This window comes from Hippopotamus amphibius, chromosome 8 (genome assembly GCF_030028045.1).
Source record: "Hippopotamus amphibius kiboko isolate mHipAmp2 chromosome 8, mHipAmp2.hap2, whole genome shotgun sequence".
Classification (NCBI taxonomy): Eukaryota; Metazoa; Chordata; class Mammalia; order Artiodactyla; family Hippopotamidae; genus Hippopotamus; species Hippopotamus amphibius.
The window spans coordinates 995,183-1,127,538 of NC_080193.1; the positions used below are offsets into that span (position 1 = coordinate 995,183).

The following is a 132,356-nucleotide window of genomic DNA, read 5'->3' on the forward strand; positions in this document are numbered from 1 at the left end:
CGCGTGGGCTTTCTCTAGTTGTGGTGTGCGGGCTTCTCAGTGTGATGGCTTCTCTTGTTGCAGAGCACAGGCTCTAGGCTCACAGGCTTCAGTAGTCGTGACACGTGCTCAGTATTTGCGGTTCACAGCCTCTAGAGCGCAGGCTCAGTAGTTGTGGCGCACAGGCTTAGTTGCTCCACGGCGTGTGGGACCTTCCTGGGGCAGGGCTCGAACCCGTATCCCCTGCATGGGCAGGAGGATTCTTAACCACTGCGCCACCTGGGAAGCCCCCATTTCCACAGAATTTGAACACAGCAATTGCCCGGCCCAGGGAAAGAGGGACGTGTAATACTCGGGCCCAGCCACATGGGGCTGGTGAGTCACTTCAGTTCCCATGTCACACGCGACCCGCATAAGCCACAGAAAGTGCAACACAGGTCTCGGGACCCTGGCTCTCACTCTGAAGGCCACGTCGGCCCCGCTGGGCTGCAGGCAGCGTTCTCACAGCTCAGACCAGCCTGGGGCTACCCTGTCCCGTCACGGCCACGGCTGCACCCGCCCAAGGCAATACTGTGGTGAGGGACAGGCCGGGTGCCCAGCGGCATGTCCACAGCCCCCGAGTGTGTGGGGGACCCCGCCTAGGCGGCCAGCCTGGGGGTGAGGCCCAGACACCATGAGACTCAGGACCAAGAACAGCTTTATTCAGATCCATGGTCAGTTACAAGTTTGGTTTGGCTTTCGGTCGCAGGCCCCAAATGCCATTATTCTGAGTTGATGTCAAAATACAAAGCCCAGCATTTACAGCTTGAAAACTTAAAAAAACAGACACCAAAGACAAAGACTTTTAAAAACCTTGGTTGAAATGTTCTCCCTGGCGTGTCGCGTCTAGAATGAGAGGCGAGTGAGACGCGTGAGGGTTTCTGACAGTGAACTTGCCTCCGTCACGTACTCTGAATATTTCCACGTTACCCCAAAATTACTGTGCTCTGAGCGTTTGACTGAAAACACACATGATGCTTTTGGCCATCTCTGGTTGCAGACCAGAAGCCAGCAGCCTGCCCGCAGGGGACAAGGCGGTGACGGCCCTGTTGACCTGTTCCATGGCCTGGGGCCATCTGTGCTCCCAGAGGGTATCTCCTCCTCAAAAGCAGGCATGTGGCCAACTGGGAACTGCACGGAGAACAGAGCGGCCCTTGCTCCACCAAACGTGGCAGCAAAATCAGCTTTACAATCACAAAGCAGAGGAGAACAACTGTCTGATTTTCTTAGGGTTCTTTTAGGGCCTGACTCTCCTATGGAGCCAAAGGCTGGGTTCCCGTCCTGGGGTCTCACCGCCCACCTCCAGAAAGCCCGACTTCTGAGCTTCACACGTCGCAAAAGAGAAAGGCCTGTCCCCGCGGGGCCTCCGGCTGAGCGAACAGGGGAGGTCCGGGCCCGGCAGGCCATCCACCCCGCGCTGCCCACCCCGCGCTCGCCCGTCAGGCTCTCTCTGCGTGCTCCCACAGCTGCAGGAAGACGCTCCCTGGAAGCACGAAGGTGACAGATGTCGGGGGCACAGCGGCCTCCCCGGTGCCCGGGGCCGGCGGCCGCCCACCGTCAGAGCTGGTGCAGCCTGCCCCGCTCGGTCAGCAGTGTCATGGCCACGGCGTAGAGGACGTAGCCCAGCACGAGGAGCAGGGCGCAGAGCAGGGGCCCGACGCAGAGCAGGGAGGCCACGAAGAAGGCCAGCAGCAGGGCCAGCAGCGTCCGGCAGCTGCCCAGGAAGCGCAGGCTGAGCCGGGGGCCCCGGGCAAGGCTGGCCGCCCGCCCCCGCCCCACGGGGCTCAGCAGGCGCCTGTCCGACAGCCCGGGCTCCAGGAGGTGGTAGCGACAGAAGCTGCCGAGGAAGTCAGCCCGCGAACACAGGGCCGCCATCTGACCTGCGAACTAGAGCACAGACAGGCCCCCTCACCCGCCGCTCAGGAGCTGGCGGGGCAGCGGGCGGCCTCCCTCGCACTCACCCTGCGGTTGATGGCAGAGGACAGCCGGAAGAGCGCACGGACCAGGCTGGCAATCTCGTAGCTGCGGATGGGCTGCAGCTCCGAGTCCCCCTGGTACTCGATGTCGAAGCGCCGAAGCCCGTTGATGATCTGGAAGCAGCAGGAGGTGAGCCCCCGGGAGCCCCAGAGAGCCCGCCCCCTCGGGACGCGGGCCTCACCTGGTACCGGCCCAGGGCCGTGAGGATGAGCCCGTCCTCGCCCACAATGCAGTCTGGGAGCTGCTTCTTGCCGTTCTCGTCCTGAGTGGTCCCCAGGGCGAGCGTGAGCTGGGCCAGCTGGGCCTCGCTGAGCTGTTGGGGAGCCGTCTGCCGTCACTCCCACGGCAGAGGGAGGTCTCCCCCACACTGGGCCTCAAACAGCGAGAGGGACCCAGGCCCGGCATCGCCCACAGGGGAGCGCGGGAACCCTGGGGCAGGAAGTGGGCGGGGCCAGGGGCATACCCGGAACACCTGGCACAGGTACTCCAGGGCCTTCTCCAGGTACTCATCCGTCTTGCGGACGCTGTCCTGCCCCATCTCATCCAGGTCGTTGCCCGGGTAGGAGCCGTTGGTGTCTGAGGGGTAGAAGCCCAGCCACGACAGGAAGGGGCGGGCGGCTGTGCTCTCCCCGTACTGGTCGGAGAGGGACTTGGCCGTCTGCTTGGCCTGCGTGATGAGCTGGGCCAGACGCAAGACCTGCGGGCAGCGGGCAGTCAGCCAGCTCAGGGCCGCCTCGGCATTGACAGCCCGGGGGCGGCGTCCACACGCGTTTTAAGGACTGAGGTGCAACTTCCAACAGATGTGACCTCCGTCATCAGAAAAGAACTGGACTCCACTGAACGAGACGGGGGTGGGGACGTGAGGCACCAGAGCCCAGCGCGCCCCCAGCACTCACCAGCACCCGGACCTCGGGCCCGAACATCGGGGTGTACTTGCAGTCCTGGCCCTCCAGGCTGTACACGTGGCTCTTCACCTTGAAGGAGGCGTCCGTGACGGCGGGCGGCCACGACGACAGGAAGCTGCCGGTGAACGTGGGTGCCGTGAAGAGCCGGTGCTGCCGGTGGGGGATGACCAGCTCGGGCTCCAGGAACAGCTGCTCACCTGGAGGGCGGGACGCCAGCTTGGCTGTGGCTCCAGGAGCGAGGACACCGGTCCACCGCAGGTCCCCGCGGGCCCGCCCACCCCGACAGGGACGTGGCTGCGAGGTGACCCTGACAGCTGCCCACGGCCTCCTGAAGCCACCACCACGAGCCACTGGGGCTCGGGGCTCAGGGCTCCGCTCCCGAGGCGCGCGCGCGCGCGGGGCCTCACCGCGCTGGATCATCTCGGCCAGGTTGGGCTGCGCGAAGACCTTGGCCACGCGGAACACCATGAGCGCGTTCTTGGGGCTGACGAGGTCGGTGCGCAGCGCGCGGCTCAGGAAGCCCAGGAAGAGCTTGGTGTAGACGAGCAGGTTCTCCTGCACGAAGGGTGCCCTGCGGGCGGGCGGGCGGACATCAGGGCTCCGCCCCAGGTTCCAGCCTCCCCGGGGCCTCACGGATGGTGGCTGAGGGGCCGGGGGTGGTGGGAGGGCAACGTTGAGACCCCGAGGACGGAATCCTCCACGGACGAGGCCCGTTCCCAGGACCCAGGCCAGCGGGGGTGGGGCAGCCACACGGCAGGGCTGGCGATGGAGGGCTGAGGGGCCGCTCACGTGAGTCGTGGCAAAGGACAGAGGAACAGGGGCTGCGCGCTGCTGTCCCAGGAGAGCCATCCCAGAGCCCGAGCAAGTCACAGAGGGGACAGGGTGTGGCCCGAGCCCCCCGCCTGCAGGACCGCAGGCCAGGCTCACCATCTCTCCGAAACGCTCCGGGCCTGGCAGTCGCTGCTTGGGGCCTGCTTCTCGGGTGCGTACCTCCAGGGCTGCAGGTAGCTCAGCCACATCTCCAGGACCTGGGGACACACGTGCGGCTGGGGCAGGTGGCCGGTGCTCAGGGGGACCCGTGCCCGCTCAAGACACCTGCCCCCCCCCCCAACAGATCCGCCCGCGGGCTTTCCCCCCGCAGCAGTGGAAGGCAGCTGTGTGAGGCTGGGAACGCACCCCACGGGGACAGCTGGGTTCAAGACTGGGGCTGGTGGAACGGCGTGGGGGCCCCAAGGCCTCCCCTCCCTCGCCTGCACACGCAGGGCAGAGGCGGTGGGGCGACACTCACGGCTCTGAACGACGCATCCAGGGGCCAGTGGCCAAAGCAGTGCTGCAGGAAAAGGTAGAGCTTCTGCTGGACAAACCTTGGGACAGCGGCCCTGTGGGGGAGGGGGTGTCACCTCACAGGGGAGCCCGGGCTGGGCCTGCAGGGGCCAGCCGTGTCGGGGGGGGGAGCACCGGGCCCCCCTTGGGGGTAAGGCCTCCCATGTCTAGTTCCATTCCCCAAAGGAAATTCCAACGTTCGGAGAGGGCAGAGAGTATCCCAGGGAGCCACAGCACACGTGGCTGACCCCACGGGTGCACCGCAGGCAGCCCGGCCCACACGTCGCCCGCTCTGCGGCCCCACTGGCCTGGGACTCAGGCCACGGCCCTTCCCCTGCCCGGGTGGGACTGGGGTGGGGTGGGGTGGAGGGCCGCGCGGACACACTCTGCGCTCGCCTGCCACGAGGGAGGACGGGGCAGGAGGGGGCCTGTCGTGGGCGGCCCCCCCCACCTCTGGGCCAGGGTGGAGATGAGAAGACAGTCCCAGGAAGGGTCAAGGTGACCGCCCCCCGCCCACGGGCCGCACCCACCGTTTGAACTCCTCCAGGGGGCTGGCGGCATGGGAGTGGCCAGGGGGCGAGGCCTGCTCGGGCCGCAGGCTATTGGCGAAGGCGTGCAGGTGCTTCAGCAGCAGCCGCACGGCCAGCACGTGCTCCTCGCTGGGCATGAAGGACTCCTGGGGGGAGGGGCCGGGTCAGCACCACGTGTGGGGTGGGGCCCACCTCCCCCCTCCGTGGGGCGCCCCGGGCCTGGGACACACCCGGCACCCGGGAGGGCCGCCAGGGCAGAAGCTCCGCCCGCTGCTTCCGGGCACCTCACCCCCTTCTGGAGCCTCTGAGGCGAACCCTCCGTGTTGTGAGCTCAGCTCTGGGTTCACCACGGCCGAGAGGGTGTCTGAGCCCCCCGTGCGCGGGGGAGGCCTGGGTGCTGGCCGCCTGCTCCCCACGCCCACCCCCCAGTCCTGGGGGCCTCGACAGGCTTGTTGGAAAAGCTCTTGGCAGCCGCACCCCAAGGTGAAAACGCCAAGGGGGCGCAGATGGCTCCCGGCCCGGCACACAGGGAGCCGGGCGCCAACCCACAGGCCCCCGCTGCCCAGGGCACGGTCGGCACAGGCCTCCCTGGCAGAGAAACGCCACCACGGGCCCAGGCGACGCCCCACAGCCGCTGTCTCTGGGGGCGGGAGGCCGGAGGTGACGGTCTCCTGCCTGTGTCTACTTTTAGGTGTTTATGGGGTGAATCTGCAGCGTGGGGGGCGGGGCTGGGGGGATATTTTAACTGGACTAAAAAAGCCACAGGGCATCCTCTGTGCCAGGCTGTGACTCGGCCCTGGGAGCCGTCCCCTTTCTCATTCCCGGGACCTGAAACCCCCGCCGCGTCTCACCCCTGCGCTGCACGTCCGGGGGCAGCTCCCCGCCCCACGCCTGGCAACCGCGCTGGACGCCCCTGGGTTTCTCTCTCTGTCAGTCAAACCACTTTCATCCAGCGCCTCCCCTTCCTGAGCCACGTGCCCACGGGAGCCCCGGGCACAGCAGCATGCGGACCCCCGCGGGGCCGGCCCCTCCCGGAGGAGGTAAAGGCGGGGCCCCGCTCTCAGCTGGCAGAGGCCCCGTCCAGGCCTGAGCGGCGCCCGCCCTTCTGCAACGTTCTCTCCCTCCTCCGTGCAGCAGCCGCTCTGCTCAAATCCAAGTTCAGCGGTGTGCGGCCCCCACCACGGATGAGGCCGACAGAGCCCTGGCCGTGGGCACGGCTCCAAACACATCTCTGCCCAAACCTCCTGACAGTCCCGTCATGGAGCTGCGACCTTCTCGACCCCGTTGGCCCCAACCTGGCATCTCGCTGCCCAGTCACTCCTGCCTGAGGAGACCGCGGTCTCCACAAGGTCCCCGCCCAGGAGTCGCAGGGCCTCCACGTCAGTCCCCAGCGCCGGGTCTGTACGGCAAGGGCCACACGCCTTTGCCCCCACGAACCAGGGCTGAGCACAGAGGGCTGACGACACCCGCGGACGCCGAAACGTGGCCGGCCCGGGGCTTGGCCGGGCGGGTCCGGTGACCCCCCCACAGCCAGCAGGATCCTTTGCTTCACTCCCGGCCAGGGGCCACGCACCCCCGCACCCAGACCCGGGCTGCAGGGCTGGGCTGTGCTGGGACTAGTCTCTGGTCCCCCCAGCCCGCCCCCAGCCCGCCCCTGGCGGTACCGCTGCGCAGGGCGGGGTGAAAGGGCACACACGAGAGCAGCCAGTACTTGGTGGGCGTGGAGGGCCTGGAGGCTGGGTTGGGCAGGGCTGTGGAGGGCGCTGCAGCTGCAGACACTGAGTCGGTAGTGCAGGACCTCCAGCTGAGAGACAACCGTAGAGCAGCCGGAGGGAGGGCGGGGGAGGGGAGAGAAAGAAACCGTGAGAAGGAGCCCAGGAGGAGGGACAAAAAAAAAACAAACACAAAAGCACAAGTCGGTGGCGATCCACAGACAACAGCCCAGCAGCCTCAGGCCAGTGAGACGCCAACCACCCGCTCAGCCCCTCCAGCTGCCAGGCAGAGGGAGGACAGACCCTCAAGGTTGCCTGGGTGGCCCCTCCAGCCCAAGACTGTAGCACCGCGTGCAGCACACGTGCCCGCAGCCCAGCGGAGCCTGGGCGCCTCCCTGCGACACACTGTGGTCACCAAAGCCTGAAGGCCCAGGCTCAGCAAAGAAACGTGCGAAGCCAGTCCTAGCAGAGACCTCTGTCCAGAAGAGAAAAACATGTCATCTGCACGTCCGGGGTTATCCCCACAAAAAATGTATCAATATGTGATGGGATCAATTCCTAGGTGTTAAAGACCCAATCAGAGTCCCATCCTGGAAGCTCTGCACGGGGCTGGTTCCCAGGCAGCCCAAGGCTAGCACGGCTCAGCCCCCCAGACCCCACGGCCTGGAGATGGTTAATGTAGTGCCAACACTCAGTGGTTCTAATTCTGGGAAGCCCGGCCTCGCCCTCACCAGGAGCCCTCAGACACACAGAGCCTCTCACTGGTCCCATGGGCCGGAGCCCCCAGCAGTCCAGCCATGCCACACCCACCCAGGGGCAGCTGGAACCCTGAGGCTGAGGGGGACAGCTGAGCCGGCAGGCTGTTGCCCCAACCCAAGCACCCCCCCCCCACCGCCGCAGCCAAGCGCAGCCAGAGCCCGGAGGCATGCGTCCTGCCCCACGAGGCCCCACCTCCCGCCCGAGCGCCATGCTTCACACGGGAGAGGCCTGAAGGCACGTGCCAGGAGCTGGGGAGACGGGCACGGACAGAGACACGCGGGGCGGGCTGGGAAGGGGCACGGCCGCACGCGGCAAGGCCTCGGGGAGCCCTCCGTCCCCCTTCAGGCCCAGCCCGGGTGCCCAGCAGCCTGCGGGGGGCGCGCCGGGGCCCAGACCCAGCCTGGCTGCCGCCACACTTCCCGGACCCAGAAATCCCAGAGGACGGACCCCAGGGCTGGCGGGGCCGGGCCGGCAAGGACTCCCGCAGGGCGCGCGCCAGGCCTGCGCAGACTCGGAGGAAGCGGACCCCGCGGCTCCCACACGCCCCGCTCTCTCGGGGTTTGTTTTCCTGCCTCGACAGGTGCAAAGGGCAGAAGGTTTCTGGGCAACCGGTGGGGTCTTCATGGTGCCCCCCACCAACCGACGCCGGTCACCCGAGTAGCCCTCGCCCTCCCTGTGCGGACTCGGGGTCCCCCGGCGTGACCGGCAGCCCGGAAGCGTCCTCTGGCCAGCAGCACTACAGCTAAACCCTGAAGCGGGCGGGCGGCCCGGGCTCCCGGGACAGACGTGCAGACAGGAAGGCGACACAGCGAGGCGGCCTCTGCGAGACCAAGCCACGCGCGGCCCCACGGGAAAGCAGCCCCTCGCCGGCGGCACAGCAGTGCGGGCACGAGCAGCACGTGTGTGCTGGAAGCAGGGGGCCCGCGCGGGCGCTGCGCGAGGCGAGAGGCCCGGGGGGCCGTCCCCCCCCTCACCCCCCGGTGCAGGGCCAAGGACGGAGACTGGGGCACCCTGCACGCCAGGAGTGGCGGTGAGGCTGCGCCCCCGTCCTCTGTGCGGCAGAGCCCTGGGCTGGGGAGCAGGACCACCGAGGGAAGCTCACAGGCCACCGTTCCACCGTGACCCGCAGACCCAATTCCTGAGCAAGCCCTGGAGGACTCTGCCGGGCCGGCGGCAGGAGCAAAGCCTAAGGCGCCCGCCGCCGCACAGAAGCCGCACACGGCCGTCCCGGGCGTAGGGTCTGCACCCGCGCCGTCCGCCTCTTCCCATCTCCACAGCCGTGTCCTAGCCCGACCAGCCCGGTGGCCGCAGCCCCGCAGGGCCTCCAGGCCTCTGCACACACGTGAGTGCCCAGCAAGGGAGGGGGGAGGCGAGGAGGAGGAGGAGACAGGCCACATGCAGGAGGCGTCAGACACCACCCACCACCAGGAGGGCTGCCTGCTGCTGCCCTGGAGGACGCGGGGGGCAGCAGGGCCACCCCCGAGGCAGGAGAGCAGGAGGCGCAGTCACCCCCGAAGGCACCCGTGGCCCCCACGCCCCAGAGCACAGCACCACAGCCGCACCTCTTCCTGCTGCCAGAGAGGGGGCTCTGTGAGCAGCACGGGGAGGCCCGGCGAGGACGGGCCTCCGGCCGCCCGGGTGCAGGCCCAGCACAGAGCGCGGCGCCCGGGGCCGGTGAGGAGGCGCGCTGCTCCGTCCCAGCAGCCGGCGCCTGAGGCTGACGGACATCAAGGGCGAGCAGCGCAGGCGGGCCGGGGCCGGTGCGGAGGCGGGACGGGAGCCCGCGGCAGCAACATACCTTGGCGTGAGGGGACTGCATTTTTTGGTACATCTCCAAAGAATAGTGATGAAGCCACATTTCCACAAAAACCTGCAAAAGAGCACTCGCTGGTCAGAAGGTCTCTGACAAGGGCGTCAAGACCGTTCAGTGAGGGAAAGAACAGCCTCTCAACACACGCTGCTGGGAGAACGGGGCACTCACGTGCCAGTAAGCACAGTCAGACTCTCACCCTACCTCACAAGCACGAGACAACTCAAAATGGATCAGAGACCTAAACTATAAGAGCTAACGCTGCAAGACTCTTAAAAGAAAGCGCAGGGGAATCCTTCGCAACAGTGGACGTGGCAGTGATTTCTTAGATGTGACTCCAAAAGCACAGGCAACAAAGGGAAACAACTGGACTTCACGAAAATTAACCGCTTTATGCATCAAAAGACACACATGTCGTAAAAAAGCAGCCCACACAACGGGGGAAAATAAACGGGCAAAGGACGCGAACAGACGCTTCTCCGAAGATACACACGTGGCCAACGGAGACGTGAAACACGGCTCAGCACCGCGTGTCCCCAGGACGGAGCAGACCAGTCACAACGATTAGGGTGGCCACAGTCAGAAACCCAGAAACGGCGAGCGTTCCGAGGGCGTGGAGACACTGGGCCCCTGTGCTCTGCTGGTGGGGATGAAAGACGGTGCAGCCACCGTGGAAAACAGCAGGGCGGGTCCTCAGAAGACTGAAGAGAATGCCCGCACAGCCCAGCGACCCCACGTCGGAACAGACCCTCAGGAGGACGGGAAGCAGGGTCTCAGGGACAGGTGCGCACCCACGCGCACGACAGCCAAGAGTGGACGCGGCCCAAGTGCCAAGTGTCCATCAGGGGGGTGGATAAACAAAACGTGGCTCCCCCCAACACACAGTGGAATTTTACTCAGCTTTACAAAGGAAGGAAATAGACACGTGCTGCAACGCGGACGAGCGTGAAGACACGACGCTAAGGGAAGCCAGTGAGTCATAAGAAGAAAAACACTGTGATTCCCCTGACAGAGGCCGCGAGAGCACTCAGGTTCAGAAGTGACGCAGGGTGGTGGGGGCAGCGCTGGTGGGCGGGGACTGAGGAGCGCCCTCTCACGGGCACAGACTCTCTGTCTTACTGGGTGGAAAGGCTCTGGAAACCCTCACAACGACGCAAACACACTCAACACTACTGAACGACACGCTTACTACGGTTACGGCTTAGACGTTACGTTGTGGGTATCTCACCAGAGTTCCAAAAAAAAAATCCAGAACCGCAGCTCACCCACACAAGCCATGCCTGGGGTGACCCGCTCGGCCCCAGAATCCGGCGTCAGAACAGCAGCATTGCCCCGGGCGGCTCAGAAGAGACAGGCTGGGGGCTGCTGGCGCCGCACAAGGGCACCCAGGGGCCTGCCGCCCCCACTGGGGCCCCTGGCATGGAGGGGACGGGGCCCTGCTGACCAAGGGGAGGCCCCCCATGCAGCGTCCTCAACCGGCTGCCGCCGCGGGGCTTGCTATCTGCCTCCCCGACAGCCCGGGAGTGGTCAGAGGGGTGACCCGGGCCCCTGGAAACAGAAAGGCCGGGCAGCCATTGTCTCAGCACGAGAAAAATAAAACAGAGCCCTATGGATGGGGGTCCCGGGGTGAGAACACCGCCGCTGACGCAGAGGTGAGATGTGCCCAAAAACGCCTTCTCACCCGTGTTCAACGTCAAAGCAAAGAGACGCGGACACCTGAGAGCCGGCCCGACCGAGGGGCAGCCTCCGGGCCCCGCCCCACGCGGGCCGCGCCCAGCGGTTCCCCCCACAACAGAGGCAGAGGGGGCACCCGCTCTCACCTGGAGCAGCGTCTCCGACCTCCAGATCTCGTGGGAGGCGGGGTCCGCGTTCACGGATGTCTGATGAGAGATGTGCCGCTTCAGGAGGCTGGTGTGGTGCAGGCCGTAGGACGCGAAAGGCACGGCTGGCGTCCTGAGGGAGACACGGGTGCAGATCTCCATCGGGGCTCCCACAGGCGTGACCAGGGCAACCCGGGCCTCAAACGCAGGATAGCAGCGACCAGAACCACCCGTGGGAGCACCCCACGAGCCCCAAGTCCGCGCCGCAACGTGTGAATAAACAGACAGAACAGCGAAGTCTTCCTCCCACAGCTGCCCACTGGTAAACGCAGGAGGGGCAAGATCAGAAAAGCATCGCTTGGCAACCACCCTACTCGCAACGCATCTGGCCGAGGACCACGCGTGATGGTGACACGGCCGACAACGGCGCAGGCTCAGTGGATTTTCCCGCTGAGTCCACCCTGTTCATGAATCGAGGCCCAAAGACCTTAACTGTACAGCGAGCGGGCCCGCGGCTGCCACGGCCACCTCTGTGGTACCCCTGCCAATGACGCCCGATCTGGGCCTAATCACAGGGAAACAGCCACGGGCCCAGCTCAAGGGCACTGTGCACGCACCCAGCCGTCCGGGTCGGGAAAGGCGGTGGGGCCTCCCAAACAACAGAGACAGCCGCGTGCGGGCAGTGGCGCTGCCCGGAACCCAGCCGCGTGGCAGCCAGCAGTGGGGCAGCTGGTGGAACCCAAGTGGGGTCTGGGGTCGAGATGGTGGCCGGGCAGCAACACTGCCTCCTGATCTGGACAGAACGGCCACGGTTATGGAGACGCACACACCTTCAGAAAACACACTCTGAAAGGTTAGGAGGTCATGTCATCATATCTATAACTTTCTCGAATGGCCCAAGAAAACACACACACACAGATCAGACAGGATAAAGCAACGTGGGAACCAACGGGGTGAAAGGCCTGTGAAAGTTCTGTGACGTGCAGCAACTGGTAAAACCTGAAACTATACATTAGAACAAGCAAATCAAATCCAGTCCAGAAACCTGCCAGCAGCTGAAGTCTGCCTCCGAGGGGGCGTGAATCAGGGCGGCCCCCAGCCCCCCACCCCAGGCCACAGCATCAGCAACGCCTTGCAGCCCCTCCCCCACACTCCGCCGCTCCACCCCCTTTCCTTGGGGGCATCTTTCCCCGTGAGTCTGGGGTGGGTCTGGGGTAGGGGCCAGCACTGCAGGAAAGCGCTGCAGCCTCCAGGGAAGGAGGTGGGCTGGGGCGCGAGGCCCCGAGGGGCGCACGATCCCCTCCTCCAGCTCCTCACCGCAGGCCCCCTGGTCCCCGAGCCCACAGGTCCCTGCTCCTCGCACTGGGCCACAGCCCAGTGCTGCCCACAAGTCCCTCCTCTCCAGAACCATCCACCCAGTGCAGCCCATTAGCTCTTGGCTTTGAGTCTCGGGTCGCCCTGCTGACCGCCTGGGCGTGGGACCTGGGTGCAGCATGTAGAGAAGGCAAAGCAAAACACGGCTTGTTCCCACAGAGCACCTCAGGCCCCGCCTGTTGCAGGGACGCCCGTGCGCCCCGCCTTCCAGCCGGTGCTCAGCTGGGGCCACGGAACCTCAGGCCTCACAAAAAGCAAGCGCTCTGGACAAAGAAGTCACCACCATCTCCGGGAGCAACGCCCTCCGAGCAGGCGGGCCAGGCCTTCCCCAGCGGAGGGCGCGGGCCATCTCAGGCACTCACCTGGGAGCCGGGGAGGGGCTGGGGCCCCCTGGGCTGGGGGAGGGTGGGGGGGGCACGCTGCCCTCTGTGGGCAGGAACCACGCCAGGTGCCGGTCCACCAGGGTGAAGTAGGCGCAGTCCGAGGTGCGGATGTGGAGGGCCCCAGGCGGCGGCTGGAAAGCAAAGGTCCTGTGAGCGCGGCCCCAGGCTGCTGACCAGCAGGCAAGGCCGGTGCCGGGAGAAGAGCCCCCACCATGAAGGCCCCAACTAGACCCCTCGGTGCCACCCAGGCCCCCACGCCCCCACGTCCACACGCAGCGGTGCCTCCCGCAGGAAGCCTCCCTGACCGCCCCCCTGGGTGCTAGCCTGCCCCACATGGCGGTCAAGCACGCCCCCAGCCCGTCGGCCTCACTAAGTGAGGGTGGCCTGAGGCGCAAAGGCTGGAGGGAGGGGACGTGGGGAAAGGAGGCGGGCAGGCCCAGCCCCTGCTGTGCCCCGAGCCCCGGGCCTCGGCCCCTCCCTGCATGGGCTTCCGTGGGGCAGACCCTGCCCGGGGGCACCCCTTCCGTACCTTCTGAGTGATGAGACTCAAAGCAAAGAAGAACATGTAATACTCGAACGGATCTGAGGGCTGTGTCAGGGGCAGACGGGACGGCTGTCGGCCCCCCACCCGCACCCCCGGCCCCACCGCTGTGCTGGCCGCCCGGGCCCCCAGCCCCTGCAGGGCCGGCGAAGGATACTGAGGGCCAGGTGCAGGCCGAGGCCCCCGCTGGGGGGGAGCTGGACCTTGTTGTGGTACAGGGGGCTGTCGGGGAGCACGCGCTCCTGGATGGACGCCTTCACGGGGCCCTACGGAGAGACGGAGGAGCCCTCGGGAAGGCTGCCCAGGAGCCCGGCACGCGGACCCTGCCTGGGGACCAGTGCTGTCCTCTGCGCAGCGCTTGTGCAAAAGGGCTTCACGCAGACTCTGTCCCTTCGTCCTCACGGAGACCCGCCACCACAGGGCCGCGGCCGAGGGCGTCTCCGACCCAGCCAGGCACGCGGTGGGTCCCGTGTGCTCTGCTTCTCATGCCCACAAGCCAGCCACCCCTAATTTGCCCCCGCAGGACCGGAGAGTAAGAAAAACAAAGCTATTGGTCACGTGGCCCTGCCACTCAGCCAGGAGCCAACCAGGCCTTCCCACTGGCAGAGTTCGAATGACTGTCGGGAAAAAATAACCATCCAACTTCCAACTTGTGGTGCCTCCTGGGCCCTGAACAGACACCACGACATTCAGGCCACTGTCATAGCCCTTCGGGCCCCTGCCCGCCCACCAGCACCGCAGCCACTGTGCGGGGCGCCCAGCTCCCTCCCCCCCCCGCCGCCACCCCCCAGCTTACTTACAGGCAGGTAAGAGACGGGAAAGTCAAATTTATAGTCTTCAGCTTGAAGTTTATACACCAGCTTCATCATCGGGCCCCTGAACACACACAACAGGAACACGGCCAGTGAACCACAAACCATCGTGCTGTGACTTCTTTAAGGGACACAGTGACTGCCCACGAGACCGTGGTGAGGGAGAGCCCGGTCCCCCTCGGGAGACAGCCCGCCCTACCCGGGGTCCAGGAACTCCATGGCGATGCTGTACTCCACAGGGCTCACGCGGCCCTGCAAGCCGCGCAGGTTCCACCCGGGCAGGGCGCCGTCCAAGCTGCCAAAGATGCTCTCGACCAGCCACGGGAAGATGGCGTGCAGCTCCTGCAAAAGCGCGGGAGGCTCTGGGCAGGCTCCCGGGGGCACGGCCCGCCGTCCCTGCTGCCCTGCGCAAAGGATGTCCCTCGGCGGTCCGGGGACCCGTGGCGCCCACAGGAGCAGCTGCGGGTCCTCGCACTGAGGTTACGTGGCTGCCTCGTGTCTGCCCCCATCCCACGAGCCAGCCTAGGATTCAAAGGTTTATTTTAAAATGCCGGAAACTTCTGACCCAAAGAGAGCTTTATTAAAAAGGGTGGCACTGTCCGTTCTTCCTCAGGGTGAGCCCTGGAAACTGTGACTTCCTGTCGCCTGGGGGCAGCCCGGGTCCAGGGGGCCTCCTGGGCTTGCCCGCACTCACTCTGTGCTGACTGCGTGGGGGGTAAAGGCGCGCTTCCGGGACTCACCTCGGGGCTCAGCCCGGGCACCCCTGACGTCTGGGGCTGGACGTCTTCGCCGCGGGGGCTGCGCGGGGCACTGGGCGATGGCTGCCTGGCCTCCACCCGCGCGGTGCCGGCAGCGCCAGCCCGTGGGACAACTAAAGATGCCGCCAGACACCACCAAGTGTCCCGTGTGGGACAGAAGGCCCGCAGCCAAGAAAGCCTGCTCTCCGCGCTCACACGTTTGTGTGTCACAAGCCTGAGCGTCGCAACACGGGGTCCGGCCTCCGGGGCGGCAGGAGGCAGGCCCTGTGAGGACGCTTTTCCAGGAGTGTGGGAGGTGCGCCCTCCGGAGTCATACCTTTGCTGGAAAGTCCTCGATGACTTTAACCAGGTCTTGGCACCGCTGTGCAAAGGGCTTATTTACAGAGTCGGCTTTCAGGCTAGCCTGGGAGACAGAAGAAACCAAGATAAAGTCAGCATGTTTGCTTCGCAGCTCTGCTGATATTCTGCGGCGAATCAAAACAGAAATGCACGTGACGGGCCGGAGGCAGACACACCCCTGGCCTGACTGCCCAGCACCCCACAGAAGTCGTGTGTGTGTCCGGGGCCTACAGGACGCCCTACGCGAGGCCGGGTCCCGCGCTCCCAGGCTGGCTCCCTGTCAGGCACCCCAGTTACTCCAGAGAGCTGCATGTCATGAGAACAAAACCTACCCGCACCCAATCCACAAGCAGGGCCCTGGCTCCTGGGTCAGCCCCGCGCACAGGGCAGCGCACCCATCGCGTGTGTGCAGGTGAATGGGAAGCCTTTCCCCTGGCTGCCCACCACCCTGTGCAGCCCATGACCGTGAGCCACCGTTTGTTATCACTGGCCCTCTGACCCAAGAGGTCCTTTATCCGCTACCATCAGAAACACATCAGGCCCGAAACCTCAGACAGCTTCAGCCAAGTGCCGCCACTCCGGTGACGGAGAGGTCAGAAGACACTCAGGACAACAAGGAGGGAAATGTAGCCCAGCTCAGGGGCGAGGGAAGGCTGGCGTCCCTCCTGACCACGAAGGAAAGAAGGCCCTGTGCGCATGGGTAAAGTTCAGGAGGAAAGGCCAGGTTTCTAACCACCAGGGATTTGCCCAGGGCACCCAAGGGCCTGGCCACCTCCACACAAGGGTGGGGTCCACAGTGTCTCGGTCAGAGGCAGAGACCCGGCTGTGTGGGCCTGGGTCGGATCTGCTGGCTCTAGAGGGGCACTGAGGAGGAACGTCCTTCCAAACAAATGTTTACAGAAAGCATCTTCTGGGAACCGACACTGGAACCTTTCGGCACTGGTATGTGCCTCACACCTAACTTCTCAGCAAGTTTAATACTCGAGTGCAGGCCTTGCCCCAGCACAGCAGCGTCCTCCGGCTTTTCACCGACAACAGTTAGGTCACGAGAGCACCTCGCGTTCGCGTGAAGATTTACAAGACGTGAAAATGTGGGTGTACATCCTTCTCCCTTGCCCCTCCCCACAGCCCAGGAGATCGGGGAAAGGGCATGCCAGTCAACTCCTCTTGTGGACGAGAAAAGCAGGGCTCAGCAGAGGCCTAAACGCAAGGCCCTGCGCCAACAGGGGGCAGAGCTGAGCCTGAGGATTCTAACTCCCGCCCAGCGCTGCTTCCAGCACATCCTTCCAAAACACAACCACCAGAGAGCTCTTCAGGTCAGTGGCAAAAACTCTCAAGTCCCATCTGCTGCAGAACTGCCGTGAGCCTGGAAAGCAGGCGCGCAGCTGACACTTACCAGCAGGAAGCTGGGCTGCTGCAGGTGGGGGAACGCCATGGCAGCCTCCCGGGCAGAGTCCAGGCCGGCCGTCTTAGAGGACCACTGTGGAGACACAAAGACACAACGTCAGCCTCTGCCACACGACAGGATGCAGCATCGTCTCCCGAGGCCAGGAGCACATCCGCACAACTCGGCACGCGCTGCGCTGCCAGGGCCCACGTCTCACAGAGCTGCTGCTCACGTGCCATCCCAGGGGCCAGGCCGTGGGGGGACGCCCGGGAACGCCTGGTAAAGCCCGCATAGCACCTGCCAGGTGCCAGGCCTGGTTATGAGGGCTCTCCACGCATTTCCCATCTAATCCTCGGCAGCAGGCAGAGTTCTAGACAGCCCAAGACTCCTGTCTCCGGTCATTCAAACACTCTTCTACGTGCCGCTGTGAGGAGGTTTTACAGCTACAATGAAAGTCTCAAAGGTGAGAACCGTGACATACACAGCAGTCCTTGCTCATAGACAGCAAGGAAACGGGGACCTTAGTTCTCCCACTGCAGAGAGCTGGGTGCTGCCAGCAACTGGAATAAGCAGGAAAGCAGCTTCTTCCTGACAGACGCCAGGTCTCAGCCTTGAGAGGCCGTAAGCAGGGAGCCCAGCCGAGCCTGCGTTTCTGACACGTAACCATGAGATGACAAAGAGGTGCAGCTTTAAGCTGCAACGTTTGTAAAGCAAGAACAGAAAACAGACCCCCACAACCACCTCACGAGGTCAGTACGGATAAGGAAATGGAGGCAGAGAAAAGTCACTTGCCCTCAGCCAGCTGGGAAAGGGCAGAGCCAAGCCTCAAACCCACAGACCTCCTCACGGCTCTCTAGAGACAGGTGGATACATCTCCTCTTACCTGTGCGCTCTGAGAAGGAAGGGAGGGGACAAGAGAGCTTCGTCAGTGGGGCCTCTGAACGGCCACCAGAAAACCAGGGGTCGCTCTCCAGAATCCTACCTCCCTGAGCCCCAGTCAGAAACAGAAACTATCCAGGTGTGGACTGAGCGAGCCCCACGGACGGGCTGCTGATGGCTCTACGGGCACAGCTCTGCCCGTGGCCCGAGGTGGCAACCGGCAGTGTATGTGGATGGAGAGGCTGGGTGGGCAGCTGAGGGGGCACAGGAGACGCGCATCTCTGCCACTGGGCATCATGAGCACCTCCCCACAAAACCAAGCAGAATGCTGCGCGCCCCCCAGCCCCGTACAGAGGCCCTTCCACGTCCCCTGCCTCTTGTTTGTAGAAAAGGTGACGTCTCCCAGGCCTCCCAGGTCACAGAAGAGCAGGCTCGAGCAGCGAATCATCAGGACAATAGAGTCGCAGAACCTTTCAGTGTCTGATACACATTCCTGAGTTGTTTTACAGACACGACAACTGCCACCAGAGGGATGAGCAGACTGCAGCCGTGACATGAGCGGCTCCATCCACGGCCGGCACAATTCCAAGAGCTGGCCTCAAGGCAACAGGACTAATCGCACTGCCCCTGATAAGACACAGATTATCTTTGTGGGCATGAAAATAATTACAGCTTGCTCTGCCCGTATATGCAGGCAGACAACTAAAACCCGTCAGCAAAGGGATGCTACAGGCTCACGTCGACGTCTTCCACTCCAAGAATGTGGCGCCCTGTGTCAGCACGAAGAAGTTACAGAAGGTGGGCCTTCACCCCTAAACCGATCGCACAGTGGGGATCTGTAAGCAGATCTCCTTTGTCCCTTTCCTATTTGCCCATTTCTGTTCCCCTCAAACCTTACAGAAATGAGGGCACCAGGTAATAATTAACCTAACTCCTGACCTACGCTCTAGCAAACGCACACAATACCTTGTCTAACCTGTTGATTCTTTCCCTTGATTAAAACAAGCAGGAATGAAAAATTAAACAATTATAGAATGACTAGCTCTCCACTCCCAGCTTCTCCCTGTGCAATCGTGCAGTAGATCAAGCGGGCAAGATAACATCTGAAGAAAGCTCACGAGGAGCCAGCCAGTCTGCACGCAACGGAAAATGATGCAGAGCTTGACCTTCTGCCTCGGTGATTCTGAGATTCTTTCCCCTTTTTCCCTTCAAAAACTATCACGTGGGACTTCCCTGGGGGCAAAGTGATTAAGAATCTGCCTGCCAATGCAGGGGACACAGGTTCAATTCCTGGGCCGGGAAGATCCCACGCAGCCCGTGTACCACAACTACTGAGCTTGTGCTCTAGAGCGCTCGAGCCACAACTACTGAGCCCATGTACTGCAACTACTGAAGCCCACGTGCCTAGAGCCCGTGCTTTACAACAAGAGAAGCCACTGCGCTGAGAAGCCCGTGCACCGCCACAAAGAGCAGCCTCTGCTCGCGGCAACAAGAGAAAGCCCGTGCGCAACAACAAAGACCCAATGCAACCAAAAACAAACAAACCCCCCAAAACACTGTCACGTCTGAGCAGATTCTTCGCGGCTGGTTCTGGGATACCAGGCCGCCTTCTCCCTGGGCTGCCAGCCTCTGATGACACAGCCTTTCCTTTCTACGAACACTTGCTGTTCAACTCCTAAGTAAATCGGCTACTGGTTTCAGTTTTAAGGATGACTTAAGACAAAACGCGTCAGTCCTGAACCAAGTGGCCTCGAGGACACTGTGCACTCCTCCACAACCATCAAAGCGGCATAAAAGCCCGAGCTGTGTGCCAAGGGCGGGGTTCAGAGACGAGGAGGTGCAAGCTGCTCCTTGCTCAGAGCAAGTCTGCGGCGGCAGCGGCGGCAGGAACGCGCCCGCGCGCCCGCCCGGGTGCTGCGGGGAGAGCGCGGCGGCTCTCCGCCCCCGGCCCGCCCGCCGCGCCGCCCGCCCGCGCCCTGCGCCCAGCCTCCGCTTCAGCCCGCCACCCGCACACCCGCGGCCTCGAGGAGCGGCTTCCGACCCGCTCTCGGCGTCCCTCCCGGGAGCCGCAGCCCGGTCAGCGCCCGTCTCGCCAGGGCCTCCGTCCGGCCGCGCCGCGCGCAGGGCCGCCTGCCGCTCGCCACGGCACAGACGCGGAAGCCGAGGCTCCGCAGAGCCGACCCACACGGCGGGCGAGGTCGGCCGGGGCCCGCCCCGGCTCCCGCGCCGCGCGCAGAGAACGGCCACCGGGCGCCCGCCGGGGCGGGGCGGGCGAGGCGGCGGGAGGCCGCGGCCCGAGGCCCGGGGCCCGCGTGCGAGCGCAGCCGGTTCCGGCGGGGATTCGGGGTGGGCGCCGGGACGCGGGGCCGGCCCGCGAGCGAGTCCCACCGCTCACCTGAGGGAACCCCAGCGTCGCCCGCCTCAGGGATGGGAGCCGCCATTCGGCGACCCGGCGCCTAAATGTCGTCATCAGGCTGCGCGTGGCGTCACGACCCCCCTGCCTGGCGGGAAAAGCGCCGCCACCTCCTCGGGTCGACACAGGAAACGGCGCGTGCGCGGAGCCAAGGCCCGCGGGTTTATGGGGCCCGCCTGGGAACGCGCCTGCGCAGCGCGGGGGGGGGGGGGGCGGGTTGCTCCTCGCGAGGAGCGCGCGTGCGCGAAAGGAGGGGGCCGTGTGTCGGGGCCTGGAGGAGCGCCCCCTACCGGGGAGGCGGCGCACAACAGGTACACTCTGGGCCTGACGGGCGTTTGCCGAGCGCCCGCTGTGTGTCCGCGCTGCGCCCGCCGAGGGTGCCGCCGCCCGGGCCCGGGTCTGAGCGCCGCAAGGCGGGGGCGCTGCGGGGAGCAAGGCGCGCGTGGGCCGGGCGGGGCCGGGGCCCGGCGGCGCGCACGCCCCGCGGCCCGCAGATGGCGGCGCCGGGCGCGGGGCCCGGGCCGGGGGCGCCCCCGGGGCTGGAGGCGGCCCTGCAGAAGCTGGCGCTGCGGCGGAAGAAGGTGCTGAGCGCCGAGGAGGCGGAGCTGTTCGAGCTGGCGCAAGCGGCGGGCGGCGCGATGGACCCCGACGTGTTCAAGTGAGCGCCCGGCCGGGTCGGGGTCCCGGGGGGTTCGGGGTCCCCGGGGGCGCCCGGCCCCGACGAGGGCTGCCGCCGCGGCTCACTGCCGCCGCGTGTGTTCCCGCCAGGATCCTGGTGGACCTGCTGAAGCTGAACGTGGCGCCCCTCGCCGTCTTCGAGATGCTCAAGTCCATGTGCGCCGGGCAGAGGCTGGCGAGCGAGCCCCAGGACCCCGCGGCCGCGCCCCTGCCCACGCCCAGCGTGCCTGAGACCCGAGGTCAGAGCCGGGCCCGGGCGGCGGGGAGGGGGCGGGAGCGGGAGGGGGCTCAGCGCCTGGCACCGCGCGGGCTTGGCCCGGAGTGGCCAGGCCTCTCTGTTGCTCTCGCCCCAGGACGCGCTGGGCCCATCCGGGGGCTGGCCCCTTGGGCTCCCGTCCCCAGCTTCGACTTTGCTTCCACCTTCGAGGGGGCACGCCCAGGCCGGGGAGGTGCAGGGTGGGAGGCCCAAGCAGGCTAGATGTCTCTCGCAACCCCCGTTTCTCCCCACCTCTGCACTCATGTCTTTATCCCACCAACATGGGAACAAGACGGCTTTGGTTCCAGCCCTCATGGCGTGTATAGCCACTGCTGACGTTCTCAGGGTGCAGGGTGGGCAGAGGCCTTCCTGCACCCCCTTGTCGTCACCCCACCCGGCCCAGGTCCTGCCCAGGAGTCTGGACAGCGAAGCTTCCATCCTTGGGCTGCGGGTGGGCTCAGCCTGGCAGCCCCTAGCTGGCAGGGTGCAGAGGCGCAGGGGGGCCTCCTCAGTCTGGAGGGTTATGGCAGGGGATGAGCAGGTGCTGGTGACCAGGGTGTCGCGATGGAGCGCTAATCCACTTGGTGTGTCACTTCTGCCCCCCGTTCCAGGAAACCCTCTGAAATGCAGCAAAACCTCCCGGCGGGCTCCTTTCCAGAAACATCCTCAGAAGGGGCTGACGTCGGTGGGGAGGGCAGCCAGGCCCTGTGGGTGGGAGTGCCAGGGCCCTGGGCACCCTCGCCCCCTCCTGAGAGGCCCTGGGCGCTGGAGTGCAGGCCTTCTCACTGATGCACGCTGTCTGCTGTCTTTGTGTCTCTCTCTGACCTCCAGAGGCCTCCTTTCTCTCTGCCGAGAACTGTAGCCCCCCCGCAAGGCCCTCCTTTTCCTCGGCCCCGCGGCCTGCGGCCTCTCCGGTTCTGCTCCACGGCCCAGCTGCCACGCACTCGCCTCTCTCTGCGGGGCCCCCCGGTTCCCTCCGGTTCTCTTGCTGCCTGTTGTCTCCTTTTGCAGGTTGCGTTTATTGGTTTATCTCTGGGGGTTGGTACGCTCTCCTGTTTCCATGGAAACTGCTGCAGCCCCCAGGAAGCCACAGCAGCTTTGAGCTGCAAGGGCTGGACCCCACGGACCATCCCTGCCCTGCAGCTGAGGGACGGAGGGTGCGATTTCACAGCTCAGCCCATTAGAGACAAGTGCAGTGCTCGTAGGACAGGCCGACACCCCCTCCCCAGAGGCTAACTCTGCTGGTGAGACTTGCGCTCTGTAGGGGTGCCCCCAGCCCAGGGGAGGACACGCCAGGGCTGGGAAAGGGGCAGGGTGGTGTGCTGTGGAGCGCAAAGCCTGAGGTGTGAGAGGCACCTGGGCCTCTTAAGGTGCTGTCGTCCCCCCTGGACTGGCCGCCTGGGTGATCAGACCGTGGGTCCCCTCTCCTGCCTGGGTTCTGAGCCCGTTGCGATGAGGCTGGTGTGTGAGGGCATGAGATCCCGTGGGAGCTCTGACTGCACCTTCCCACATGCCCCTCCCTGCATCACCACCTTGCTGTTCCAGGTGTGCCTGGAGCTCGGGCCGGGGGAAGGGCCGAGGGGCGGGGAGGTTTAAAGGCTAGAGATCCCCTCACTTGGGGTGTTGCTCTCCTTCCCTTGCTCCGTGCCAGGCCTGCTCTCAGTGCTGAGGGCACACTGGGGCAGCAAGGTGGGCACGCTCTCTGTCCCGTGAGGGAGATGGCTACACAGACCGACAGTGACAGAGGCGGGAGGCCAGTGCAGCCTGTCCAGTCTCAAAGGGCAGCACCGGCCTTGCAGGGGCAGCCAGGGTTAAGCAGGCGGGGGGCAGGGCCCTCGAAACAGCTGCAGAGTCCTGGTCCCTGCCTCCCCTGGGAGGGGACTGAACTGGGGCATGGGGGAAGGGAGGGAGAGGAGGGTGCGGTCAGGGTGTGTTGGGATGCAGGGCTGGGAGCACTGCACAGAGAGGTGGGAGGTAGGGAGGAAGCCCCAGGCCAGGGTCAGGAGAGGCGTGGGGCACTGGGTCCCACAGGGCCGTTTCCCCTTGAGTGCTGAGGACGTGGGTCCTGCCAGGCCGCGCGGCCACCAGCCAGAGTACGAGGACACTGAGGCCCTGGGGAGATGCCTGTGGGGGTAGACGGCAGGTGAGGGGCTGTGCCAGGAGTGTGCTGCGCCTGAGAGGCAGAGGCCACCCATGAGACAGAGATCTCCGAGGCTGCACGGCACGGCGTCTGTCCACACAGACCTCTGGTCCCCTGCTTAATGGTGGGATCCAGGTAGAGAAAATAAAGAGCGCTGTCAGAGTGAGCAGTGGGGGACCGTGCTGGCCTAGGCTGGTGGGGGGGCTTTGGGAATGTGGGGCCAGCTGGCCTTAGGTGTCCCTCAGAAGCAGGGTGAGGCTGGCCCAGACCGAGGACCGGAGCCCTGCTCAGGGGCTTGGCTGTCTGGGCTCCTGTCCCCTGGCCATCTAGGTGGCCTGTGGGGCCTGTCAGGCTCACTCATTTCTGCCTCGAGAGTCCAGAGGGGTCCCGTTGTCTCGGGGAAGACGTGGAGGTAGGTTCAGTCGTGTGCTCTCTGTTGGAGCGTAGGGAACTCCCCGCACCCCCCGCCGGGAAGCGTGAGGTGGCGTCTGCGTGTGCAGCTGCAAGGACAGGTACCCAGCCGTTGGCACTAGACGCGAAGGGACACCTCACGGATGACTTTTCTACTGATCACCCCCTGAAGGGACACAGTGCATGTTCTGGGTTAATTGAAACATGTAGGTTAATTTCCTGTTCCTTGTACTTAGTAACGTGGCTCTTAGAAAGCCGACGACCACGCAGGTGGCTCGCAGCCCGGCTCCAGGGGCAGCACAGCTGCAGAGCACTCCCGCCGGGCATTCCGCGTCGGGCCGTGTGCCTGGCGGGGTCACAGCCACGTCCACGCGGGGCCCGCCCCCCCGGCAGCGTGGGCTGAGTGAAGGGTTAGAGGGCGCGCGTGCCCGTCGGTCGTTCCACCTGTGTGGGTTCCGCAGTGTGCTCTCCGCCCCCCGGCCGCCCAGTCCTCCCGGCCACCAGGCCTGCCAGCCGGCCTTGCAGACAGCAGGGTGTTCTCTCCCCCGCATTTGTCACCCACGCGTCCCCCTGCCCCTCCGCACACAGCGCGCCTTCGGGGTTGGCTTCAGTGTGGCCCGCTGGCCTGCGGCCCCACGAGGGGGTGCGCCCACCCCTGGGAGAGGACGCTCTGGGGCTGTGATTGGCGTCCTGCCCAGCTCTGCGGCAGAGCGCACAGGGTGGGGAGCGGGGGCGCCGGGGCCACTCCGCAGGTCAGTGGCAGAGCGGGTCCCACCGGGTCTGGGGGGCTCCCCAGCTTCAGGGCCCCCGAGGCGCGGGTGGCAGTGGCTGGTGCATGTGGGCGGTTTGCTTCAGTAAGGGCTCATCCACATTGAGGGGCCGCAGCTGGTTTCAGGGGTAGGCGGGTACGCCAGACTGTGTTTAACAGTAACCCTTGTCTGTTTTTGGCCCTTAAGAGGGCCCCACAGGACCTGAGCCTGGGAGCATGTCCCCACTGCCCCTGACCGCAGCCTGGGGACCCCCTTGACTCAGCCCCCGTCCTCACTCCGTTCCATCGAACCCTAATAGCCCGTGAGAAGGGAGCTGGGGCGGGCCTGGCGAGCTCCTGGACGCCCCTGATGGGTCCACTGGGCCCTGCACACCTGCTTGCCCTCCCACGGCCGCGAGTACAAGGCCTACGTGGGTCTCCCCACAGCCCCCAGGAGCGCGACTCCTTTAGGGTGCTGAGAACCACACTGAGCTGGATTAACGGGCTCCTTTCATCCTTAGATAGTCTCCTCCACACCTCCTATGGCCCAGTTACACGGGTTCCTTACTCCCAGGGTGTAGCAGCCTCGTCAGATTCAAAGATGAACATCACTTGCTCTTTTCTAGTTTCCTGTCACTCTTGAGTGTCCACAGGGGCCCTGGGCGTTACACTGAGGGGAGAGGAAACTCACACGTGTGCAGACAAGCAAAGCTGGCTTCAGTGAGGCTCACAGCTGGGACCCACCCTGCCACTTGTGGGGGGGCTGTGCCCGAGCTCTGCTTCGGGGGCACCCAGGGCTGGGCCACAGGCTCTGCAGACCCGACAGGGCCTGGCCCAGCCCGGGGGGGCATGGCCTGAGCAGGTCCCTGGCACGTGGGGAGACCCTGCGGGGCCGTGGGGCCCGCGCACTCGCTGGATCGGTCACTGGGGACCAGACGATTGGCATTTGTACCAGAGCAGATGAGTGGTGGCAGTGCTCCTTGCATCTGTCTCTGGGAGCCCCTGGGACAGTGCTGGCCCGGCTTCACCCCACCACACGCTCCTGCCTGCCCCCCCGCCGCTGCGTAGCCCGTTGCTGCTACACCTCTGTCAAACCGAGTACACACAGGCTCTCGAGGGGGAGGCAAGGCCAGGGAAACCCAAGCTGTCAGGGTTCCAGGCTGCTGCCACTGCAGCCCACCCCCCTCGTGCCAGGCAGCACAGACGTCCTGCACTCCAAGGAGGAACTTAGCAGAAAGTATCTTGAGAAAGGCCATCCTATCCCTGCAGGAGTCCCGGGGAGAAGCTAGGTGTCAGGATTAGAGCACGGACCCCAGTCTCAAATGCAGGCCCCTCCGCTTGCGCAAGGTGACAGCCGGTGAGCAGGCCCTTAGGAAATTGTCACGTCTCCTCTCCAAGAGACCCCGGGGTTCCCCGCTACAGGCTGTTGGACTAAGAGCCGGGATGGAGGCTGGGGGTCCAGCAGGGGGCACGGAGGACAGCCCAGGCTGAGGCAGGCCCAGCAGGGAGGGACCGTGGCCCAGGGGCACTTGTGCCCCTGGGTCCTCTCTGTCTTGCTGACGCCACCGCCCTAAAACAAGCACTGGCCCAGGCATGGCTGCAGGCCCTCCTGGCCGTCTGCATAAGACAGACTAAAGCTGGCCGATGACCAGGGGGGAGCTGCTGGAGCCGTGCTCTGCGCCTGAGTGTGGCTGCCCTGTGGTCACAGCGCGTCCTCAGCAGCGGAGCCTCAGCAGGGGCCCAGTCACAGGACTCGGTGGAGCCAAACGTTTGTACAACACTGACGGGAGAGGGAGGAAAATGTATGAGCAAAAGCGTCCAAGGTGCAAATCCAGAAGCCGGACCGCCTGCTTCCCGCGTCACCCGTCTGCCGGGGAGGCCTGGCGCAGGGGGCGGACACGCTGAGCTGCCCGGGCGCTGCCCCCGGCACAGGCGCGAGGTGCTGTGAGGGAGCCTCTGCCCAGTTGCTAACGCCTGTGCTCTGTCTGCTCAGGGAGAAACAAAGGCAGCAGTGCCCTTGGCAGCAGCCGGGAAGGACCCAGCCAGAGGACGCCCCGCCAGCCCAGCGCCACCAGGCTGCCCAAGGGGGGCGGGCCTGGGAAGAGCCCCACACGCAGCAGCACCTGAGCAGGAGCTCCGCGCGGCCCCACCGCGGGCCCCTCACAGGCTTCTCCTCCCGTCGGTAATAAACCTCTGCAAAAAGCTCAAGACGTCTTCTGTCACCTTTTCAGTATCCTAAGGCACGGAGATGCAGACCTCGTGCAGCATGCGGGTCCTCGTCCAGCATGCGGGTCCTCGTCCAGCGGCAGGCGAGCCAACCCAGTGATGTCAACCACTGACCCCACCTCCCAGGCCTTGTTTCTGAGCCTGAGCAGATGTGCGCGTTAGCAGGTCTCCTCCCAGGGTGCCCATATGCTGCAGGAGTTTGGGCGCAGGGGGGCCGTGACCTAGGGCTTTTAGCCCCACAGAGGGGTCCTGCCCACTCCTGTGGACAAATGAGTGTGTTCCAGGCAAGCACGACAGACAGAGGTTTAACACAGCAACTTTACTAGGTAAACACATCTGTAACAGGACAGCGAGGTGGGGGGGGGGCGGGTTCAGGGCCACCCGCCACGCCCGCCCTCAGTACTCCTCCCCTTCCTCGGCCTCCGCTTCCACCGAGTCCACGCCCACCTCTTCATAGTCCTTCTCCAGCGCGGCCAGGTCCTCCCGGGCCTCCGAGAACTCGCCCTCCTCCATGCCCTCCCCCACGTACCAGTGCACGAAGGCGCGCTTGGCGTACATGAGGTCGAACTTGTGGTCCAGGCGGGCCCAGGCCTCGGCGATGGCCGTGGTGTTGCTCAGCATGCACACGGCCCGCTGCACCTTGGCCAGGTCTCCCCCGGGGACCACCGTGGGGGGCTGGTAGTTGATGCCCACCTGCCAGAGAAGGGGAGAAAGCACTGCGTGAAGCTTCTGTCAAACCAGGAAATGGTGGCTACATTCCTGGAAACAGAAGGCACAGAGGTGCCCACTGGTGACCCGGGGAGGCTGGGTCCACCCTGCACCCTGGGCCCTCCTGTGCCAGGAAAGCAGGCTGCTGGCTTCCAGACAAGGAAAGCAGGGAAAGAGGAGCCCCAGAGCTGCCACCCTGGCTCAGACCCAAGCTGCCAGAGGGGCTGTGTCCTAGCAACTGTGACATGTGATAGGTGCCCAGCAGACAGGACTGTCTTCCCTCTGAGAAGGGACACTGCTTGGGATTCTTCACACGTTATTTTCTCCAGAGGCTTCAACAAGATGGGGGTTAATTTCTGTAGCTGCAGCCTTTTCCACCCAGGCAGATGCAAAGAGCACAACTGGGGCAGAATCACGAGGGCGGGTCACACCCCCTGCTTCCCAACCAACCAGTGTGCGCACAGCAGAGTGACAGGCACGCTGTCAGAGGTCCCGGACGCTGCGACCACTGCCATGGATGTGCCCACGTGTGCACTAAGTAAGAGGGAGGGGATGAGATTCTAGCATTGGGACCAAAGGGGAGGCCGTCCAAGCTTCAGACCAGGCATCACGGGACCAGAGGTTTTGGCAGGAGATGGGGGTCTGTCAAGGATGCTGCTGGGCCACGGGGGCTGTCACAGCTATGCAACCATGTCTTTGCAGCACAAGAACTGCCACAACAACAAGCCAATGAGTGGGGACAGCGGTGTTCACATGAAACCACTCACAGAACCAGGTGATGGGTCTGCCAGCTGTGCTGAGCCCTGGACCAGAGGAAGAAACCCAGATTCCCCGTTAAGAACCCACGGCCGCAACGAGGGTCTGAGCCAGGGGAGGCCTGAAGAGCAAGGCTCAGGGAAGCACACTGCGTTCCCAGAGGGAAGGAGGCGACGGGGCTTGGGAATCGAGTTGGGAGCAAGGTTTCTATCCTGTCCAGTGGAAGGTCAGAGCACACAGGGCCTGAGGCCAACCCAGGCCGCACAGTCCAGGCTCCCACGGCTGCCACTTCTCCACAGAAGGATTCGTACAGTCCTGTCAACCAAACGCTCCATACGACACGTAGTTGGATGTAATGATACTTGTATGGAATCAAGTGGAATTCAGAGACAACAGTCTACAGTAATGCACCAAGTTCAAATATCCCCAGGAATTACCCAAATGCCCAGAAAATTCCTGCATTTCTATCATAAGAAAAACTATTACTATAAGAAAAAACGAGAAAAAAATACCTTATTTCTAAGTCTATCTATGTCTTCCACCCAAAAACTCCTCCAGATAATTTCTAAAGAAAATACGCTCACACAGCTGTACCATGTGATGACTCAGGAAGAAAGTGCCAGAGACAGCAGTGAACGGATGACCAGGAATCCATGACCCAGCCTGGCTGCAGTGGAGCAGGCGACCTGGTGCAAAGGGGCAGCACCCCACCCCAGGGTGGAAAGGTGAACACGCGCTACCGCCCAGCCTACCTTGAACCCAGTCGGGCACCAGTCCACAAACTGGATGGTGCGCTTGGTCTTGATGGTGGCGATGGCCGCGTTGACGTCTTTGGGGACCACGTCCCCCCTGTAGAGCATGCAGCAGGCCATGTACTTGCCGTGGCGAGGGTCACACTTGACCATCTGGTTGGCAGGCTCAAAGCACGCGTTGGTGATCTCAGCCACAGACAGCTGCTCGTGGTAGGCCTTCTCCGCCGAGATGACCGGGGCGTACGTGGCCAGGGGGAAGTGGATGCGGGGGTAGGGCACCAGATTGGTCTGGAACTCGGTGAGGTCCACATTGAGGGCCCCGTCGAAGCGCAGGGAGGCCGTGATGGAGGACACGATCTGCCCGATCAGACGGTTGAGGTTGGTGTACGTGGGCCGCTCGATGTCCAGGTTGCGCCGACAGATGTCATAGATGGCCTCGTTGTCCACCATGAAGGCACAGTCCGAGTGCTCCAGGGTCGTGTGTGTGGTCAGGATGGAGTTGTAGGGCTCCACCACGGCCGTGGACACCTGGGGGGCCGGGTAGATGGCAAACTCCAGCTTGGACTTCTTGCCGTAGTCCACGGAGAGCCGCTCCATGAGCAGGGACGCAAAGCCCGAGCCGGTGCCGCCCCCGAAGCTGTGGAAGATGAGGAAGCCCTGCAGGCCCGTGCACAGGTCCGCCTGCGGGAGAGCAGAGCGTGTGAGGCCAGGCCCACACGAGCCGCGCCACCGCCCCCCGGTCACACGCTCTCCCTGTGCAGGTTTAATATGTGGGTTCAGCCCACCACAGGGAACACGTGTCACACTCGGCGGTGACAGACGTGGATGCACTGTGGCCACACTGGAAAGGAAGACCCTGCACTCAGGGCTCTGCTAGGTTTTACCAAAGTGACGTCCCGGGGAGATTCCCACACCCCTCCTTTCCCCCCCGCCCCCCATCCAGGAGGCCTTCCCGGGGCCCTTCTCACCAGTTTGCGGATCCGGTCCAGAACCAGGTCAACGATCTCCTTGCCGATGGTGTAATGGCCTCTGGCGTAGTTATTGGCCGCATCCTCCTTCCCGGTGATCAGCTGCTCCGGGTGGAAGAGCTGCCTGTAGGTCCCCGTGCGCACCTCATCTACAAAGAGGACAGTGTGCCGCGTCTCTAAGGACGGTTGCGGACGCGCCGGCACGGCCAGGTCCGGGGACCCTTCGATTCTACAGGCACGTGCTGCGCCTCATGGGCCGGCAGCGTCAGTGTCTCCCAGAGAAGGTCTCCGTGTGATACCTGGGCCTCATCTGCCTCTCACGGCTCTGGGCAGGTCCGGTCCACCTGGGGACAGCCGCCAGCACCGGCTCCCACAGGTGGGGCAGCGCTCACGCTGCACAGGCGGTCCTGCGCACACACGCTTCGTCCTCACTGCAGCCGCCCCCGGGCATTGCTGCGATGGCCCTGACACACTGGACATCAGCGTGACTTTTGCCGGGTACCCGCTGTGGCCTGGGTCCCGCGGGCTCTAGGGGGACGTTCTGTCGTCTCCTGGGAGGCCGGCCCCTGGAAGGCGCTCTCTCCTGGCAGCTCCCCTAGGAAACGACCTCGGGCCCCTGATCTGGAGGAACCCAAGGACGGTTCTGTGCTTCCCCTTCTAAGTCTGAGAGTACCTACCAACCACGGTGGGCTCCAGGTCCACGAACACGGCTCTGGGCACGTGCTTGCCAGCCCCAGTCTCACTGAAGAACGTGTTGAACGAGTCATCCCCGCCGCCGATGGTTTTGTCGCTTGGCATCTGGCCGTCGGGCTGAATTCCATGTTCAAGGCAGTACAGCTCCCAGCAGGCATTGCCGATCTGGACCCCTGCCTGCCCCACGTGGATAGAGATGCACTCGCGCTGGGAACCAGAACACATGTGTGAGGCCCCTTGTCTTGAAGGCAGCCATGACTGTGTGGCAGGCAAATGAGACCCGATGTCTGAAATTAACATCTCTACAATCTTTTGGTGTCTCAAGGTCTTGTCAGACATCACGTCCCATGAGTTTCCAATGCTCATCTTACGTCTGAGCACCTGCCTATCCAGCATGGATGGAGACACACTTGAGCTCTGAATAGGAATACAGCCATCACAAACATCTTCCCAGCAATCAATAAAAGAAGTTAAAAATTTATACAAAATAATCAGTAAAGCCATTTTGTTTCCACCTAAGGCTGGATTTACCACCCTGACAGAAGCAATGGCTTAGAAAATCAGACAAAATATATGAAATAACACTTTTCAGTCATTAGACAACAGACAGCACAAGACAGTAAGTGATTCCTCAGAGCAGGGAAACAAGGCAAGCCCCACAGATGTCCCTGAGGCTGCTGAGGAGTGTCCAGGCTGCAGCTGAGAGAGGAGAAACCCAGGCATCTCCCTGAATTGAGCAGAGAGGTTCCTGTGCTGAGAGAGGCCAGGGCAGCTAGGAAGCCCGGTGCTGGCACTGGAGGAGGGAGGAGAGACGCTGCCCGCAGAGAGCTGGGGGATATGAGCGGGGAGGCCCCACGTCCTCACTGTGGGAGGCTCGGCCCAGCTGGGGGGGGGGACCCCTGAGCTCACGCCTGCTGTGGCACAAACACGTCCTAACTCAGAGCACTGGGTGGAGTCCTCAGCAGTGGGGCCAAGTGAGGCCAGCCCGAAAGGCTGTTCTGAACCCACCTAGGAGAGCTGAAAAGCCTCAAAAGGATCACACTGTTCCCAGGTATACTAATAGCATCCCAGAAAAAAGCCTAGAAACATTTGAAAGAATATCCAAAACAACCTAACACCCGATAATGTAAAATTCATAACGTCTGGTATCTAATCTAACCTTACCAGGTACACCAGAAAATTGAAAAATAAAAACTAGAAAAGTCAGAAAACATTACCATACGAAGAGAAAAAGCAATCAATAAAAAACAGACCCAGAAATGACAGATGATAGAATTAGTAAACAAGGACATTCAAATAATTATATATCTACATGCTCAGGAAGGTACAGGAAAAAATAAGCATGACAAGGAGAGGCACATTTGATATAAAAAAGACCTAAGTCAAATTGCTAATGATAAAAAAGACAGTGTCTGAAATGAAAACCACACTGTATGAGATTAACAACAGGTTATATTTTGTAATAACTATAAATGGAAAGTAACCTTTAAAAATTGTATAAAAAATAAAAAACAAAAAGCCCCAGCAGATTATATACCAAGAAGATTTGAGAATGATGAAAAAGTTCTGGAAATAGGGGTGATGGTTATACAACACGTGAATGTACTTAATGCTACTAAATTATACACTTTAAAAAGGTTACAATGGGAACTTCTGTCACGTCTATTCTACCACACACAAAAAAGGAGATACTCAGCAATAAAAATGACCTGTGCTGCAACAACACGGGTGAATCTCAAAATAATTACAGTGAGTGAAAGAACCCAAGCAATAACAGCAAGTTAACTCAATGATTCCGTTCATATAAAATCCTAGAAATGCAGATTAGTGAGGGATGGAAAGGGGGTGAGGCAGAAGGGAGGATTTACAAAGGGGCAGCAGGTAACTGGGGGGTGAGGGACACGTTCATTACCTTGACTGAGGTGATGGTGTCATGGGCGCTCAACATGTTAATAAATGTTAAACCTTGTCAAATCACACACTTTCGGTAAGTACTTTATGTCAGTTATACCTCAACAGAACTAAAAAGGCAACGTGAAGACTTTTTCAGGCATTCAAAGGCTGAGAGAAGTAATCATTAGCTGAGAGAAGTAGTCGCCACTACAAAAACAGTGAAGGAATCTCTCCAGGAAGAAGGAAAATCCCACTAGATGGAAAATCGCAATTTCACAACTGGACTGAGGAATGACAAAAGTGCTAACTATGCGGGCGAACACAGAAGCCTTTATACTGCCTCTGAGAAACACAGTGGAGGCCAGTGCTGACTCCTGGACGACGGGCTCTGCACACTGGTGCACACGGACATCTTCAACCTGACCTGATGGCCAAGGGAATGGAGAATGATGCGTCATCTAGAGAACGATGTGGGGGATTTCTACATTGCATGTAAACAAGGATCTTCTTACTGGAAAAACTAAAGTCTCTTCAGGCTCTTGGTGACTGACACTATATTTTATCTGCACACTAAAAACAACATGTTTAGCAAATGAAAGAGAAGAAAAATTACTCAAGATCTGATCTCCTTCATAGCTTCTAATAATAACATACAGGGCATGATTAACGAACCTGTCAGTCGTAATGGGAAGAACAGTTACTCATTTGTGATTTTTATCTTTAATAAATTCAGCCACGTGTAGTGTGGTAAGAGTAACTGTTTACACTCTTAAGGTAATGCTATAAAGTTAAAAACCCCCCAAAAATATATATAATTGAATATTAAAGCAAAAATAAAGATTTATTGTGGGTTTTACAACTCATACAGAAGTAACCTATGACAAACAATAGCACAAAGGCCAGGAAGGGGGAGTGGAGGTATTGATCCACTGCTGTCAAGTGGTGTAACAGCACTTGAAGGCAGACTGGATACACTGAGTGAGCAGGGTGGGCTGACTAAATGCCCACTAACCATCTCTACCACCATCCGGTTTAGTCATCCAACAGGAATGAACAGGAAATGTCAGCAATGAGAAACGAACAAAAGATGGAAGCTGAAGACCTTAAGTGCTTGACCAGATCACTGGAAGTATCTGCATTATCTATGCAGCATGGGCTTTTATTTTTACTTAATGATATCTCTTTTTGGTAATGACAAACCTGGGTTTTTTTTTTTTAAGCCTGGTTTTTCTCAATACATGTTTCAAGGTTTTTAAATTGTTTCATATCTGGGCAATTTGAGTTTTTAAGAATCTCATTATTTAATCTGTATTAAAAGTTTACAACTTGCTATTTTCAAAAACTCAACCAACTGCAAGCACTTCTTTTTTTTTTTTTTTTTTTTGGCCGTGCTAGTCAGCATGCGGGATCTTAGTTTCCCGACCAGGGATGGAACCCATACCACTCCAGTGAAAGCATGGAGCCCTACTAGCTGGACCACCAGGGAATTCCCCCAAGCACTGCTTAGTAAACGTCTTGATTAACAAACAATATTCAAATAATACAAAATATGTTTTCTAAATACTGGAATTAAATTACAAATCCAGTAACACAAAGGTATCTGAAAAACTCCCAAATATTTGGAAATGAACAAGGGAAACTAGAAAGTATTTCGAATGTAATAAAAATGAAATCACAATATATCAAAACTTGTGGAATGCAGCTAAAACAGTACTCACATGTGTGTATGTGTATAAAGGTCTAAAATCAATGACCTACAAAACTTGATGAAGCTCAGGGCAGGCCTCCCCCAAATATGCTGGTGGCATATTGATTACTTTAAATTAAAGTTACTTGAGAATCAGCTGGTACAAGAAGAACACTCTCACCCTTTGTTTCCCTGATAGCAGGAAGCAAAGCTCCCATGGGGAGGCATCCTCCTCCCTATGCTGTGGGAGCTGGGGGGGGGGGGGTGCTCGTGATCCCTGGAGATAGGGAATTTAAGGCTGAGAAGGCTGCCTGAACAAACTCTGTTACTTCTTCATTAACTTGCTACCCCAAGCAACAACCCCTTTCTTTCCTAAATTTTCATAAATAACTGATTCTTTGTCTAAAAAGGCATATAAACAGTCTGCTTTGGTCACTTCTTAGATCCCATACCTATAGGACTTCCATATGTACAAAATTAAATTTGTTTTTCTCATGTTAATCTGTATTCTGTCAATCCGATTATTAGAGCAATTAGAAGAAACCAGAAGAGGAAAAATTTTCCTCCCCTACAAACTCTTCTAGAAAACAGAAAAGGAACACTTCTCAACTCATTCCCTGAGGCCAGCATTACCCTGATACAAAAACCAAAGACATTCATGATAAGTAAACTACAGACCAATATCCTTCATGAACACAGACACAAAAGTTTGTTCAAAAATTTCAAAATCAATGACCTAAGCTTCCACCTTAAGAAACTAGAAAAAGAGCAAATATCCAAATTATGCAGGAAAAAAAATAATAAAGAGCAGAAATAAACTAAACAGAAAACTGGGAAAAACAAAACAAAACAAAGTCAATGAAACCAAAACCTGTTTCTTTGAGTTGAACAATCAAATTGATAATCAGCCCCTGGCCAAACTGATCCAGAAACAGAGAAGACACAAATTACCAGTATCAGGAGCAAAAAAGAGGCTATCACTACTGATACTAAGTTATTAAAGGGATAAAGAAATATTATGAATTCAACAACAAAGATGAAATGGGCAAATTCCTTACACACACTACTAAAGCTCACTCAAAAGGATATAACCTGGGATTTGCCTGGTGGTCCGGTGATTAGGACGCGGTGCTTCCACTTCAGGGGGCACAGGTTCAATCTCTGATTGGGGAACTAAGATCCCTCAAGCTGAGATCTCACAAATTGTGTAGTGCAGTTAAAAAAAAAAAGAGATAACCTGAATGAAGAGAAAATAGGCCATCAAAATGGCTGCATCATGAGAGAGAGAATTATAAACATGGGTGTTATTTTCCCATCATACAATCACCACCACATCCCAGATTTATCACTTCTTAGCCCTTAAAAGTGATGGTCTGGAAGCCTAGAAATTCAGCGTCTAGTCTTGTCCTTTGTAAGTAAAAGACAAGAGGCCAAATCATAGCTGACAGGCTAATTCTTATTCCAACCAAGCTGCAATACTGAGCCAGAAAAAAATTACTCTTTGAGGCCGGGCAGATTCTCCAGAAGGTACTCAACTTTGTGATGAGGCTCTAGGGTGCATAAAGTAGAATTTAAAGCAAAATTTCTGCTGCTGGAATTCCCATTACATTCTTCTTGAGACACAAACTGTTCTCACACAAAGGAAAGGTATCTGTAATGGCCAACATTTTCTCAGAGACCAGTGTCATTTCTTTTAGGTTATATTCACACCAACTCATCACCACCTCCCCTCATGAGACGTTCCCTCATTTAGTTGGTTAAGCAAAGTACTGTGGACTTCGGCATTTCAACTTGGGAAGACCATGTCATACCAGCAAGCAATGCCCGAATAGTCCTTCCAAAAGTATTAACCATGGTATTTTTCTTACTGAAGAGAAAGCCTTTGCTAAAAATAACACCTCCTAAAAAATTACGAAATGCACAAATTCCTTCTAATCCTGAAGCTTCCTTTTACCTGTCAGGTAACAGAAGATACCTTTCCTACATACCTGGACTACTTCACCTCTGTCATGCTGTTCAATAACCAATAAGAGAAGCTTCAAAACCAACTTTTGCAAAGGGAGAATGAAGAAGTTAGTGTGAGTTATTATCTAGCTACGTACTTTTCACAGTTTGGAAGTTACCACAGTGATGAAAAGAGGACACGGAGGCTGGGATGACATCAGCCTCAGCTCACCGGCACGTGAAGCGGGCCAGGCAAAGCCCCGTCAGGGGTCATTCCAGCTTCTCTCCGCATAAGGCTGACTGCTTTTAGACGTGCACAGTGACAGAGGTGTTGGTTGAGTTCCACTGGTGTGCCGACTACTCATGTAATTAATTCAACAATTAACTAGATAACTATGACTTGACATAAAAATGAACAACCGAAAGGCGGAAGCCTACGGTGCTGCGTGGAAACAGGCACTCTCAGATACGCGCTGCTGATGGAAAGGAGCCTGAAAGCCTCTACCGTCCACTTCTGGTACGCCACACACCCGACAGCAGCGGGAAACCGTGCGGGCACGGAGTCCTACAGCCGAGAAGACAGCCACACGTCCAGCGGCGCAGGACAGGCCGGAGAGGCGGAGCCACCGCCTGGAACGTGCTGGGCGGCCGGCACGGCGCGGAGGGGGCCGCCCGCTTGCACAAGGGAAAATCAAGGTGCGCGCAGGGGGGGTACCCGCACGTCGATTCCTGTCCGCTTGGTTTTGCTTTACGGGAGGGGGGGGTCCCCGACTCCGCGCTCCCAGGGCAGGGGGCCGGCCTCCGTCCCTGGTCGGGGAACCAGGACCCCGCCTGCCCTGCGGCCAAAGGCGAAAAAAAAAAACGGAAAAGCCCCTCACAGCCGCACCCACAGGAGGAAGCAGCTTCCGTCAGCGTACACGGCTTCCACCACGCTCGTCCCAAGGCCTGTTTCTGCAAGTGCCCTCGTGCGCAGCACAGCTGCGACACGAGAGGAGGCACGAGCGCGCTCAGGCGCCACCGCGGCCACCGCCCCCAGAGGGAAGAGTCTGCAGCGGCGAGGGCAGGCGCTGCGCCCGCGGAGTGGGCCCCGCGCCCGGCCCTGGCCCGCACGCCCCGCACACGGCCCCGCCGCCCGCCCAGCCCCGTCCCCCGGGCCCCCGCCGCCCGTCCAGGCCCGTCCCGCGGGGCCCCGCCGCCCGCCCAGCCCCGTCCCCCGGGCCCCCGCCGCCCGCCCAGCCCCGTCCCGCGGGGCCCCGCCGCCCCGTACCATGGTGGTCACCACCGGGCCTCACGGCGCTCCGACCTCCTCTCAGTTCGACACCACGCGCCCAACTGCCCACCCGACGCACCGCACGCCGCGACCTGATTGGCTCGCCGGCCCCGCGACTGCCATTGGTGCCGACCCCTTCGGAGGCGGACCCCGGGCCAGGACCCCAATGGCGATTGGCCGGCTCCTTGCCCGGCGACCTCGCTTTTGATTGGTCGTCACTTTGGGCGGGAAGCGGCGATGGGACGATCTCGTGCGGCGTCGGCAGGAAGCGTTGGGCGGAAGGAGGGCGGTGGCGGCGGGCGAGGGAGGCCACGTGGTCCCCCTGTAAGATGCGGCCCCCCTGCGGAGCCGCGCGGAGCGTGCGGAGGGACGGGGCTGGTCACGGGAAGGGCTTTGCGGGCGCGGGCAACTCCTGGAAAGGCTGTCCAGCCCGCAGCCTGTTGCCGGCCGCACAAGGCGGTGCCCCCGGCTCCCTCCCGCCGGAGCACGTGGCGCCGGCCACGTGACACCGACCACATGGCCGGCCGCTGGCAGGTGGTGCCGCAAAGCTGGCGGGCGGGGGGGCCGGGGGTCTGCCGTCAGGGCGCCAGACTTACTCGCACGGCTCAGAGTATCGCGAGTTTTCCAAACAGCACAGCGCGGGGTGGGGGTGGGGGGGCAGGTAGGGGGACCCGGAAGTCCGGAAGTTGGCTGACCGTGGCCGGACCGCGGGGCCTGGCGTTGGGGGGAACCAGCTCTCAGCAGAACCAGGTGGCTTGGTCGCTTTTACGTGGAGGATGGGGCAGGTGACCCCACAGGTGGTCACTGCAGGAGGCCAGAGAACTACCCACCCACAGACCTTGGTGAAAGGATACACAGACTTTCCCAGGTTCCTGGAAGGGGGGCTGATACCCTCAGTTCATCACCCTCCCAAGATCTCCCCCCAATCCTGCCGCTGGTCCATGGGAGAATCTGTGTTTACACCGCAGAGGAGAAGATCCCCTTCTCATCTCTTCTCAGCACAACCTGAGTGAGTTGGAATCTTCGTGGTGAAGGCAGGACCAAAAAGAATATAAATATAAATTATATAAATGTATAGACATACATTATATGCTCATTTAAAGTAAAAAAAAATTTTAAACGTCGATGAAAAATGCAGATTTCTTCCCCTGCCTACCACTGCTAGGTCAACAGAGGCCTGGGGTAATGTTCACAGGGGCAGATCCATCGGTTTGGGTTTCAGCAACACCCACCACGTGCATGGATTCTCTGGGACTAACTTCAGCTCTGCTCCTCCCTTGCTCTGGCTGACTTCAGAGAGTGTGGCCTGGGGGTTAGAAGGGTTAGGCAGCTAGCAAAACCAGAAGCCCTCCTCTTCCCAGGGAGGTCCAAAGGATGGGTGCAAGGAAGCAGGGCCAGGCTTGGACAGGAGATAATGCACCCCTGGCAAGGACTGGGGCAGGTGACTGCCAGTGCCAGGGACGGGGGACATAAAGAAGGAAGATGGACTTCCCTGGCCGGCCAGTGGTTAGGACTCCACGCCTCCACTGTGGGGGGGCATGGGTTCGATCCCTAGTCTGGGAACTCAGATCCTGCAAGCCAAGAGGCTCAGCCAAAAAGGAAAAAAAAAAAAGGAAGGAAGATCTGGGGAACCAGTTCATGGGGAGGAGTAAGGGGGTCGTTTTGGAGAGGTGGGGTTTGGGCTACATCTGGCCCTGGGGAGAATAGCAGACTGGGGGATGGGGGTGCCAGCATGTGCACAAGAGAAGACAGAAGCTGCAGGAGACAGACAGAAGCGGAGGAGAAGATAGTGATGGCATGGGAAAAATGTAAGATTTCTTTGGCCCCAGTCTCTTCCCCCCAGAAAAGCTCCTGGAAACTGGGGCGGGCCTGAGCCACCTGGAATGAGCTATTTGAGCCACGTGGTTTGGATGCTAACAGAAAGGGGAGCTCCAGGAGGCAGAACGACATAGGGACCTCTGGGTCACATGTACATGCAAGTCTCAGTGTCTAAGAGTAGTTGGGAGAGGAATGCCTTTACCTGAGTCAAGCAATGTGGAAGGGGCCAGGTGAGGGAAAACAGTGGTCTCCCAGCTTCTTACTCTGTTCCTCTGTTTACCAGGCACATCTCTGTGGAACAACCCGAGGCTTCATCTCTCTCTGGCCACTCAGACTTTCCTGTCCTTGGAGTTCTTTCTTGCAAACAGTTTAGTGCCTTATCTTTTATTTTTATAACAAATTTATTCATATACCATAATACCAGCTTAAAAGGTACAGTTCCATGTCTTTCTTTCCTTCCTTCCTTCCTTCCTTTCTTTCTTTCTTTCAGCTGGGTCTTAGCTGCAGCACTCGTTATCTTCGTTGCAGCATGTGGGACCGAGTTCCCCGACCAGGGATGGAACCTGCACCCCCTGCATTGGGAGTGCAGAGTCTTAACCCCTGGACCGCCAGGGAAGCCCCACCACTGTATTCTTATAGACAAACACTATCCCACTGCATGGATATTCCACACTGTATTTATCCTTCATCGGTTGATGGGTGTTTGGATTGCTGCTGCCTTGGGGCCATTATGGGTAATGCTGCTATGAGAATTTACATGCAGGTTTTCGTGTGGATGCATTTTTTCATTTCTCAGGTATATACATAGGAGCAGAATCTCTGGATCATACAGTAACCTCATGTTTAACATTTTAAAGAATTGCCCAATGGTTTTCCAAAGCAGCTGCACCAACTTACCATTCCCACCAGCAGTGTACGAGGGTCCCAGTTACTCTACGTGATTTTCAACACTTACCATTATCTGACTTTTTGACGGTAGCCATGGTAGGGGGTGCATCGCACTGTGGTTTTGGTTTGCATTTCCCTAATGAGTAATGATGTTAAGAATCTCTCCATGCGCTTATTGGACACTTACGTATCTTCTTTGAGGAAATGTCTATTCAGATCCTTTGCTCATTTTTAAATTGGGCTATTTACCATTTTGTTGCTGAGTTATGCGAGTTCTTTATATATTCTGGATACCATCCCCTTATCAGATATGACTTGCAAATTTTTTTCCCATTCTGTGGATTTTTATTTTTTCACCTTTTTGTTTTTGTTTTTTTTTTGGCCGTGCCACAGAGCTTGCAGCATCTTTGTTCCCTGACCAAGGATCTAACTCTGGCCATAGCAGTGAAAGTGCCAAGTCCTAACCACTGGACCTCCAGGGACTTCCCTCTTTTCACTTTCTTGATGGTATCATTTGAACAGAGAAGTTTTTTATTTTGTTTTTATTTTTTATTATTTGGCCACATCACGCAGGATGCGGGATCTCAGTTCCCCGACCAAGGGTTGAACCTGAGCCCCCTACAGTGGAAGCTCGGAGTCTTAACCGCTGGACCGCCAGGGAAGTCCCCAGTTTTAAATTTTGATGAATTCCAATTCATCTATATTTTTCGCAGGTTGCTTGAACTTTCGGTGTCATGTTTGTGAAACTGTTACCTGAAAAACTGAGTTTGCCGCTTGGTGGGTATCTAACCAAAGGACACCACCAAGTCAAAGAGCTGGAGAAGGAGGGATTTATTACTTGGCAGCAAGTAAGGAGAACACCAGGGTTACTTCCCAAAGCAGTGTCTCTCCGACCAGCAAAATTGCAGAAGACTTAAGCTGCGGGCCCATGCGTATTAATGACGGGGCTGGAGCAGAGGAGGACTCAGCATAGAATGGGGGGGGAGGCTGACAAAGTCCAGGCGCTAGCTAATTGAATCACGAGGGTCACCAAAGGCCGACACTGTCATTCCTTAGGTTCCAGTTAATCTGGTTATCTCAAGAAATTATGTCTGGTTCTCTTCCTTTGGGGCCTTCCTACCGTATCTGCCTACAAAACCAGTCATAAAGAGTTACTCCTATGTTTTCTTGTAAGAGTTTGTTGAGAGTTTAGCTAAACTACTGGATAACACTGTTGTCTTGGGACCCATTTTGTGTGGCCGCGCAGCCTGCAGTGGGCCGGAGGGGGGTCTTGAACTGATATTAGCCCCTTCCAGGAGCGCATGCCCTAGATAATAGCCTGCACACTCACAGGTAAATAATGTAAGTTCCTGATAGGAATTCCTCAACCGTCCTCCTGATAAGCTTTCTCTCTCATCTCCCAGGAATGGCCCCTTGTGTGATCCTTAGATAAGCTGGCCAAAACCGCACTCTTGTTGCTTTGAACTGACCAATCCAGACTCAGCCTGGAAACCCCAAAGCACTCGGCCCGCAGACCCTAACAAAAGCATGTCCCCCAGATCCTGCCATGCTGTCTGCCTGTAGTAGGCCTTAGCCTCCTGGGGTGGCCCCTAGCAGTGTGCGGTGTACCTCCTCCAGGACACGTGAGCGGCAAACCTCTCTCTCAGATTCCTTCAAGGTCTTTTCTTGATCAGAGGTCACCCAACACCCTCAGGGCTCCACTTAACAAATGTTAGTTCAACAAAGTCACAACAGCACTTTTATAGTTTCAGCTCTTACATTTAGGTCTTCGGTTCATGTTTTAGTTAATTTTTGTATGTCATGTGAGGTAGGGGTCTAACTTCTTTCATTTATTTGCATGAGGAGACCAGTTGTTCCAGACTGTTCTTTGCCCCATGGAGTCGTTTTGGCACTCTTGTCCAAAATCGATTGGCTGGGACCTCCCTGGTGGCGCAGTGGTTGAGACTCTGCTCTCCCAATGCAGGAGGCCCGGTTTGATCCCTGGTCAGGGGAGCCCACATACATGCCACAACTAAGACCCAGTGTAATCAAAGAAATAAATGCATATTTTTAAAAATCGATTGGCCATCAGGAGAATGAGAAGACAAGCCACAGACTAGGAGAAAAATCTGCAAATACATATCTGATAAAGGACTGTTACCCAAAATATACAAAGAACCCTTAAAACTCATTGATAAGAAAACTGACAACCCAGTTAAAAATGGGTGAAAGATCTGAACAGACACCTCAGCGAAGAAGATACACAGATGATGAATAAGAATACCAAGAGATTCTCATCATCATCTGTCATTAGAGAACTGCAAATTAAAAGAACAATGAGACACCACCACACACCTGTTAGAACAGCCAAAACCCAATGGGTTGACAACACCAAATGCTGGTGAGGCTGTGGAGCAAGAGGAACTCTCAGTGCTGACGGGAACATAGAACATTCTGGTGGGCTACTTTGGAAGACAGTTTGATGATTTTTCACAAACTAAACATATTCTTATCATACAATTCAGCAGTCACACTCCTTGGTATTTACCCAAAAGAGCTGAAAAGAGTCCTCACAAAAACCTGCACGTGGATGTTTACAGCAGCTTTATTTACGCTTACCAACACTTGGAAGCAACCAAAATGTCTTTCAGGGGGATATCCTGGCGGTCCCGTGGTTAGGACTCCACGGTCTCACTGCTGAGGGCCTGGGTTCAATCCCTGGTCGGGGAACTAAAGCCCCACAAGCCGCTCTGCAAAACCAAAAAAAAAAAAGGCTTTCAGTAGGTGACTACATAAATATACTTGTTGTACATCCAGATAAGAAATATTACTCGGCACTAGAAGGAAATGACCTATCAAGCCATGAAAAGACATAAGACAACCTTAAACACCTATTACTAAGTGAAAGATATACAGTCTGAAGAGGTTACATGGTGTGATTCCAAGGACATGACAACCTGGAAAAGGCAGAACTGTGGAGCCAGTGAAGAGACCAGCGGTTGCCAGAGGTTGGTGGGGAGGGAGGGATGAACAGGTGAGCACAGAGGGTTTTCACGGTGGGGAAAAAACTCCGCACGATACTGTAATGGTGTCTGTGCGCCAGCATACGTTCCTCAAAACCCACGGCACATACATCCCCGAGAGTGAACCCTGATGTCCTCTGTGGACTGGAGGTGATAATAAAGTGTCACTGCAAGTTCAGTGATGATACCCTCTGTGCTGATGTGGTGGAGGATGCTGACAGTACAGGGAGCTGTCCGTGTGTAGGGGAGAGGGTTTGTGGGAACGCCACTTTTTGTCGAATTTTCCTGTAAACTTAAAACTGCTCTAGACTTTTTTTCTAATCAAGAGGCCATAAATTGGCTATAAATTTTTAAAAATTAACTGGACATACTTTTGGACTCTCACTTCTATTTCACTGATCTGTATGTCTATCCTTATTTCAGTAACACACTTTCTAAAAAAATATTCATTTACTTATTTGGCTGCGCCGGGTCTTAGTTGCGGCATGCAGGACCATCGTGCTGCATGCATCCGGAATCTTCACTGCAGCATATGCATGCGGGATCTAGTTCCCCAGGGGACCAGGGATTGAACCCGGGCCCCCTGTGTTGGAAGGGTGGAGTCTTAGCCACTGCACCACCAGGGAAGTCCCCATCACACACTATCTTGATAACTGTAGCTGTGTAGTCCGTTTAGAAATAAGGACGTGTGACTCCTCCAACTTTGTTCATTTTCAAAACTGTTTTGGCTATTCTGGGTGCCTTGCATCTCCATATGAACTTAAGGGTCAGCTTGAGAATTTCTGCAAAATAGGCAATTGGGATCTTGATAGGGACTTCGCTGAACCTGCAGAGCGATCTGGGGAATGCTGCCATCTTGACCACGTGAAGTCTTCCAGTCCATGAACATTGGTTGTCTTTCCTCTTGTTCAGCTCTTCTTCGATGTTTAATAGATGTCCGTGTACGTCTTGCATTTCTTTTGTTCAATTTATTCTACATATGTTTATAAATAAATTTATTCATTTTGATGCTATGTAAGCAGAATTGTTTTCTTAATTCCATTTCTGGATAGTTTTATTGCTAGTGTATAGAAATGCAATTGACCTTTTTATATCAATCTTCTCTCCTGCACCTTTGCTAAACTTGCTTATTAGCTGTAGTGTGTGTGTGTGTGTGTCCTTTAGGATTTTCTATACATAGGGTCATGTCATCTCTGACTAGAGGCAGCTTTCCTTCTTCCTATCTGGATGGCTTTTATTTCATTTTCTCACCACATGGCCATGGCTAGACCCACCACTAAATGTTGAATACTAGTACTGAGAGTGGACTGCCTTACGTTCCTGATGGGAAGGGGAAGCTTTCGATCTTTCACCACTGAGTACAGCAGCCAAGGGTTTTTCATAGATGGTCTTTACCAGGTTGAAGACGTCCTTCGATTCCTAGTTTGTTGAATGTCTTTTCTATCTATTGAGATGATCATGTGGTTTTTGTCCGTTAATGTATTAGTACGGTGTATCACACTGATCGATTTTCATATGTTAAGTCAATCTTGCATTCCTGGAATAAATCTGACTTGCTCCTTTCCTGGATTGGATTTGCTAGTATTTTGTTGGTCAATTCCGTGTCTATATTCTCTGTTTTGTTTTTTTTTTTGGTTGCGCCACACAGCATTCCCAAGGCCTTAATTCCCAACCAGGGATCGAACCCGTGCCCCCTGCAGTGGAAGCACAGAGTCCTAACCATGGGACCGTCAGGGAAGTCCCATCTATATTCTTAAAGGTTATTGATCTGTACTCTTTTTCTCTTGGGATGTCTTTGTTGGGCTTGGTGTCAAGGTAAGCCTGGCCTTGGGGGACGACTTGGGAGGTGTTCCCTCTTTCTCTTTTATTTTTTGGGCCTTTGTCTTCCCTGCATCTTCACGGTGCTCCTCTGTGTAACTACCTTGCTCACAGGGGTCTCAGCCACACCCTTGGACGTTTACAGTTCACTGTGTCAATCACGCTTGGCCTCGAATACCCACTGGGTGTTCGTGCCTACGGTAAGAGAGCTTCTCTGGGTAGATAAAAAGTCAGTGCCGTGACGTACCGCACACCCGCTCTCTCGGGACCCCCGTTACAAAACTGCCCAACTCTCTTGGTTTGAAATGCATTTTTCTGGATTTCTGTGGGGGCATTTCAGAACAAGGAACACCTGCTCAGGTCTACTTCAGCCACATGGGAGCAAGGTAAGGGGGACATCTTCCCTGAAGGAAGTGGGAGCCCATCTGAAAAGCTCCTCAAGACATTATCAGCCAAAAGCAGAAGGGAGCGCGGGGGCTGCCTAAGGCAGAGTGTTCCAAGTGGCGGCGTCCTGCCAGGGAGTCCACCGTCCTGTCACGAGCACCGGGAACCAGACAGGCTGCAGGAACCCTTAAAATCCTATTCCACGAACCACGTATAAACCTGAAACCATGTACAAAGTTCCAGGGGAAAAGGCTACCCATTTTGGTTTTGGTTGGCTTGGACAGACTGTCCTGCTGTGAACACGTGAACACCCTGTCACAGCCACCTGTTCATGTTCAAAGACGTGGGACGAGCAGGACAAAGACCCCTCAAGTCCCAGGAATAAACAAGCCTTGTCACAAGATGGACCACGAGGACTGCCCGTGGTGTGGGGCTCAGCACTCCGTGCCCCTCACTGACATCCACGAGTGGGGGGCTGCTGTGGGGTTCCCCAGGGCCCTCCCGGCCTGACACAGGTGCCCCGCGGCTGGGAGGGGCTGCCGTTGGTGTCTGAGGGGCCCTTGGGGGGCCCTGCACTGCAGGGCTGCCGGTTGCTGCCAGGAGACTGCTTTCTCCTTTGGGGACATTGTCTGTCCCTAGAGGCTCAGAACAGCCAGCGTGCATTCCGCCAATTGACAGGACATTCCTGCAGCAGGGCACTCCCTCGCCCGTGTGGGCGACGGCTTCCCGCCATCCCACTGTGTGAGGGAGGTCAGGCTTGTCCAGACCCACTCAGCCAGACCTCTCCCCGCAGCTCACCAGGGCATGCCGACTCCTGTGTCCCACACCCCCACGGCGGGGGGTGGCTGGATGGTGCCTGGCAGGTGGAGTGCTCGTGTGGGAGGAGGGACCCAAGAGGGCGTGTGCCGCAGCGGAATGCGGGTGGGCTCCAGACCCCGGCCCCCAGACCGGGACCTTAACCTGTCCCGGGCCCCGAGGCCACCCTCGCGGCCTGGGCTTCCTCATCTGCGAAGCAGGCACAGGCCTCCCTAGAACCTGGTGAGCGAAGACGGGGTGGGATACCTGGGTGTTTGTGACAGCGAGATGGGGCCCCGTGCTGGGGCTGGCGCCCGGGGGCGGGGGCGGGCTCTGCAGGCGGACGGCACGGCAGGCGGGGCCGGCTCAGCGCGCAGAGCGGCGGCGGCGGCCACAGCAGGTGGGTTGCGGAGCCTGCGGAAGAGGACTCAGGCCCGGGAGGAGGCGAAGGCTCAGGTACCTGGGGACAGGGCGCGGCGGGACTGGCTCGGGGGCGGGGGCGCAGCGCTCAACCACGGGATCGGATGCGGCGCCGCGCCCAGGGCGCCCCGCGGGCGGCCGGCGGGGCGGGGGAGGGGGAACCACGATGTCGGAGGCCAGGTGGCCGCCTGGGCTACGCCCAGAGCCGCAGCTCCACTCCTGTTCCGGGTCCCGGAGGCCTTGGGCCAGCTCCTGGGAAGCCTCGGGTCTCACCTCACTTTGGGACCCCAGATCGCGGAGGCTTGGGTCCTAGCCATGGTCCCTGGGGCTGCCCGCGCCTCGCCCTCAGGGCCATCCCCAAACAGGCCCAGATTCGGCTCTACCAGGCTGCCTGCCGCGCCCTGCCCTGGAGGCAGACAGGACCTCCCTGCCGCCCACACCTGCCCCAGCCCGGCCCTCCGGGCAGGCCAGCGTTAAGGGTGCTCCGGATCCCAGGGTGGGATCAGAGAGAGGACGGGAGGCTGGGCAGCCTGTCACTCCCCACTGGCCCCCCGCAGGTGCCGGCAGCTGGCTTGGCGCTTCTCTCGGCCGCCCACGATGGTCTCAGGACTGCCCAGCGTCGCCGGCCTGGCGCGCTTCTGCCAGAAGCTGAAGCGGCTGAAGCCGCTGGAGGAGGCCACCATGGAGACGTCCTTGCAGCGCTGCCTGTCCACGCTGGACCTGACCCTGCTGGGCGTGGGGGCCATGGTGGGCTCGGGCCTCTATGTGCTCACTGGCACCGTGGCCAAGCAGATAACCGGCCCGGCCGTGATCGTGTCCTTCACCGTGGCCGCCATGGCCTCCCTGCTGGCGGCCCTGTGCTACGCCGAGTTCGGGGCACGCGTGCCCCGCACGGGCTCTGCCTACCTGTTCACCTACGTGTCCATGGGCGAGATGTGGGCCTTCCTCATCGGCTGGAACCTGGTGCTCGAGTACGTCATCGCTGGCGCCGCCGTGTCCCGCGCCTGGAGCGGCTACCTGGACGCCATGTTCGACCACCGCATCCGCAACTTCACCGAGGCCCACGTGGGCGTCTGGCAGGTGCCCCTCCTGGCCAGATACCCAGACTTCCTGGCAGTTGGCATCCTGCTCTTGGCCTCCCTCTTCGTCTCCTGCGGAGCCCGTGTCTCCTCCTGGCTCAACCACACCTTGTCTGCCGTCAGCATGGCCGTCATCCTCTTCATCGTCATCCTGGGGTTCATCCTCGCCCGCCCGCGCAACTGGGGCCAGGAGGAGGGCGGCTTCGCGCCCTTTGGCTTCTCCGGAATCATGTCCGGCACGGCGACCTGCTTCTACGCCTTCGTGGGCTTTGACGTCATCGCCGCCTCCAGCGAGGAGGCCCGGAACCCGCAGCGAGCTGTGCCCCTGGCCATCGCCATCTCACTCGGGCTGGCGGCCGGCGCGTACATCTTGGTCTCCACCGTGCTCACCCTCATGGTGCCCTGGCACAGCCTGGACCCCAACTCTGCGCTCGCCGACGCCTTCTACCAGCGGGGCTACAGCTGGGCTGGCTACCTCGTGGCAGCTGGCTCCATCTGCGGTAAGTGGGGTCCTGCGCTGGCCTCCCAGGGAACACATCTTCACCTGGGCCTCAGTTTTACCAGTCGTAGAATGGGCCCAGGAAGGTGCTAATTACTAGACTCCAGCCTAGCTCGCTGCCAGGGTCCTACTCACCCCGCTCCCCATTGTCGGTCTGGGCGTGTGCTTCCACGTCCCTTCCTGGACAGAGGGACTCAGCCCTCACCAGGTTCCCCAGTCGCCTGTGACCTAAACTGGGGTGTCCCTTTCCTGGGCTGGGGGAGTGACCGTCCTGCGCCCCACAGGCACGCAGGCTCACTCTGAGAACCCAGACGCACGGGCGCACGGCTCCCGAGGTGCCCCAGCTGTGGGCCCTGGGCTGCCCGCCTGCTGTGCTGACCGGCCCCCGCCCTCTGCCGCAGCCATGACCACTGTCCTGCTCAATGGCCTCTTTTGCCTGCCACGCATCATCTACGCCATGGCCGCCGACGGGCTCTTCTTCCAGGCATGTGCCTACGTGCACCCCCGGACACAGGTGCCTCTGGTGGGCATCCTGGTGTTCGGGGCCCTCACGGCCTTCGTGGCGCTGCTGCTGGACCTCGAGGCGCTGGTCCAGTTCCTGTCCATCGGCACCCTGCTGGCCTACACCTTCGTGGCCATCAGCGTGATCGTGCTGCGGTTCCAGAAGGCCCCTCCGTCCAGTTCCCCGAGCCCAGCCAGCCCCGGCCCCGCGGCCAAGGAGTACAGCTCCTTCTCAGACCACATAGAGCTGGTGGGCACGGAGCCGGGCACGGAGCCGGCCCCGGCCCCGGAGCCCGGGCAGCTGCGGCCAGCCCTGAGGCCCTACCTGGGCTTCCTGGATAGGTGCAGCCCCGGAGTGGCCGTGTCTTCGGCGATCTTCGTCCTGGTGAGCTCGGCCGTCGCCCTGGACTGTGTGCTCATCTTTGGGGAGGCGTACCTGCACCTCCCCCGCTGGGGCTACATCCTGCTGCTCCTGCTCTGCGGCCTCGTGTTTCTGCTCAGTCTCCTCGTCCTGGGGGCCCACCAGCAGCAGCGCCAGCAGGGCACCTTCCAGGTACCTCCCCCCACCCCCAGCGCCCACGGGCCGTTGGCCCACCAGCTCCCTCCTCCCCTGCGTCCTCTGCGTGGCGGGATGAGCGCGGCTCGCGTGGCTGGGGGGGGCAGTGCGCACCTCCCCCCGCGTCCGTGGGCGGGCCCTGGCCTCCAGCCCCCAGAGGCAGAGGAGGGCTCCGAGGCCTGCGGACCTCCCCTGCAGCCTGGCGCAGCGCTGCCCTCGCCCCCCAGATGCCCATGGTGCCCCTGGTGCCGGCGCTGAGTGTCCTCCTCAACACCTGCCTCATGCTGAAGCTCAGCCACCTGACATGGGTCCGCTTCTGCATCTGGCTGCTCATCGGTGAGTGGGGGGCCCCGCGGGGGCCCTGGGCCGGCCCAGGAGGAGGGTGAGGGGGCCAGCAGGGCTGGGGCCCGCCGCCCATGCTCCCGCCGCCCCTGCAGGGCTCTCCGTGTACTTCGGCTACGGCATCTGGCACAGCAAGCAGAACCAGCGAGACCCGCCAGGGGTGGCCACCACGCGCTACGTGGTTTTCCCCAGCGGCGGCCTGGAGGAGACGGTGCAGGCCGTGCAACCCCCCAGCCAGGCACCAGCCCAGGGGCCCCGCGGCCCCTGAGAGCGGCCTGCCCACCACGCAAGGCAGCTCTGGTTTGCGGGCTTGCCCCCCGCTCAGGGGACTTCGGACTGCAGTTGGGGGCCGAGCTTCACGCCTTTGGAGAGGAGGTGACCAGCGCTGCTGTGGTGGACTCTTTGCCCAGTGCCTTCCAGTTTATGAGCAACTGCAGCTACCTGGACAGGTGGGGTGGGGCGGGTGGGGAAGAGGCCCCAGCCTCAGGGATCCACAGTAATAACTGCTCTGCCAGCTACGTGGCCTGTGTCGTGTCCACTGTTCTTTGTGGCACTGAGTCCTCGCCTGCCCCCGGGAACCACGAGACTGTCCCCAGTGCAAATCAAAAGTGCAGAAGCTCTGCAAGGGGGAGGCGCCAGCCCTGGGACACCCCTGCGTCAAGGACACTCAGGCCAGCGCCCTCTGCCTGATCAGAAAGCACCACACATGCACACGCACACACACACGCGGCAGGTACAGAGGGGCAGAGTCAGGCCCCCTCCCCGGGGGGGTCCAGACAGTCGTGCCTGCGCCCCAAGGAGGCCGCCTAGAAAGGACAGCAGAGTTCCAGGGTCCACTTGGTTTCCCTGGGCCCCCAGGGAGCACAGCGTGTGCCCGGGGAGGCAGAGGCTCACCCGCACGGGCACAGGCAGCTCCAGGCAGGCACCCGCATGGCTGCCCTGGGGTGTGCGCCACATGTAGATGGAGGCAGCAGCTGTGTCCAAGCGCAGACCCTGGTACCACTCCCGGCTGCCCCAGGGCGTGGGGACGTGGGAGCCGGGGCCTGCCCCAAGTGCCTACCAGCGCCCCTCCCCCCGCGGCCTTGGGAGGTCCCCGGGCCCACCCTGCTCGGCCCACTGGTCCTCCAGGTGATGCTGTGCCCACCACAGGCACCGCGAGATCCCATCCCTGCCTGTAAGGAGCACACGTGAAGCTGCTGGCTTTGACTGGCTTTACTCCCGGACCCTGCAGCCACACCTCAGCTCTCTCTGGGCCCCATCCGAGGGACCCTGTCCCGGTAAAGGCCTCTGGGCCATGTTCTCTCACCCCAGCCCTTGCGGCCTGCCTCCCCAGGGACGCTGCTCTGGGGCTTGAGAGGCAGCCGGGACCCCGAGGCTTTGCTGAGGCTCCAGATGCCAGACAGTTCCAGATGTTAGCCCAACCTGAGCCCCAACCCTGTCCTCCCCGGCTGGCCCATGTCACTGCCCCGGCAAGCAGTCAGCATGCCTGGTCACTAGGCCCCGTGAAAAAGCAGCCCCTCGCCTCCCAGGTGGGCACTCCCAAATCCCTACTGCTGCCCTGGGACCAAGACAGGGTTGGACCCCTGCAGCCCATCCCTCCCTCCTGGCTGTGGGCCCCTGCCGCATGGGGAGCTCTCCAGCGGCCAGGACTCAGGCCCGGTGAGGACGCCACAGCCAGATCCAGGCCAGCCTGCCAGGGCCTCTGGGGTTTGTTTGGGGCATTCCTTCTTGCCACGGGGCTTCACCTGAAGCAAAGGACAGGGCATCCTTCGAGCAGTTGCCTCAGGCTAGTTCTTAGGTGCAATCTTGGGCAGCAGTGAATTCCAGATGTACATCCTCCTGGCCCCCACAGGTTCCAGGAGGTCGGGCCAGGTGTCAGCAGACGGTCCCAAAAGACCCAACGACCAACTTGGCTCCTCCTCCATCTTCTTCCAATCGCAGCCGCCGCGGGGCCTGAGGGCCGCACGGGGAGGGCTGGCGCCTGCGCCACTGCCTGGGGTCGGCGGGGGCTGGGCCATCTGAGTCCCATGGCTGACTCCCCAGACTGGGCGGGGACCGGCCCCGGGCAGCCCAGCACTAGAGCAGCAGAGACAGCCTCTTGCCAGATCTCTTTCTACCCTGCCTTAGACTCAGCGGTGCAGACCCTGGAGCAGCGCTGAGTGGGGGGGGGGGGCTCTGCCTGCGATGGGGGTACCGCCAGGCCGAGCGGGCCGGAGTCTGCACAGCCAGGAGCGGACCCCTGTGCTGACCCCTGGGGAGTGGGCCACCACCGGGAGCCCTGGTGACAGAGCTGGGAGACGTCTCCAGATGCAGCTGGAGCCCCTGGGACCAGCGGCCTGCGACACGTTCCGCCGCGGGGCTCTGTGCAAAAGTGGCTTCTGCGGCTCCCCGGGCAGCCCCCTGCCGAGGCCAGAGTCGGGGCGGGGCAGGGTGCCTGGGAGTTGAAGGATGGAATTCTCCTCCCACCCCCTGCCCTGGTCCTGCTGGGGCTCCACCGGTGAGGTTCTCAAGGCGAGGCCCCTCCCTTCCCAGCCCCGACCCCCGACAACAGAGACAGGCCTCGGGAATGGGCCTGCAAGCAGAGGCCAGGGCCACGTCTCGGTGTCCAGCTCTCAGTAGCAGCCGTGGCCGTCGGGACAGGCCCTGGGCCCCCCTAAGGCACCTGGGTGGCCGGGTGCGGGGGCGCGGATGCGGGCTCTGTCTGCTCGGGGCTGGCGGTCACCTTTGGAGCCTTTGCCTGCAGGCGAGGACAGCAGGTCGGGGCTCAGGCCGACGTCCCCTGGGAGTGCAGTAGAGCCCACGGCCAGCAGGCCCGCAGCTCACCTCCTCGTACTTGGTCCTCCAGTAGACGTGAGCGTCTCCATCCACGTACAGCAGCAGCAGGTCACAGAGGAAGGTGATCTGGGGGAGGCAGGGCTGACCTGTGCCCTGGCCCCCAACCCGCCCCCCCTAGACCCACCCCCCCGCCCAGACCCAACATCGGGGGCTCAGCGCCGTCGGGCAGGCCCGGGCCCACGCTCGCCGAAGCCAGAGGGAGCCCGTGTTAGCCAGACTCACCACGCCCAGCCAAGCCGCTCCTGTGCCCAGGGTGATGAGCGTGGGGATGGGCCCGAACTTCCCTGCCTGAGAGACCTGGGTGAGCCTCCCAGCTGTGCCTGTCACCCCCTCGCCCGCCCGCCCCTGCCCACCTACCCGCCCAGTGACCAGGACGTCGAAACGGATCCCGTAGAGCTTGAGCAGACTCCGGGCCTCCACGCCCGAGGCCTCCCACCAGTGAGTGGCTGTCCTGGGGGCAGGAGAGAGTCTGGTGGCCTGTTCTGCCCGCTCCCAGGCCGGGCTGTCCCTCCCAGGCCAGGCTGTCCCTCCCAGGCCTCCGTCTCAGCCACGGACTCCACAAACCCCCAGCCCCACCCTGAGTCCTGGGCTGTTGCAGAGGATACAGAAAAAGAGGAAGCCGGGACCCGCCTCTCAGGAGCCCCCTGCCTGCGGAGGGGACGGGGGCAGAGGGGTCTCTGCAGCGGGGGCGGGGGCCGCTGGGGGTCAGGCCCAGGGCGTGCGGGTCCAGAGCGGGGAGCTCCCTCCCCCCTAGAAGCGGGGGAGGCTTTCTGCAGGGGAGGAGGCGCAGGTCGGTTTTCCAGGGGTCAGGAAGGAGCTCTAGGCAGAGCGCAGCGCCGAGGGGAGTGGAGCGTGGGCAGGGGCCAGCTCCACACAGCGTCAAAGGGCGGGGCGGGCAGGGAGGCGGGGCCGGGCCGGGCCGGGCCGGGCCCGGGGAGCAACGTCAAGGGCGTCCTCTCCGGGCCCGGCGGCTGCGTGAGCACACGCGCGACGAGGTGACATGAGGTGGCGGAAGGATAGGATCCCAGAGGGCAGGCCGCGGGGGCAGGGGCGGCGGGGGGGTGGGTGTCTGCGTGGAAGAGTCAGAGACGTGACCACAGACGCAGTGCAAGTTCCTCGAGTGCATCCTGGACTGGGAAATAAGAAGGTTTCGGACTGCTGTTGGCACAGTTGGGGAAATTTAAACAGGTGCCCTGTGCCAATGTGGGCTGTCTTGAATGCGACAGCAGGACAGCAGTCGCTTGGGAAAGGCCCTTATTCTCAGGACGGCCCGGAGAGAGGTGAGTGTCCACCGGACACCTGCCCCTTCCTGTCACACAGTTTGGTCTGAAATCTATCTAGATATATCCAGCTCAGTCTAGAGAGGAGAGGGAAAGCAAATGTGGCAAAACGGTAAAAACAGAGAACCAAAAAAAGCCCTGGTGAGCCTAGCTGGCGGCTATGTGGGTGTTCACGGTACTAACCTTTGAACTTTTCTATAGATTTTTGTACATGTTTTGATAAAACCTTAAGGGAAAAGTAAAGAAGAAAGCCCCCTGTGCGGTGAAGGGAGGTGCTGAAGGCACGGTGGGGAAGGAGGGGCGGCGCAGGGGTCCCTGTGGGGTGCAGGGGGTAGGGCTCGGGAGGGAGGCTGCACAGAGGCTGTGCTGGGGCTCCTGAAGCTGAGACCACTTCCTCCTGCCCCTGGGCCCCCTCCCACACAGGGGGCGTCCTGAGTTCCAGGAGGGGTGGCCTGTCCCAGCCGCCACAGGAGGCCAGGCGGACCTGGCTGGGGTCCGGTGGGCAGTGGGGGCAGCACCTGAAGTTGTAGCTCCGCTCCTGCAGCTGGAAGGAGTAGTGGGGGCGGCAGTCAGAGCCCCCGGCGTCCAGGTCACAGTCCCAGCGGATATGGACGCCCACGGCACCACCCTGCGCACGGCACAGCACGGCTCCATCGGCCGGGGGCCCCGGCCCGTCTCGCAGCCATCCCGGAACCCTCCCCTCCCACGGACCCACCAGCAGTGCCAGGTCCTCAAAGACCCCTCCAGCCTCGGCCACGAGGTCCCCGATACGGAACACAGGGCAGGAGGGGCTGGATCGCAGGTCATAGCGGCAGCGCTTGAAGTAGGTGGGGTCCTGCGTGTCCAAGGCATTGGACCTGAGAGGGGCGGGCGGGGTCAGGCCAGGCAGGGGAGGGGACAAGGAGGGTCTTCAGCCAGCCAGGACCCCCCACCTTACTTGGAGAAGTTAAACTTGCTGAAGGTGACGGTGTTTTTGATGAACAGCGTGAAGTTCTCGGCCTGGACCAGCAGGGGCTTCCTGGGGGGGGGGGGGGGGGGCGGGGGGGGGGATGAGCGGCAGGCTCTGCGGTCCTGAGGCAGGTGGAGGACGGGGGAGACTCACCCGGGCGCGGCGCCGCTCTCCACCGGGCACCAGCCCCGGATCTCACAGGTCCTGTGGGTCCCGTTGAACACGACGCACTGGCCCGTTTTTATGCCTTGAAAACACGAGACAAACTCCAGGCCCTCACATCTCCACGGGGGCCTGGGGAGGGGCGGGGAGGGGGCTGTCGACAGAAAGGAGAGACGCAGGGGCACCGCGTGCACCAGCGAGCCACCCAGGGTCCCGCCGGCCCCGGAGCCCCCAGCCCAGGGGAGGCGCTGCGGCGGGGGCGGGGGGGTGCGGTTACCATGGCTGTGGGTCCCCGTCTCCCCTTCAGGACAGTCCTGGTCGGCCCAGCAGCTAGCCAGCGGGATGGAGGGGTGCTGGGGGCGAGAGAGCACACGTGCCAGGGGCCCCGGCAGTGCCTCGCCGCCACCGCCCGCGACCCGCCTTGCAGTCCACGGGGACACGCCCCGCCCCGCCTTAGCCCCCCCAGGGGTCCCTGAATTTGGGGGCACAAGAGAAAGCTGGAGGGTGCGGATGAAAGGGGGCAAGCAGCCCCCGCTAGGTGGGGTGCAGGCGCTGTATCCCAAGGCTGAGCAAGACTCCTGTCGCGCTCGTTCTGCGGGGGCAGAAGGGGCTCACCCGGGGCCAGCTCCTCTGGTCCAATTCAGACAACCGACCAGGGAAGGCGGTGGCGGCACGGGGGAGGGTGCGCTTGTCGGGGTGGAGGCACCGGGGGCCCCCCCAGGGGGCCCTGCTGGGAGGGGTCTGGGAAGTACACAGGCTCCTCCCCTCCCCGCTGGGTCTCGTGGGAAAGAGGGACATAGGTGCCTGCACGCAGCGACAGGGTCCTGGGGAAGCCAGGAGGGGAAGGTGGTGAGCTTTCCGGGGCTCCCAGGCCCCGAAAGGAAGGCACACCCTCACGGACGCAGTTCTGCAGTTCTGTTGCAGCGGACGCTGGACGCTGCTGCCCAGGGCACCCGGTTCGGGGGCGGTGGGGGGACACCGCGTCCAGTGGTAAAAGGACTCGGCGGCTGTGAGCCGAATGGGATTAGAGGGCAGAGGACAGGGTGGGGCCACTTGCCTGCCTTGCTGTCCCGACCTGTGTCCTGAGTCTGCCCCTTCTCTCCACCTTGGCTGGGCCACTGTCTCCTTGGACCAGACCCCGTGGTGACCACCATGGGGCCCCACCTCAGCCTCATCGTCCTCCATTCAGCAGTCCGACTGGTCCCGCCCAAAGCACAGAAGGAGGGCCCCTCCCCTGAGCCCCTCCGCGGCCCCCACACTCCCGGGACCAAGCTCAGCTCCTCAGTGGGGCTCCAGGGGCCACTGAGACCTCGGGTTCCCCCCTTCCCTCTCCGGTCCAAATTGAGGCTGCAAGCCCACTGAGCAGCAGGTGACCCCGGAGGGGACTCACCCCATGCAGCGGGGACTTTGCCCGCACAGCCCCTCTGCCTGGACAGACTCGAGATCCCAACTGAGCCTCAAGTCCAGTGGGAAACACTTGCTGAGGCCCCAGGGCTGACAGAGACGCCGCCCTGGGGCTCCCAGCTGCAGCCTCTGTCCCCGTCGCAGGGCCTGTGCCGTGGCTGGGCCACAGGTGCAGGAGCTCCTTGGCGTGCATGGGCTGGAGTTCTGCGGCCCTGGGGGAGACTCGGCAGGTTTCTGAAGCTCTGACGCCACAGGGAACACAGTGCGTGTGCTGGGAGGGACCCGATGACCAGGACCCCCAGAGGAGCTGCTCTCAGGAAGCTAGATGGTCAGATCCGGTGGTCCGTTTCGTGGGATGAACCAGAAGCCGGGACATGGGGCAAAGAGGAATCCCATGGATTCCAGGAAATGCAGAACCGTGGCCCCAGCAAAATTTCAGGACAGTCCACACACTGAACAGTAAATAGACGTCTCTGAGCCTTCGGAAAGGGGAGGACATGGCGCGTCTGCCCAGTGCACACATCTCACCTCCTCTGAGGATGGGGCTGACCGGGGACGTGCAACACCCACAGCAACTGTGGTGGGACCAACGACCAGGACTTAGGGGCAGGGGACCACACAGTTACTCTCCAGCCCAGCAAGCGGTTACATTTTAGCCTGGATTAAAAGAAAGATGTCACCATGGAGGTAGGCATCCACGGCTGTGTCCTGGGTCCTGAATGTTCAAACAAACCCACAGCCAGGAAACTGCACACTTAAAAATGGTTAAGGTGGTACGTTTTCTGTTGCATGTATTTTATCACAATGGAAAACCTGAAAAGAATCTACAGCTGGAGAGAAGGGCCAGTGGGCTCTGTGACAGAGGCTGGATCCCTGGGACAGCCCTAGGGAAAGGTGAGATTTCAGGGGGAGGATCTATATTTCTGGATGAGAAATGGACCAGAAGATGGCGGGAGACGGGCTTGACCACAGTGAAAAGTACCCAGAGATCATAAGCGACCCTGAGGTTTGCCCACAAAAACGGAAGCTGCCCCGGGACACATTAACAGAGGCTGTGCGTAGGAAAGGGGAGGTGATCTTCCAGCCGGCCTCTTGCTATTAGAGCCCACCTGCGCCCTGTGCCCAGTTCTAGGTGTTACCCTGACAACCTCCAGAGTGCCCAGAGGCGGGACCGGGAGGGAGAGGGGCTTGGACACCTCACGGGGAACAACAGCAGGAGACTCAGAAACTAGGGACCCGCTGGGAAGCCCTTGGGCAAACTTACCTCTGGGCATCTGCCCTGAACTTGTTCTGGCGTCACAAGGAAATTGGTCACCAAGAAGAACACGTTCTCTCCCTGGAAGACAGGTGTCAGAGTTGGTCTCTGCTCCCCTCCCCCATCAGCAGAGGCCAGAAGCTGGCAGCTTGGCTCGAGCAGGAGGGGCCTTGGCCCCATCGGGTCATCAGCCCTGAGCCCCAGGTAAATGCTTCCAGTGGGGCAAGGGAGGCAGAGACAGGAGGTTGGCTGGGCTTCTGGCCATTTCTGAATCTGTGTCTGCCTCTAACAGTCACTCTTATTTGCTCAACCAGAATCTTCCAAGAGCCTCCTGCGTCCAGGCCCTGAAGCGTGAGGCTCGTGGTGAGGTGGACCCCTCACTGCAGGCATGCCCGGGGGGCCAGGAGAGCCGGAGGAGAGCTCTGTCGGGACAAAGGATGACTGGTGCCCGTGTGTCACACACGAGAGCTCAGCGGGTCTGGGGGAGGCACACCCAGGAAGGGGAGGCGAGGGCTGGGCAGAGGCAGCGGCAGCAGGGGTGGTCAGGTGGTCGGGACCTCGAGGGGCTTGGGGGCCACCGTCATGAAAGGGAAGCCTGGCAAGGGTCGAAGGCAAGGGCTGGCAGGGTCATCCTGGCTGCCACTTGGGAACCCACCAGAGGACCTCAGTCCCGTCCAGGGATGGCATGAGCAGCCGTGAAAACTGCTAGGAGGTGGAATGAACAGGATGGAGGAACAGAAAGGCATCCAGCAGGGCCAGCCCCAGCACGGGGGGGGTCGTTGGGTGGCAGGAGGCCACGCTGGGAGAGGGAGGGGATTTCCCTTTGGATGTGGGGGGTGTGCACCCAGGGGGCAGCTGTGCACAGGGCAGGTGGTCACTGGGGTCGGCACGTGGGCAACGGCGGAACAGAGGAGGAATCTAAGGCTGCGGACAATGCGGGTGGAGGGTGGAGGGGCCGGACACGCAGCACAGCAGGGCCAGGGGAGGAGGGCACGGCGGCAGCGTTCCAGGTCAGAGAGGGGCCGTCCTGGCACCCGGCCCTCAAGCTCAAGCCCAGAGCTCCCAGACACGCCTCTCCTTTCCAGAGGCTAACTTTTTATTTTATTTTTTCTTATCCATTACGGTTTGTGACAGGATACTGAATACAGTTTCCTGTGCTGAACACGAGGACCTTGTCGTCTATCCATCCTGTATACAATATGTTGCATCTGCTACTCTGCCCAGCAGTTTGCGTCTGCTAAAACTCCCAGTGCTCCCCTCCCTGGCCTCCCCTCTCCCTCCCTGGCAATGACAAGTCTGGTCTCTATGTCTGTGAGTCTGTGTCTGTTTCCTAGAGAAGTTCATTTGTGTCACATTTTAGATTCACACATAAGTGACATCATATGGTGTTTGTCTTTCTCTGTCTGACTTACGTCACTTCGTATGATCATCTCTAGGTCCACCCATGCTGCTGCAGATGGCATTATTTTGTTCTTTTTCATGGCTGAGTCATATCGCACTGTGTATATACACCACATCTTCTTTATCCATTCCAGATGCAGACTTTGTAAATGCATCCCTCTGGCCTGGCTTCCCGACCCACCTCCTCCTCCACACGGAAACCTCTTACACATTCCTGAAAGCCCGGGCCAGACAGCACTCCTCTGTGAGGCATCCCATGCCTCTCGCGCACGCAGTCGCTGCAGCAGCACAAAGTCACCCACCTGCGGCGGCTTCACGAAGTCAGCCACGTCCCACAGCCGGTTCCCCAGCTCCTTGATCTGGGTCACAGAAACCCCCTTGAGTTTGGTGATGACAGAAATCTGGGGGTCCAGGTCCTGCTCCTGGTAGCCTTTTTTGGCGAGGAGGGCCCACCTGAGGAGGAGGCGACGGGCAGTGTGGTGTGTCCCCAGCACACGGCAGATCTGGGGCCACCTGCTCAGCCTCTCCCCCCACACCCTCCAGGCTTCCAAGCCCAGCATTTGGCTCGCCTCCTCTCCACCTCATTTCCCACAGCCAACACCCTGCAGGGGCCTGAGGCTCCAGCCATGCATAAGAGAGCCAGCGCCCTCCTCAGGCACCCGTGGGCTTGGAGATGCCCACACCAGGTCCTTCCCCAGCCAATCCTCTCGCCCTGCCCCATCTAGATTCAGCTTTCTCCTGAAAGACTCCCCCGGCCCAGCTTGAACTGGTGGTCTCTACTGGGGGCCTTAGTGCTCCAGCTCCCACAGCGTCAGGGACTACCTCCTGCCAGCCAGGGGCCCCCTGCACAGGGATGGGGGCCTGTCCTGTTCTGTGCCTGAGGCTGACGTGGGGCTGGGAACAAGGCACAGGAAAGGACCCAGGCACACCACCTGCTCTTACAGCCCCTGGCCTCTAGACAGACAGGGAGCCTTCCTTCTGCCCACCTCCTGCCCTGCTCCATGACCACCAGCCCAGCCTCTGCAGAGTCAGACGCTCGCCCCTCAGCCCAGCAGGACCAGCCATGATGCCTCCGGCCGGCGTGCCCAGGAGCAATTCTCTTACCCCACCACGTAGACCACGACCCCCAGCTGCAGCAGTCTCTGCAGGGCGCCCACCCGCCAGTTCCGGGTCATCACATACTTCTCCGTCTTGTAATCCAGAAGCCCCCAGCCCACCACGGCCCCTGGGAAGCCCATGCTCCCAGCTCCTGCTGGCGGCTGGGGCGCGTGAGTCAGCACAGCAGCTGCAGCCACAGCTGAACGGGAGGTAAAGCAGGCGCCAAGCCGGGCCAGGCCAGCAGCTATTAAAGGGACACTCGGGGCAGGATTCAGCCTCCACCTCCCAGTCCCTGGGCTCAGGCCCAACCCCCAGCCGCCCTGGGCCTCCCATCCTCTGCAGACTCCCTCTGCTGGGCCCTGGGCACACAGAGAGGAGCTGTCTCTGTCCACCGTCCTCTGGCCTCACCTTCTTGGGGTGCCGACAGGTGGGATAGGTACAGTGAGAGGGCGGCACGGGCCAGCAGGAGCCCGGAGGAGAACAAGGAAAGCCTCAGGAAGAAGCAACGTCTGAGCCGACACCTGCAGAGATGAAGTTCAATAAGCAGTGTTGGGAAGGAACATATGCGACGCTAGAGCGCGCGACAGCTGAGACCCACAGAGTGGGAACGTGACCCTGTCTCCAGAGGGGAGGTGGCCGGGCCCTGCAAGGTCCCCCCCCGCCTCCTGTGCGACGCCCCGGAGGAGCTGCCACACCCCCAGGCTCTGGAGTGGAAAGGGAGCGACGCTGGAACCGCCTGGGGCGACAAGCCCGCCGCGCGCCAATCGGTCCTGGCTGCGAGAGGGTCCAGGTCAGTCCAGACCCGCGGCGGTTGTCCGCAGCAACCAACAACTAGGGGTCGCCCGGGCAACGGCCTCCGGGGAGGCGGCCCTATTGGCTGCAGCGAGCGCCTGTTCGCTGGACGCCACATCCGATTGGCCGATGCGTTGGAGGCCCCGCCCACATCCCCGGGCCGCGCTCCTGAGGCAGCGCCGCGAGGTCCCCGCCTTGGTGGCCGCGACTGCAGAGTGCGCGTAACCATGAGGGATCCCTGCGAGGGGCCAGGAGGGAAGGAAGAGCAGGAGGAAGGGGTGGCGACGGCCGCTGGGCGTCCTGCAGGGGTCCCGGAGGCCAAGAAGGGTTCGGACGCAGATTCGGACTCCGACCAAGAGACAGAAGGTGCCTACGGGCAGGGGGGCAGGCTGGGGCCAAGTAGGCAGGGCACCCGGTCCAGCAGGAGTGCATCCCTCCACGGACACCTTCGGGGCAGCCGGCGGCCGCTCCAGCCCTGTGCCCTCCCCGCAAGGCTCCTGGCGGCATCCGGAGGTGCATGATTAGAACAGGTTTCCAGAACATGATGGGGAAATCCCGCTAAACAGTGTGAGAAGGGTTGTCCTACCCTGACGTGGGATCAGGGCTGGGTTTTCCCAACCCTCAGGAAAAACTAAACGAATGGATGCATAGAACTTAGAACTGCTTCCGTTTCCTCCCCCATAAAACGTTCATGAAGCGTACCCGGTCTGCAGTCCAGCAGAAGAGACAGCCCGCACTGAGGTGTCAGACAGCCAGGGCCGGGCCAGGATCGGCCACTACAAGCTGTGAGACTTTGGGGAAAGGGTTTGCTTTCTCCGAGCCTCGCGGTCCTCATCTGTGTGGGGGCAACCATCCCCACTAGCACAGGAAGAAACGCCTCTAGAGGGAAGACAGGGCTGCACAGCGACAGAGGCAGGGAGGGTACACACCCGCCCCGTCTCCCCTCAGGCACCCACAGGCCCAGAGGACAGAGCCAGGACACCCTCTACCTGAGGTCTTGCCGGGCCCACAGTGTTGTGCCTGCCTCCTGCTTCCTGCGCCAAGGGAGCAACCCAGAGCTCAACCTGCAGCACCGTGGCCTGGGGCCCCAGGTACCCCTGGAGGGACCCTGGGGCCAGGCTTGGAGGGCAAGGGCCTGGCAGGCAGCAGCCATGGGAGTGGTCCCTTCCTGAGCCCATCCACACACTGCCCGGCCTTGCTCTGTGCCAGGCATGTCCCATCCCCCACACCGGGTGAAGGTGGAATCAGCGCTACGACAGAGTTCAGTGCAAGGGCTGGGGAGCCTGCAGGGCACCCCTAACCTGCCGGAGAGTCAGGGAAGCTCCTGGAACCTAGAAGGAGAGGCAGGCATCCCTGGGCCCGTGGGAAGGGACTGAGCTGGGCTTAGCCCTGCAAACAGAGCCTGGGTAGCGGCGAGCCGTGTCTGGGGCCTCCAGCCCTGGGAAGGCCCAGGCCCCTCAGGCCCCTCTCTGCCCCAGGGGGCCCGGGCTCTGGCTTCCGCACTGACCTGCAATCCCGACATCAAGCGGCTGGACCTTCGGGACAACGGGCTCTGTGGGGCCGGTGCGGAGGCCCTGGCGGGAGCTCTGAGCAAAAGCAGCAGCATCTGCGGTAGGTGCCGAGCCCGGGAGGGGGGCAGGCCACCCCCACACTGGGCCTTCGCACCCCGGGACCTGCTGGTGGCACGGGGGCGGGGCGTCACCACCGGGTGGGGAGGGTGAGGTGGAGTTAGGCCCTCAGAGGTGCACGCAGTGCTGGACCCCCCCCCCCCCCCCGCTGGCCAGAATCCCTGCTTATGGTGGCCTCCCAGGGCCTGAACGCACGTGGGAGAGTCCGGCACAGAGGGGCAGGGGCCGGGGCGGCTGGGTGGGAGTCTGTGGGGGTTGGTTCCAAACTCTGCCCCTGCCATGGAACAGTGGAGTGACCCTGAGCAAGGGGTCCACCCTCGCTGAGCCTCAGTTTCCAATCTGTGAAGAGGGCCCAACAGTGCTACTTAGACCTTGGGGGTGTGGGGAACATACGCTCAGCAGGGCGTCTGCTCACACATGAGCTCCACGCACAGCCACCGACGGCCCCTGTCAGGCCCTGGAAGCACGGCAGTGGGGGCTCCCAGGGGTGGGCTGTGCCGCTGCCACGCACGAACCACCGGCAGGGCGGCTGCCTCTACGTCACAGGCGTCCTCCACAGCCCCGCCAAGTACGTGGTTTCAGCCCCTCGACAAAGCTCGTGGACACACGGGGTGGGGGCGGGGTTCCGGGAAGCTGCCCAGGGCTGGAGGGGCCCCAGCCAGTGGGTGGCAGACTCACCCTCCACCCCAGGACAGTCTGATGGCAAAGCCCCTCCTGCTGTGTCAGGCCTGGAAGGTATGGGGGAAGGAGGAGGGTGGTGCCCGGCTTTGGATCCCACCACTGAGCAGTGGTGCCGGCCCCCAGATGTGGACCTGTCGGAGAACCAGCTGGGAGCGGTGGGAGCCCGGGCCATCTGTGCTGCCCTGGCGGGGAACCCGGCCGTGCAGAGGGTGCGGCTGGCAGGGAACGGCCTGGAGGAGCAGGCGGCCCAGGACCTCGCTGAGCTGCTGCTGGCCCACACGGGCCTGAAATCCCTGGACCTGAGCTATAACCAGCTGGATGACCAGGCAGGTAATATCCGGCCACCGGCCAGGGCCCCCGTGGTGGCGCTGATGTCCATCTCCCTGGGGCAGGGTGGGTGGAGGTGGGCTGGACCACTCCGGGCATCCCTGCGGTGGCTCCTGCCCCGCTCCCCAGCAGAACGCTCTGTCTGTTCCCCGGATGTCTCACTGCCCACCACGGCCCGCGCTGGGCGCTGACAGCCACGAGGGATCCAGCCACAAACAAAACAAAGCCCCCACCCTCAAGAACACACGTTAACAAGATGACTCTCCACAATTATTGGCACTACAAAAGAAACAAGCAGGGCACGACTCTAGAGAAGAACAGGGACCCCCCACCACACACCTCACTTTAGAGACGTGCCCACCAGGGAGGACTCTGTGGGGAGGTGATGTTTAAGCTGAAACGTGCAGTGGGGGAGGAATCAGCCATGGCAAGACCAGAAGGAGAGCATTTCAAGCTGAGGAACTATTTCCCAGACACACAGGCACCCGCGTGACTGGGCCAGTGACCCGGGAGAGAGGGGCCAGGCTGTGAGGCTGTGGGATGGGGGAGGGCTGGTGCGTGCAGGACTACGCATCATGGCAAAAGGCACGCGGGTTTTCTTCTGAGTGCCGCGGGAGACATCAGCGGGATTCCTTGCTCTCACCACTCTCTCTCAGGCCCCAGGGCCTCTGCACGGGTTGGCGGCTCTGCCGGGAACATGCCGTCCTACCTGCCTGTCCTCAACCACCCCAATCAATTACAAGAATCACCTGGGACCCCGGGTTGGGAATACAGATTCCATGGCCCCGGGCCTGCTGAACCTCTGCATCCTCTTGGGAAGAATGTCTCCCAGGAAAGCTGTCTGACCCAGAAAGTTTGGGGATCACTGCTCTGACTGCTTAGTGTGAGTGGGGTGGCATCCGCCTTGGCTTGGGCGCATCAGCCCTAGAGTTTAATCGCCAGAGAAACAGTCTTCCTTCTAAGAAAACTGTTGTGGGAAATCAGTGAAATTAAAAGGAAAGCTCACTTCATGTTTTCAACAAAGTAAGCATAGGCATCCCTCTGGGCCTGCACGGTCAGAGGGCCAGCGCCAGAGAGGCGGCGAGGACGCAGGGCAAGGCAAGGCCTTGCCAAGGCTGCACAGCAGGTGGGGATCTGTGGGTGGGCCCGACTCCTTAGGGGTCTCGGTCTGCCCATCTGACCCAAGACAAGGGTAGCCCCTACCTCATGGGTTGGCTGCCGGGGTCACAGAGAGCAAGCGTTGGACGCTCACGAGGCCGATTCATGGGTGTAGAATCGTCTCCCTCGCCAACTGTTCTGCAAAGAAAGGGCTTTCCTCCAAAGTGGGGGACTGCCGCCCTCCTCTCCCAGCCCTGGAAGTGTCTGAGGAAGAGGAACACACGTGTCTGAGAGCCCGCGGGTGTCAGGCCCAGTGCTGGACGCGGGTGGGAGCACCCTCACAGCGTGCAGGGAGCTCTCCAAGGTGCTAACACTTCCGCGGAACTGGTGGCCGCGCGCCCTGCTCTGCGCGCCCCTCCGCACCAGCCCGTGCTGGGCGACGGCACCATGGACAGGGATCGGACTCCCATCCCCGAGGGGCTCCCACGTGGGAGGCTGAGGCGGGCCGGGCAGAGGGGTCTGACACCAGCGCCTGGAAGGATGGAAGCACAGTGGACGCAGTGTCCACGGCGGCCCGGCCGGCCAGGCCGAGCAGGCAGGGCTCCCCAGTTGGGGATGAGGAGCTGCTATCCTGGTGAGGAAGGGGTCAGCAGGTCCACACGGGAGGGCAGTTGGAGGCCGAGAACCGGAAGCGGGTCAGACCAGCTGACTGTTGACAGCGTGAGAGCGGGGTGGGTGGCCAGGGCTTCTGCCCACTTCACTTGTAAACTCTCTCCGCTTTCTCACCCACCCTGACCTGCTCGTTCCTCTTGTACACCACTGCCTGCTGCCACCACAGCTGCTGGCCGTGTCACCTCTTGTGTAGACTGTGGCACAAACATCCAACTGGTCCCCTGGCCTCTTGTCTCCAGCCCCACCCACCATAACCTTGTCTCTTCTTAAAGCATCTCTCCCACCTCCTTCCACTGGCTCGCCCGGCCAGCCCCAGAGCCAGGCCTGCGTGCATTTCCGCAAGCCCTGTGCTCCCTGCACCCCCCCCATGCTCCCCCGGCACACCCCCCAGGCAGGGTTGGCCCCCACGCCTCCCTGCTTGCAGTCTGTAATGGCTCACACCCCATTCACTTATACTTACAGCTTCTCCATTAGACGTGAACTCCTTGAGGGCAGGGCAGGCCCACACAGGGTCCAACGGCCCGATGCCCGTGCGCAACAGAGACCCCGGCCCACAGTGGGCATCAGTATTGCTTTTTGAAGGGATGAACAGAGTGGAAAGGAACGTCTGTCTCGCTGTCTCTGAAGGGGAGACGCTTGGACCAGCACTGGCAGAAAACACAGGACTCACCGAGCTTAACGTACGCTGGAATCACCTGCGAGGCCCAGGAGCCGTCGCCTTCACCAGGGGCCTGGAGGTACGAGGCCCTGCGCAGTAAGCCTCTCCAGCCTGTCCTTTGGGGGCAGGTCTCCCAGGTGCCAGCCCCCCATCTCTCGCAGCTCTCCAGAAACGAGCCTGAATTTTTTCAGCAGAGCTTAGACTGTTCCTTCACGTGACTTTAATTTCCCCGGCCCCATTTAATGAGGACAACAGGTGGTCCCCCTGTGCCCGCGCTCACAACACTCAGTGGGGACCACGTGCCTCCTGAGACATCACAGACACACGGCCGGCGGGGACACCGTGCCGTCCGGCCACACGTGTTTGCCACTGGGCATATGCTTCCCTGAGGTGACGCCTTGCGCCCGGGGCCCGGCGCACGCTCAAACACCCCGCCTGCTCCCTTGGGTCTTGCGGGTCGTGGGCCTTGGCGCTGGGTGGCACAGGCACCTGTGATGCTCCTGGGGGCGGCTGCCTCTGCGGGGTCCTCCTCAGGAAGCGGCAGCCACTGCCTTGCCCCCAGGACCCAGGGTCCCACTCCACAAGGTGGCAGGTCAGGCTCTGGGACCCCGGGTCTCCCATGAGCTCCCACCCGCCTCCCCAGCAGCGTCCCCTGGGCACGTTTCATCCAACAGCGCTTCACTGGGGTCCCCTCTGGGCCCCTGGGCTGCTCTGGGCCTCGGGGTCCCTGCCCTGGACAGGTCCCCGCTGGAGCCGGGGAAGCGCAGATCCCTGCGTCTCTGGGGCCTGCTGCCCGTGGGGATGGCCCAGTCCTGAGGCTCATTCGCACCCACACCCACCTCTGTCCCTCGCTCCTCGCGTCTGGTCTCTCCGCTCTGCCAGTCACCCCGCCCAAGCCCCAGGGCTCTTTCCCTGGAACCTCCGTGGTCTTCTGCGCTCAGTCCACGCTCTTCACTCCTCGGGGCTCCTGGGCTCGGAGGCTGTGGCCTGGCTTCCTCCACCATCACACGTGGTCCCACGGGGTTGCCCCTTCGCGTCCCAGGCAAACATCTTCCTGAGGGTCCTGGACATCTCATACAATGGCTGTGGGGACCCCGGAGCCGCCGCGGTGGGGGAGGCGCTCAAGGCCAACAACGTGCTAGAGGAGCTCCGCATGAGGTGAGACCACGGGCGCCCCGCCCCAGCCCCCCAGGGACCAGGGCTCACCCCTCTGTGCCCGAACCTGCCACACACACTCCCGGTGGGGCTGCAGCCCCAGCCCAGCTCCGTCCTTCTCCCTCAAGTTCAACCTTTGCGTGCTGGGACTCGGCTGCAGGCTGGGAAGTGCAAACGCGTGAGGCAACCACAGCAGGGCCTCGTGTGGGCGGGGGCTCCACGCGAGTCTTCCTTGCAGAAGGAGTGGTCTTCCCTGCTCAGCACACGGCTGCTGGGGGCCTCCCATGGCGGGGCTGCGCCTCCAGGCCCTGCCAGGGTCCCGGGCCTCCTGGGGAAACCACAGCGGGAGCCGCAAGCCCGGAGGGAAGGGAAGAGGCAGAGGCCAGACAGGCCGTGGGCCGCCGGGGTGAGCTGGGCCTGCCCGCCACTGGCAGGGACATCTGCTGCTCTCTGCTCACTTTTCCTCCCCATGGAAGGAGCCTCGGCCAGAGGAGAGATGCTGAAATTCAAGGCCAAGTTGGCATCTAAGTTAGAGGGATGCGGGGCTGGCTGTGGAGACAGAGAGCAGTGCTGAGGCCTGGAGGAGGAGGTGGGGAGGGAGCTGGGGGGCTGTCGGGGGAATGGGGATAGGTACGGGGTGCCAGCTGGGGCAGGATGCGTGGGAGCCCTGCTGAGCGCTGAGGGCCAGGGAGCGGACACTGGTCTCCACTGGGGGGGTGGGGGTGGGGGGCGACAGTGCTCTAGGCGCTTTGCTGGGCGATCTCCCTGAACGCTGGTGCCTCTGATGAAGGCTTTACACACTGACCTGCCCAGGGTCCCTGGCGGGGGGTGGGGGCGGGGGAGGCTGGCCCTGGGGGCTGCACCAGCAGCTCCAGCCACGACCCCGGGGCAATCTGGCTCTGCACAGTTGTTCGCAAGGCAGCACCGTGTACACAGCTTTCTGTTGCAGCAACAACCGCATCTCTGCGGTGGGAGCCCTGAGCCTGGGCCTGGGCCTGCGGGTCAACCAGACGCTGAGGATTCTTGTTGTGAGTGCCAGCCTGACGGGGGAGGCCGCAGCACAGACCTGCCTGTGCCTGTCCACACAGACCCCTCCCCGGCCACACCCCCTCACCCCAGAGCCCACATGGGGTGGGGGCCCTGCGACCACTTCCTCCCCTTGTCAGCCACTCACCATCTCTGGCGGGGCCCAGGAACTCCTTCAGACTCTGCCCCTCCATCCTTCCCTCCCAGCGGCCCCTCCCCCTCCGCCCACCTGGCTTCCCCTCACCTCCCCCGGCCTTGCTGGAACCCGGGGCAGCGCAGGTGTTCGGCCTCCAGTGGGGAAGGTGTGGCTGATCACCGAGAGCAGGAGACGGAGAGGGGAGGCTGGAGCAGGCCCACAGGGACCGCTGTACCAGCAGCTCTGGGGGCATCCAGCCCGGTCAGGCCCTCAGCTGGCGCAGGAGCCCCCAGGAGCACCCTCCTCTCCAGCCTGAGGCTCACGCATCTCCCACCCCTGGCTGGAACCCAGGCCTCCGTCTAAGCTCTGGGTCCCCATTTCCAGCCACCTGCTGGACCGTCCACCAGATGGGAATAAGCACGTCAGGTTCTGGGAGACGCACGGTCTCCCTGAAGGGCTGCCTCTAGCTGGGGGCTCCTGCCCATCGAGTCAGAAGCTGGGGCCCAGGGCGGACCCCCCCCCCACCTCCACACCTTCCCTCCTTCATCTCACTTCCCGCAGAACACTGAGCGGGGGTGCCTGCTCCTCCTTCTCACCTCCTGTCCTCTGGCCCTTCCCACCTGCTTCCAGGTGATCTTTCCAAACCAGACACGTGCCCCTGCTTTACGTGTTTGGTGCCCCCCTCTGGATGCATCCAAGCGTAGCGTGTCATTCACAGCACCTAGGGTCTGGGCTCTGCTAGCAACCTCCAGCCCCAGCCCCCGCCTCCAGGGAAATCCCTTCCGCCCAAGCTGCTCCCAACTCTCCTGCCCTGCGGGGCAGTCTCTCAGCTCTTCTTCTTATGGACACGCCCAGCTCCGCCCACCTCACTGTACAGCTCAGGGTGTTTTATCCCCTGCCCAAGGAGGGCTGGTGCCCGTGGCCTCGTGGCACTCTTCATGCTGCACTTTTATGCTTCCTTTCCTCTCCTCCCTGCACTGGAGAGCTCGTGAAGGGCGGGGGGTGCCTTGTGGGTCTGTGTCTTTGCCTCCCCGCGCAGAGTGGGCACAGCGTGGGGGCTCAGCCAGCGTCCACTCCCTTCCTCTGGCCCCTGGTTCCCGCCCCCACCCCTGGGGGGAGGCACCTAGCGAGCTGAGAGCGCAGGGCCGCCCGGAGCCGAGCCGCGTCAACAAAGATGAGGGACCCCTCCCGCCTCCCTGTGCTCAGCGTCTCTCACCTGCATGTGTGTTTCTCAGGTGTCCAGGAATCCCATGCGAAGTGAAGGCTGCTTTGGTGTTCTCAAGTCTGTCCAGGCTAATCCGCTGTCTGCCCTAGAGCTGCTGGATTTTTCTGTAAGAGCGTCTCATAAACCTTATCTCTGATCCTCCCAACAGCACCTAGGAGGTCTAATTTTCTCCATTTTAGAGGGAAAAAAAGGGATTAGAGAAAGAGAGTGCCCGGCACAGATACACGGTATGGCAACCCAGGGTCAGGACGCCACTCTGACTTGCCTCCCGCCCCCGTGCAGGGTATTGTGGGAGTCTCACCTCACACCCCTGCCTGGGTTCTTCATTGGCCAAGAGAGAATAGGTGGCTCAGGGGGCACGAAGCTCACTGTCCCCCAATGTTTGGATTTGCAGGTTCAGCTCTTGCAGGGTGGCCCCTCCCACCCCACCCCCTGGCTAGTACTGGCTGCAGGTGGGCCCTAGTGCTGGAAGAGTCACTTGGGGGTGGATGCATGAGAGATGAAACCCTTTTCACTCAATTTTGTCTTTTTAACATAGAAAAGATGTCACTCTTTTCTAAGGCAGTTAAACAATGAAGGAGAGAATCCCCAAATAGGAATTATGAACAGTCTAGTTACAAATCACTGCTGATTCCACCTCTGATTTATTTCAACCTAGGCTTGAGTCAAAGCCTTTCCAGAAATGTGTTTACAGTTTCAATCCTTCAGGCTTGGGACGACTGATGCCCTAACCAGCTTCTTTGAAACCTTGTGTGTGTAAGTAAAACAGTCAAGTTCTCAGAAAGTGATAACGTACGGCCTTGTAATGGGCTTCTCCTCAGGATATCCAGGTGAACAGAGAGTTTGATGACCTCGCCAGCTCAGTGAAGGTCATTCTTCCAGGGCTTCGCATAAAGACGGCTGCCCGCAGAGTGGAGTACAAAGAAGAACTGCTGCCTGTCTTCAGACCGTCTGAATGACTGTGAAAGGGGGTTTCCTCATCTCTCCCATCGGCCACTTCAATTTCGCGATGACTTTCAACACAAGTCTGCACCAAGTCCCCATGTCAACCGGGTGCCCAGCCCTACAGAGCCAGCCTTCATACTGACTCAGACGCCGATACTAATTGGGGCCTTCCTTTGCTCTCACTCATTCGTGTAACATAAACTGTATGTTGCACACGTGGGGTCAAAGATACCCAAACAAGCCTCTGCCCTGCAGACCTTGGGACACAGCTAAAATATAAGGCGGTGTGCAACTGGCATCCCCAAAGTCAACTTGGGAAAAGGCAAATGGACACAGCTTTTTTGGAAGGCAATTCATCATCAGGCACCAAGAGCCTTAAAACTGCCTGCCCTTCGATCCAAAGTTCTGACTCATCTGCTCTACAGAAATAACCAGAAATGCATGGGAAAGCTGATGTCCACAGATGCACCTGAAAATACTGTTTATAGCACAAAAGTTGGAAATAATCTAAATGCCCAGTAACAGGGGATTGGTTAACTAAGATTTGGAATTCTGCAAACATTAAGAGTGTTCAAAGAACATTCAACAATTTGTGAAAATACACCTGATTGATGTTAAGTGAGAAAATCAGGATAAAAAAATAACATGGTTTGCCTGGCAGTTCCTCCAAAGGTTAAACACAAAGTTGACCATATGATCCAGCAATTCCACTCCTAGTGAACCGAAAACATATGTCCACACAAAAACTTGAACACAGATGTTCAAAGCAGCATTGTCTGTAATAGCCACAAAATGCAAATACCCACTAAGTGATGAGTGGGTAAATAAAATGTGGTACACCCATACATATGATGGAATATTAGTTGGCAATAAGAAGGGATGAAATCTGGGGTGATGGAAAAGTTCTAAAGTTGATTATGCTAACAGTTGCACAACTCCATCAACACACTAAAGTACTTGAAATGTATACTCTAAATAGGTGAACTATGTGGTATACGAGTTGTCTCAAGTTGTTTAAGAGAAAAAGGAATGAAATACTGACACATGTGACAACATGGATGAACCCTAGAAACACGCTAGATGAAAGAAGTCAATCATAAAAAACCACATACTAGATTCCATTCCTATGAAATGTCCAGTATAGGCAAATATTCAGAGACGGGAAGAAGATGAGACGTTGCCTAGGGCTGGGAGATGGGAGGGATTGGGGATTGACAGCTAAAGGGTATGGGTTTCTTTCCGGGATAAAAATGTTCTAAGACTGATTGTGGTGGTGATTGCACAACACTGTGAATATACAAAAAAACCGCTGAATCGTGCACCACTGTAAATGGGAGACTTGTCTGATATGTGAATTGTATCTCGGGAAACCTGTTGCCAAAAAAAAAAAAAAAAAAAAATGTTTGGCCCAAACTGTGTGCAGAAAAAAAATATATAAATGCTAGCGGGAAAAAAAAAAACTCAAAAAACAAAAACAAAAAAACTGTGGCATACTAACAGTGTTTCTCTAGGTTGTGAGTTTATGGCTTTTCTTTCTTTTCTTTCTTTTTTTCTTATGTTCCACACTTTCTACTCTAAGTGTGTGTTACTTTTAAAATCCGAAAAATAAACCGCACTTAAGAAGAGGCTGGGGGACTTTCCTGGTGGCACAGCGGTTAAGAATCCACCTGCCGATGCAGGGGACAGGGGTTCGAACCCTGGTCGGGGGAAGATCCCACATGGCGCGGAGCAACTAAGCCCGTGTGTCACAACTACTGAGCCCGTGTGCTGCAACTACTGAAGCCCACACGCCTAGAGCCCGAGCTCCGCAACGAGAGAGGCCACCGCAATGGGAAGCCCGCGCACCGCAACCAAGCGTAGCCCCGGCTCACGGCACCTAGAGAAAGCCCTCGCGCAGCACATGAGACCCAATGCGGCCAAAACCGTAAATAAACAGCTTCATCTGAGAAGGTTAAAAAGAAGAGGAGGCGGCGGCCGGCGGTGCAGGCCGCAAGCAGGCCGCGGGCCCCCCGCCCCCAGCACGGGGCCCTGACCCCGAGACAGCGCTCGCGGCCGCGGGGTGACAGCGGGTAAAGGCCCGCGCAACCGAGGGAGGCGCGCAGCGCGAGGAGCCCCACGCGGGGCCGCGCGCGACGGCAACCCTCTGGCCCGCGGGCGCTGAGACAACTTCCCCGCCGGGACCCCCGCCCCCCGCTGCTCCGGGAGAGCCCGCGGGAACCCAGCCCGACCGTGCGCTGCGGCCCCGGCACAGCCGGCCCGGCACCTGCCTCCCCGCCGCCGCGCTGCGGGCTGCCTGCGACGGGCCCCCGGCGGACCAGAGGCGGGCGCAGCCGCGGAGCCGGGCCCCGGCCTCGCGGAGGCGGCGGAGCTCACAGGGACGCCGCAGAGAGCGGCGCGCGGCTCCCACGCAAACACCGGGGTCTCCCCGGGCCGCCCGGACGCGCTCCGCCTCGCGCGACCCCGCCGCCTTCCCGCCAAACCCACGTCCAATCAGCACGCGCCACGCTCCGGGCGTCGCGTGCCGGCCAATCGGGAGCGGGATCCCAGGCCTGGGCCCGCCCTGCGGCGCTGCGGACCAATGGGTGTTTGCGGCGGCGGGTAGAGCCGCGCGCGGCGCTGGGGCGGCGGTAGGGGCGAGGGAGCGGCTGAGGTCGGAGCGGCTGAGGTCGGGGCGGCGGCGGGGCCTGGGGGCCGCACCCCCGGGCAAGGGGCGCTGAGGCCGGGTCTGAGCGGACGCCCGCGGAGCCCCGTGGCGACCTCGGGTCCGCGTGGCGCGCGGCCGGAGAGGAGGCTGAGCGCCGCTGCGGAGGCGTGTTCACGCGCCGCGGGCCCGGCTCCCACGCGTGACCACGTCCCAGGCCCGGGGCCTCGCGGTCCGCGCGCCCCAGCACGTGGTCGGGGGGTTGGGGGCGCGCAGACAGCGGGCCCGCGGGCGGGCCAGGCCCCGGGGCTGACGGGCCCGAGCTGGGGAAGGGGCCATCCGCCGAGGGGGCAACACGGGCCTCGGTCGGGAGGAGCCGTGAGCGGGGAAGCGGGGCGCGTGCAGGCGTGGGAACACACTGTGGCGACCCAGGCGGGTGGGCGGTGAGCTCGGCCCTCCGCGGGCTTCCCCAGCGCCGCGACTCCGTCCACGGTCAGACGGTCAGATGGACGTGGCCCTCCAGACCGCGGAGCCCCCCTGCCGCATCTCGTAAATGAAGACGTTGGGGTCTTAGGGTGACGGAGCCGGCTCTGGTCACACTGGGGCTGCACAAGTGCAGGGTTAGACGAGGTGTCCTGTGAAACACAGCGGATCCGGATGCAGAGCGAACGGAGTGCATTTCAAACAGGTGCGGTGCGGCGGATTTCAGAGGGCTTCCCAGGATGCTGACGGAGTCCTCCTCCGGAGGAGATCCTCCCCAAGCCAAGAGCATCCCTGTGGGATGACCTGCGGGGATTGCTGCATCACGCTGGTCTCTGCTGCTCTGAGACTTGGTGCTTGTATAATAGAAAACAGGACTTCAAGTCCTGAGGACTGTGAGTCCGAATTTAGGGTGGGTGGCGCACCTCAACTTTCATGTGATCTGCCTCTTTGTATTTGTAAGGAAGACGTGTCTAAAACCAGAGGTGCGATTAAGGACGGTAGAGTTACATTTCCTCCCAGCAGGAAACAGACGGTACTTTCAAAATAGGTACTCTGAGGACAATCTTTAAGAAGATACTATTTAAAGTTTTTTTAAAAAATATTTTATTTATTTATTTATTTAGGCTGTGCCAGATCTTGGTTGCGGCATGCAGAGATCTTTTTTGGTTTTGTTTTTAACGTTTTTTTCTTTTAGTTGTGGCATGTGCGATCTTTTAGTTGCAGCATGCAAACAGGATGTAGTTCCCTGACGAGGGATTGAACCCAGGCCCCCTGCATTGGGAGCACGGAGTTTTACCCACTGGACCACCAGGGGAGTCCCAAGAAGATACCATTTATACAGATATGGGCAGGGTTTAAGGAAACCACCAAAGGACAGTGCAGTATCCCAGCACGTGTGCCGTGTGGGAGCCATGTGGAAGGGACGAGGCGAGGGAGCGCGTATGCAGAGTTGAGTGGGTGCCTTTATGACGAGTGCTGACTGCTGACAGTCTGTGTCCTTGTAGAGGAACTCAAGCAACCAGGGCAGCCTGGCAGGGATGGAGCAGGGGCCAAGCACCCTGACCACAACTTCCTTTAACCTGCTGCCTGACATTGGCTAAAGCAGCCAGAAGCCAGGGGGCACAGTCCACATGGGACAGCCTCCTGGAGCACAGAGCTGGTCAGAGAACAGAGGGCAGACCTAGAGGGGCAGATGGAACACACACAGTGACCACCCACGCTTAGGCAACGGTGGCTTGTGTCTCAGTCCACTTTTCCTTTCCCAACTCTTACCTTATCTTTTGGAAAGCACACAATCAAAACTGCTGTATTCTTCAGAGAATTACTGTGACCAGCCATAACATGGAGTTTATTACTGGCGTTACATGCATGGCTTGCAAGCTTTAAAGTAACCAAGTTTTTGTATAATAGCAGACACTTAGGTTCTGGGGCTAATTCTGGCATTTACTACCAGCCAGGGTGGTTCAGAGGAAGCCAGTTTTCATGGGGATAAAAGGGTCACATAAGCCTTTGGGAATACAAGGTTTGAGAAAGCCCCAGACACTCTGCACCATATACAGATATGTTTTGCATGCCATGCAGTGATGGCTGCCTTCAAGACAAGGGGCCTCACACATATGTTCTGGTTCCCAGCACGAGTGCATCTCTATCCACGTGGAGCAGGCGGGGGTCCAGATCAGCAATGCCTGCTGGGAGCTGTACTGCCTTGAACATGGAATTCAGCCCGACGGCCAGATGCCAAGCGACAAAACCATCAGCGGCGGGGATGACTCGTTCAACACGTTCTTCAGTGAGACTGGGGCTGGCAAGCACGTGCCCAGAGCCGTGTTCGTGGACCTGGAGCCCACCGTGGTTGGTAGGTACTCTCAGACTTAGAAGGGGAAGCACAGAACCGTCCTTGGGTTCCTCCAGATCAGGGGCCCGAGGTCGTTTCCTAGGGGAGCTGCCAGGAGAGAGCGCCTTCCAGGGGCCGGCCTCCCAGGAGACGATAGAACGTCCCCCTAGAGCCCGCGGGACCCAGGCCACAGCAGGTACCCGGCAAAAGTCACGTTGATGTCCAGTGTGTCAGGGCCATCGCAGCGATGCCCGGGGGGCGGCTGCAGTGAGGACGAAGTGTGCATGCAGAGGACCGCCTGTGCAGCGTGAGCGCTGCCCCGCCTTCGGGAGCCGGCGCTGGCGGCTGTCCCCAGGTGGACCGGACCTGCCCAGAGCCGTGAGAGGCAGATGAGGCCCGGGTATCACACGGAGACCTCCTCTGGGAGACGCTGACGCTGCCGGCCCATGAGGCGCAGCACGTGCCTGTAGAATCGAAGGGTCCCCGGGCCTGGCCGCACTGTCGCGTCCGCGACCATCCTTAGAGACGCGGCACGCTGTCCTCTTTGTAGATGAGGTGCGCACAGGGACCTACAGGCAGCTCTTCCTCCTGGAGCAGCTGATCACCGGGAAGGAGGACGTGGCCAATAACTACACCAGAGGCCATTACACCATCAGCAAGGAGATCGTGGACCTGGTTCTGGACCGGATCCGCAAACTGGTGAGAAGGGCCCCGGGAAGGCCTCCTGGATGGGGGGGCGGGGAGGGAGGGAGGGGTGTGGGGATCTCCCCGGGACCTCACTTTGGTAAAACCTGCACAGGGAGAGCGTGTGACCGGGGGGTGGTGGCGCGGCTCGTGTGGGCCTGGCCTCACACGCTCTGCTGTCCCGCAGGCGGACCTGTGCACGGGCCTGCAGGGCTTCCTCATCTTCCACAGCTTCGGGGGCGGCACCGGCTCGGGCTTTGCGTCCCTGCTCATGGAGCGGCTCTCCGTGGACTACGGCAAGAAGTCCAAGCTGGAGTTTGCCATCTACCCGGCCCCCCAGGTGTCCACGGCCGTGGTGGAGCCCTACAACTCCATCCTGACCACACACACGACCCTGGAGCACTCGGACTGTGCCTTCATGGTGGACAACGAGGCCATCTATGACATCTGTCGGCGCAACCTGGACATCGAGCGGCCCACGTACACCAACCTCAACCGTCTGATCGGGCAGATCGTGTCCTCCATCACGGCCTCCCTGCGCTTCGACGGGGCCCTCAATGTGGACCTCACCGAGTTCCAGACCAATCTGGTGCCCTACCCCCGCATCCACTTCCCCCTGGCCACGTACGCCCCGGTCATCTCGGCGGAGAAGGCCTACCACGAGCAGCTGTCTGTGGCTGAGATCACCAACGCATGCTTTGAGCCTGCCAACCAGATGGTCAAGTGTGACCCTCGCCACGGCAAGTACATGGCCTGCTGCATGCTGTACAGGGGGGACGTGGTCCCCAAAGACGTCAACGCGGCCATCGCCACCATCAAGACCAAGCGCACCATCCAGTTTGTGGACTGGTGCCCGACTGGGTTCAAGGTAGGCTGGGCGGTAGGGCGTGTTCACCTTTCCGTCCTGGGACGGGGTGCTGCCCCTTTGCACCAGGTCCCCTGCTCCAGGGCATCTACGCTGCAGGGACAACGATTTAGTAATTAATTTGCTGGGAGCCTCTGCCTTTACCAAGCACGCTATGTACCCTTATTTCTTAGAACCAACCTCTAACGCTGATGCACTATTATTACTAACATCTTACACACACTTTAGAGACTGAGGCTGAGACTGCTTTTAGTATCTAACAGCCTCAGGTGCAGCGAGTGACCGAGGGAGCTTCCAGAGACCTCTGACTGCAGGCATGTCTGTCCTCCACACAATCCCACTGCTCACTCACGAAACGCATCAGGGTCTATGGTATCATTTTGTGTCAGAAATCGTGGTTTTGAGATTTCACATCACTTCCCTCACCAGTTGTCACTGCATTTTAGGCAACGTTTATGTTCCTATAGACAGAATTTTAAGTTCCTTAGGTGGTGTTTTCTGTGGGGGGAGGGTGGTTCGCGGCTGTGTCTGCAGACCAGACTGGGAACACGGCCTCACGCACACAACCACCCTAATAATCAGGTGGCTCTTTCCACCGTGGTCAGTGTCACGAAACATGCACCCAGAGAAACGCAGCGTGTATTTGGAAGCCAAGCAACGTCAGACCTACTGTGATCACCACGTGCCTCGCCACGCCTGTCCACTGTGCCCTCTTCTTCATTAAAAGTCCATGTTCACAACTCATCTTCCACATTAGATAAAGGGCTGGATCCTGCGTTTTTTTCAAAGATATTTTTATTACTTTATTATTTTTTATTTGGCTGCATTTTGGGTCTTCATTGCCACGCACAGACTTTCTCTGGTTGTGGTGGCTTCTCTTGTTGCAGAGCACGGGCTTCGGTAGTTGCAGCATGCAGGCTCAGTAGTTGTGCTGCACAGGCTTAGTTGCTCCGCAGTATGTGGGATCTTCCTGGACCGGGGCTCGAACCCGAGTCCTCTGCACTGGCAGGTGGATTCTTAACCACTGCGCCACCAGGGAAGTCCTTGGATCCCGCATTTGTGAGCCCTGATGAGCTCCTAAGGTATTCAGAGAGTTGCAAGTTTCAGGGTCATTGCAGATTGAGAAAGAAGAGAAGCAGCAGCAACGTGTGTCCTCTTGTTCCCACCTGGAAAGGCTGCCTCTGACGACACACAAGTTGTTGCACCCACCTGGCCTCTGTCAGCCCCACTTCAAGACACCTTGACACAGGCCATCTCTGAGGGTGTAAGACTGACAGATGTAAAGTGACTCACAGAAAAGAGTAAAGTCTACAACAGATCCACCGACGTGGAAATATTCATTACACCTTCCGTAAGAGGTTTGCAGACCTTAGAGATTATAGGTGGGGGTTGAAGACTTCCATTCTTCTTGATGTGGGTGGAGGGGCTTTCAGTCACCTCAGCGTGACCTTTGGATGGCAAGGACATCCAAGGCAGCCTCATCTCGTGGCACTTTGGGGGGTGCTGTGCCCTGTGCCCAGGGCTCCCCTCCTGGCCGAGTCTCTGTGAGCCAGTGGGGACGTACGGGAAGGCACAGCTTCTGTCCCCACAGAAGGCAGTTCCACTCCAGGTGGACTGTGTTGAATTCTCATTGCTTTAAGTTCCCTTTTGTCAGTCTGAGTGTGACTTCACCATATGTTCTTTAATGCTCAGGGGTGCAGTATTGTCAAGGAGTCTTTTCTATGTTTATGTTTAGTTTTTTCATCATAAAAGTGTATACGTAGCAAAACATTAAAATGACACAGAAGGCTGAAAAGCTGAAGTCCTCATCTCCTTCCAGTGCTTTGTTTGTCCCTCAGGAGATATTCTGTGCATGTTCACATCATACCTCTTGTTGTACGGGCGACGTTGACGGAAAGAAGCCAGCGACACGGGCAAAGAGCACACATTCTTTAAACGTAGGTGACTCCTGACTCGCACACGGATGGCCAAAGCGAAAAAGAAGCTGGTGGCCCTCCTACTCGGAGGGCTGGCTGCCTGGCCTTAGCGCTGTGGGAGGGCACCCCTGGATCAGGTCAGAACCGCCTGTGCCCCTCCTCCCGCTCCTCAACTGTCTGGAGACTGGCTGTGTCCAGCTGCTGCTGACTGCTAGCTGCTCACTAGGACAGGGAGGGGTCACCGTGTCAGCCCTCTCCCCATTGTCTGTCCTCCTCCAGCATGTTCCCTAAGCTGCTAAAGGCTCGAGCTGGTGTTTATTATTCTACAGGTATTTCCAAGCATAAATAGAATCCAAGTTGGTTTTCTTTTTACCAAGTACACAGTGTACCTTGGACATATTTACATGCCAGGACCAATTTTTCATTCTTTTTTATGATCATGTAGTGTTTTACTGTAGGGAGTATATGATAATTTAACTACTTTCCACGAAGGACGTTTGTTTCCAGTTTTGCCATTTAAAACTGTGCTTCACAAAGTGAAAATATAGAGTCAAAGGATATGACACGTTGGCAGATGCAGCCAGCAAATAAAGTACCGCTTCCTGCAGAGCATCATTTAAACTGGGCCACGGCCCCCAGTTTTAAAAGCGACCTACAATTTCTGAGGCTACAGTATAAACTTCACCGTGTTCCCCTTCTCTGGCAGGTGGGCATCAACTACCAGCCCCCCACGGTGGTCCCCGGGGGAGACCTGGCCAAGGTGCAGCGGGCCGTGTGCATGCTGAGCAACACCACGGCCATCGCCGAGGCCTGGGCCCGCCTGGACCACCAGTTCGACCTCATGTCCACCACGCGCGCCTTCGTGCACTGGTACGTGGGGGAGGGCATGGAGGAGGTCGAGTTCTCGGAGGCCCGGGAGGATCTGGCCGCGCTGGAGGACTACGAAGAGGTGGGCGTGGACTCGGTGGAAGCGGAGGCCGAGGAAGGGGAGGAGTACTGAGGGCGGGCGCGGCGGGCGGCCCCGTACCCCCGCCCCCGTCGTGTTACAGACGTGTTTACCTAGTAAAGTTGCTGTGTCCAGCATCGCCTGCCCTCTGCTCACTTCGCCCAAATGCCCCGCCAGACACCTGCCTTTCCCAAGTGACTTTCTAGGGAAACGTTCCTCCCAGAGAGAAAAGAGGCAGCAGGTCCGTCTGTCTCGCTGCAGAGCAGCCAACGGCCGCGTTACCCCCGGAAAAGGCTTCGGGGGCCGGGAGGGGGACCGGGCAGCGCTCTCCGCCTAAATGCCTGGGGTGCATTGCGCCCGCCAGGCGCTCCTCGGGGGCCGGAAGTGGGCCGGTTCGGGTCGTCGAATAGCGGGCCCGCCGCGTTCGCCCCGCGCCCCCCGGAGGAGCCCCCGCCCCCCGAGGAGCCCCTCAGAGCCTCCCGTCCGGCCCAGAAGAAGCACCCCTCCCGCGGGAAGCGCGCGCGCCGGCTCCGTCAGGCCCCTATCTCCTCGTACGCGCTTCCCGACCCGGCGGCCTGCGGGAGCCCCTCGGCCGCTTCCGGGGCCCACCCCTCGGCGTGCGCCACGCGCTTCCGCGTCTCTATGGCACTGACTTCCTGTGCGAGCCAAACCTCGCGAGACTTCGGCGGCGCAGCAATGGCGAGACCGTGAGTGCCGCTGACGGGAGTCGGGAGAACGGGCTGGAACGGGGTTCGGGCGAGATCGGGCCAGCAGAGACCCGCCAGGCTGGGGCCGCCTGGAGCGGGGCGGCAGCCTGGGCCGCGAAGCCCCTCCGGGCCCCGACAGCCGTCCGCGACCGAGCTCCCGCCTCTTCCCCAGATGCCGCGTCACTGCTCCGCTGCGGGCTGCTGCACACGGGACACGCGCGAGACGCGCAACCGCGGCATCTCCTTCCACAGGTCAGCGCGCGTGCGCGCCGGCGCGCGGAGCACCCCATGCGCATGCGCTCGTCCGGGCGCCTCGCGGAGCCGCTGCGCCAGCGCCCGCGCGGCTGGGGCGGGGCTTGAGTGGGAGGCTGGGAGGGGGCCGGGGGCCTGGGGCTGCCCGCCCGAGCCCGGTGCCGCGGCGCCAGCGCGCGCGAGGATGCTGAGCCAGTCTTTTCCGCGGGAGGCCTTCGCTTGCTCGTCTGCGCGCCGGGAGGATCCGCGCGAGGCCCGGGGGCGGCATGAGCGCGCCCGGCCCTTCCCGTCGGGCTCACTGGCTTGTGGCCCCGCAGGCTCCCCAAGAAGGACAACCCGCGGCGGGGCTTGTGGCTGGCCAACTGCCAGCGGCTGGACCCTAGCGGCCAGGGCCTGTGGGACCCGGCGTCCGAGTACATCTACTTCTGCTCCAAGCACTTCGAGGAGAATTGCTTTGAACTGGTGGGAATCAGGTGCGCCTCCTGGCAGCCGGCAGTGGGCAGGGCGTGGGCAGGGGGCGGCGGCCGGCCGGTGGGGAGGTCCCCGGAGCAGCAGCCCTGGTTCTTCCCAGCTGGGAACCTCAGCTTCCTCTCCCGACAGACCTGAGCAGTGAGACCCACCCCCTCGGGATCACTGTGCCAGAGCGTGCTCCCTGCAACCCCGGTTCTCCCTCCAAGTGCACAAACGACATCATTTCTTCTGGTTGGTTCACCCATTTCTGCCGGGGCCTTTCCACGCACTTTAACTCTGAGGAGTCTTGCAGGGAAGAGCTTCGTGGGGTGTTACTTTGGCAGGGTGCCTCCCCGCCGCAGGGAGCTAGCGCGAAGCCTGCTGGGGTGCTAGGGCCCTGTTGCATCTCGCCCTCGCAGCGGGTATCACAGGCTGAAGGAGGGAGCAGTTCCCACGATATTTGAGTCTTTCTCCAAGTTGCGGCGAACAGCCAAGACCAAGGGGCACAGTTACCCCCCGGGCCCCCCTGACGTCAGCCGGCTCCGGCGATGCAGGAAACGGTAGGTGGTGCACAGAGGGGTGGGGAGCTCGCCGCTGCACGCCAGGTCTGAGGGCCTGGGCTTTAGGGTGCCTGCCAGCAGCGCGCAGAGTGGGTTCAGGGATGCGGGTTAGGTGGGGTGGTGACGTGGGGTCAGCAAGGCCTGAGCCTATCACTGTCTCCGTCTCCCTTCAGCTGCTCTGAGGGCCGAGGGCCCACAACTCCGTTTTCCCCGCCGCCACCTGCTGACGTCACGTGCTTTCCTGTAGAAGAGGCCTCAGCACCTGCTGCCTTGCCCGCCTCCCCCACCGGGAGGCTGGAGCCTGGCCTCAGCAGCCCCTTCTCAGACCTCCTGGGGCCCCTGGGTGCCCAGGCCGACGAGGCGGGCTGCAGCACCCAGCCCTCCCCCGAGCGGGAGCCTGAGCGGCAGCCGTCCCCACTGGAGCCGAGGCCCATCTCCCCCTCGGCCTACATGCTGCGCCTCCCGCCGCCCGCTGGCGCCTACATCCAGAATGAGCACAGCTACCAGGTGGGCAGTGCCCTGCTCTGGAAGCGGCGGGCTGAGGCCGCACTCGACGCCCTGGACAAGGCCCAGCGCCAGCTGCAGGCCTGCAAGCGGCGGGAGCAGCGGCTGCGGCTGCGGCTGACCAAGCTGCAGCAGGAGCGGGCGCGGGAGAAGCGGGCGCAGGCCGATGCCCGCCAGACTCTGAAGGATCATGTGCAGGACTTCGCCATGCAGCTGAGCAGCAGCATGGCTTGAGCGAGGCCACCCGGCAGGGCTCTGGCCGCGTCTTCCCTGAGTCCGCCTGCAGAGAGACTTGGTCTGAGCTGCGCCCACCAGACCTGCCAGGTGCCGTAATAAAGGGGGTCCTGGAAAGAAGCTCTGCTCTCTGGCAACGCTGGAGGATGTGGGTCCCTCCCTGGGTACCAGGCCTGTTTTCCCATGGCTGCACCCCCCAGGGGGCTCAGGCCCTGGAGTCCAAGCCCTTGGCCAGCCTTCCCCGTACGGCTCTGTGCCCCACAGGGCTCTCTGAGGGGTCGTGTGGGTAGAAGTTAGGGGGCAATGCCGGGCACCCTTTCCTTGGCACCTGACACCACCTTGATGTAGCCAGCTGCTTTCAAAAGACACCCGTGACACCCAGGGTGCGCTCAGTTCCTCTTCAGGGAAACAGCAAGCTTCTGTCTCCAGGCCCAGTCTGCCCAGAGTCAGACCTGGCCGAGTGCCTGGGCTCCAGCTGCTGGTCAGCCCCCAACTTGTTACCAGGCCTCTGCCATCTGAAACAGGGACAAGAGTGGCGATGACTGGCCTCCTGGCACGTAGTGAGGCCCCGCAGGGGCTGTTCTGGCCACCAGCGGTCTGGGAGGAGGTGTGCGGGGAGCAGAGGGCCAGGCACGTGGGCAGCGGTGCCGGCCTCAGCCCGTGTCCTCATTTTCCATCAGTTCATCAGGAACGTGGCAGGCCGTCCCGTGCCTGTGATCAGCAGCTCCGTGTGTGGTGCTTATCCGCACACGTGGATTCTTTCCAGTCCTGGAAGAGGCCACACCGTGTTGTGCGCTGGGGCCTTGGGAGCGCACCTTCGTTTCTTCACGTTGTGCCCGGGAGTTAAATGGCCGTTACCGGAGGCGGACACGGACCAGGGTCACAGGTGGCGCCCAATCCCGCAGACCGGCCAGGGCACACAGGTCATTTCCTAGTCTGCTGGGCCTACAGGTGCATGCTCTGCGCCTGAGGGTGTCCACCTGGAGCTCTTCAGTGAGCGCTAGGAGTTGCAGGTTCTGCGTTTACGTGGGGCACAACCGGAGGCAGGAAACGCGCTCTAAGGCCCAGGAGAGAGAGACTGTCTCCCCCACAGTGGCTTCCTCGCGCACGGAGGAAGGGTTCTTGTTCCCAGAAGAGAGGCAGAATGGTGTCTTCCCCACCAGGGTGGACCTCTGTCCACCTTCTGTTGGGATGGGGAAGGACTCGGTGGCTGGTACTTAGTTTCCCAGCCCAGCCAGGAGCCTGCAGGGCAGCCCGGGAGCCAGGCTCCGGGTCCCCAAGGGCTCCTCTCAGGTGGGACGAGGCCACAGGCGGGCCTGCGTTCCTCCCGCCAGCCCTCCCGCTACGTGACCGGGGCACCCCAGGTGGGGGTGGGCAGCTGGTGGCCTGAGCAGAACCAGGCAAGACTGGCTTATCCTGAGCCATGCGACCATGCGGTTGGCCTCAGCTCCGGGAGGACCGAGGGCTGCAGCCACCAGTGTGGACTGTGCACTGTGATCCAGGTGCAGGTAGCACTGCTGTGGCTTTAATGAGGCAAGGCTACGACAATAAATACTGTACTTAGCAACAGACAGGGACCCAGGGCATCTCTTCTGACGGCTCCCTGGCACAGCGCGGGGCCCCAGGGCACACACGGGAGGGTGGGATCCTGCAGCCTGTCTGGATGCCTGGCCCAGTCCGGAGTGGCTGACCCTGCAGGCTGGGAGCTGACCTCAGTGCCCTTCACACCTGAAAATTCTTCTGGAGTTGGACTCCCTCTGCCCAAGTTCTGGGTGGCAGGAGGGGACCCTTACGTAGACTTTGACGAGGGTCTGGGCTGCTGTGTGGCCCCCACATGGAGGGATCTTGGCAACATGACCCAGGGGCTGGACGCACAAGCCATGCGGGGTCCCTGCGGGTGGTGGGGGCCCAAAGCCAGCTCCCCGGTGGGCTCCCCTCCCGGCCTGGGCCCTGCCCAGGACCCCTGCAGGGTCCTCACCGCCGCGCCCTGGCTGCCCCCTCACACCTCCACCCCAGGAGAGGGTGTGACCAGGGTCCCCCTTCACCATCCACTTCCTGTGGGACCTGTGTCCTCAGCAGTGAGACGGGGCATTTGGAGTCCCCCACGTCCCCTCAGCTCCCTTCGGAGGCCCTGGGCACCCGCTCCTGCAGCCACAGGCCCAAGCGTGGAGCACAGTCTCTGCAGCGGGTGATGGGGGGGGGGGGGGTGGCACCGTGTGGGCCCTCATATGTCGGCACCCAGCTCTGCGCACTGCTTGTCCGAGATGTGGGAGGCCAGGGACTCGATGATGTCCAGCAGCAGCTGTTGGCTCAGCGAGCGCAGCGTGGGCAGCTTGGACACCTGCCGAGGAAACCAGAGGCAGAAGGATGGAGCCAGCTTCTCACCAGGGCCAGGCAGCCGCAGGGTCTCCTGGGGGCGAGCAACAGCCAGTGGGTGGGCGGTGCTGCCTGGTCACCCCCGGGGCCTGCTGCTGCACCCGGTGGCCGGGCTCCAGGCTCCCTCCCACCTGGCCCCGGCCACCGCCAAGGGGCGCGTGTCCTGCAGCCGGGCGCCGGCCAGCCGGCCCTGACCTTGGTGAACTGGTGCACGATGATGTGGAGGCAGTGCCGCTTCATGTCCAGCGCCTGCGTCCTGTCCGCCGCCTCCAGGATCTGTAAGGGCAGGTTCCCTGAGGCGCTGCCCCGCCCCCCACCCCCCCACCGCGCAGGTGCAGAGGCCCAGGGCCAGGGCGGCCACCTGCAGCACGTTCTGCACCGTCACGTTCATCTCCAAGTTCTGCTTGCAGTACGCCTGCAGCCGGTTGTTGTAAAAGCCATAGTAGTAGGGCGCCGCGAACAGGTAGCTGGTGGCTAGTTAAGGAGCTGCTGGCCAAGACAGTCCTCCCGCCCAGCTGCCCTCCTCCCCTGAGAGGGCCACCGGGGACACAGGCGCCCTGAACCAGGGCTGCCGCCGCCTGCTCAGGACGAGGGGGACTGGGCTCCCGTCCAGGCAGGACACTGACCTGCCCTCCCCATGGCCTTTGAACCACTCAGGGGTCCAAAGCCCCATTCAGGATCCAAAGAAAACCACAGGTTCCTCTCCCCAGGAGTACCCCCGCGCAGGTCTGCTGAAACCCCCACAACCTCACGGAGCCCTGAAGGGCGTCCTCGGCCCCCACGTTCAGACCCCACAGACGTGACGCGGCCGGGAATCACCCCACACAGAGCCTCGCGCTCTTCCTCTGAACCCACCCGTCCCTCCTGGCTGCAAACCCCTCTGAGCCGGCCAACCGGCTGCTCCAGAGAACCCAGGAGAGACCAGGCACCAGGAAGTCCTTGGGAAATCGTCTGGCCAGGCCGGGCCGGCGGGGCCCACAGCCACCCTGGGAAGGCGCGGGAGCCCCGTAGGTGAGGATGCAGAGAGTCCTCGGGCGGCATGTTGACCTCGCCGTAGTAGATGTAGCGCAGCATGGACTCGAAGGCCTGCCTGCTGGGCACCATCTCCCCAATGGAGATGTTCACCTGGCCATCCTCGGGCATGAAGGACCGGAACATAGCCTCGAAGTAGCTGCAGACGGCGGGCCGGCCCTCAGCAAGGCAGCCCGTGCCCAGCCGCCCGCCCACCCCCGCGCCGCACCCTACCCACCTGGAGCGGGCGGCCAGGATGGCCTTGTGGGCTGGCCGCGGGTGCCCGTCCAGCAGCAGCGTGATGTCACAGAACTCCGCGCCCGCCCCCTCCAGGTACGCCTTCATGTCCTGGATCAGCGACGTGCCTGGGGGTGTGGAGGGGCCCTGAGCCGGAGGATGGTTTCTGACTGGGGACGTGGCACCCCCGGGCACTGCCTCCTGCACATCTGCCCGCGCTGCCCCCCTGAACAAGTCCCCCCGGGTCAGAGGGCTCGCTCTTCGCCCTTGAGGCTCTGTCCCCCCAGAGTGTAACCTTCTCCCGGACTTGCCCACTGAGCTCTCCCCCGCCCCCGTGCTGGAGCCCCTCAGCTGTGTCACCTGGAGCCCGTCGCCGGGGCGGCACAGGCCCCAGGGCCAGAGGGTGAAGGAGTCTGTGAGGCCCCTTTGAGGCTGGGTGGGGACAGGACAGGGAGACTGTGCCCCCCGCCCCAGGCCCCAGATGCCCACCCAGGTAGAAGAGAAGCTGGGCCACTAATCAGGGGACCCTCAGCGCGTCGTTCGCTGCAGAACCTCGGGCCTGGCGCCCCCGTCACGGCAGCACTCGGTGGAGAGGGCCCATGTCCCCCCAGGAATGGGCCCAGGAGATGCCACCCTGGAACCCAGCCCGCTGTGCAGGGCTCTGCCTTGCCCGAGCCTGAGCTGCCTGCGGTGAGACCCTGTGCCCCATGCCCGAGGGAGCCACGCCCTGCCCCCCCTCTCCGGAGAGAGGCGGGCTCCCTACCGATGTCCACAGGCTGGTCCGAGGGGGCGCGGGGAGGCGGCTGCTGCTTGCGCCGCACGATCTCCACGATCAGAGGGGACGAGAGGCGCTCAAACTCCTTCATCATGATCACCTGGTTGAAGTGGGACTCCTTCACCACGAAGTTCAGGCAGTGCTCCTGGACGGACGGGCCGCGGGGTCAGGCCTGGGCCCCCTGGCGCAGGTGCAGGCGGGGTGCGCGCCGCGGGCCCGGCCCCACCTTGAGCTGGCCCAGCTGCAGGCGGGCGGCGCTCTCGCACACCGCCAGCACGTTCTGAAGGTCCACCGAGGCCTCGATGTACTGGCGGCACAGCTGCTCCAGGCGGCACAGCTGGAAGCCCAGCGCCAGCTTGTACACGTCCATGATGAGCAGCACGTCCTCCACGTGGCCTGCGCCGGAGAGCCCCCTGAGCCTGCGCCGGCCTCCCTCCGCGGAGAGCCGGCTCAGCCACACACAGGGGGCGGCCTCGGAGAGCCCGGCCGCCCCCGGCCCGCCCGCCCGCGGCGCAGGCCCACCTTTGCGCGGGTACTTGATCTTGTCCGTGTAGAGGAACTGCATGAGCACCTCGAAGGGCCGCGCCTCGGCCTCGCGGATGGCCACGCGCAGCAGGGGCGGCCGGGCCGCGCCCGCGCCCACGCCCGCGCCCGCAGCGGGGCCCTCCCTGGGCGCCGGGGCCGCCTCCTCGTCCGGCTTCTGTGGGCAGAGGACGGGGCGCTCAGGGACCCCCCACGGAAGCCGCCGCCGGGCGGGCCGGGCCGGGCCGGGCCGGGCCTCACCTGAGCCAGCCGCTCGCGCGCCTGCACGATCTTCCTGCGCAGCCAGCGGCTGCGCGCCGTGACGATGGCCACGTGGCCCTGCACGCACTCCTCCTTCTGCCGGGAGAGGGACCCTTGGTGGCGGGCGGAGGCCCCTCACCCAGGGCCCGGGGACGCCCGCGGGCACGGGCGGCGCACCCACCTCGCCCAGCGCGAACTCCACATCGCAGAACTGGCGGCTCTCCCACAGGCGCCCGTAGTCCTCGTGCAGCGTGCACTTGGGGTAGCAGGAGAACTGCGGGCGGAGACCCCGCTGCAGGCCGGCTCCGCGGGGAGCCCCCGGCCCCGCCCCCGGCCCCGCCCCCGGGCCGCCGTTTCCCGTCAGCTGGGCCGCGCGGCCCGCGCACCTGGAACCTGTACATCTCCCCGCTGCGGATGTTGTTGTCCACGGTGCCCCCGAAGATGTACATGGCGTCAGAGATCACGGCGGCCGCGTGGAACAGCCTTCCGCTGGGCAGCTGGGAGGAGGGCGCGAGTCGGCAGGAGGGGGCGGGGCAGGGCGGGGTCAAGGACGGCCCCCGTGGCCTGCAAGGAGGGGCCACAGGGCAGGACCCCCGGCCCAGCCTGGTGGGGGGAGGCGGGGCCTGCGTGGGGCGCACAGGGTGGCCGCGGGCGCTGGGCGTGGCCGGGCCAGCGGGGGGCCTGGGCTCCTGGCCTCCCCACAAGGCGGGAGGGAAGGGCACGAGGCTGCCAGCGCTCACCTCTGAGGCCGGCAGGGTGGGCTGCCTGTTGGTGGTGCTGCCGAAGTCCAGGCCAAACACATCCCGGGACTTTTTGCAGCCGCCCCGCTCCTCGGAGCCCAGCGCGGGCACCTCCTCGGAAGCAGACGCTCGCTCGGGCATCTCGGCCCCGCCGACCTGGGGGGAGACACGCGGGCCCACGGCCCCTCAGCAAGGGCCGGCAGGCGACCAGAGACGGCTGCTGTCCTCGTCCGGGGTGGGGATGGGTGCTGTGGGGACTGTGTAGGGAAAGAGCCACAGGATGAGGGCGCTCCCAGCACGGCCAAGATGGGAGCCAGGCCACCGTCAAGGTGTGCATCGTGGGAGAACGTCCCCAGCACAGCGCACACGACGGACCCCGGAGTGTTAGCCTGCAGGCGGTAAGATGGTGAACGGGCCAGATGGGTCTGGGCGGGTGTCTGGCTAGGGCGGGCGTCCCGGCCTTGCTCCTGCTGGCTGTCTGGAGCCCCTGGCCCCGGCCCTGCCCACTTGTGCACCAGCGGGGCTCACCTCGCTGTCGGAGCTTGGCTGGATGACCTCCCAGGTCTGGAAGTCCACGTCATAGCAGTGCAGCTCGTTGGGGAGCGTGTTGTCGGCCGCACCCCCAAACACGTAGAGGTGGCGGTCAAAGGCCACCATGGTGTGCCCATAGCGCCGCTGTGGGGGCGGCGGGGAGCCCCGGAGCAGGTGCTCGGTGGGGATGCGTGTCCACCTGTCATGCGTGTTCAGGCTGCATGTGGACCAGCAGTGCAGCCTCCCCCTCTGAGCCCCCCGCCCCATTTCACCCTGGCAACAGCTCTGCCTGGCTCCTCGCAGCCCAGCGTGGGGTCCTGTCTCGCCCTCATCCCCCAGCGTGGAGCAGGCAGCAGTGGCAGGGCAGGAGGCTGGCACCCGCCCGGCGAGGCAGCCACTGGAAAGGGAGGTTGGCTGTCTTCACACGGGTACAAGCAGGGAGGTCACCCAGGCCCTGGGATGCTGGGATGCAGCTGACCCCAGGGGACCTGTGGGGCTTCCGGCCCAGGCTGCAGAAGGGCCCTGAGGGCTCTGCTCCGAGGGATCGGCTGTGTGCAGAGCCCACACAGGCAGCCCCCGGCCCTGGCGTGGGTGCTGATGGGGGCCCCGCCAGCAGGGCACTCACGTCTTGTCCTTGAACTCGAACTGGAAGAGGTTGTTGGTTATCTTGGCCCCGCTCTGGCCTGAGAAGACGAACATCCTGTCCCGGCACACGGCCGCAGGGAAGTTGCAGCAGGAGGGCGGGATCTCGCCGCTCTGGGCCACCTGCGTGGTTGGGGAGGCCGCTCAGCCCCTCCCGCCCGGGCGGCCCGCTGACCTGGGGCTACAGTCCCGCCTGAACCTTCTGTGAATGAGGGTCACGGGTCCATTTTTGCTAAAGGAGTCCAGTTTTGAACAGTTGGGGCTGACGTCTTCACTACAGGGCAGATGGCAGCGGATGGACACACCGCCCAGGACCCGACAGCAGCCGCCCCCACTGTGTTCTAAGAAGGGGGGATTCTCCCTAAACCGCATCCGTCAGGGCTTGAGCCCGGAGTGGCCGGGAGACCACCGCAGGGGCTGCGTGAGGGCGGGGCCGCAGGTCGGGATCCACACGGCCCCCCTGCCCCGCGCCGCTCACCTCCTCCCAGCACGTGAGCTCCCGGTCCTGGAGGCCGATGGTCCACATGTCATTCAACCTGCATTAGGACAGAAGGGTCGGGACCCCACAGCTGGGCTGGCGGTCAGGGTGGCCCGGGGCCGGCAGGAGGGAAGGATCCAGGAGGACAACCCGCGGCGGGGGGCGGGGGCGGATTCCGACCAGGGGTCTGTGCAGCAGCCTGGGGCGGGGGGCGGGGGGGCCTTCGGCTGGGGGCGGCATCCAATCCCTGCCGGGCCCTGCCCCTCGGGGCCAGGAGGGGCCCTCAGAGAAGCCACCACGAACCCTGCAGCACTCGGGGCTTCTGTCACGCTGAGGTGCTAGGGAGCGCACACGTGCAGTTTTGTAATCAGAAAAATACAGCGAAGCCAGTGTTCTCCAGGAGGAGGGCGCCTGTGACACAGGCAGGAGCCTCTGTTGCCCTCGGAGCCCCGCCGCTGCCACCCTCCTGCTCACTCGGCCCTCAGGCCACTGCTCTCCGCGGGCCCAAGCATTCTCGCCCCAGCCATTCGAGGGGCCATCGCCCGACCCCTGGCTCTGACGACACCCAGGTGTGGCCCCAGGGGTGTGGAGCTGGCACCTCCTTGACCAGCTGCACAGACACGGGCGGGCTCGCCACCCCCTCGGTCGCCCAGAACGTCTATCCTCTGTGGGGGTCGGGAGGGGGCTCCACTCAGTGGCCCTCATCCTGCCCATCCGCCTGCTCCCCCAGCCCCGTCCACACACACACACCCTCCTGAGGAACCCCCAGCGCGAGCCCCCCGCCCTGGGGCAGGAAGGCTGCCCTGTGCTGCAGCGCCCTCGCGGCCGCCACCCACCTGGCGTTGCCATCGTAGCCGGCAAAGATCCACAGCTTGTCGCTGTACACTGTGGCCCCGTGGGCCGACCGAGCGACTGGCAACCTGGGGTGGGAGGAGGGGGTGAGCAGGGAGGCGCCCCGTGCAGATCCGAGCCTCAGGGCCCCACAAGGCCGGGGCCACGGCCCCTGCCGGCCCGGGCTCTGAGGACTCCCGCTGGGCCGCTGGGAGTAAGGGACAGCGGCGGGGGCTGAGCGCACGAGGCCGGGGAGGCTGGAGGAGGGCCCCTCCCAGCTCCCACCCCGTATCAAGGGGGCGCCGGCAAAACAGGGCCAGAGACGCGCCACTGCAGTACACGTGTCCCTCCACCCTCTGGAAGGAGGGGGAGGCGCAGACAGGAGGGGCTGGCAGTTAGCACCGCTCCCAGCTCTGGCCGCCCCGCGCCCAGGCCTCTCTTCCAGGCCTCGGGGCTGTTCATCTGTCCTTCTACAGAGGCCAGTCCAGGCCCACTGACCCCCAAGACCCAGCTCGGCAGCCCGCAAACCCCAAAGGTCTCAGCAAAGTCCCTCACCGTCCTTCAATTTTCCACTCCGTCCACTGGCCAGTCGCAAACTTGTACTCAAAGAGGTCATTTTTATTCTTCAAGTTGGAATTGGAATAAATGTCCCCAGTGTAGCCCCCTGTAAAAAGAGCCAGAAGCCGTCACACCAGAGGCAGCAACTCAGTCTTCAAGCCCAGGGGGGCGGGGGCGGGATCTGGCCTCCGGGACCCCTCCAACCCCGGGGGGCACCTCCTGCCTGCCCTGCTCGAGGACCTGGGGACAGGGAAGCAGAATCCCGTGCCCCGCCCCGGGGGACGCCAGCCCGGCCACAGAGGCAGACAGGTCCACCCCCGGGAGATCAGACGGCCAGGGGAAGGGGCCCCGAGGGGCCCCCAACCCAGCGCGGGGACGCGGAGGACGGCGCACAGAGGCTGGCCAAGCACAGCCCGTGGCCGTGGCCGGGGCTTGGCGGGAGGGGCCGCTCACCGAAGACAAACATGCTGCTGCCGTAGACGACGGCCGAGTGGTGGTAGCGGGGGGCCGGAGGGGTCCCGGTGGTGAAGGCCCTGGTGGGGGGACGAGGGCCAGTGGCTGTCAGCCGGGGCAGCCCCAGCACCCCCAAACTGCCTGTTGCTTTTGTATGTCAAGTTTGTATTGTTTGAGGGTAATACCTGTCTTGTTATAGAAAACTGTTAAAATTACCAATATAGAAAAACCAAAAAAACAGCCCTAAAACTGGCGTATAATCCCCTTTGCCTGAAACCACCATCCGCACCTCGAGGGTGCCCCCCCCCCACCATTCCCAGGCATGTGTATGTGTCTGAGTAATTTTTTAATGGAATCACATGGCAGACATCCTTGCTACTCTGGAACCACCCGCACCTGCATCCCCACAGCTGCACCGCATTCTGCAGCGCCGGGGGCCACACATCTTATTTATTGAATGAGAAACCTATTGAGGGATTTCCCCACTGGCACAGTAGTTGGGAGTCCGCCTGCCAATGCAGGGGACGTGGGTTCGATCTCTGGCCTGGGAGGATCCCACATGCCGCGGAGCGGCTGAGCCCATGTGCCACAACTGCTGAGGCCGGCGCCTGGAGCCTGGGCTCCGCGGTGAGAAACCGGCCCACCGCAGCAGGAGCGGCCCCCACTCGCTGCAACTGGAAAGAGCCCACGTGCAGCAGCGAAGACCCAATGCAGCCAAAAAAACCCCATGAAAACATGTTTATACTGCTTCCCTGGGGCTGCTCCTTTTCAGAGTTTTATATTTATGCAATTTTTAACAAAGAATTATAAAGTCTTGAGACTGATTTTTTAAGTTACTCTGTAACTGTTGGACACATTTTCCAACCAAGAAACCCCCGCAGCGAGCCAGCGCCACCTGGGTGTCCGGGCTGACGCCCCCTGTCGGGCCAGGCTCCGCAGCTGTGAGTCCCGGGCCTGGACGTCCCCCTCTGTAGAAGGGGGGCGGGGAGCCCCACCCCAGGGGGTGCCTGGTGCCCAGGGGCTCCTGCACGAGGAGCTGGCACAGCTCAGGAGGAAGCCCAGCGCCCCTAACCCTGCGACCTTTTTCTCCCCTCAGCTGTGAGCTGCTCCCGGTGGGGGCTGGACGGGATCGGACAGGCACAAATATGCAGCGCTCAGAGAGGGCAGGCGTCTTGCCCAAGGCCACACAGCTGGGAAAGGCAGCCAGGAGCTGCAGGCTGCCCACTGCCTGTGTGGAGTCTCCTGGCGAGGATGGGCCCTACGGGGCAGAGAGGGCAGGGGAGCCACTGCTGCCAGCCGCTGGGTGGCACCCTGCAGCAGCAGAAACCGCCCGGGAAGGACCCATCAGCCCACGGCCCCCCCATGTCAGCTCCGGGAGACGGGCCTGGTGAAGAGCTCTCCTGAGGCAAAATCTAAGGACCCACAACTAGATCTAATAGATGCCCTTCCATCACAGGACTTAGAAAAACCAATCTCAGCCACAGACCAGAAAAGAAAGCTGGGAAATAGCGGGGATCACTAAGCGCGGTCACCTCCTCCTCGAAGCTTCTCTAGCCCTCCACGAGTGGGGCCCGGGTGTCCGCAGGAAAGCGGGGCTGTAGCTGGGGGCACCCACCTGCACCAGGAGCAGTCCTTCACGTCGAAGCGAAGGAGGTCGTTGAGCATCGTCTTCCTGAAAGACAGCCAGGGGCCCGGGAGACGGACACTGAGCCCAGGGAGGGGGCAGCTGTTTGGGGGACTCAGCCGGGGGCAGGCAACCAGCTGATGCCCGAGGGAGCAGAGAGGTGACCCCAAAGGGAGCTCCCCACCTGGTGCGGGACCAGGGCTGCCATGGGGCGGGACCATCTGCCTGAGGTCAGGACTCGACCATGATCCCGGGCGCCTCACCCCCGGCTCCAGCATCCCCACCCACACACCCACTCACGGGCCACAGCGCCCCTTCTCCGGGCTGCGCTGCACAACTCAGCAGCTGGCTCACGTCAGGGGAGGCCCCTTGCCTTCTCTCTCTTCCTGTCACCTCTTTATCGCAAAGCCAAGGTAATAACTACATTAAAGATACAATAAAGCAGAAAGCAAATCCACTGGCCATCCCACCATCTAAGGAGCCCTGCACATCACCACCCAGCCCTTATCAGGAAGAGGGAGGAGGGTGTCCACCCAACGGGAGCCCAGCACCCCGCCTGCCCGGCGAGGCCTGCACTGCCTCATTCAGCCTCTGCCTCCAGGAAACAGCCTGGGAGACCAAAGGGCCTGCCCGAAGGCCACACAGCCAGGCGCCTGGGGCTGGGAAGCAGAGGCGTGACTGCAGACCCTCCCCTCTCTCATCTACCCCCCTCCCCAAGCTGCATGAGCCATCTTTGTACCCAGTCAATCTTTACAAAGTCTCAACTCGAATGAGGCAAGTCCTATCCTGTTTCTTAGTGTCACGTTGTAGAGAAAATGTTTCTGCTTCTAGCTACATGGTTGTCACACAAACTCTACCAGGTATAGAACATTCCCGGAGATGTCCCCACCCACTGCCCTGCACTGGACACCAGGCCTTTTCTGGTCCAGGGGCGTCTCCTAGGGTTATAAGTTTCTCATTAAGGCTGCAGTAAACACCTGTGGGCAGATGCCGCTTCCTCATTTCATTCTTTCAAACTCTTATTAAATTGTCTGGGTGCGAGGACACAGGTCCAGCCCTGGCCGAGGAGACAGATAAGAAACACCTGCGTGCTCTGGAGGCCAACGGGGCCAGTAAGAGGTGCCGAGGGGAGGGGATGGCCGCTGGCTGGTCCCGTTGGTCCAAGGGGTAGGGGAAAGCCTCGCTCACAGGAGATTTGGAGGAGGGGCAGGAGAGGAGGGAAGCAGGGAACAGCCCTGGCGAGGGGCTGACCAGGAGGATGCTTGGCGCGATCAGAACACGGCAAGACAGAGGCGTCGCCCGGTGCAGCACAGACAAGTGCGGGGGAGCTGTGGGCACACACGAGGGCAGGGCCGCACACTGCCAGGAGGGCTTGTATTTTCACTCACAGGAAACCATCCTAGGGTTATAAGCGAAGAAGGAACACACTCCAACTGGCTGCGCATGGGGAGAGAGATTGTCGGGGAGACAGGCTGGAAGCCAGGGGCCACGCCCAAGAGACCCTTTTATCCAGCGTGCAGGTCCCCGAAGACCCTGCCAGCCCCAAGTTAGCTTCCCCAGAGAATCCTGCAGGACCACGGCTGCAGCACCAGTCAGAGGCCAGCCCTGCTGGGGCTACAGGCCAGAGCCTGTGGCTGAGAGGCAGGGACAGGACTCAAGGGCAGGGTCGGTTGTGTGCCAACACCATACCCTCAGCACGGGGACAACTCCGTCCTGAGCCCCTCACAGCCCTGTGCTCACTGACCCTCTGGAGCACCCCCTTCTACAGAGGAGATCAGGGTACAGTTGGTGGCTTTAAGCCACCTGCCCAAAGCCACAAAGCTGTAACCTGAACTGAGCCCTGTCTGTCCGGGAGCTCAACTTAAGCCCCGCATCCAGCAGGTTCCCAACCCTCCAGAGCCCAGGTGGGCATCCCTGGCCTCTCCTGAGCCCATCAAGGGGTGGGCAAAGGAGGGAAGCCCAGCAGACCCCAGGCGCGACAGGTCTGCGCTCTCCCACCTCCGGGTGGCTGCCCACACGGACGCCTCTGCTTGGAACACACCTGAACTTTCAGGTCATCAGCCCCTCCAGGAAGGCTTCCCTGATCGGACCAGAGCCCCCCTCTCCTGGTGCAGAGCAAGCCTGCCTGTTGTGCGCGCGCCCTGCACTTGACATGGCCCTGCCCTCACTCAGAGGCTCTTTCCCTCTGGGAAAAACACGCCAGGAGAAGGCCGCAGCGGCACAGTTCACAAGGTGAACGAGGGTTCACCTCGGCCACTATTTCACCAAAGGAAACCAGCCACAACCCAACTGGGACCCGTTCCTGGGATGGGGGTGTGTGGCCCGGAAGAGCTGTTTGCTGGGAATATGCAGCAACATGTGGGAAAACCCTCACAAAACTGAAACACGCGGGAAGGAAATAAGTCTGTGTCCTCCAAGCCTCCTCAACCACCATGGGAGCACGCGGGTGAGGCCCTGAGGGATACACCGCGATGAGGAAGTGCCTGGCAGGGGTGGCAGCCACAGCCCATGTGTCCGCTCACTCAGAACGAGAGGGACACTTCCGAGTCCTGAGGGTGCGCTACCCACCGGATGCGGTGCTGAGGGAGGCTCAGGGATTCGGAAGCTGAGACCGAGGGCTTCGCTATAACATCTGGAGAGACGGCAGTGGAGCTGCAGAGGCCCAGGCCCCACCACCGGGCTCCCCGCTCCCCGACCCAGACTCACCCATTGTCTCCACCAAATACATAGATGGCATCTTTATAGGCCACCACCGTGTGCTTGCTGCGCCTGGAAGGAGAGGGGGCGGTGGCCGTCAGGCCAGGGCCCCCCGGGGGCACCCAGGGAATGAGACTTGGCACTGCGGCTGCCGCAGACGTCGGATAACACCTCTCAGCTGCCAAGATCGGTGGAGACCCCTAAGCTCCACAAGTACCCCCCAAGGGACTCTGCACGTGGGGACCCCTGACACTCCCACCTCCCCGCAGAGCAGCTGGGCCCCCAGCTCGAGACCCACAAACGCCACTTCACTCTGGGACCCTGCCGGGGCCACCCCGCGCCGCGACTCCCTCGGAAGCCCCTCCGCTACCCTGAACGCCCCCCACCCCCACCCCATTACCGGGTCCCGGCCCGGGACGCCGCGGCCCGGCCTCGCCCTGCGCCCCGCTCGGGACCTCCTCAGGGCCCCCTCCGCAGGACCCCCGCGCCCCGCCGTACCGGGCGCCCACGAACTCGTCGCAGGGCGGGAGGCGCCGCCAGCGATGCACGGTCTCAAAGGGCCCGAAGTTGAGCGTCAGGTACTCGACACTGTCCGAGCAGCTGTGGTCAAAGTCCACGCTCGGGGCCACCTTGGACCGCGCGCCGCCGGCCAGGGCCGCGGCCCCGATCGGGCCTCCCGAGCCCCCCGGCCCCGCCATGCCGGGTCCACGCGCAATGGGCCACCGGGCCCGCGGGACGTGCGGCCACCGCCCCGGGCCGCCCTCATGGGACTACATTTCCCGCCGAGCCCTGCGCCGACGGCGCCGCACTTCCGGTCGGCTCCGTCCTCCGGGGCGCCCGCACTTCCGGGCCTCCCCACGGCCCTCGTGACTTGGCGGGCAGGATTGTGTGGCGAGCGCCTACGCTCCCGAGAAGCGTTTCCCGCGACGAGAGGGCGCGCGGTCCCCCCTCCCGCGCTCGCGCGGCGTCCCGGCCACAGCCCTGCACGTCCCCGGCGCGGCTCCCGGCATGCCCTGTGCGCGTGGCTCGGCCTCGATCGTCCGCCGCGCCCGAGATCCCGGAAGGAGGGTTCCGGCCTCGCGGCGGCCTCCGCGGGCCGCGCCACATCCCCTCCCCCGGGCCCGGGCCCGGCCCCCGCGTGTCCCCTCGGCGTCCCTTTTGGCAGGAGGCACCGTGGCGCAGAGGCTCTGGAGTCTCAGGCCTGTGTCCCCTCCGCCCGGAGCGCCCTTCCCTCAGAATCCAGGTCCTAGACGGCGGTCTGAGGGGCCTTCCCTAACCCCGGGGGCAGACCCAGCTGCTCCGTCCTCTGGGCGCCCACAGAGCAGACGTCCTTGGTGTGACCCTGAGCCGTCTGTGGTCCTGCCTGTCTCCTCACCATGTGCTTCCTCCCCCCTGAGACTTTGCCCAATCACAGTGGAAGGCACACAGATCTGCAAAGGTGTGAGTTTTAATTTTAAGATAATGTCTGGCATGTTGCCGGGTCCCACGGGGGGCCCGTCCCGATGGAGGGAGAAGGCGCGGGGTCTGGCCCGCCTCCACGGGCAGCCCTCCGGGGCGCTGGATGCCTCTCCTGGAAGCCGTCGAGGCCCCCGGGAGGTGAGCCGGGCAGGCGAAGGCAAGCACTGGGAGGGCTCAGGTTCTGCCCTGGGGGGTCCTGGGGAACTGGAGGTGGGCACCACCCCCCTCCCCGGGGCTTGGCCTCTGTCCCTGGTGCCCCAGCGTGCCCGCCCGAGTCCGCAGCCTGCAAGCTCAGGATCCTTTCCCTGTGAGCCAAGACATGTCGCCGGTCCTGCGGGAACGAGGGAGGAGGAGTGAGGGCAGAGGGGAGCAGGCTCCCCCGGGGCACCATGAGCAGCTGGCCCTTGAAGACAGCAGGGAGCTGTGCCAGGCCCTGGTGCCCAGCGGGGATGTGCACTTGGGCAGAGGGGGAAGGCCGCCAGGCGCAGGCTCTGGGCTGAGGTGGGGAAGGCTTGGGGGAAGGAGAGGACAGACGCACTTGCTGTGCAGCACAGACAGCCTTTGTGAGGGCAAGAGAAGGCCAGGGAGAGAGCGTGTCACTCCTGCCGCCCTTGGTTCTCCGCTTCCAGCCTGAGGCCCCCATCCTGTGGCCTCCAGGCTTTCCTCAGCCCGGGGGGGGGGGGGAGCAGGGGGAGGGCCGGGAGGTGTTCTGTGGGCCAGTTGAGTCCACGGGTGACTCCCAAAGGCACCATGCCAGGATGAGGGTGATGGCTGGTGGCTGGTGTCCCTCAGACCCCGAACAGCCACCCACGACTCTGTCAGGGCGTCCCCAGGGCAACACTAGCCGCGTTTCCCCATGGTTGTGTTGTGTCCAGCCACACTCAGTGGGCTGTCCCGGGCCCAGCGACCGCGCAAGCAGTGGCTCTTGACCCCTCCCCGCAGCACTGGCCCAGCCCTGGACACAGCCCCTTTCCCTTCTACCCACCAAGAGCACAAATAATCAGCCCTCTCGCAAACCACAACCCTGGCCCCACCAGCCCAGAGCCCTGGAGCCTCAGACGCATGGATGGGTGGATGGATGGGTGGGGGGCTGTGGGGGCAGCTCGAGCCAGCACTCAGGGGGCTTCTCCCCGCTCCCCGAGGCCTCTCGTGCCCACAACTCACTCCACCTCCCGCTTCCGGATGGTGCGGCCAGAGGCCAGCACCTCGGCCACCTTAGACACGATGGGATCGCAGTTCATGCTGGCCACGGAGATCACCTCGTCGCCTCTGCGGGGAGAGGTGGCCGAGCCTGAGGGCTGCCCAGCAGCAGCCCCGGTCTTTGGAGACCCGAGTCCAGCTGGGGCCCAGGGAGGCTCCCGTGCAGGAATGTCCTGAGGGCCCAGCACGCCTTCTGCTCCTGAGGGACCCCACAGAGGCTCCAGCCTTCCTGCCCAGCGGGGTTCAGGCCTGGGACCTGTCCTGGGAACCCCACTCTCTACCTTGTCGCTTTCCGGTGTAAAAGTAGGGTGTCAACACCCACCTCCAAGAGCCGTCCTGAAGACGAGGTGTCCGCCGGGCGGCAGCTGCCCCACCTCCTCCCCTTCCTGGCCGGGCCCTGCCTAGCTGCCCCCCTTGCCACACGGCCCACCGTCCAGCGAAGCCCCCTCCTCCCGAGCACAGCTTCTCCGCGACGAGCCCCCTTCCCGACCGAGCACCCGCGGCTTCGCGCCCCCGCTCCGCCCCGTTGCTCTCACTTGGTGTAAAAAGCCACGAACTTCAGCTCGTCCAGATCCCCCTGGATGATGACGTCGTCGAAGCCGTCTCCGTACCCTGCGGGCCGGCCGGAGGGGACGGGGCTTGCGGGGTCCGCGCCCGGCGCCCTTCCAACTCTGCCCTGGACCCCAGGCCCCGCCCTGCGGCCCTTTCAGGGGGTTCTGACCCTGCCCCCGGCGAGCTCCCTGCTTCCACCTGCAGCCGTCGCGGCCCCGCCCCCGATGCTCCTAGCCCCGCCCTGACGTCCAAGCCCCGCCTCCGCGCTCCGCCACACCTGGGCCCCGCCCGCGCCCGGGGCCCCCGCTTTACCTGCGTAGCGCAGGCTCTTGCCGAACATGGAGGTCCACAGGTAGGGCACCGTGCTGATCTCCGCCTCCTGCGCCAGCATGTTCTGGGCCGCCACGCGCCCTGCGGGTCCCGGGGTGGTGAGAGCCCCGCCCTGAGCCCGCCACTGCCTGCCCTGGCTCTCTGGGGACCCCTGGCAGGTGCGGCTACTCTTCCTCGTCCCCTTCCCCCAGGTAAGTCACTGCCCCACCCACAGCCCTCCCCTGGTTCCAGATGATGGGTGTAGAAAGGGACTCTGGGCCCAAAGCTGGTCACTAAGGTGGCCAGCCTGGACTGGGTCTGCAAGGGCTCGACTTCCGGGGGCCGTTTCAGGTGTGACAGGGACCACTCGCCAGCAGGTGGGGTCTGAGGAGGGAGGCGGGAGGAGGGGGCACCGTGTCCAGGGAAGCAGGGATGACAGCCGCACTCGGGGCCCAGGACAGAATGGGGGGGGGGGTAATTCTGCAGAATGTGTGTCTCTGAGGACAAAAGGAAAGGAGAGGCTGGTGGAGGCACCAGCAGGTGGTGCGCTGTGGCTGGTGGCATGGGGTGTCCTGAGGGCACTGGACAGCGGTCTCGAGGTGGGGGGTCTCTGTGAGCCGCCTTGATCACCTACACGCGGCTGGCGGGACAGGCCGCCACAGAGCCTTGCACGGCTGGCCCAGCGAGCAGGACCCAAGGCCAGCAACGGAGGGGGGAGCCCGGGGACGGCCGAGGCGCTGGGACAGCCCCCCGCCCGGGGCTGGCAGTACCCTGAGCGTGAGCCATCTGCCAGTGTGGGACGCTCGCCTTCCGGTTGTTCCTCCCGGCCAGGGGGAAGGTGACGGCGTCTCCAGCTGCGAACACGCCCGGCACGTTGGTCTGCATCATCTGTGGGGGGTGGGGAGGGGCCCGGGCTCACGGGTGAGCCGGGCGCCCTGGGCTGGACCTCCCGCCACCCCCCGCCCAGCACCCCGCCCGCGCCACCCGGCGCCACCTTGTTGACAGGGATGAAGCCTCGGGAATCCAGACCGATGCCACTCTGCCTCAGGAAACCCGTGGCGGGCACTGCGCCTGGCAGGACGGGGGGGCCACTGTGTCCACTGCCTGGTCCCTCCCTCCTCCTGCTTCCGTGCTCTGCACGACCCACGTCCCTCACGCCCACAGTCCAGCCCAGACCCGTGACCCAGCGGGCGGCCCACCCGGCGCCTTCACGTCCTGTCCCCTCTGCCTGGACCCCCAAGGACCCCGGGGCCTCCCGTCAGGCCTCAGGCGTCGCCTCCTTCAGTGAGCACTCCGTGAAGCCCCCGGTGCGGGTCAGCATGCCGCACCGCCTGCCGCTGCGGCCACCTCCCGGCTTTGTCCTTCCCCGGACGGGCCCTCGACCGGAGCAGGGACAGCGCAGAGGCGCGTCTGTCCCGAGGCTGTGCAGGCTTACTAGGCGGCGGGCGTTGGGGGCATCCTCTGTGCCGGGCCCGGGCTAAGCTGCTACCATCGCCCCCCAACAACCCTGCCAAGTGGGTGCCTTGGGGGTCTCCGTTTTACACAAGTGCAGACAGGCTGGGGGAGGGGAAGGAACGGGCTCGAGGTCACCATCAAGCGTGCGAGGGGACTCTGTTCACTACCGCTGCCCGCCCCCCGCTCACCAATGCCCACCACGCAGACGTCAGCCCGCACGACCTTGCTGCTCTTCAGCACGACCTCCTTTAGCTGCGGAGAGCAGGGGTGAGCAGCTCCAGGGCACAGGGAGGGGTACAGAAAGCGGGGAGGCGGGGTGTGGAGAAGGTCCCACCTTTCCCTCCTGGACCCGCAGCTCTGACACCTCTGTCTGCATGTAGAACTTGACCCGGTTGCTCTCAAACATCTGCCAGGCAGGTGGGAGGTGGGGCGGAGACGGCTGAGAGCCAGGTGGGGGTGGGGCGGGCGCTGGGGCGGTGGCTTCCCGGGGGGGCTCACCTTCATGAGGGCTCGTCCGACACGCTCCCCCAGGAACCTTCTGAAGGGCGTCTCCTCCAGCTCCACCACGGACACCGAGTGGGCCTTCTCGGTCAGGTAGGCGGCCACCTCCATCCCTGGGGCCGGGCGGGGCAGGCTGGCACCCTGCCCCTCCCAGGGCCTCCCCGCCCGGCCCAGCCCACACCCCCAGCCGCTCACCCAGGAAGCCGGCTCCCACGACCACGGCGTTGCGGCCCCAGGCCAGCCTCGCCGCGCGGTTGGCGTCCTCGGGCGTCCGGATGGTGAACACATTCTCCGCGTCTTTGCCTTTGCAGCTCAGGGTCTTAGGGCTGAGACGCGGCCAGAGTCGGGGAGGGGCTCCCGGCACCCCGAGCCCTCCCCGTGCTGGCAGGGACGTGGGGCCCCGTACCTGCTTCCGGGAGCCAGCAGCAGCTTGCTGTACTCCAGCTTGAAGCCATCCTTGAACACGGCCCTCTTGTTCCTCACATCCACGGTGACCACCTGCGGGCAAGGGCAGCCCCCGGGCACTCTCCCCGCCCGGCAGAGCACGGCCTCTGCGTCCTGCGCCGCGCCCAGAGCCCACCAGGCCCTCTGCGCGGCTCCACTCCTGGGTGGACCTTCCGCCCTCACCGGCAGCCCCTCCTGAGCCTTTAAGCTTCAGGGACCGCCCTCTCCCCAAATGCCTCTTAATGCTTCCAAGTCCCAGCCCTAAGCAGACAGTCTGCGGCCCCACACACGGGCCTGGAGCACCGCCGGGTGCCTGGGCAGCGGGGCCGGGAGGGCAGAGCACGCCCACACCTCCGGGGGCCGCACGCCAATCTCAGTACCCGTGAAGCCTTCCGCAGGCCTGTTCCCCAGCCTTGTCCGTACCTGCGCCTCGGTGAGCACCTCGATGCCGTGGGCTCGGAAGAACTCCTTGGGCCTCAGCGCCAGCTGCTCCGGCTGTGTGTCCAGTGACTGCGGAGGACGCCGGCTTGAGACGGGGCCAAGCAGCCACTGACCCACTTTATAACCGAGGACCAGGGCCCTGGGGTCAGGGGTGGGCAGGACAGAACTCAACAAACCAGATCTTTCTGGGGCACCGCAGACGGGCCTGGCACGAACAGAGAGGGCAGCTGCCCAGACCCCCAAGGGGTGGCAAGCAAGGGTCCCAGTGGACGTAACTGTGCCCAGAGGGACATGGGTCTGGCCCTGCCCGGCCCATTCCCGCCCCGCCCCCCCCACCTTGCTGAGCTTGGGCCGGTCGTAGGGAAGGTGCCGGTCCAGCGTGCACAGGACGATCCTGTCCGAGAAGCCCTCCTGCCGCAGCGTCTCTGCGCACACCAATCCGGCTGCCCCTGCGCGGAGGGGATGGTGGGTCAGGCCCCACCCTCCGCCATCCCCACCCCCGCCCCTCACGACCCCACCACCAACCTGCGCCCACGATGAGCACGTTGGTGCTGCTGCTGTGGCCAGCACTTGGAGAGATGCACGTGGCCATCACCTTGGTCCTTCGCTGTAGCTGCAAGGCCTGGGGGCGGCCGGGAGCTGGAGTCACGTCCCTGATCCCTGTGCCCACGCCCATCCCCGCGGGCCAGCTCCCGCTGCTCCAGGGCCACCTCCTCCCCACCGGGCAGCCCTGCACCTGCTCCCCAGCCACAGGCGCCGGGTGCCCTCCCAGCCCAGGGCCTTTGCACACATTGTCCGCTGGGCCCAGAGGCCCTCCTCGCCTCCCCCTCTGCCTGAGCCCCGAGCCCACGCCCTCACCTGCTTGCTCGCCCGGACATACACCTTCTCCTTCTCGATCTTCACCTGCAAGGGCTGTGTTGCTCAGGGCCGGGCTTTGGGGTGCTCCAGCCCCTGCACCCCAAGGCCCCCACCCCACTGCACACCTGGCCCCACCTGGAACTTGTGCAGACTGTCCAGGCCAGGGAAGTCCTCCAGGTCTCCGGTGCTGATGTTGAAGCAGGCGCCGTGCCAGGGGCAGCGCACCCGGCCACGGGACAGCACTCCTGGGAGGGGCAGCGCTGGGCTGGGCCACCGGCAAGAGCCCCTCTCCAAGGACGCCTGTGGCCGGCCCGCCCGGCTCTTCCCCACAGCGCAGGGGACTCCACTGATAGGCAGGGGCCTGGGGCCCGGTGGAGCGGGCGCTGGGCACCCCTTGTGATGGGGAAGCCATCAAGCCCCCGTCGGGGAGGTCCTGCCCCGCCCCCCCGGCCATGGACAGCTCACCTTTCACCAGGGGTGCACCGTAGTGCGGACACTTGTGGCCCAGGGCGTGGAACTCCCCGTTGTCCTTCACCAGCAACACCTTCCCCCAGCCCAGCTCCACCTCCCGCATCCTGGGGAGGGGCTGCCCTCAGAGGTCAAAGGCCGGGGAGGGGTTGGGGGGGGGGGTGAAGACAGCCCCAGACCAGCAGGAGCCTCAGAGGCGGTGGCCGGGGTGGAGCTGGTCGCCATCCCACGGGCCCCGGCCGTCCTCCCACCTCAGGCGCCCACCCCCTCCAGGCCCAGCACCCACTGGCCGTTCTCCAGGTCCTTGACGTGGCAGACGGCGGCCTCCACGCAGTCCTGGGCGCCGGGGTAGGGGTGGGGGGCGGGCAGGCGCTCCTCCGAGTGGAAGTGGCGGGCCGTGCCGTTGCCCTGGTAGGCCCGGGGGCTGCCCTTCCCGCCGGCGGACAGCTCCTCCTTGCCCCGGTCCTTCTCGGGCAGCACCACCTCGATCTTGAGCTCCACTGCGGGAGGGCGGGGTGGTGGTGAGCCCCCAGCCCAGCCCACCCCACGAGCGCCGGTTCTCCCCGGGCCTCGCGCCTCCAGAAGGACGCCTGCACCACCGGCAAGAGGGCGGGGGGGCCTGGGCCAGCGTGGATTGATTTCCGGGTGTTTCCTTTCTCACCGACGGCGTGCGTGAGGGGCACCAGCAGAGCTCATTCGACCCTGCAGCTGCCCTTTCTCCAGGAATCCACGCGGGAGTGAGGACTAGGACATCCCTGCGGACTCAGGGGCGTGCTTAGAAACTGAGAAACAGGGCATCCAAAGCTGGATGCAGCTCAGTTCACGGCCTGTGGATCTGGGTAGCAGGGAATAGAGGGTTCTAGAGATTTGAAATTTTTTCAAAATTAAACACAAGTGTATGCAATATAATTTAAACTTCAGAGAGCTGCTCTCATCAGCTTGAGGATCCTTCATTATTTACCAGGCGCTGGGCGCAGGGGTCTGGGGGCTGAAGCCCCCCCGGGCGGTGCGTGCAGTGGCCCCGGCGTCCAGCGCCCTGCAGCGGGGCCTACTCTGGGGGGGTGGTTAGCGAGATGGTCATTTTCTTCTTTATCCTTCTCCACATTTTCCAAATTCCCTACCGTGTGCCTGGGGTATTTTTCTAATTAGACGGGAACAATAAACAGAGTTTTTAGCAGTGGTAATCCGGCCTCCTAGGCTGTTGCTGCTGCGGGGGGCGAGCCGGGCGTGGACGCCGGGCCGGGCGAGGCCCCCTCCCAACTGCCGAGGCCCCTGAGCCTCCAGGCCTCTCCCCACCAGACCAGACCCTCCAGAAACAAAGAACCCGGGTCACACCCTCAGGCCTTAGCCCCTGCGTTCCCTTGGCCTGGGCCCACACCTGCCCATCCTCCTAGACACAGGAGACCTTGCCTCCTCTGGCCGTGTGCACCCTTTCCTCCTGCTGTGCTAATCCCCCACCCTGGCCTGGCCCCTCATCCTTCCGTCCCAGCCCCCTCTTCCCGAAGGCACCGGCACGTGGCGGGGGGCAGGGCTGAAGGTGGCCCCCTGATTCCCGCAGGGCAGGAAGGGCCCACCAGCACACGGGTGGTGTGCTGTTGTGTCAGCTGTGGGGGTGATGGGTGGGGTGGGTAATGGTGTTAGAATGTTTTCGGAAGAACTAAAAAGAAAAACACTCTGGACTCAGCGGACGCCAGCTATGTGGGCTGCAGGGACAGAGCTCACAGGAACAGCCTGGCAGGGGCCCAGAGGACAGCTGAGCCAGCCTGTTTTCATCCTCTACCTCCTTCCTGAAGGCCCCAAGGTGCTCGCTGATGTAGTCTAATGGGAAGACATTAAGTCAGGGGCCCTGGCGGATGCCTTAGCCCCTGTTGGCAGACGCCTCCATTATAAAATGGAGAGAACAGTGCCTACCTCTTCGGGGACAGTGGATGTGGAAGGAATTAGTACGTGTAACTCAGAGTAGATGCTCATGGGTGCACTGGGCAGCAGTGTTTTACAGGTTAGCCCCGAGCCTCCCTATAGCCATAGCAAAGAGGGAAAGCCTTTAGGTAGCACTAGTGGCCTAATGAAAGGTAGGTGTCCAGATGCCAAGAGACCTGCACTTCCCCCTAGGTCTGAGCTTCCAAAGGACTGACCTGGAGCACTTCCTGAGGAACACGGGGCCCCTGGGTCACACAGAGGGGGCTCAGGAAGACTGTTCTAAGGTGCCTGAGGCACGGGGGCCAGCGCGGTAGAAAGAGAGGAATCTGCAGAAGCGTCTTCTGCTCCTGCTGGTCTCCCTGCGGCCCCTCCTGGTCCCCACTGAACTCGCACAGCTGGAGCACTGAAAGTCCCGAGCCTCCCCCAGACCTGCCCCGCGCGGGCGCTCAGGCCGAACTCCTGCCCTCCTGCCACAGCCCCCAGGGAGCCCAGCCCCCACAGAGGGGAGAATGACACCCTGCAAGTGCCTGCTGTGTGCTGGGCCTGTGTCAGGTGCACTAGCCCACACGGGGGCACACTTATCAGTCCCATTTCACACATGAGAACACAGAGGCTCAGAGAGGTGAAGTCGCCTGCCCAAGGCCACACAGCCAGAAACAGGCAGGGCTGGATGTGGGCTCAAGAGCCCACAGTTTTAGCACTGCCCCTGGTGTGGTAAGCGTGAGCAGCCCTGTCCTGGGGGTCCTGGGGCCAGGGGTCCTGGGACCGGGGGTCTGAGGCAGGCCAGCCCTTCGGGGTCCTTTCAAGGACGCTCCAGGTGGCATCTTCTGCCAGGGCCTCCCGCCAGCTCTGCAGTCGTACAGGAGCCTGATGTGGGGCGGACGGCCTCCTCCTGCCCACTTCCGACAGGAGAGACAAGACGATAGATGCCATTTGCCAGAGGGCTGGGTGTCTGCAGCACGGAGCCGCGGGGCAGGTGCAGCTGGGTGCCTCTGCCTCAGAGTTCTCCCTCAGACCCAGCGAAGAGAGAAGAGGATCATGGGCTCCAAGGTAATGGAGCCGATGGGCACCAGGTAGGGGGAGCTGGGCCGAGCTGGCCAGTGGCCTGGGGGTGGTGGGTGGCACGGACCGGCCACCGCAGAGACCTCTCTCGGCCTCGGCTTCTGCATCTGGGACAGGCCTGCACACCCTGCCTCCCGGATGTTGTGCGGAGGGAAGAGGGGGAGCCAGAAGACAAGGGTCTCCACGGAGACAGACCTGGGCCGCAGGCAAGGGTCTCCCCCCGCACCCGAGCTGGGACCCCTTCCCCTTCCTCTACACACAGGGAAGTGCATCTAGAGAGGCCAAGGAGGCAGCCCAAGGTCACACAGGGGACCAGCCCTGTCCACTCCATTTTATAGCTCTTTTGAGAGGTCAGGCTTATTTTGTAGGGGGGACGGTGAGGCTCAGAGGGGCAACTTGCACGTCCCCTGTCGCACAGCGGCCGAGGGTGTCCCTGGAGCCCCCTTCCCCCGTCCCGAGGGAGACCGCTCCTCCCCCCAACCCAGCAGCAGAAGGAACCCTCCTCTCTCCTTTCTGAGAAAGAGCCACTGTTATTCCCAGCAGAATAACACCCTAGGCCCAGCACCCTACGCCCCAAATAAAGAGGGCTCCAGCACCCCCACTCCTGCCCACAGCTTTCACATCAGCCTGCTGCCCAGCCTGACCTACTTTGCAGGCCGAGGGGGAGGGGCAGGAGGAGGAAGGAGGGAGGGAGGGGGAAGGGAGGAGGCGAGAAGAGAGGAGGTACCTGGCTTGGGCTTGGAGAAGCAGCCGCCCATGGCGAGGGGCCCTGGGATGGGTGGGGGCAGGCGCACAGACGGTGGGCTGTGGGGGGCCTAGAGTGCCCCCTGGGGGACGGGACCCCCCATGGCCCTTAGAGATGCTGGAGCTGCCTGCAGGGAGACAGGAGCGCATATGCGGACCAGGGCTCTGATGAGGGCTGTGTGTAGAGATAGAGAGAGACAGGGTGGGGGCTTCTGAGAGAGGCCGCGTGGGAGCCGGGAAGCCGCGTGCGAAGGGAGCCAGGGTGCCAGAGGAGCAGCCCTGGCACCGTGGACGGCACCTCCCTTCCAGGCCCCCAGCCTCAGCCCCCTCACTCACCTCCCTCTTTGCCTGGGCCCCCCTGCCCCAACCTCAGCCACTCTTTAGGCCCAGGGAATTCTCCCCGATTTCTGCTGTCCCCCCCTCCCCGCCCCCAATCCTGCAGCCTGGGAGCCCTGGGACACTCCATTCTCCAGGGAGGCCACCAGGCCTGGGGTCACACCCGGTCACCTGGGCAGATCAGAGCCCTCCTGGTCCTCGGGGGTTCACCCTCCTCCGTGGGGGCGACACTTAGTTCTCCCTGGCCCTGGCTCCACCCTGGCGGGCAGCCCTGGATACCCACCTCTCCAAGGGCGGCCCCTGCTTCTTGCTCCCAGTCCAACAGTGGACCGAGGCTGCCGGGCCCCGGAAGGCAGGGCAAGGGGGCAGGGGTCCAGCAGGAGGCCCAGCCTCCACCCCTCCCCCCAGGGTAAGCTGTGGCCAGGAGGGGCTGGGGGCGGGGCTGGGCCAGTCCACTGGTCCCCAGGGAAACCTAGCTCCATGTGAACAGAAGTGGGCAGCCGGCCCGGGCCTGATGGGGTTGGAGGAAAGTGAGGCCGGGCACACAGCCCCAGGTCCCACCCCCGCCCCTGCTCTTCCTAAAAGCCCCTGGTGTGGAAGTCATGCCCAACAGCAGATGGAGAAACTGAGGGGCCAAGGGCGTGCCAAGGTCAAGCAGCAGGTAGGGGCATCCAGGGGGCCTCCCACCCCCGTCCCACATTCGTAGCTTCCAAGATGGACAGGGAGCCAGGAAGCCCCGTATCACCCTGCAAGCCATGGGGCTGGGGGAGGGGTCACCCCGCCAACAGAGAGATCCCTGCCGCCAAGGAGCCCTCCAGGCCACAGAGTGGGCCTTCCGGAACATGCAGCTCAGAGACTGGACTTCGGAAGGCCCAGGACACAGGTGTAGCCGCCTTGTTTACACGGACCTCCCCGCAGTCCACCCCACCGCTGTCCCCGCTGCTTCCCCTGGAAGTTCCTCCTGGCGTTTAAGCGGGTGAGGCCCACGTGGCCCAGATCCCATCAAGGGCCCTGGGTGGGTGCCAGAGAGCAAGGGGGCTGAGAACCGGAGGAAGAGGTTGGGGAGGGACCGTCTGCTGCCTGGCACCTGGTCTCAGCTGCCCTAAGAGGGCCGTCACAGAGATACCTGAAAGCCGCCTAGGCGGGGCGCACCCATGCGCTTTCCCTCACTCACTGCCAAGGGAGGTCTGTAAAACTGGGCCACCGCCTGCCCCCCTGCCCCCCCCCACCCCGCCCCTGGGCACAACGGTGCCCCTTCCAGATTCTGGCTTTCCCTCTGGCTCAGCCCTGCCTGCCTCCTTCCCGCCTGGCCTGAGGCCTCACCTGCTGGGCCACAGATCCCAGAAAAGGTAGGACCTCAGCTTGCCACCAGGTGCCTGTCGAGGCTGTTCCCTCCCTTCCCTGGTGCCCAGGTGTCTAGACCCTCCGGGGCCTGGAAGGACTTGCTGGGGATGGACGCTTCTCCAGGCCTACTGTGGGCCAGGCTGGCATGCAGCCCTCCTGCCTCCTGCAGGCCCAGACACCCCCACGCAAGGCGAAGGCCCTCGCCAGGGGCCCGGCACGAGGGTGCCCCAAGTTTTGGCAGAGTGCTGTCCCTTGTCCACAAACTGCCTGACACAAAAAGTTGTAACAGTCCCCGAGTGGTGACCAGCTACGGGAGCCTGCACCCTGTCCCCAGGCTGCCATATCCTCCGGGTCCGGCTCTGCACCAGGGGTGCCGTGGGCCCTTCCCACACCCACCCCAGGGGCTCCTGCTCAGCGCGGCCCCTAGTGGCTTCCCTCAAGTTCGGGGGGCTGTGGCCCGCCCCTCCTCCCCCACGGGGCTGGGGGAAACCTCCTGCTTTGCACGTGCAGCCCACCTCCCTGAGAAGCCTTTTGCAGCCGCCTTCCCGGCTCCGGCTGGTCCCGCCACCAGCCCGGCGGCCCAGGAAGGGGACCGGCACACAGGGGCCCCGCGGCGGCGATCCGGCAGCACGGTGGGGGAGTGAGGGGCGCTCCGCCCGGCCGGCCCCCTCCCCGGTGCGGCCCGGACCCGCGGGCTCACCTGCGCTCGGCGCGGGCCTCCGCTCTGGGGCCGCCTGGGCTGCGGCGGGGCGGGCGGGGCGGGGCCCGCGCTGCAGCGACACTGCGGCCGGAGCCCGAGACCCCAGCACCGCCCGGCGGCCGCCCAGGTGGGGGCGGCCCGGGTCGGGCCGCGGGGTCGGGGGAGGCAGCAGTCAGGGTGTGGGTCACTGGGCATCCTCGCGACCCCGTGGGGCGCCAGGCTGGGCCGTGCGCCGGGTCTGAGTCTCTCCCCTTTTCTTTCTAAGTCTTGGAAGCAGGGGTGGGCGGGCGGCGGGCGTGGGGGCAGCTGAATCACCCGCAGGAACCTCCCAAACCACACCCGACTGACGGACACCTTGACCGCTTTGGGGGTTCAGCTCCATCCTTCCATCCCCTCTCCCCGTATCAACACATTCTACTTTATATTTTATGACATTTTTCTCTTTCCCACGTGTCATTACACCGGGAGAACTTCCTGGGTCCCCGCACATCATGGTCCACCCCAGTGGATGTTGTGTCCCCTCCTCCAGGAAGCCCTCCCTGAGCAGCCTCACCAGCCTAGATCTAGGCCGGCTGCTCCGGCTCCCGGCCCCTCCCAGGATGGTGCTGTGCTGACTGTCCAGGCTCTGCACTGTGCTCAGGCAGGCCTGTCCCTCCAGCAGCCCGGGACCCGGTGACCGTGCGGAAAGGAACGAAGCCGCGTTCCAGGGACGTGGGGTTTCCTCTGTCACTCAGCACACTGGGCCCCCAACTCTTGTCTCCTTTGCTGGCGGGTGTCAGGCCCTTTTTTTGCCATCTACCCCCTTTCCGGGCCTCGCTCCGCTCCGGGTAGGAGGCCAGGCTGACCGGCCTCCGAGGCCGTCCCCTTTATGCCCCAGGCCGCCCGGGGGGCAGGCGCATGTCCCTGCATTTTACAGACGGGGAAGCTCGGGGAGGGTCACACTCGTGCAGGCGGGGCGGTCCCCTAGTCCACCCCTCGGTGAGCACTGCCGCAGGAGGGGCCCTGTCACTGGGCACAGTGACGGTGCTGCCTGGCCCGGTGCCCTTGGCCTTCATCCAGCCTCTGCCTTCCCCACACGGCGCTGACCGTGCAGCCCTGCCCCCACCCGCAGCCCCCGGCCAGGAGGACACTGCCGGGTAAAGAACCGCGTGCATTCATTCCTCTGATCTTCACTACAGCCTGAAGAGGGAGATTCTCTGTGTCATCTCCATCTTACGGGTGTGGAAGCTGAGACTGAGAGAGGTTAGGGACTCCCCAAAGCCACGCTGCTGGGGGGGTGGCAGAGATGTGGGTCCTGGTTGGTGAGGCTGCGCTGGGTTTACAGAGTGGAGCCGGGGGAGAGAGGGGGGAGGCCTGCCAGGCTTGGCCAAGGCCGCGGCGTCTCCAGTGCAGAGTTCGCGTCCTGATCTGTGACCTTTCTGAGTCAGTGAGCCCCTTCTGCCCCGGGTCCTCAGGAATCTGGGGGTAACCGCAGTGCCTCCAGCCGGGGCTCCTGCAGGACCCCAGGACGGGTGCAGAGCCAGCAAGGGACACAGCGGGCGCGCAGGATGTGGGGCAGGGGCCGCGGAGCCTGGGATGCCAGAGATGACACTGAGAGGACAGGTCAGCGTGGGGGCCATGAGGAGGCCGACAACCCGCGGAGACGCCCAGCACGGGGCGCGGCCGTCGCGGCCGCCCCTGCCCTCCGGCTGCCCCGTGGTGGGGCAGAGATGACCAGATCCTCACGGAGCAAAAGCTCAAACAGAAGGTAGGCGGGTGGGTGGCTTCACGGAGGCCCTGGGCTCAGAGGCGGTGTGTGTGGACACCTCCAGGCCTCGGGCAGCCTGAGGTCCTGACCTTGCCCAGACGAGGATGCTGGCAACACGCCAGCGGCCGTGACACACGCAGCGGGGCAACAGCAAGGAGGGGTGTGGAGCCCCAGGCTGTGATGCAGTGAGGTGACGGGGGCGGCTGGAAGCCCCCAGACCCAGCAGACACCCCAAGGCCAAGGTGTGAGACTCGGGGGAGGGGTGATCCCTGCCGCCCCGCCCAGCGCGCAGGCCTGTCCCCGTGCCGGGTGCGCCGAGAAACGGCCTCGTCGACCCTGGGGTTGACTCTGGCGCCCCCTGCAGGCCGGCCTGAGGGTCTGCAGGGCCCTCCTGAGCCTTGGGGCTCAGTGGGCAGAGTGGCCTCTTTTGGGGGGACTTCCAGATGGGGAGACCTCGATTTGCCTAACTGGCCCCCAGGACGTGCTGGGGGGTGATACGGCACAGCCAGCACCTGAGCTGAGGCCGGCTGTGCGCAGGGGCGTGACGGGTCAGCCACCCCGACTTACTCCAGAAGCTGGGGGATCCCCAGGCTGCGGGGCCCCACCCCCCACCCCAGGTCTCACCCCCCCACCCCCACCCCCCGACTCCCGGGTTTGCTCTGGTTGCTGCATCCCAGTTCGGTCTACACAGCCTGACCACCGTGTCCCAGCCCTGCCAGGTTCTCGGGGCCTCTCCGGCCCGGCAGGGCCAGCTGCCAGCCCGTCCAGCCCAGCCTCGCCCCTTCCCAAGCTGAGTCCTGTCCTGTCTCCAGGCTCAGGGGTGACCAGTTCTAATTCCAGTCCCCATGGAGGGAGGGGAGGTCAGGGCGCTTTCCTAGGAGGTGGCAGGGGCCGAGGACAAAGGGGCCCTTAGGAATTCAGCAGAGAGAAGGGCGTCCAGGCAGGAGATGCGTGTGGCAAAGACAGGAGGTGAGGTGGCCAGTTCTGGGCATGCAGAGTGTGCCAGTCCACTCTGGCTCCAGTGCTGGGCTCGGGGCAGGCCCAGGGAGGAGCGGGGCAGGGGTTTTCACCACACATGTCCTTAGGAAAAAAATACCAGCAACTAGGACTGGCACTGGACACGTGGGGCGGGGGGCCAGGAGGCACCTGGGGAAAGGACTGGGCCAGAGTCAGCCCAAGAGCTGGACCCCCGCGGCCCTGCGGATTTCCTATCATCGAGACACTGGGAGAATTCCCTGGTGGTCCAGGGATCATTAGGGTTTGGTGTTTTCACTGCTGGGGCCTGGGTTCCATCCCTGGTTGGGGAACTAAGATCCCACAAGCTATGCGGTGCGGCCAGACACAACATAAAATCCCCACTGGCAACGACTCCCACACCCCAAGACGGACGGATGGGCTGGCAGAAGCCGCCTCGGCCAGCGCAGAGCATCATCTACCCACCACCACCGTGTCTACAGAGGGCTTGTAGAAATGTTGTATTTTCTTCGATTATACATCGCTGGAGAAGGTGTAAAGCGAGGCAGTCCCTGTAAGGGGGCAATTTAGCGACAGCTCTGGAACGTGCCAGCGCCCAGAGCCCGAGACCCAGCGCTCCCAGTCGCAGGAACTCACCTGAATGCACCCGCCCACCGGAGACTGCAAAGGGCCCGCCTGCCCACAGGTACCAGGAGGGTACCGAGTGCCAGCACATCTGCCTCAAGGCACACGACACGGCTCGGCTCCTGACGCACCGCCTCTGGCACGGACGGTGGGAGGGATGCAAGGCACGCCACAGGGAGTGGTCCGCGCGGCCTCCGTGTCATCCCTGAGGAAGAGTATCTGCAGGTGTATTTGCTTGTATGTGGTGGAGTATCTCTGGAAATATACAATAACAAACAGGCAACAGGGAGACTGGGATGTGGAGCTGGGGGGGGGTTCCCTCCGGACACGGGGCTACTGCACGCCGCACCCCGTGGGCGCTCTCCCTCCAACCTCGACGCCGAGGCCCCGACTCCTCACAGGGCTGGCAGGGGGCTCGGTCCCCCTCCTCCTGGCCCTGCCCTCCACGCAGCCACTGGGCGGACCACGCCCTCCACGTGGCACTCTTGGCCACTGGGCAGCTGTGGGTGTCCACCCCAAGGGCTCCGCTTCCCGACCCCCCCCCCGGACCTCTGAGCCTGAGGAGTGGGCGCCCCAGGGCTGTGGCGGGCACGCGGGCCTGGAGGGTGCAGCTGCGCCGGCCCCCACCCCCGTTCCCGTGCCAGGCCCCAGGGCACAGGCCACCCTCGGCTGCAGGCCCGGGAGCCTGGGGATGGAGTGTGATGGTGTCCCTGGGGCGGCAGGCGTGGGTGAGCGGTGCCCCCAGTCCCTGCAGCCCCGCCCCCCGTCAGACACAGGCCTCGACCTCCTGCCAGGAATCCACGCACAGGGCCAGGATGCAAAGCCGCTGTGGGGTGTCAGGAACCCGGGTCCTGGCACCCACCCAGTCGGGAGGCAGCTTCACTTCCCATGGGTTCCTGCCACGGAGGAACCCAGCCTGGCGCTGCCGGGCAAAATGTAACTTTCGAAGCGGAGGGCACCCGTCAAAGGGGCCTCCGAGGCCATGCCTCTTCAGGAGGAGAGGACCACGTGGCATCTCCCAAGGTCTGCAGAACCCTGGGCGCTGGGAGGGCATTTGGGCTGCACCACTCTCCCAAACTCCTTCCTGGAGGCTTTAACACGACGACACTCGGACCTCTCGGCACACAGACACGTGCGGGAACGGCTCTGGCTGGGGGGCGGCAGGGAAATCAGCGGGCCCCCCACACGACCAGCTGAAGGTCCCCACGTCTGCCGGGAGGGCCACCGACAGGAGCAGAGGATGTAAGAAAGGCAGGTGGGTCTCACGCCCAGACCTGCGACGAGGCTGCTCCGGGCTTCAGGCTTCAGGCAGGACGGGCACCCAGGCTCCTTGGGGGTGCCGGGCCAGGCCCCTCCCCTCCACGCGGTCTGCCGCAGCAGGCCAGGGCCGGGCCGGCCACCTCGCAGAAGCACAGGTGTCCCAGCAGGTGCTTAACTGCTGGGGGGGCCGGGGGGCTGAGGGCCTCCAGGCAGCACTGAGGAGACACGGAAACACGAGAGCCGCTGCCACCACTGGCTGATGCAAGTTTTATTGAGACAATGTACAAACAGGCCATGGAAACAAGGGTCTGATGCCGGGACCAGTAACGTAAAATGGAATACAAAAATAAAAAGGCACTGATCTGTTAAGAAAAGACACTCCATGTATTCTAAGAATATAAGTCATTTAATACTGTTAATTTTATAGCACAAAATAAAACAAGCTATGATCCCCAAAAATAATTTTAAAAGCTACACAGAAAATATTATTGCCTGAAGTTTACGATCTTTAAGTTACAGGTCAAAAGAGTTTTGTGTTGCGTTGTTGTCGTTTTGAAACACACAGTGAAGACCATCCAGAAGCAAGGCCACTGCTCCCCCCGCAGAGGCCGCGACCCTGTCTCAGAGGACTGCCCTCTCCCTCCGCGAGCGCACGCCCAGCTCGGCCGCTGCTGGGCCACCCCCAGCGCAGCCACGGGGGGATGCAGGCCTCCGGCCCCCCGGCTGCAGGCTGAGGGCGAGCTCGGGGGTGTCTCAGGTTCGGTGTGAAAACAATCAGGGTTCACTCATTTTAAGGTTAATGAGCATAATATTAAAGGGTTAAATTATAAACACCTGGCACAAAAACACCACCCCTTTTCAAAAATAGAATGTTCGTATTCTTCTGAGCAAATGTTACAAGAGCAGCGGCCGCCGGCCCGGCTGCCTGGTGCGTAAAGAGCTGGAGCAGGAAGTCCGCACAGGCCGATGCTCGGGCCCGGGAGGCAGCAGCTGGCCGCCCTCCCTCTCAGGGTCCCGTCCGGGTGACAGAGCCATCCCAGGGCAGCCCGTCCACACGGCCTCCTCTTGGTTAGCTGCGTGGCCGGGCGGCGGCACCGCGGCAGGGGTGACAGGCATGACCCCCTTCGCAGGAGAAGTTTTTAATCCAACTGTCAAATGCCTTTAGCACATCATTTGCTCTCTTGCCCACGGTTTAAGTGACACACAGCAGAGCAGCGCAAGTAGCAACAGAGGACAGTCCTCAGAGGAAGCCGCCAGGAGGGAAGCTCTGAGTCGCTTTCTGAAGCAGAGCCTTCCCAGACCCCTGGGGAGCCCAGGCCCAACGCCGAGGCAGGGGGCTGTTTCTTGTATATTTAGTGTGAAAAAAAAAATTCCCCTACCTGATTAAAAAACTCACAAGGTTCTAAGTCCAAAAGGTACTGCTTTTGGCACACACCTCGAGCTCAGAGCTCAAGGCTCACCTCATCTTGGGCTCCGGGGCAGCCCTGGAGACGTGCACCTGGGCTGAAGGACTGAAGAGACGCCCCTGGGAGAAACCTAGGTGTTCAGTGTGTTCAGATCCTGCAGGCACCCCGCTGTCTACTGTCAGCAGACACGGCTGCAGGGGAACCTTGCTTTCCAAAAGGCCACATGCTTCTTGTACTTGAGCCAACTACTGCCATCAAACGCTGCCCAGCCTCTCGGTAGAATGTGGTTTAACAAAGCCTCAGGGTGTGTGCCCTCTCTGGACAAGGCACATGCCCCCCCCTTCTGGGACGGACCCCCTCAGGTACCGGGTTACAGGCGACAGGGCAGGCGTCACCCCCAGGCAGAGGGCAGGGACCCTGCCACACACATGCCACGCGCCGTGGGGCGAGGCTGGGCCAGGCTCAGGACAGGAGGCGACGGCAACGGGCGGGCACTGGGGAGCTAGAGGCAGCCACAGCGCTCACTGGGCGGAGGGGCCCTCAGGGACGCCCTTCCCAGGAGAGCCACACGGGGACGCGGCCACCTGAACACTCCCAGGATTCTCTAACATGACGCTTACCAACCTGACGGAACGAGATTAAAGAAAAATTGAAACATGGTGGCCTTGCTGGTTCTGTCACCAGAATAACTGCTCTGAGCCTCAGACCCCAAGACCCCTGGGAGCCGGGGCCGAGGTATAGCAGATGCTCAGGGAGGACCGTTCCGTATCACGCTGCGGCCACACCCCCAGAGCTGCTGGACACATTCTCTGCTGAGGCCGGTCTTCACCAGGGCCCAGGAGGAGGGCACACTGAACTGCACGAAGGTTCCACAACTCCAGCTGGCCGTGCGCCGCGGACGCGGGATCTGTCACACTCGGGTGCCGGCTGGCGCACGTGAACAGGCCTCGTGCAGCCGACAGGGAAACCTTCACATCAAATCAGTAATGGTTCGCGACACACTCGATTAGACATCAGATGCAGCCACCCCGGCGCAGAGCCTCAGCGTCGCGCTGGAGAGTGGGGCAGACACGGCCGCGGAGGCAGCACGAGGGCACGTCTCTCCCAGGAGCCTGCGGAGCCTGCAGAGCAGGCCGCCCTGGGCCTCAGCGCGAGGAACGTAAAGATTCATGAGTGAATTCAATGACTTTTTAAGGAAACTGGGGTCCTATACTTTCAAGGGGCGCACTCACTGAAGGGCTGGACAGGAAGCCGGCCAGGCACGCCTCCCGTCTCTCGCCAACGAGGTGAATCACCGCCACTCTGCCGGCCCTGGGGACGTCGTCCAAGAGGCCGTGCACGCAGCTCGGACGCCCGCAGCGGCTGGGTGGCGGCGGCTGTCTGCCATCTGGCAATGCAAGGTACTCCCGGCAACCGAGACATACAGGCCTCTGCCTCAGGGCTCCGCGTCTCGGGCTCCTGCAGTCACAGCGGCTTCAGGGGCACGTGGCATCCCTCGTCTCACCACAAAATCTAACCTGCTCCTTAAAAACCTGTTCAGAACACACAAGTCTAATTAATTAAGTCATCTAAAACCAAACCAAACAACAGAGGGGAAAAAAGAAAAAAGAAAGAAAAGAAAAGCCAGACGCGGGGAATTTAGGGCAGACGTCCCTCTTCCGAAGGGTCCCACGCCGGCGACGGCACCGCTCGGGGCTCCCAGCGGCAGGGACCCGCGGGCAGCCCGGGGACAGGCGCGGCGCCGGCCAGAAGGGAGCCCTGTTCTCAGCGCCTCTTCCCGCTTGCCTGCATCCACCCATGTTTCCAGTTCGTGATCCGAAGACTCTAAAATCAGCTACTCTTTGACGACACGACTATGATACAAATGCCGGGCGCCCCCCCGAGCATTCCGATGGGGGAGGCGGCCCGCTGCAGAAGCTGGACGTCAGCAGCGCGTGTGACCCGCCCGAGAGGACGCCTCCCGCGTGGGGGCGCGTGGGGGGCAGGACGAGCAGGCAGCAGCGTCACTCGCTCTCCTCCGGGCTCTGGGGGTCGATGATCCTGACGTGGGTGAAGGGGAAGAGCCCTTTGCGCCCGTTCACCTCGCCTTCCCACTGCCCGTTGATGTTCATCCTCGTCACTCTCACGACGTCGCCCACCTGCGAGGGCAGAAAGAAGATGAAGTAGCGTCTCCGAGAACCAGACCACACGTGCTTTTCCACCGACAGGTACTGACACATTCTGTCCTCGGGGCTCACTCATTCTTCTCAGTGCTTAGACCTAAAATCAGGCCATGACACAGACACAAGTGCCACCAACGAGCCCAGGGTGCTTCTGCTCTGCTGTGAGAACGCACTCTGAGGCAGCCTCCTACCCCCTCAAAGTGGCTACTAACTCCAATGGCAAAGAATGGGCGAACAGCTCAACGCACACGAGAGCCGTCAACACGAAGCCGTCTCCCCGCTCTCACGGGAAGGAGCTGCTGCCACTGCCACCACCCCCGCAGCGGCACCCCCGGTGGGCCGGGCCTGGGGGGAGGAAGCCAGCCTTCAGTGCAGGGCGGCAGGAGCCCTACCCTCGGCCAGAGGCCGGGCACCCTTCGGGCTGCTCCGTTCACCCAGGGGAGGCAGCGATCTGGACTCGGGTGTGGTTTTCCATTTGTCTGCAGACCCACGGGGCTCTGAGCTGGTGCCTGAAGCTCCAGTGGATGCCAGGCTGGGACTTCATCCTCGCAGATGTGTGTTTTATAAGTTACAACCAGAAGCCGCCAGGGGAGCTCCCGCCCCATCACCCGGGCCGCCTGCTGCTGCGGCTCTCGCGCTGTCCTCGGGTGACGCTTCCACCCCGCACGTCTGACGGAAGGACCCCCAGAATAGCGAGGTCAAGGGCAAAGGAAACCTCTCACCACTCGCAACAAAGTACACTCCCAAAGGAGCTGGTCGGGGGGGGGGCTAACGCGAGACCGCACCTATCATTCATGTTCTCTCCGATGTCTTCTGCCCCCACACCCTGCATTCTTAATTCCGGTCAATCTCAACTTACGAAACACCTTTACATTAAAAACTTTTAATCTGACATATGTTGGGGTTCCATGCAATATTTCATGTGGGAAAAGGCATCTTCTGCTACAGCTACTGGGCCGGCAAGCTGACTGCTGGCCCGAAGTGAGCAAGGGTCCCAGAGCTGCCAGGGCCCAGGACGGAGCCACACCTGCCCCGGTAACCTGGCGGGCAGGCAACCGGGCAGGCAGGCTACAGGCAGTCCCTGAGGAAAGGAGGCATGTTTTCTGAGGCAGAACCAGAAAATGGAGGCTGCCTTTGAAACACTGTGAATTATTTCTTATGCAGGGCTCTAAATCCAGTCATCTTGTTGTGTCTAAGATGCGGAAAAGCTCGTTGAACAGAGGACCAAGCTCCAGACGCGAAGAGACTCCTGGTCCCCACAAGGAGACGAGCCACTTGTAAGGAAGCACCAGGACACCACATTGCTCCCCGCGTGGAAGACGTGGTGCTGAGGTGATGCCAGCAGGAAGCAGACGACGGAACGCTGTCCCCGCCCCTGCCCCCAACACTCTGTCCACGTGGCGATCTCGTCCTGAGAAGACTCAGGCTGGGGAAGAGCTGGGGATGGACAAGGAAACACGCCCCCCGCAGCTGCTGCAGGGCCAGAGTCTGATTCAGCAGACGCTGCGGGTCAGGAACCTGGCCCTGTGGCTGCCGTTTCAGAGCCTTCTCCCTGCAGGGCTCACCCCTGACCCTCCACACACCCCACCCTCTTTCCTGAAAGGCAGGCTGGAGCGGGGGCCAGGCTGGGGCCCACGAGGACCTCTCAGCCCCCCAGCCAGCCTCTGCCCTGACGTCCCGTCCCTGCCCTGAGGTCCCCCCACACCCTGCCCTGCTGACCTCAGCACCCAACTTGCTCACCGGGATGCACAGACCCAGCACACCAACTGCTTGACTCCCCAAACCTACTGCATGGACAACAGTGCTATTACCAAATGGACCTCTTGCCTTGTGGAAACCAGCTTAACTCAGGAGTATTTGCCAAGATGACAACAGAAAAAAAAAGTTATCCCCTTTTATTTAGGAAAACAACAAATTCAACTTTAAGATGGCTTGCAGAGTTAGTCCAGGAATTAAGAATTAGATTTTATATAACGAAAAGTTTTAAGACAAAAATAAACGTTCTACAGTATTCGGATTTTTGTAGGCAAGTACTAGATGTGTATGTGAGAAAAACAAGGTTTAAAAAGCTAACCACAGGACTTCCCTGGTGGCGCAGTGGTTAAGAATCCACCTGCCAATGCTGGGGACACAGGTTCGATCCCTGGTCCAGGAAGATCTCACATGCCGCGGAGCAACTAAGCCCGTGTGCCATAACTACTGAGCCTGTGCTCTAGAGCCCATGAGCCACAACTACTGAGCCTGTGTGGCGCAGCTACTGAAGCCCACGCACCTAGAACCTGTGCTCCACAACAAGAGAAGACACGGCAATTAGGAGCCTGCGCACTACAATGAAGAGTAGCCCCTACTTGCCACAACTAGAGAAAGCCCATGCACAGCAACAAAGACCCAACGCAGCCAATTAAAAAAGAAAAAAAAAAAAAAAAGCTAACTGTGTATTTATAAATTAAATTATTATAATTATTTTCAAACTTGTGTCACCACTTCACTGCCACACCTAAGTTGGTGGAACAATTAAAACTTGAAGGTTAACAACTGATAATTCTATTTTAAGACTTGTATAAAAATTAGTTGCAAAATACTTCAGTGGAAAAAAAAAACACAACTGAAGACATGTTTTCTCTTATTTTGCCTTAAAAGGAAATAAAAAAAATTGGGGGGAAAGAATAAACTGATTTAATATAACAATTAAGCTTTAAAATGTCTTTAGCAGACTTCTAAAATGCAGACTGTTTTACGATCAGTGCTTGGAGTTCAAGTGCTGCTCCCTTTCTCCCAGCGACAACATTTTTATTCACAGACGGCAGAAAGGAAATGTCTTTCTTATTCATAACTAGATAACCACAGCAATGCTTCTGATAATTAAGAAAACATCCATGTTCTCTGACGTGTAGCAGAGATGCAGCTTTGCCATCTGTGTGTTATCTTCCTACCATACGGAACTCACAGACGAGGAAAGCCCTGATCATGACCACGCTGCTGCCTCCGGTCAAGACACGTGCCAGACGTGAGCCCAGGAAAGCTCTCCTGCAGGCGGGACGCTGGGGCTGCAGTGGAGACCGTGCAGAAGCCGCAGAGCTGGGAGCCAATCACGGAGACTGCAGTCATGACCGGTGTCTAATCTGTCTTCTTCCATTAAAACAAATATTTAAGCACAAACTTGAGACGTGAGATGAAACAACACAAAAATTTAGATGGGGCCTAGGTGAGCAGAGAGAACTGTCTGCAGGCTGGAGCTGCTGGGATACTACAAGCCGGGCCCTGCAGCTGCCCCCACTCCAAGCTCCCCCAGACGCGCGGCCTCTTCGTGCCTGCGGTGCGGGAACCCGCTGTCTCGCGTCTGGAGCGCAAGGCCGCTGATGTGGGGGCCTCACTGGGCAGCCTCTCGCTCCAACACAGGAGCCTGTTCTTTCCTCATTTCCTTTTCAGCTAAGGAAATGACTGCTGTCTTTATTTTTAAAATAATGAAATAGGAAAGAAATGAAAGTTCATGGATATAAAACTATTGAGATCACTACAAATTAACTTACGGAAAATACAATATAGTCAATGTACTGAAACAAGTACAAGAAAAGACAAGGACAAACAACAGCGTGTGCGGGTACGTGCCTGCGGAGCAGGCGCCGTGAGCTAAGGGACAGGGACCAGGGGAGCGCATGCCCGGGGGGGCAGGGGGAGTCCGCGGGGCAAGGGGACGATGGCCGAGGGCCCCTGGGCAGTCTGCGGGCAGGCTTGCACTCAGAGCCAGATCCAACTGACAAGATGCTTAAAAAAAAAAAAAAAAAAAAAGACTGAGGCAAGGACAGCTGAGACTAAAGTGAAACACAGATATGCAGTCTGGGCTGATGGGTGCTGCCAGCAGATGTCCCGACCACAGGCTGCTCCCCAAGACTGAGGTTTCCGCTTGCTCCACCCATTTGATATCCTACAAAAAACAATTTGGGAATTCTGTCTTTTATCTATGTCTTTTCTATCATCCACTGGACTCCAGATGCCCAGAGAGCATACATTTTGTAAAGTTTGTCAACTCAGCCTGCCTTAGCTCATGTTTGATAAATGTGGAAGAAAAAGCCTCACCTTTCTGAAAACCTGGTCCCTCTCCCACATCCTGGGTGAGCTTATCCCTCCAGTCTGGGGGCCAGGAACAGGCTGAGACCTCCTGCTAAGGCCCCGTCCTCTGGTCGGGTCCCCCTAGCCTCTCACTGCCTGGCTGCACCAGCCCAGCCACCTTCCATCCCCCGCCACCCTGGCCACTCAGCGCAGCTCTCAACCCTTCCTCTCCCCAAGCCTGACCCCCACCTACCACCAAGGAACTCCTGGGGCCCAGGCCAAAGGCCAGGCCAGTCCCCTCCTGCTGATGCTCTAGGGACCAGAAGCAGGAGACTGCCTCCCTCTCGCTCCCTGCAGGGGGCACTTCCCATCTGGCCCTTGGGAAAGCAAGGCCGGGCGCCTCCTCCTCCAGGATTCTGACAGACTCGCCCCGGGGAGGCCCCACCCCGCTCCCCACCACCCACCACAGCACTCTCAGAAAGAGGGGGCTGGCTTTCCTCATTTTTGCAGGGCTCTTGTAAACTTTGCAAGGAAGTCTGCAGAATCAAGGAAAAGAGAGAAGAAACGACAGGCTGCCGCCCGCACATGCTGGAGGCAGGTGGCTGAGCAAGCAGGAGGTCCTGAGGACAAAGGTGGTAGGCACAAGGGCCTAAGGACCGCAGAAGACAGGCCTTTCGAAAACATACAGAGGACTGGGTCGCTGCTCCGCCTCCGAACCCCCAACTCCACCTCTCTGCTCGAGAGCAACGCTCAAACTCCCGTCTCCGAGGCTCTGCCTCCTCTGGCTCCCGACTCTTCCCATCTCTGACCACCACCCCCACCACACTGGCTTCCTTTCAGTTTCCCAAACCCGCCCAGCTCTTCCCCAGAGATGGGCTGTGTGACAGATGCAGGGACATGGCGGACTGGAAATGCAACCACACAACTGCGCAGCCCGACGTGTTAAAAACCACGTTCCAGGGACGTCCCTGGTGACGCAGTGGTTGAGAATCCGCCTGCCAATGCAGGGCACACGGGTTCGATCCCTGGTCCAGGATGATCCCACATGCCGCGGAGCAACGAAGCCCGTGAGCCACAACTACTGAAGCCCACGTGCCTAGAGCCGATGCTCTGCAGCAAGAGAAGCCACCGCCGAGAGGAGCCTGCGCACCACAACCAGAGAAAGCCAATGTGCAGCAACGGAGACCCAACGCAGCCAATAAATAAATAAATAAAATTAAAAACAAAATAAAAACAAAAAAATCCCCACGTTCCAGGCTACTGCCCAGCACCGCCAAGCTGGTCCTGAGAAACCGTGGACCTCTGGTCTGCTTCCACAACTGAGGAAACATAAGCAACCCTGACCAAAGGCAAACATCTGAAGGACAAGCCCCGCTCCCAGGAAGGGCCTCATGAAGCTGCACAGCCGCCACGGGACCAGGAAGAGCTCGGGCAGCCGCTGCAGGAGCCGGGCTGGATTCTGCACCGTGTACTCAGGACACACCTAAAACTAAGATCTAAGATCTCCAAGAGCAGGAGGTAAGCTTAAAGCAGGTTTAAGGCGGCACCATGCGGTGATTCACGCTGTGACCTCTGGAGTGGGGCAGGGCTGGACCAATGTCCTGGTCCTACTACTGTCAGGGCCACATCACCGTGACAAACTGTTCAAGTTGTCCAGGTCTCAGTTTCCTTTTGACTTTGGAAGGTTCTCACAATAATTGAAGGAAGCACTACATGGAACCGTTACCCAGAACACCCAGCGAAGTGAATGGCAGCTGCTGTTGGCACAGAGATGCCTGAGCAGCCCCAGCACCCACCCCACGCTCACACCCCTGCTGGCTGTCCCTGCCCTCTGGCTGGTTCCGGGGAGGACTGGAACCAGCACAGAGGAGCAGGCACTGAAGCAGGTTTTCCACCCTGTCAGGAACAGGGTCCTCTCAAAGCCGACGGGGGATGGAACGGATGCCATGTTAGAGAGAGGAGATGAGGGCCCGGCCTGGAGACTCGGGGTCCGATAAGCCACTGCGAAGGGCCCCAAGCAGCGAGGAAGACAACAGGGGGATGAGAGGAAGGTGCCAGAACATCCCACCCGCCCCCTGCCAATTCTCTCCTGCCAGCACTGGCTGCCGCAGCAGCTGTCTGCTCCCCCATCAGTCTCCTCAATAATAAGATCAGGGGCTTCCCTGGTGGTGCAGTGGTTAAGAACCTGCCTGCCAATGCAGGGGACACAGGTTCAATCCCTGGTCCAGGAAGATCCCACATGCCGCGGAGCAATGAAGCCCGTGCGTCACAACTACTGAGCCTGTGCTCTAGAGCCCACAAGCCACAACTACTGAAGCCTGCGTGCCTAGAGCCCGTGCTCTGCAACAAGAGAAGCCACCACAATGAGATGCCCATGCACCGCAAGGAAGACCGAATACAGCCAAAAATAAATCAATCAATCAAAAAAAAAGAAAAGAGAGAGAATGCAATTCCAGGGAATTCCCTGGTTTCCTAGTGGTTAGGACTTGGCACCTTCACTGCTATGGCCCAGGTTCAATCCCTGGTTGGGGAACTGAGATCCCACAGGCTTTGTGGTGAAAAACAAACAAAACAACCCCCCCCCCGCCCCCACAAAGAATGCAATTGCATTTACAATAGCATCTAAAAGAGTAAAATAACCAGGAATAAAGTTAACCAAGGTGACAGATTTGTACACCAAAAATTTACAAAACACTGCCAAAGGAAATTAAAGAAGACTTACATAAATAGACATCCTGTGTTCATGGATAGAAGACTTAATATTTTCAAGATGCCAACACCACCCAAAGTGATTCACAAATTCTACATGATTTCTATCAAAATTCTAACAGCTTTGTTTTTCCAGAAATGAAAAAGCTGACCCTCAAATTCATACAGCCTCACAAGGCGTGCCGAAGAGCCCAAGCAATCTTGAGAAAGATCAATCAAGTTGGAGGACTGGTACTTCCTGACCTCAAGCCCCCTACATAAAGCTCTGCAAGTCAGAGCAGTGTGGTCCTGGCACACAGACACACGGACCAATGGAACAGAACTGAGAATTCATAAATAAACTCACACTCTCTGGACAACTGGTTTTGTTTTGTTTGTTTGTTTGGCCAAGTCATGCGGCTGGTGGGCTCTTCCTCACCTGACCAGGGACGGAACCCACGGCCCCTGCAACGGAAGCGCAAAGTCTAACCACTGAACCGCCAGGGAGTTCCCTGGCCAACTGATTTTTGAAAAAGGTGCCAAGTTCATTCAGCGGGGCAAAAACAATTTCTTCAACAAATGGTACTGGTACAGCTAGATTTCCTACCTGCAAAAGAACCTGGACACCTACATCAACCCACGTACAAAGATTAATTCAAAATGGATAAACGACCTGAATGTGAAGCTAAAGCCATAAACTCTTAAAAGAAAACACAGGGGTAAATCTTCATGAATCTGAATTTGGCAATGGGTTCTTAGACATGACATCAAAAGCATGAGCAGCAAAAGATAAAACAGATAAGATGGAGTTCATCAAAATCAACAACGTGCATTAAAGTCCCCCAACAAGAAAGTGCAAAGACCACCTACAAAATGGGAAAAAATATTTATGTATACATATAGCTGAGTCACTTTGCTGTACAGCAGAAACTAGCACAGCACTGCAAAGCAATTACAATCCAATAAAGATGTATGTACGAAAAAAAGAAAAAAAAAAAAAAGAATCGTATCTCTGATGCGTTTAGTATCCAAAATATACTAAGGCCTCCTAAAACCCAAAAACGAGAGCCAAGCAGCCCCAACTAAAAACAGGCAAAGGTCTTGAACAGATATTTCTCCAAAGGAGATGTAAAAATGGCCAAGATGCACAGGACTTTGAAGACACTTCACAAAATTAGTAATTGCGGAAATGCAAACCAAAACTACGAGACGCCGCTCTACAGACAGCAGGATGGCTATGATTTTAAAAAGAAGGGACATGACAGGTGTTGATGCGGCTGCGGAGAACTGTGACCCTGTGACTTGCCCGCGGGGTTGTAAAGGCTGCAGCCGCCATGGAACACAGCCTGGCTGACCTCCAAAGCTAAACACAGAGCTACCCAGCAACGTCACTGTTAGGCACACGCCCGAGAGAACTGGAAACAGGCATCCAAACACACACTGGCGCGTAAACGCTCATAACACTGTCCGCAATAACCAAAAGGTGGAGCAGCTCTGAGGACCATCAGCCAGGGAGCGCGTCCACAGAACGTGGGCTCCCACACCACAGCACTTCACGTGGCCCTCAGAAGAACGCAGGTGCTCACTGTAACACAGCTAACCCTGACACAGCATGCTCTGGGAGACACGCCAGGTCCGGAGCACGAGTGCGGTCCGGATGATTCTAGTACGCGAGGTGTCCAGAACAGGCAAGTTCACACAGACAGAGAGCGGATGAGAGGTTACCGGCGCCTCGGGAGAGGGGGTGGGCAGTTTCTACTTCATGGTGACAGAGTTTCTGTTTCGGGTGATGAGAAAGTTTTAGGAACAGATAGTGGTGATAATTACACAACACTGTAAATGCAATTAATGCCACTGAACTGTACGCTTAAAAAGGGCAAATTCTGTTATGCACACTTCACCACAATTTAAAAAAAATGAATAACGTGACATGCCAAAGACCACTGAGTTGCACACTTTAAGTGGGTAAATTTAAATGTATGATATGTGAATTTCATCTCAATAACGCTGTTTAAAGACAGACTGTGGGCTGAGTCCTAGCTCTGCCACAAACCGACTGTGAGACTGTCAGCGAATGGCACAAACCTCAAGCTCTAAGCGCACAAGACGGGGCCGCTATGAGCACTAAGTAAAATACTCTCCGTGAGCCCCCAGCTGACAGTTCTCCTCACACAGCAGCGACCACCACACACAGAGAACGGAGGCCAGCACGCCGACCAGGCTGGGCAGGCCTCGTCTGAACCACACCGGGGCCCCCGATCTCACGGTACTCCCACCCAACTTACATATAAGAAAGAGGAACAAAACCCTTTTAAGAGCAATCTTCTCTACTTCACAAACCAATGAGAAGATGATATGCTACGAGAAAAAAAAATGTCACCTTGGGTACAGAACTGCTAAAACTGGATGCTGTTAAGGCCAAGTCACACGACGCCAACGGCAGAGGGTGGGGGAGGGGCCCGCAGCCCTAAGCGAAGCCCTGAGGGAGGTGGGCGCGCCCATGGGCATCTCTGACGAGCCCCGGCGAGGAGGCCACATGCTGAGACGGAGCAGCCCCTCCCGCTGGGAGGCTGTGCCTCCGCCCCGTGCAGACCCGACCTCGCTGTGGGCCTACGACTCCAGCCAGGGGAACCCACGGCCAGTCCCTGAGAGCTTACGAACGCGACCAGCACTGAGGAGACCTGGATTCGCTTTCTAGACGACTTCCTCTCCATACGTAGGGGCAGCGATGGAGAAACCGCCAACGTGAATTTAACTCTAACCAACGAATTAGAGTCAACCGGTGGAAGCAGAAATCTGGAAATGGTAGGCCAGTCACTGAAGGAAGTGGTGCTGCGGGCCTCAGCAAGGTCAACTCAAAAGATTGAGACCAGATGCAATTCCACATCTGCGGTGTCTGCAGAGGACCCCGATGGGAGTAACGAGCAGGTTTCTCGAGCACGCCGGGAAGCTCACACAGACGACAGCATGCCCTCGTGCTGACGGAGACAGGTATCCACGCGCGGACCACACACGCGGGCAAGCAGCAGCAGTCCAGGGCTGGTCGCCCGCCACAGGGAGCTGCACCACAGGACGCGGGCAGGCTCACGGAGGGTCCGGTCTCAAGGGGTTTGTTCCAACAGGGATGATGGCAAACTCTACCAAACATGACAGGTGAGCCTGAGATCAAACCTGGACGCAACTCTGGACGCCGTCAGCAGAGAGATGGTCTGTGAGGGTTTAGAATGGAACGCGGGGCCCGGAATGCAGCGTGGGCTCCGTCAGGGGCGGGCTGCGCCAGACCAGCTTCACACGGGGCGGCTCCAGAGAGGCTCTGGGTCGTGCCTTTATGAATAGAGCCGGCCGTTAACATGAAACCGGGGGGGGGGGGGGGAATCCACGCGCTGCGCGCCGCGATCAGGGTAAGACAGACGCACACGCGTGGGTAAGACCACAGAACCAAACCAAAGCCAACAAACCAAACCTCCAGAGGGACAACTGGGGGGCCCCACGCTGAGGTCCAAACCCTGGGCGAGGCAGGCACAGGACGGGGACGCGGCAGCTGGTTTCTCCCTGGCGGAGCAGACACCGCGGGGCGAGACCGTCGCGGGTTCCACCAGGGCGGCCTCTGCGCGGCTCCCTGCCGCACCCGCATGCAGGCCCTGGGAAACCCCTGCGGGAGGAGGGGATGGTTCTGGAGGTGTCCACGGCGAGGCTGAAGCATCAGGAAGACAGACTGAACGCCCTAGGGACCCCCCACGTGCCCCCCTCGACTCCCACTGACCCGTCCCCACTGCCTCCACGCCTCACTGCACCTTAGCCCCTCAGCCCCCACCACAGGTGCGGCTCCACGCAGACTCCTGGACACAGCAAGTGCCCCAGCTGTGCGTGTGCAGGGTAAGTACACCTCTGCAGGTGCTGACAAATGTCTCCCTTTCTCTTCTACTCAGGAAAGGATACTGGAATATGAGTGTGAGACTCGTATTATTATCGGGGCACGCGAGCATTTGCTCTAAGTTACTTAACCATCAATCCACAGAAAGATCAACTGCCCACTCACAAACGTCAGAACTTTCAACAGCTGTGGGAAAGTGGCACGAAGGCCACCAGAGAACGTTCCCCTCCTCCGCTCAGCCCTCGGGCGACGCAGCCGCAGCGCACGCTCACGCCGCTGCCTTCTGTCCCAATACACCCAGCATGCTCGCTGACCTGCAGCTATGCAGTGGTGTCCTCCCGCTCTCACAAGCCCTTCCCTCTGCCAGGCACGCCTCCTCCCACTTCACCCAGCTACCTTCCAGTCATCCTTCAAAACTCAGTTCAAGGGTCACCTCCTGCAGGAAGCTGTCCCAGACCCACACGCAGCCACACTCCCGTCTCCTACATCCCCCCTCCTGCCTACTCTGTGTTATCAGCTCACGTACCACAATGCGGGTTACTGCCTCGAAGCTTTCACTGGGTGGCAGGACCCTACAGGGCACCCCTCACAGGCTGGAGGCATGAAAGGATGATTCACAAGCGTACATCAACTTGCAGAGCCCGGGTGCCTTTCAGGCTCAGAGAGTTGGAGGAAGGTGCCCAAGACCACACCAGGAACAGCTGAGAGGACACAGCCTGGACTGCAGGTTATTTTGTAATGACCACAGCACCCCTGTTCCAAACATTCTCCTCTGCCAAAGACCTACCCTTAGAAAGGCCTGCGCCACCTCTCCCACTGAGAACACTCCTGTGGGCCTGACCTGCTTCCCAGGAGCCCTCCCAGCCCTGCCCCACCAAAGGTACGGGAAGCTTCCCCTTCAAACCAAATCCCAAGGACCAACTTGCTTCCTGAAAAGAGGTGAGCAGGACAGCACAGAGTCTGAATGAAGACCTCTCCTAAAGTTCTCTCCACACGCAGGGACGTTCTTGCAGACCTCAAGGGTTATGAAAATGCTTGCGAACCATCCTCACTCCGTAACACCATCTCAAGGGGAAGAGCGAAGCTTCTGTTACTGGCACATTCTGTCCTACTTGTCTCACCTTTCTTCTTTTAATTTTAATACTTTTCCTGGTAACCTAATTGCAACAGCCCCAAGAGGGTTATTTTTAACAAGATCAGGCAGGCACCGGCTTTAGAAGATAACACAGTTCACAGAAATACTTATTTACGGCATGGCAGAGAATCTCATTTAAACACACAGAACAGGAAACACCATGAAGTGGAATTTGGCAAAGGTCTATTTCTTGGGTCCACTGACCCTCTCTCGCTGAATCCCCTAAGGCGGCCTCGCACAAGGCTGACACGGCTGGGCTGCTATCAGGAGGAGGCTTGGGAGTGGAGACCCGTCTCTGGGGCCTGAGACGAGAAGCGCAGCGTAACGGCCAAGAAGATGGGTTACCTTCAAACGTGCTTCACAAACCGGGCTCCTTCTCCTCACCCTGGTCTCCCTGAGGCACCTACCCAGGCATCCGCTCCCCAGGCTCCGAGTGACCCCTCTACGACCCCCCATGCACACTCCAGGGAACACACAGGAGCTCTCAGAGCCAGAGTGTCAACACGCAGGCGTCCTGAAGGGAGCGAGGCTTTACACCCTGGCTCAGGTGAGAACCCACTTCCTGACTTCCTTCACAGGGCTTGCCGTTCTGACTGGGAGCCTGGACCCCAGGAGCTCACCCCAGTGTGCCAACAGTCAGCGGCACAACGCAACTCTGAAACCTAGCTCCCTGTTCCCACCAGGACACTACAGCTGCGCTAGTGCTCCCAGAGTCTGAAACTACTCAGCAAACTGGAAGGTATTCAGAGCCCGGAACCCCCCAAGCTATTTGAGGGTGCTGCGGTGTGCGGGGCAGGTCTCTAGGGGTGAAAGGCCAGTAGGCCTGCTCAGCCAGGCCTCCATCTGAGGAGGGAGCCTCGCCTGGTTCCTCTCCCGTTCCTCCACTGGGAAGCACAAAAGCCCCGGTCCCGCCGCAGGCCTCCAACGCTCCTTCTTTAGAGCCAATGTGAGAGGGAGAGGTAACCTTGGACTCTGAACCAAACCTCCAGGCGTAGTTCACGTGGGTATTACTCCTGGTCCACAAAAACCTAAGGATACCCGTGAAAAAACACACACGAAAATCACAGCTCCCTTGGAACCTGAGGGCAGGCTGCTCTGAAGAAACAGGCCCCACGACGTCATGCCCCTGCCATGCACCAGGGCTGCCTCCCAGCTCTGCCCTACTGGGACCTCGGGTCGAACACACATGGAACAAGCGATGCCTTAATCTCAGTTTCTCTAACACACACGCGACGTCACAACACTAAGGAAGAGTACAGAACCGTAATCATATTATAATGATACTTGCATGGCAGTGTGTGGTCACAGACCATTTTCAAAAGTTATCAATAAATGAAAGAGCTGGGAACTGTGGCACCAAATCCCACATTCTAACACAATAATATTTAGGGCCCACCTCATTTTATGTAATTTATACATCAGTAAAATGACCAAAAAATGTATGGGACCATTCTTCTAAAAATATGCATTTTTAGGGAATTCTCGGGCAGTCCAGTGGTTAGGACTCTGCGCTTCCACTGCTGAGGGCATGGGTTCAATCCCTGGTCAGGGAAGTAGGATGCCCGCCAGTTGCAGCCAAAAAAACAAACACAGTGTCAAGGACCCCGAGAATGAGCCTTAGTAGATTTTACCTCTAACGCCAGGGCGGTCTTGTCATAAGCACAGGGCACTCTTTTCTGAATTGCTTTTGCAAAGACAGGTCCATTCTGTGTGGATGGCAAAGGGTTGACCGCTGCCCCAGGAGTGCTGGCAACGGCAGGCAGAGGAGCCGTGGTCTGAGGCTGCGCGTACGCGTGCGCAGGCTCCGGGATCCCATAACTGTTGGAATTCCTATTCCCGTGCTTTCCGTGCGGCGAGGACCTCACCAGCTTTTCCACGTACGGGACGGGAATCATCCCCACCCGGCCATCCTTGTTCCGGGCACTCCACCACTGTTCCTCCGGCTTCTCTATAATCACCAGGATCTCACCCTTCTTAAAGGGCAGGTCTTCGGCATCGTTCCCGGGAAAATCATAGAGAGTCCGTACGTATTCCAGATTTTCTTCTGCTGCAGGCAGGCTGGGTGCTGACACAGACCCCATCGGGGGGCTCGGATACCTTTAGAGAGAAAGAAGATCACTCTAAGAGAAAGCTCTCACTCTATACCGGTGTCTGTCGAACTTTTTAAATAAACCACTTAACTCCATAATGAATTATTTGCCTCCCCATATTCTCAGTCATTAAGAAGGCTCTGTCACAGTGGCTTACGCTCTGTAGCTTGCGATGCCATGCAAGTTGATAAACGGAATGTCAACGTCAGGTGCACAGCACCCCCCATCTCTTGTTTCATAGGAAGCTTTTGTTTATACATACAGACACCTGGACCGAATTTTTAAAATTATTTTTAAATCTCCAGTAAGTTCAGCTGCCGCCTTCCTCAGGCCCATCACAACCACCACACCCTCTTCCTCCTGGTCCTAATCTAGGGCATGTGTCCTGCACACTTCCCCGGGCACCAGAGAGAAGATGACAAAGGCCTCTGCGCCCCTCAACATATAAAAATCGGAAAAGGGAGTATATACTTGCAGTACAATTAAAAAACAAAAACAAAAACCCATATTGCATCTTGTACAGGAATCATCATCTGAGCCTCAAAATGAAAACGTGAATGTCTTCACGGAACAGCTCAGAGGTGAGAGCTCTCCCCTAAGCATCACGCCCTGGCCGCCCGAGCTCAGAAGTCCCCGGTGAGTCAGTCCTGCACGTGTGGCACCACCCAGAGTATGTGAGAAAAGCAGACTCTTCCCTGCAGGAACATCCCGCCGGGAACACCCCCTTCCGCAAGAGAAGTACAGAGATCTCTCTTCACCTGAGAAGTGTTCTGGAAAGTTGCGAATACATGAAGTTTGGGGAAAAACTATTTTGCTGTTAGCGTTTCCTCCCCTTAACTTTTTTGAAGCACAGAATGTACACCAGCATAACTTCACCCGGAGTCTCCACCTCTCTAGGGGGTGACTGCCTGCAGAGCAAGCCTGGTTCTGGAACAGTCTGAGGGAGAATGCCAGGACGGGACACATACCTGCGTCACCACCAACTATGGCTGTTTAATTTCGGAGGAGATCATGGCCATTCCCTTTCTTTCCCCCAATTAAT

General features: G+C 61.2%; 11 protein-coding genes across 23 annotated transcripts in view; 5 read left to right on the top strand and 6 right to left on the bottom strand.

Annotated features, from left to right (window-relative positions):
• Window positions 1-659: 659 nt before the first annotated feature.
• On the bottom strand, window positions 660-19,842 carry SMPD4 (sphingomyelin phosphodiesterase 4). 7 transcript variants are annotated; one of them, XM_057745411.1, is made up of 20 exons: window positions 19,723-19,842; window positions 16,458-16,541; window positions 15,039-15,125; window positions 14,164-14,306; window positions 13,953-14,028; window positions 13,310-13,418; window positions 13,141-13,193; window positions 12,591-12,742; window positions 10,855-10,987; window positions 9,023-9,094; window positions 6,450-6,557; window positions 4,754-4,899; window positions 4,189-4,279; window positions 3,828-3,928; window positions 3,308-3,471; window positions 2,892-3,097; window positions 2,459-2,692; window positions 2,177-2,308; window positions 1,980-2,108; window positions 660-1,501 (listed from the first exon to the last, which is right to left on the bottom strand). In XM_057745411.1, exons 1-20 carry the CDS (start codon window positions 19,795-19,797, stop codon window positions 1,256-1,258), a joined length of 2,541 nt encoding a protein of 846 aa, XP_057601394.1. In that variant the 5' UTR covers window positions 19,798-19,842; the 3' UTR covers window positions 660-1,255. The 7 variants fall into 7 exon arrangements, with proteins under 7 accessions (XP_057601394.1, XP_057601391.1, XP_057601393.1 ...); XM_057745408.1 differs by having other exon boundaries at window positions 1,423-1,905; window positions 6,465-6,557; XM_057745410.1 differs by having other exon boundaries at window positions 1,423-1,905; window positions 2,970-3,097.
• Window positions 19,788-26,181, top strand: MZT2B (mitotic spindle organizing protein 2B). Of its 2 annotated transcripts, XM_057745427.1 has the most exons (4): window positions 19,788-20,398; window positions 20,509-20,657; window positions 21,506-21,685; window positions 25,967-26,181. In XM_057745427.1, the coding sequence occupies exons 1-4, from the start codon at window positions 19,788-19,790 to the stop codon at window positions 26,098-26,100; spliced, it is 1,074 nt and encodes a 357-aa protein (XP_057601410.1). In that variant the 3' UTR covers window positions 26,101-26,181. The 2 variants fall into 2 exon arrangements, with proteins under 2 accessions (XP_057601410.1, XP_057601409.1); XM_057745426.1 differs by lacking the exon at window positions 21,506-21,685.
• Window positions 26,182-26,595: 414 nt separating this feature from the next.
• LOC130858626 (tubulin alpha-3 chain) lies at window positions 26,596-30,196 on the bottom strand. The gene is made up of 4 exons (XM_057745432.1): window positions 30,061-30,196; window positions 29,384-29,532; window positions 28,416-29,096; window positions 26,596-26,892 (listed from the first exon to the last, which is right to left on the bottom strand). The coding sequence occupies exons 1-4, from the start codon at window positions 30,179-30,181 to the stop codon at window positions 26,596-26,598; spliced, it is 1,248 nt and encodes a 415-aa protein (XP_057601415.1). The 5' UTR covers window positions 30,182-30,196.
• Window positions 30,197-46,513: 16,317 nt separating this feature from the next.
• SLC7A4 (solute carrier family 7 member 4) lies at window positions 46,514-49,240 on the top strand. Its single transcript, XM_057745422.1, has 4 exons — window positions 46,514-47,574; window positions 47,975-48,627; window positions 48,858-48,966; window positions 49,068-49,240. Exons 1-4 carry the CDS (start codon window positions 46,593-46,595, stop codon window positions 49,238-49,240), a joined length of 1,917 nt encoding a protein of 638 aa, XP_057601405.1. The 5' UTR covers window positions 46,514-46,592.
• A 2,385-nt stretch (window positions 49,241-51,625) lies between these two features.
• Window positions 51,626-59,505, bottom strand: P2RX6 (purinergic receptor P2X 6). Its single transcript, XM_057745433.1, has 12 exons — window positions 59,363-59,505; window positions 58,561-58,711; window positions 56,867-56,938; window positions 54,476-54,551; window positions 54,190-54,283; window positions 54,025-54,105; window positions 53,803-53,944; window positions 53,606-53,715; window positions 52,165-52,258; window positions 52,030-52,095; window positions 51,796-51,873; window positions 51,626-51,709 (listed from the first exon to the last, which is right to left on the bottom strand). Exons 1-12 carry the CDS (start codon window positions 59,494-59,496, stop codon window positions 51,626-51,628), a joined length of 1,182 nt encoding a protein of 393 aa, XP_057601416.1. The 5' UTR covers window positions 59,497-59,505.
• Window positions 59,506-60,375: 870 nt separating this feature from the next.
• On the top strand, window positions 60,376-69,877 carry LRRC74B (leucine rich repeat containing 74B). Its single transcript, XM_057745423.1, has 9 exons — window positions 60,376-60,532; window positions 61,115-61,239; window positions 61,627-61,759; window positions 62,581-62,787; window positions 65,182-65,291; window positions 66,255-66,370; window positions 67,317-67,395; window positions 68,765-68,860; window positions 69,576-69,877. The coding sequence occupies exons 1-9, from the start codon at window positions 60,376-60,378 to the stop codon at window positions 69,711-69,713; spliced, it is 1,161 nt and encodes a 386-aa protein (XP_057601406.1). The 3' UTR covers window positions 69,714-69,877.
• A 4,555-nt stretch (window positions 69,878-74,432) lies between these two features.
• On the top strand, window positions 74,433-79,122 carry LOC130858625 (tubulin alpha-3 chain-like). Of its 2 annotated transcripts, none has more exons than XM_057745429.1 (4): window positions 74,433-74,678; window positions 75,208-75,356; window positions 75,529-76,209; window positions 78,829-79,122. In XM_057745429.1, exons 1-4 carry the CDS (start codon window positions 74,558-74,560, stop codon window positions 79,120-79,122), a joined length of 1,245 nt encoding a protein of 414 aa, XP_057601412.1. In that variant the 5' UTR covers window positions 74,433-74,557. The 2 variants fall into 2 exon arrangements, with proteins under 2 accessions (XP_057601412.1, XP_057601414.1); XM_057745431.1 differs by having other exon boundaries at window positions 74,505-74,618; window positions 75,294-75,356.
• Window positions 79,123-79,740: 618 nt separating this feature from the next.
• Window positions 79,741-81,857, top strand: THAP7 (THAP domain containing 7). Of its 2 annotated transcripts, XM_057745424.1 has the most exons (5): window positions 79,741-79,775; window positions 79,948-80,027; window positions 80,345-80,500; window positions 80,897-81,037; window positions 81,211-81,857. In XM_057745424.1, the coding sequence occupies exons 2-5, from the start codon at window positions 79,948-79,950 to the stop codon at window positions 81,773-81,775; spliced, it is 942 nt and encodes a 313-aa protein (XP_057601407.1). In that variant the 5' UTR covers window positions 79,741-79,775; the 3' UTR covers window positions 81,776-81,857. The 2 variants fall into 2 exon arrangements, with proteins under 2 accessions (XP_057601407.1, XP_057601408.1); XM_057745425.1 differs by lacking the exon at window positions 80,897-81,037 and having other exon boundaries at window positions 79,758-80,027.
• A 135-nt stretch (window positions 81,858-81,992) lies between these two features.
• Window positions 81,993-96,479, bottom strand: LZTR1 (leucine zipper like post translational regulator 1). Of its 4 annotated transcripts, XM_057745405.1 has the most exons (22): window positions 96,010-96,084; window positions 95,521-95,583; window positions 93,115-93,234; window positions 92,806-92,862; window positions 91,191-91,270; window positions 90,735-90,843; window positions 90,185-90,268; window positions 89,349-89,406; window positions 88,854-88,993; window positions 88,226-88,625; window positions 87,698-87,853; window positions 87,344-87,454; window positions 87,139-87,231; window positions 86,958-87,053; window positions 86,697-86,874; window positions 86,401-86,570; window positions 86,163-86,319; window positions 85,401-85,527; window positions 85,173-85,322; window positions 84,513-84,618; window positions 84,347-84,427; window positions 81,993-84,116 (listed from the first exon to the last, which is right to left on the bottom strand). In XM_057745405.1, exons 4-22 carry the CDS (start codon window positions 92,853-92,855, stop codon window positions 84,000-84,002), a joined length of 2,463 nt encoding a protein of 820 aa, XP_057601388.1. In that variant the 5' UTR covers window positions 92,856-92,862; window positions 93,115-93,234; window positions 95,521-95,583; window positions 96,010-96,084; the 3' UTR covers window positions 81,993-83,999. The 4 variants fall into 4 exon arrangements, with proteins under 4 accessions (XP_057601388.1, XP_057601386.1, XP_057601387.1 ...); XM_057745403.1 differs by lacking the exon at window positions 93,115-93,234 and having other exon boundaries at window positions 96,010-96,479; XM_057745404.1 differs by lacking the exon at window positions 93,115-93,234 and having other exon boundaries at window positions 88,226-88,427; window positions 96,010-96,477.
• Window positions 96,480-97,083: 604 nt separating this feature from the next.
• AIFM3 (apoptosis inducing factor mitochondria associated 3) lies at window positions 97,084-106,937 on the bottom strand. The gene is made up of 22 exons (XM_057744817.1): window positions 106,907-106,937; window positions 104,920-105,015; window positions 104,707-104,801; window positions 104,159-104,250; window positions 103,484-103,849; window positions 103,195-103,304; window positions 102,865-102,974; window positions 102,730-102,774; window positions 102,397-102,493; window positions 102,208-102,320; window positions 101,854-101,940; window positions 101,393-101,484; window positions 101,182-101,312; window positions 100,984-101,099; window positions 100,820-100,891; window positions 100,674-100,737; window positions 100,025-100,101; window positions 99,801-99,918; window positions 99,034-99,132; window positions 98,706-98,781; window positions 98,134-98,238; window positions 97,084-97,300 (listed from the first exon to the last, which is right to left on the bottom strand). Exons 1-22 carry the CDS (start codon window positions 106,935-106,937, stop codon window positions 97,261-97,263), a joined length of 2,232 nt encoding a protein of 743 aa, XP_057600800.1. The 3' UTR covers window positions 97,084-97,260.
• A 7,211-nt stretch (window positions 106,938-114,148) lies between these two features.
• CRKL (CRK like proto-oncogene, adaptor protein) overlaps window positions 114,149-132,356 on the bottom strand; it is a 27,044-nt gene continuing 8,836 nt past the window's right edge. Inside the window, exons 2-3 of the mRNA XM_057744099.1 lie at window positions 130,856-131,321; window positions 114,149-117,453 (exon numbers count right to left, since the gene is read on the bottom strand). Of these exons, the coding sequence (XP_057600082.1) occupies window positions 117,319-117,453; window positions 130,856-131,321 (601 nt within the window). The 3' untranslated portion in view covers window positions 114,149-117,318. The remainder of the gene's footprint in view (window positions 117,454-130,855; window positions 131,322-132,356) is intronic.

What these genes read in the sequence shown, in the direction of transcription:
- AIFM3 (XM_057744817.1), bottom strand. Translation starts at nt 106,937, where the DNA reads ATGGGCGGCTGCTTCTCCAAGCCCAAGCCAG. An exon ending in GCTTCATCCCTGTCAACAAG is followed by an intron (nt 99,919 to 100,024) that starts GTGGCGCCGGGT and finishes CACCCCCCACAG; the next exon opens with ATGATGCAGACCAACGTGCC. An exon ending in GCAGATGGCTCACGCTCAGG is followed by an intron (nt 99,133 to 99,800) that starts GTACTGCCAGCC and finishes CGGGACCCGCAG; the next exon opens with GGCGCGTGGCGGCCCAGAAC.
- LOC130858626 (XM_057745432.1), bottom strand. Translation starts at nt 30,181, where the DNA reads ATGCCAAGCGACAAAACCATCGGCGGCGGGGATGACTCGTTCAACACG. An exon ending in CCTGGAGCCCACCGTGGTTG is followed by an intron (nt 29,533 to 30,060) that starts GTAGGTACTCTC and finishes TCCTCTTTGTAG; the next exon opens with ATGAGGTGCGCACGGGGACC. An exon ending in TGGACCGGATCCGCAAACTG is followed by an intron (nt 29,097 to 29,383) that starts GTGAGAAGGGCC and finishes GCTCTCCCGCAG; the next exon opens with GCGGACCTGTGCACGGGCCT.
- THAP7 (XM_057745424.1), top strand. Translation starts at nt 79,948, where the DNA reads ATGCCGCGTCACTGCTCCGCTGCGGGCTGCTGCACACGGGACACGCGC. An exon ending in CGCGGCATCTCCTTCCACAG is followed by an intron (nt 80,028 to 80,344) that starts GTCAGCGCGCGT and finishes GTGGCCCCGCAG; the next exon opens with GCTCCCCAAGAAGGACAACC. An exon ending in CTCCGGCGATGCAGGAAACG is followed by an intron (nt 81,038 to 81,210) that starts GTAGGTGGTGCA and finishes GTCTCCCTTCAG; the next exon opens with CTGCTCTGAGGGCCGAGGGC.
- MZT2B (XM_057745427.1), top strand. Translation starts at nt 19,788, where the DNA reads ATGTCGTCATCAGGCTGCGCGTGGCGTCACGACCCCCCTGCCTGGCGG. An exon ending in ATGGACCCCGACGTGTTCAA is followed by an intron (nt 20,399 to 20,508) that starts GTGAGCGCCCGG and finishes TGTTCCCGCCAG; the next exon opens with GATCCTGGTGGACCTGCTGA. An exon ending in CAGCGTGCCTGAGACCCGAG is followed by an intron (nt 20,658 to 21,505) that starts GTCAGAGCCGGG and finishes TCTGACCTCCAG; the next exon opens with AGGCCTCCTTTCTCTCTGCC.
- LRRC74B (XM_057745423.1), top strand. Translation starts at nt 60,376, where the DNA reads ATGAGGGATCCCTGCGAGGGGCCAGGAGGGAAGGAAGAGCAGGAGGAA. An exon ending in ACCGTGGCCTGGGGCCCCAG is followed by an intron (nt 61,240 to 61,626) that starts GTACCCCTGGAG and finishes TCTCTGCCCCAG; the next exon opens with GGGGCCCGGGCTCTGGCTTC. An exon ending in CCTTCACCAGGGGCCTGGAG is followed by an intron (nt 65,292 to 66,254) that starts GTACGAGGCCCT and finishes TTCGCGTCCCAG; the next exon opens with GCAAACATCTTCCTGAGGGT.
- LZTR1 (XM_057745403.1), bottom strand. Translation starts at nt 96,209, where the DNA reads ATGGCGGGGCCGGGGGGCTCGGGAGGCCCGATCGGGGCCGCGGCCCTG. An exon ending in AAGGACTGCTCCTGGTGCAG is followed by an intron (nt 91,271 to 92,805) that starts GTGGGTGCCCCC and finishes TCCCCCCACCAG; the next exon opens with GGCCTTCACCACCGGGACCC. An exon ending in TGGAGTTCGCGCTGGGCGAG is followed by an intron (nt 87,054 to 87,138) that starts GTGGGTGCGCCG and finishes CTCTCCCGGCAG; the next exon opens with AAGGAGGAGTGCGTGCAGGG.
- SLC7A4 (XM_057745422.1), top strand. Translation starts at nt 46,593, where the DNA reads ATGGTCTCAGGACTGCCCAGCGTCGCCGGCCTGGCGCGCTTCTGCCAG. An exon ending in GCCAGCAGGGCACCTTCCAG is followed by an intron (nt 48,628 to 48,857) that starts GTACCTCCCCCC and finishes CTCGCCCCCCAG; the next exon opens with ATGCCCATGGTGCCCCTGGT. An exon ending in CTGCATCTGGCTGCTCATCG is followed by an intron (nt 48,967 to 49,067) that starts GTGAGTGGGGGG and finishes CCGCCCCTGCAG; the next exon opens with GGCTCTCCGTGTACTTCGGC.
- SMPD4 (XM_057745407.1), bottom strand. Translation starts at nt 19,797, where the DNA reads ATGACGACATTTAGGCGCCGGGTCGCCGAATGGCGGCTCCCATCCCTG. An exon ending in ATGGAGTTCCTGGACCCCGG is followed by an intron (nt 14,029 to 14,163) that starts GTAGGGCGGGCT and finishes GTGTGTGTTCAG; the next exon opens with GGGCCCGATGATGAAGCTGG. An exon ending in ACCTGTGCCAGGTGTTCCGG is followed by an intron (nt 2,309 to 2,458) that starts GTATGCCCCTGG and finishes GCTCCCCAACAG; the next exon opens with CTCAGCGAGGCCCAGCTGGC.
- LOC130858625 (XM_057745429.1), top strand. Translation starts at nt 74,558, where the DNA reads ATGCCAAGCGACAAAACCATCAGCGGCGGGGATGACTCGTTCAACACG. An exon ending in CCTGGAGCCCACCGTGGTTG is followed by an intron (nt 74,679 to 75,207) that starts GTAGGTACTCTC and finishes TCCTCTTTGTAG; the next exon opens with ATGAGGTGCGCACAGGGACC. An exon ending in TGGACCGGATCCGCAAACTG is followed by an intron (nt 75,357 to 75,528) that starts GTGAGAAGGGCC and finishes GCTGTCCCGCAG; the next exon opens with GCGGACCTGTGCACGGGCCT.
- P2RX6 (XM_057745433.1), bottom strand. Translation starts at nt 59,496, where the DNA reads ATGGGCTTCCCAGGGGCCGTGGTGGGCTGGGGGCTTCTGGATTACAAG. An exon ending in GACGGGGACCCACAGCCATG is followed by an intron (nt 54,284 to 54,475) that starts GTAACCGCACCC and finishes CGTGTTTTCAAG; the next exon opens with GCATAAAAACGGGCCAGTGC. An exon ending in GAGCGGAGCTACAACTTCAG is followed by an intron (nt 52,259 to 53,605) that starts GTGCTGCCCCCA and finishes TCCTGCCCCCAG; the next exon opens with GACAGCCACTCACTGGTGGG.